At 38.5% G+C, this 121,896-nt stretch overlaps 7 protein-coding genes across 18 annotated transcripts; 3 read left to right on the top strand and 4 right to left on the bottom strand.

Annotated features, from left to right (window-relative positions):
* Positions 1-4,905: 4,905 nt before the first annotated feature.
* Positions 4,906-19,100, bottom strand: dysf (dysferlin). The gene is made up of 40 exons (XM_031906495.1): positions 19,091-19,100; positions 18,945-19,048; positions 18,773-18,841; positions 18,626-18,669; positions 18,307-18,389; positions 18,036-18,154; positions 17,808-17,918; positions 17,317-17,494; positions 16,578-16,702; positions 16,298-16,404; positions 15,776-15,968; positions 15,278-15,433; positions 14,720-14,851; positions 14,185-14,348; positions 13,910-14,018; positions 13,464-13,569; positions 13,182-13,312; positions 12,715-12,894; positions 12,463-12,556; positions 12,202-12,279; positions 11,720-11,901; positions 11,472-11,630; positions 10,992-11,090; positions 10,680-10,835; positions 10,294-10,459; positions 10,127-10,200; positions 9,953-10,036; positions 9,604-9,729; positions 9,124-9,279; positions 8,804-8,895; positions 8,388-8,558; positions 7,958-8,106; positions 7,467-7,591; positions 7,267-7,355; positions 7,011-7,106; positions 6,606-6,747; positions 6,278-6,377; positions 5,710-5,876; positions 5,465-5,574; positions 4,906-5,222 (listed from the first exon to the last, which is right to left on the bottom strand). The coding sequence occupies exons 1-40, from the start codon at positions 19,098-19,100 to the stop codon at positions 5,000-5,002; spliced, it is 4,959 nt and encodes a 1,652-aa protein (XP_031762355.1). The 3' UTR covers positions 4,906-4,999.
* Positions 19,101-21,182: 2,082 nt separating this feature from the next.
* On the bottom strand, positions 21,183-25,325 carry LOC116412352 (fer-1-like protein 5). The gene is made up of 7 exons (XM_031906494.1): positions 25,320-25,325; positions 24,355-24,448; positions 23,728-23,912; positions 21,907-22,035; positions 21,611-21,673; positions 21,337-21,387; positions 21,183-21,248 (listed from the first exon to the last, which is right to left on the bottom strand). The coding sequence occupies exons 1-7, from the start codon at positions 25,323-25,325 to the stop codon at positions 21,183-21,185; spliced, it is 594 nt and encodes a 197-aa protein (XP_031762354.1).
* A 7,680-nt stretch (positions 25,326-33,005) lies between these two features.
* Positions 33,006-61,852, top strand: rufy2 (RUN and FYVE domain containing 2). Of its 3 annotated transcripts, none has more exons than XM_012966565.3 (14): positions 33,006-33,108; positions 40,319-40,413; positions 41,807-41,980; positions 43,949-44,066; positions 44,209-44,310; positions 44,938-45,061; positions 45,774-45,838; positions 46,836-46,901; positions 48,831-48,900; positions 51,631-51,732; positions 54,229-54,342; positions 58,721-58,885; positions 59,865-59,953; positions 61,453-61,852. In XM_012966565.3, the coding sequence occupies exons 2-14, from the start codon at positions 40,338-40,340 to the stop codon at positions 61,559-61,561; spliced, it is 1,374 nt and encodes a 457-aa protein (XP_012822019.2). In that variant the 5' UTR covers positions 33,006-33,108; positions 40,319-40,337; the 3' UTR covers positions 61,562-61,852.
* A 3,245-nt stretch (positions 61,853-65,097) lies between these two features.
* hnrnph3 (heterogeneous nuclear ribonucleoprotein H3) lies at positions 65,098-72,816 on the bottom strand. 4 transcript variants are annotated; one of them, XM_012966115.3, is made up of 12 exons: positions 72,660-72,816; positions 71,595-71,684; positions 70,625-70,780; positions 70,129-70,272; positions 69,502-69,640; positions 69,038-69,219; positions 68,850-68,936; positions 68,580-68,692; positions 68,304-68,439; positions 67,466-67,546; positions 66,891-66,980; positions 65,098-65,788 (listed from the first exon to the last, which is right to left on the bottom strand). In XM_012966115.3, the coding sequence occupies exons 2-12, from the start codon at positions 71,671-71,673 to the stop codon at positions 65,754-65,756; spliced, it is 1,242 nt and encodes a 413-aa protein (XP_012821569.1). In that variant the 5' UTR covers positions 71,674-71,684; positions 72,660-72,816; the 3' UTR covers positions 65,098-65,753.
* A 2,539-nt stretch (positions 72,817-75,355) lies between these two features.
* On the bottom strand, positions 75,356-84,659 carry bloc1s2 (biogenesis of lysosomal organelles complex-1, subunit 2). 3 transcript variants are annotated; one of them, XM_012966490.3, is made up of 6 exons: positions 84,520-84,659; positions 81,291-81,409; positions 78,925-79,041; positions 77,989-78,108; positions 76,626-76,730; positions 75,356-75,549 (listed from the first exon to the last, which is right to left on the bottom strand). In XM_012966490.3, the coding sequence occupies exons 2-6, from the start codon at positions 81,358-81,360 to the stop codon at positions 75,518-75,520; spliced, it is 444 nt and encodes a 147-aa protein (XP_012821944.1). In that variant the 5' UTR covers positions 81,361-81,409; positions 84,520-84,659; the 3' UTR covers positions 75,356-75,517.
* On the top strand, positions 84,120-104,629 carry slc25a16 (solute carrier family 25 member 16). Of its 5 annotated transcripts, none has more exons than XM_031904903.1 (10): positions 84,120-84,388; positions 88,015-88,164; positions 88,929-89,021; positions 89,742-89,875; positions 92,946-93,009; positions 94,921-95,042; positions 95,998-96,064; positions 99,890-100,052; positions 101,787-101,855; positions 102,726-104,629. In XM_031904903.1, exons 2-10 carry the CDS (start codon positions 88,071-88,073, stop codon positions 102,880-102,882), a joined length of 963 nt encoding a protein of 320 aa, XP_031760763.1. In that variant the 5' UTR covers positions 84,120-84,388; positions 88,015-88,070; the 3' UTR covers positions 102,883-104,629. The 5 variants fall into 5 exon arrangements, with proteins under 5 accessions (XP_031760763.1, XP_031760762.1, XP_031760766.1 ...); XM_031904902.1 differs by having other exon boundaries at positions 84,120-84,505; XM_031904905.1 differs by lacking the exon at positions 84,120-84,388 and adding an exon at positions 85,581-85,732.
* Positions 104,630-109,090: 4,461 nt separating this feature from the next.
* dnajc12 (DnaJ heat shock protein family (Hsp40) member C12) lies at positions 109,091-121,504 on the top strand. Its single transcript, XM_002936857.4, has 5 exons — positions 109,091-109,274; positions 114,100-114,178; positions 115,822-115,961; positions 117,114-117,288; positions 118,865-121,504. The coding sequence occupies exons 1-5, from the start codon at positions 109,200-109,202 to the stop codon at positions 118,957-118,959; spliced, it is 564 nt and encodes a 187-aa protein (XP_002936903.1). The 5' UTR covers positions 109,091-109,199; the 3' UTR covers positions 118,960-121,504.
* The last annotated feature ends 392 nt before the right edge of the window (positions 121,505-121,896 follow it).

Below are 121,896 nucleotides of genomic sequence, written 5' to 3'. Positions count from 1 at the left end.
GTTCAGAAAAAGAAAAAAGTTTTTTTTTGTGGTAATGTTGAACTAACATTTGTAAGCATACAAGTTTCAAGGAAGAAAATGGGAAATTGCATTTCTTTTTCAGGCATTCTCGTGATATTCAAAAAGAAAGATTACCAGCACTTGGTTTGCCTTTAAAAAAATATTTAACAAAAAATGAGTTGTTAGTACCACACTTTGGCCAAAATATGTAAGCTCCCCCAGCACTGTGAGTAGTAAGACCATGCTGCACATACCCTTACACTAATGCCACACCATGCGTATGGTGTATATTTTTGGCAAGTCGAAAAATGCTTGCCAAAAATAAGCACCATACGCTCCTCCCTGTGCCTGCACCCGAATGAACCGAATACGAGACTTTGCATTCTCTCGCTTTTTTATGTGGATATCGGCTACATGTGCCTGCACCCGAGCTCAGAGGCTTTTAAACCCCAGCTCAATAACATACACCTGAAAGTAGTTCCTTAGTTTAAAGGCTACATAGCAGCTAGAAGCAATATTTGGCTACAATTTGTACATGAAACACAGAAAGAAATCACCAGTGCTCAGTCTAATCTATGCTGTAGTGTTACCAGCTGCAAGAAACACCCTTGTGCCAGCGCTCGGTCTAACCCACATTCTGGAGTTGACCAGCTGCTAGAAACAATAAAAAGCCATTATTCATACATAAAGAGAAAGAAAGTTTGCCAGCGCTTAGTTTGCCTTTCTCATGAAATTACCTGCATAATGAGCATCAGATTATTCAGTAGAGCCCCGGCGTGCATATTTACAATGTGTTACCTTTCCACGAAATTGTGAGCGATGCTTTCGAAAACTGCTACCTTAGCTTTGCACTTTGGTAGCTTGCAAAAGAAAGATATATTTAGCCATTCTTGATCCTGTATATACAGCTTTTACTACACAAAAGACAGGCAGTAAGTAGAGTATTTTAAAGTCATGAAATTAGCATCACAAGTTATATTTTGGGGGTCTTTATATGCCCGATACTTCAGTAAACATATGTCATTGGGCTTCAAACTATTCAGTAGGTAACATCATGAACAGCATAACGAAGAGATGCAATTTTTTGTTTTTTCTCAAACGCATGCATTCTTACATGTATCAACCAGTCAACACACAAATAGTTCAACCAGCAACCACAAATAGTTCTTTTTTCTTTACCCTAAGCAGCACACTAAATGCAACAATCTATGCAATGAGTTTTCCTTTGATGTTCCATAATATGCCTAAAATATGAACATGCCTTAACTGTGTTCAGTTGATACAAGTTGCTTTCTTGGGTCTTTTCTATAAATCTATATTTCTATACACACAGAAGTCTATTAGACATTCTCTTTTCTGCCAACTATATAGCAAAAAAGCAGCTGAACCAGAACCAGATTGGGATAAACAAATACTACTTTTATATACCAATCACATTTACAAATACAGGACCTTTAGGAAGTAGGCTTTATATAGGGCCCATAGTATTTTCAAAACACTTGTGGTATCTAATAAAAACTATTACACACAAATGCACCCTCTATCTGCTCACTTCTCCAACTCACAGATTAGGCCACTGCCACAAATGGGTGCTTCTTAGCGTGCCGATAAATGCAGGCCAAGGAACCACCCCTATGCTTAAAGCTTCTTTATGTGCCTGTGTCCTGAGCTGTAGTCGGCCCAGGCGCATGCACACGGTGCGGACTTGCAGAATCGAACACTTTTGTGCCACAGTTCACTTTGTGTGGCTGTACCAGGACAATGCAATGGCATACCTATGTTGCATACCTATGCATACTTTTTCACACATTGATACACCCACCCACTCAGTTCAGTAGTTTGGAATAGAAAAGCGTTTTTACCCATGTTGCATTTGTGAGAATGTGTAGTTTGATGAGTAGTTTTAAAAAAAATATATGGGTTTCGGGGGCAGCATTTTTGTAGCTTTTACCACACAACATATACTGTAGGTAGTGTATATTTATAAAACAGTTTAAATATAGCTCAAGAAATTACAATTCACAAGTTATATTTTGAGGTCTCTACATGCACTGTACTTTGACAAACATATACCACTGTGCATACCCCTGGCTTTCATATTTAGGTGATTTATGTTGGTACCTAATAACACGAGTGATAAGATGCTGACAAGTGCAAGCTTTAAGTCAATTTTCCGAATTTTATCAAAACCGATTAATTTCGGAAAGTTTTGCGGTTTGGAGTTTAGAGTAGAAAGACTCATATTGGAGAATGGGTACTTTACAAAAATATGTCTTTCTGGCATGAACTTTCTTTTTATAGCTTTACCCTACTGAAAATGCAGTAAATGTGTTGATATTACAGTAGAAGAAATGACAGATCACATTCACTATTTTGATTTTGGGACCCTACATGCCACGTACGTAGGTAAACCTGAGCTTATTGGGCATCAATGTTTTCAGTAGGCCCCTGGCTTTCATATTTATGGTGTTGTAAATTGGTACCTAATGCAGGTGCGTTTCTGTCCCCCAAGGCAGTTCCTCCGATGCTGCCCCCCTGGGCCCCCCCGTATTTAACTTTACAGCGCCGGAGAGTGTCCAGTGGGGCTGCATCGCTAGTGTAGAGTGTGCAATTGTGCTTTCTGCATTAGCAGAGACAAGTTTCTTTTTAAAAAACAGAAATTTGTCACTTAAAGTTACCGAAATGGCTTTTTGCTGCCCCTGCCCCTGGCCGGGCGCTGCCACATGAGGCAAGTCTCAACTCAGAGTTAATTTTTATGGTATGGAGAATATAATCCCATGCACATGGTGTTGACCAGCTACTAGAAATGATAAAAAGCCATTATTTATACACAAAAAGAGTTTCCTTCAAATTGCTGCAGAACTTGGGCCAATTCACACAGACAGTAAACTAGATCCCTCCAGATAATGAAATGTTTATCAATTAATGCTAGGGGACTAAACTCCCCTCATAAAAGGTCCAAACCTGACCTAATCTGGGTCCAAGAAACCCTCTGTAGGAAAGGAGACCTACTGCACCTCCAGAACTCTATTTACCCAACTGTAAAAGTGGCTTTGGCCACAAGTAAAACAGCTGGAGTGGCTATTTTTGCCAAACATGACCTTAACTTAAGTGTTGCAGATGAATGGCTTGACCCAAGTGGAAGAGCTTTAATATGTTCTATTAGAAATGTGAAGTACACTCTAATAAATATTTATGCTCCTAACGACAACCAGATCCCTTTCTTACAAGCGGTTTTCTCCAGATTTAATCGTATGAAACAGGGGAGGGTCCTAGTAGGAGGAGACTTCAACCTACTCCCAGACCCCACAGTAGAAACCACAACACAGGCTTACCACACACAAACAGCCAGGCCATGCTACAAACGCAAACTTGCCAAAGCAGCAAAATTCAGACACCTGTTACACATAGAAAGTCTCTATGACACACAGAGAACAATAAACCCCATAGCAAGGGACTACATGTATTACACACCCTCCCACAAGAAATATTCCCATATAGACCTTTCCCTTTCAGACTCAACCTTCCTCCAAAGATCACAAATATCAATATAGGCCCAATCTCATGTACCGATCATGGTCTAGTAACCCTCCAAATAGAGGAACAAAAACAAGTACACCAAAGGATCTGTTGGAGGATGGTACCAGCACTCCTAACTGACCCACAATTTAGCGCTACCCTATGCAAAGCCATACAAGACTATTTCAGTAACCATGACACCCCTGAAGTTTCACAAACTTAACACTGGAATATATTAAAGGTTGAATTCCCTAGTGTGACAGCATTTCAAAAGTCACCATTAATCTCATATAATAATGTTACATCATTAAGAGATCATTTGGTTAGGGCAGATGTTGGCCCAGATAAAGTATCAGGACAAAGTACAGTAATCAGAAAAGTGGTACTTTCCCCTGTTTATCATGTAAACATTGCAATAGCTGTTTAAAAGGGGATACAGTGTACAATCCCCACAAGGGGACTGCGAGAAGAAGTTCATACTAAGGAAGCTGATTTATTTTGTAATACACAAAAATGTAACAGTTTCTGCAGTTTGTCCCACCACCCACCCTAAACTGCAGAGGTAACACATTGGTTCCTGAATCCACAAGATTTGTAGGTTTCAGGACAATCTCAACATCTTTTTTTTTTTTTTATAAGTTTTTATTTAAAGTTTTAACATTAAGAATAACAGTTTCAAGGAAGAAAGAAGGAAAGAAGTAATCTCAACATCTTTAGTTCTTCTTCTTTTATTGTACTAAGAGTCCAAGTTAATTTTTCTTTACAAAGTAACATCTTGGTATCAGGTTCCTCTGTACTGAACTGTCATCTTGCTATTAAGTTCCTTGGCTTCGCTCCTCTTTTATGCGGTTTGGCCCACCACCCACCCTAAACCGCAGAGGTAACGTTATTGGTAGTCCTGCATCATTAATTCTTGTTCTCCTATTTTTCGTTACCAAGGACTATCCATTCTCTGTCTTCTTTTTTTCTTTTTCCACATACCATATTTATTGGTATTGGAATTTGGCCCACCACCCACCCTAAACCGCAGAGGTAACGTTATTGGTAGTCCTGCATCATTAATTCTTGTTCTCCTATTTTTCGTTACCAAGGATTATCCATTCTCTGTCTTCTTTTTTTCTTTTTCCACATACCATATTTATTGGTATTGGAATTTGGCCCACCACCCACCCTTTCTTGTCTCTTTAGCATGCCACTTGCTCCACATACCATTTTTATTGGTAGTGGTTTCTTCTATGTTCACCAGCCATCTAGTTTTCTCTTACAGTTTTCAGAGAATCAAAGGCTACAAGAAAAGAAAAAAATAGTTACTAACCAAGTAAAAGAAAAAAATATGATTCCAAAATAATATAGAAAATATATTTTCTATACTTTTCTATACCTCTCAGTTAGCCTCCATCCAATTACAATTTTTGCTTACAGTGCCATTAAGAAATCCAAACATCAATATGAGTAAATATTTCAAAGGCAAATAACCCCATTACAAATGAACTGAAAAGTTAAAAGTATTAAATAGAAATACTAAAAAAGAATAACTTACCAGGATAAACTTCAAGAAGAAGAGGGCGAACAATACGAAAAGCACAACAACGACTGCAATCACGACTTCTCTTCGTTTAAGTAACGCAGAGCAGTGACGCCATCCAATAAATTTGAATGTCTTGAATATGTTCTGGAACCAAAGGAATGAAGTTTCTGGACGTCTGCAATTGGAAGGAAACAAGGTTTAATCGAAAGGGAAAGGTAAAGCGCTTTTATCATTAAAACAAAACTGATTCAACTGTTGATGAAAAGGTTAATGTACACATTTGTTACATAGAGCTTTCTTAGAGATGTTACTGAAAAAGCATTATAATAGATACACAGTGTTTAGTTCCCTTTTTAACAAAGAAATAAGGACTAAATAAATAGAGATGAATTAATTTAGGGTTTTCCAGATGCTTACATTGGTTCACTCAGAGTTGGATTTGTATTTGGGGGATCTCTCCCCTTGCCAGCTGGCCTTTCTTCTGCTTCTTTTTCTGTAAGGATCTCCAACGTCATTTCAACTTTGCCCTTTAATAAATGAAAGAGATACATGATGTTAGAAAAAATACTTTTAGCTTTTATGTAAAATGTTTATAAAAGACAATATAACTCTCAATAAAGGGCTCTTATATGTGAATAGGTATAGGAAAGGAGTTTCCTTACTGTTAGAACATAATTTTCATCATCTTCTACATAGCACGGCCACCATCCTTTCATGGATTTCTTTTTAAACAAAGAAACCATTTGAGGATTGTCCATTAGCTTCAGAGTACACTTCTCTGGTTCTGGTGCTGGCATTATAATGTTGTTTAGATCTAGTTCGAGACATCCTAGAAAATAAAGGTTAACATTTAATAGTTAATAATAATAACATTTAATAATAGCAATAAATATGTTTTTTACAGACAAAAACCATGTAACAAATATTTAATATAACCAGTTTCTATTAATTTACCCCAGGTTTGTATTAAGAAAACAAAATTGGAAGGCGCAGCACATTAATATGATGCAGAAAGTATATTATATTCTACTAAACAGACTAGTATACGATCTCCCTAAATCATTTTTATGGAACTTATTTGTATTGCTCCTATTTCATATTTTTTCTAATGTATTGCAGGCTGCCACTGTTACTTAACAAACTAGTAAAAAAACTGCAATTAAACTGAATACATTTAGAACAAAATGTAGTTACATTAATTCATTAGTATTAAAGTATAAAAACCCATACCTATAAAGTCATCTCTGGAGAACTTATCATTATCCCATATCTGAACAACAAGTTTAGGTGGCAGTTTAATCTCTGTTGCATCAAGACTCCATATATGCTCCTGAAATTGATAAAGTAAAAATATATTATATAAACCAAGTTAAAGCCATAGTTAAACTGGTACAACCATGCATTATGGCTCATCAGTTCAATCTATGTTTTGCAAAACGTTAACTGACACAAATTATGGGGTGTCATTGACTGGGGGACAAAAAAGGTACAGAAAGTTTTGAGGAATAATTTGCAAAAAAGGATGTTTGTTTTTAAGTGAAGAGGTTATTGAACCCACCTTTTTAGAAATGATGCATTTTTGTTCTGTTGGAAGGTAATCAAATGGGAAGACAAATCGCCAATTGAAGTTGCCTTCTCCATCCATTGATCTGTAATGTACTTCCGTTCTTTGTTTATCTTCTTCAATGCCATCAAGCCACCTTAAAAGAATATACATATATTAGAGTTTTATATAATCTATAAGCTGACAAAGCTGCTATAAAACATCTCTTTTTCCTGTAAACATAAAATCATGTCAGGAAATTAAAAGTTGCTTCTAGCCATTGTCAGATTTGTCCTGAAAATCCATTTTTAAATAATGACTATATATTTATTTTGGAGAATAATATACATATATATATGTGGTTATGTGTTATTAAAGTTAATACACTAATTAATGTTACAAAATAGTTTGATATCTTACCCTTTGACATATATGTCACTCATATTCTCTCCAAAGACGTTTACATCATCAAGGATGACATCTTTGGTGTTCCAGACTATTGCGCGTAGAACAAACCTAAGGTACAAATGAAATAAATGGAAGTTTAATAAAATAGCATAAAAATAATTAAACCCCCCTTTTAATACCAAATGTCAGGTAGAATCATTGGCTGCTACTATATAACAATGCATCATTAACATCAAGATTTAATCTATGTGAATTTAGGAATATTTACCGCTTAGGTTTGCGAGGAGTAATATTGACAGCAGGTCCTGGAGGTCCTAAGCTTTTTGGAAATATATCAACCCACATTTCCACTTTTCCCTAGGGATAAATACAAAAATGTTAGAATACACAGCTAAATAGTAAGTCTTTAGCTCAAAAGGAGCAACAGGTTTCACTAGAACTTCACTTTGGATGATGCAATGTACTCACTTGTGGAATGTCGGGTTGACAAGTGCTGTACAATGTCCTCGTCTCAACATGCTCTGGAACTAGTCCTTGATTACGAAGGACTTGTAAAGCAAGACATTCATTTATTGGCCCGATGTGTTCTTTTTCTGAAACATTAAGAGATAATGTAAAATTTGAAAATAATGGAATTAGCAGAATAAAAATATAAAGATTATGGAAGATACCAAGATTATGGAAGAAGAAAATATTTTATTAAATGACTAATTAGTGTAAGGCAAAATATGTGAATTAAATGTTAATAACCAAACAAGGATGGTGAGTAAAATGTTCTACCCCCATACCAGAACAAGCAGCAACACATTTCAAACTGAAATGAATGGGAGGAAATGTAAGTGTTTCTCCAAAGGCTGATATGTACTGTGTGCCATCAGCCTTAACATGGCAATACAACTTATACTACAGCCTATGCAATGCAAAATGTTTCTTTTCTTATATGCTATTGGCAAACTTACCAGTACTTGCTGAAGTATACCGCATCCCTGAAAATATCAGGGTTCTTCCGTCATCTTCATACACAGGAGGCGGTAAAGCTCTACATCTGGCCAAACTCTGTAGAATTTCAGTTGGCTTCAACTGATCTCGCCATTGATTTACTCCAGATCTGAAAACAAAATAAATGTAATTTATAAACAAAAACAGTGAAGAAGGTGTCACAGTAACAGACAGGAAGTCATATAGAGGCCATACATGTGCGATCAATGTACAGTATCTCTCTGATTAACTCATGGCCCAATGGATACATCCAGTATGAGGGCCCATACAAATGTATGACTATGTTTACATGGTTTCATTCATGTGGGCCTGAATTTATTGCAGGATTATTGGTAACAATTGGTCACCATATCATTATATAAAATGTTCAATTAGATTATTAATGCTTACGTGCAGTAGGTTTCTGGAAGTCCACAATGGCTTCTAAATCTTGAAAGGAGCCTGTTTTCAAGATCTATAGTTGTTTCACCAACTTTGTCATCTCCGGATAGAGCATCGTAGTCATAAACGGAGATCTTGAGATCTTTCTCTTGTGGTAAAATGCAGCTTAACTCGTACATTCTGCAAATATAAAAATTAAAGATTTATGGCAAAAAATTACTTTACATTTTATTATAAGCAAATGTCACAAAGCATCAAAAGATTCTCATTTACTATAGGCATGTAAAAAATTAGCATTTCTGTTTTTTTAAACCAACTGATGTTGACAGGAACCCACAAGCATGGATAAAAGCACCCCCCCACACCCACACTCTCTTTCTCAGCCACTATGATATAAAGCACATTCAGTATAACAGATACTTTACCTGCCAAACACTGGATTCAGTGTGTTGGGTACGTAGTTTTCTCTGTCTGCAACCACTTTTTTGTTCAGGCTCAGTTTAATATAAGGATCACACTAGAGAGAAAATAAAACTAGTTAGGCACTAACAAATTACAATAAAGCTAGTATTTCATCATGGAATCTAAGTAAAGTTATTTGCCAAAAGCAGCTGATTATATGAATCAACACCAGACTTCTTGCAACAAGGTGCCAGTGTGATCCCAATAATCCCACATAATCTCCCACAAAAGCCCGATAGGAAATAAAATGAGCCGTGACATTTTTAACACTGCTATTACTTACCAATCCATTGTTATCCTTTGGCTGCAGGTCTATGCCTCTCACTATATATACTCTCACTATGCACTCCTGAGGCCCACTATCAGGCAATTCACGGAAGTGCTGTGGAGGTAGTGGGGCATCTGGATCCTCTGGAAGCTGATAAATACAGAATGATCCCTGCAAAACACAAATTGTATTGAAATATATAAGATTTTACCCTGTGCTCTTTATTACCAACCAGAAGATGGCCTGTTATTATTTGTCTGTGGGGTGCATAAGCCAGCTACAGCTGTGGAAAAATTGCATTATCCTAAACTGTAAAATATGATTCTTTTTAAAGGGTTAAATGTCATATATAGTATGGAGTAGCCAAACCTCATTTGGCTTGCAATACTGTGGAATTGGTCTGTTATATATATGTATAATGTGACATGTATAATCTGTAACATCTTTTTAGTTTTTGTGGTTAAAAAGTATACAGCATAGGGAATAATCACATACCTTAAATTCTCCTGCAACCATTGGCTCTTCATCATGTTTAGCCTTTCCTGTATGCAGTGTGAATGTCTGACAGAAATCTGTAAGTCCGAGGAACTCTGGGACTCTCTCTAACTCACAGTTGTACACCTATTCAGATAATAAATTTTTTTTGTTACTAGACATTGATCCTGCATCCAAGAGCCATCAAACACCAATAGTATATTAGCAATATTAACATTTATTTAATACATTATATTATACAACATAAAACATTGATTAAAAAAACAAATGTTATAAGACTGTGAGCAGCTCATTGCCAAACACTGGGTAAGTAGGCTGTCAAAAAGCATAAATGTGTAATAATAGTTACCATTAGGGTATTGTACAGGTCAGACTTGTCAAGTTCTCCTTTGGACACAAAGAACTTTGCCCACCAATCGACATCATCTTCCTCCTGTGAAAACATGACATTATGAGTAAAAAGCAATGGGCAGATAGAAGGTAAAGCCCAACAGCATAGATATTCTGGAAATATATACATTACCTCTTTAGCCAGTAGAGTTTCTTTTGCACCTTCCACGTCTATCACAGTAGCAGGATAAGTAGTGATAGGTGCAACTAAAATAGAAAACAAATGGAACACTGTGAATCCAGATTTTACATACGGTGACTGATGATATAAAGGTTTATAAGGGACCTCAGTTGCCTTACCTCTAAGGTCTGGAGGATCATCTTGATTCGTAGTGTAGGGATCACAGCTGAAGTCTTCCAGCTGCTCAATAGTACATTGCCCTACAACTTCTTTCCTTCCAAAATGCCTATTGGCTATAACTTTAATAATGATGGGTGGAGTGTACATTTCTTCTTGTGGCAAATACTACAGAAAAAAAGTACATTGGTTTAGAAAATTAAAATGTTAAAAGGATAGGAATACTAAAATGCAAGTTGGGTCAAAATTCACTGTTCCTATAGATAATATTTGGAAAACATCATTTCCTTTATTCACTGTGCTACTAAAGATGCCAGTGCCACCAATTACTCTATATAAACTATGGTTAAGTAAGTCATTTTTACAATACTGAGAATAGAGGTCTTACCACTTTTAAGAAGAGAACTGCACTCTGGAAGCTTGGATTCCTTCCCAATACTCCAGTTATTGCAGTTTCAACTGTTTCTCCACCGCACTCAACAATAAGATTTGAGGCTCTTGCAGATTCCAAATGACTTATATTTCGTAGGCCCCAAGTAAGTACCTGTAATGGGGAAGGAAAAAGTCATGATGCAGTTAGTTATAAGCAACAGTGCATTAATAGCTGGGAAACTGTCTTTAGACTGAACAAAAACTGGGAGCATTAGCAGTAAAGAAACAATGAATTATACAATTATATATCTGGATGACTGATATTTACCTCAATACAAGTCAGCTGAAGCACAGGCCGAATTCCCTCTGGTACCATATAAACATTTGGTGCACACTCCGTTGGAAGAACAGGGAGAATGCATCCGTCCTGTTTAAAGGATATTCACATGTTACATTTGCTTGTAATACTTATAATAAACTTATAATAAACATTTCCCTTTGCTTTCCCCATTTTTAGGGCTAAAGTGTATCTATAGGCAGTTGTCACCTAAATTACCCTTAACTACAAAAATATAAATAATATATGACATGCAACTACCTGCAAGGGACAAGGCCTATGAGAATGTGTTTAAAAAACTGCCTTGTTACCCGATCACTTAATATATATCTATATATAATATATATAGTGGAGATAATATGTATTGTATGGGACATTCGCCATAAAGTTATATGAGCGGAAATGTTTAATGAAATTTTCTACCCTTGTCCCATCCCTGTCATTGAGAGTGATTGTGGTAAAATAACTTACATGTTCTAGAAGGAAAAGTTCTGCGGCCACAAGAATGTCGCCACAGTGTCTTTTTCCGTTTGTAATTGGACTCCATAACAGTTTTGGCGTATCCTTTATATTTGGGTCCAGCTTCACCATTGGGAAAAATAAACCCCGGCCAAGGAAATCGTCTTCTCCCTGTATGTGCAAAAAAATGAAAACATTAGCTGATAAAATTCTTTATGCCGCTCTAAAGGGTAAGTTAAATAAAAATAAATTGTACTCACCCCTGGGTCACTGTCATATATTTCAATAACAATGATAGGGGGATTCTGTTCAATTTCACGGGGCTCTCCACAAATTTCAATGTCGCTAAAGACGAGTGTTTGGTCCCACGTTGGATTGAGAGTACAAGTAATAATTTCTGTCCTCTTACTTAGGTATAGGAAAGAGACATGAGCATATGGATCTGGAGGATAAAAAGAACATGACGGTTAATAATGTTTCATCAAAAAAGGTGGACAATGTACCATTACTAATATATATTGATATAACGAAATATAAGCATTCGCTAAAGTATTGTAAACTGAATTCCTTGTTTTCTAGACCAGAAAACACATGACTTCTGAGGAATCTTAGTTCAAAGAAATGCTAATTTAATATGGTCCTCATTTCATAGGCACTTTTTTAAATACACCATACAATTATTTTTCATTTTAGCCTTTGCTTATAAAAAAAACCCCCAAAAAGACATGTGTCTTTGACTTACCTGAAAAGCTGTCTCTGTCCATTGGGGTGAGACCACGAGCTTGATACATGTAACATCTAAGATGGTACTTGTAAACTCCTTGGGAAAAGACAAAGAAAAATATTTTATGTTTTACATTTCTTAGGAAACGCATTCAGAAATTTCTACAGCCATGTTCCGTATATCCCACTATCCACTACTATACATGTATTTTTGTGGACGTTTTACATTCTTATAGTAAGTGGAGAGTAAATATTGTACTGGAATGCATAAAATACTTACTGTCAAATTTACAGGAAACAAAAGGAACATGCTCCCTGTAAAAGTCTCTTGTGTTGTCTTTAGAGTCGTTTTCGCCTTCTTTTAGTTCATTTCCCTAAAACAGACAAATACATTTTTTAAAACACAATACAAAACCCAACAACGTGACAAACAGCCTTAATTGCTTGCAACAACTCAACTGTATCAAAATGGGAGGTATAACAAGCATAGTTATATTTTAAATAGCTTTACAATGTTCACTCTGCCACTTACATGTATAAGATTGCCTTCCAGGTTAAATATGGAAGACACATCCTGTTGACCACAAGAGACCAAAGTCCTTATCCAATGCCTTCGACGGAATGTGTCAGTGCTGCATTTCTTCATATGAAATCTCCAGCCTGACACTCCAGCATACTCCCATCCTTTGTCTTTCTTTGGGGGTATAACCTCCTGTATTGCAATAGCAAAGTTAAAAGTTAATGCCAGCACAAAATAAAGTGGCGCACATTACCACATCAGAGGAAAATGAATTCTCAAAGATTTTAAAGAATCAAAAACATACTATGGCCTGGACATTACAAATATTATTTAAACGTTTTGGGAGGAAGTTTACATAAAACCACTCAAACTTGCCCTCTATTTTATTATTAAAGTCCTCACTATTGTAATTATGAGATTATTCTTGCCTTATTTATTAAGATTTTCAACAGAGTTTTTAGTGTTATGTTTTATTTTACCTCTTTGGGAGTAGAGAGTTTAGATCTCCTGCGCACCAGTCTTCGGCGTCGGTGGGTATGATATGTCTTCTCTGATGAAACCCAGTGCTGTGGCTGGTTATCGGGAGTGGAAGCTCTTCCATATTCCCAACCTAAACAATGGAGAAATATGAGTAAGGGTTCTTGTTCACTTGCACAATAAATCTTTTTTAACTTGTTCTGTTGAGAGCAGGGTTGGTTACTATATATATATATATATATATATTTATTTACAGTTAATATTTGTTGATAGATCCAACTTACCATTTTCATCCACAGCCCGGTTAACATCAGATTTCCATGTATCATCATCCCAGATCCATCCATGAGGGCAGTCAACCTTATCTGGTGAAGAAGATTTTTCACCATTCTAAAAAACAATAAGAAGATTATTCAGTAAGACATAAGCTGTGCCAGGAAGATTGAGGCTTATGATACAATAAAGCATGTAATGTAATTTAGGGCACTTTAGAAGTCCCCAGGCACCATGTAATATATGGAAGAACAGGACCTCTATGATATCTTAAACCAAATCTCTTGTGTATCCACTGAAAGCCCTGGGTTAAAAAAAGATCTGGGGCTACAGCAGAGATATCCTAGAGTTTAAGTCTTGGCCTCTAAGTCAATATTTCAGTAACTTTGTCTTAGCCACATTTACTATAGGTGTATTTGGGGCTGGATGCCACTGTCGTACAAAGTAAAGTACTTACAGCATTAGTAAATTCTTCTTTTTGCCATTTTCCATTTGGAAGCCGCCTCTCATTTTCAAACAATTCTTCTGTAATTTCTAGGTGCTCATTATAATCTTCATTTGGTAAGCTGCATAAGAAGAGACAATAGTTACATGAGCTGAAATACAACACAATCAAATTTTGAATAGGGAATGGTGAGCTGCAAGTGTCAAGTTTGGGGGTGTCATAAAGGAAATCTTGTATTGTAACTATAGTATAATGTGTAAATTCTGATCTATTCACACAAAACTCACCTCCTTTCATTGTCCACTTGCCAATCACTTTCCCATTTCCAGCCTTCGGGAACTACAAAGCTTTTCTTTCTTAGCTTAATAGTTCCGGTGGCATCAGAGAATTTGTGGTGATTAAGCAGGAATCTGGAGCTCCATCTACCTGATATCCGTGATTCATTCTCATACTAGTCAAAGAAAAATAAAATATGCCGTTATTGGTTGCATCATCTTTTCTACATTCATAACTGTGTTGGTATAAGTGTGGCAAACAGAAATACATGAAATCAGTTTCCCAGTAGTTATATAATTTATAAATGAGCAGCCAAAATACGCTGCATGCAGAAATTCCTAACTATGTGCTTAAAAAAGCACATTCCCAGGATATATATACCATTACTGACTAATGTTCCATTTTAGCTGGTTCTTCGTCATTTAATGGAAAGTCAAATATTCGTCATAAACTACCACAGCCATATTCCAATATAAAGATCTCAAGTGTGAAATAAATAAAACTTTTATATAATGGATCTATATATAAATTATGCACAAAGCTTACCATTTCTGCATGGACCCTAAAGGTCCCTGGCACGGAGTTGATAAAGTCTCCCTCTGCTTCAGACAGTCCCAGCCAGAGGTTTACACGCAGCTGAACTGGAACAAGTCTGCCTTCCTGTTTGTCGAGAGGGAACTGAAATAAAATTTCAAGAAGAACATTTATTATATAAAAAACTACGAGCAGGAAATCAGTTACAATGTGACTTTAGACCAATCTGTTCTGACATCCCCAGCTTGTTTTCCCATTGCCAGTGTAATGTGCCATGGTACCTAATCATGTTGCAGGCTCAAACATTATAATACATTTTTAAAAGTCTAAGAGGGTTCACTGTGGTTAACTTATCGATCAAAAGCCTTTTCAAAGCTGTCATTTCACCTGTTTCTATATATAAGGATCTACATCATAAGGAATGCAGATAGCCACAGTACTGCAACGGCTTTAAGGGTAAATCTTTTTAGGGGCAGACTGACCTACTGTTCAAATACTGAGTATGCACTTTTAAGAATTTACTTAAACTGTATGTATTATGTTTATTTTATAACCAAAGACCTTAAATACCTTTAGAAATACGGTTTGTATCTTTCCACAGAATTTGCCACATGCCTCTTCTCTGGTCTTGGAGAAGAGGATCTGATGGGCAGGGATACGGGCGTAAGCCACTCTCTTTTCTGCCTTTATCATCCAGATGATGATGTCTGGCATACTGTTCTGTGGCTGTAGGATAAAAAAGAAAGTGTTAATAGTTACTAACTAGGTCCTAGTTTAAAACATGCTCTATGAGGGCTTAAACAAGGTGTTAAAACAGAATATTGTGTAATTTATTAAGACATAGATGTCAGGACAGGCTTAATTAAATTAAAACACTGTGTTTAATTAGTAAGATTTACCCATAGCAAAGATGGCCCCAAATATTATATACAATGTCAGTTTTATACACAGTAAGGTACGGTCTTTACATAGGAATAAATATTCATATGCTAATAATAAAATTGTAATCATGATAACTTTATGCCCAATATTTTTTCATAAGTGATAAAGCATAAGTGCTTTACTAACCTCTTCAGACAGATGTTGTAATCTGTCTATCCATTCCTCAATCACAGGCAGAGTTGATTTTACATCGGTTACTTCCCTTCTTATATTAGCAGCTGCCGCCTTCATTTGGGTTAGGACAGACTGCTGAAGTTTTCGCCGGTGCATATCTAACTCATTAACATTATTCTTTCCTTCCATAGAAGGCAGTGGTTTCCTTTAAATTAGAAAATCAACATTTTATTTAACTGTCAGATGTAAGAATTGTTTTATTCAATTATTTGTGTTTATACTTGCTGCAAATATTTTCTTTAATGTTGCAAATGTATAAGTGCATGTCATTTTCATATACTCTTGCATGCCATTTTATTTTGTGCTGCAAAAATATATGTATTTACATATACTGTATAGGTATAGAAGTTTGCAAGTTTACGTTTGAATTATGAATATTATGTATAGCAACATCAATGCTATTCAGGAGGTTAAAAGAGTGTATTAGAATTGTTTATATGTGTATAAATCATAAGTATTCTATATTTTACTTACCCAGCATCTTCAATAAGCTGGTCTAATAAATTCTGCAATATAGAAACCACTTCTGTCTCGGTAAGGTTTGCTTGTAGCGCTGATTTCATGGAAGATACGCCAGATTGCTGCACAAGAAATGTTAAATTGTCACACAATTTTAAAACTCAGTTTTAAAACTCTCAATCTAAGCATAATATTGGGTGTTGTTTGGTGATAATTTCCCCAATACAACACACAAAAGGGTTCCAAATGCTAGTATTAGCTATCTTTTCTTAAACAGGGAATGTTAAGTACTTACTAGTCGATCCGTCAGGGCAGTAAGAATATTAACTACATCCAGACGGTGGCTTATATCTTCCCAATAAGATGTTAACGCCACTACAGGCTTTGAGGCATACCATGGTAGGTAATAGTAGAAGTCGCCTGTGTTAAATTAAAGCAAGATGTTAATCAAGTAAAGTATTACTAAGCAGCAATTATACACTGACCAAAATAATACAGTTTAATATTTGCCTTATAGACTACACTTATATAACTAGTTCCCACTTAATAAACGTTGTACCTTGGGTCTGGGCATTATCCCACTTGCACTATTTGCTTCCGGTATTGTAAACATTATTTTATGGTTTATCATGTGAAAACTTATGTGTGAGATTCAATTTAAGGAAAAAATAATTTTCTCCTAGTAAGTTCCAGTTTTTCCCATTTCATAAGAGTTTTTATTGATTTACTCTATGGGAAAATCTGGAATTAAAGATAAGCTTTCCCATCAAACTGAATCACGCTCAAACATCTATTTTCACTGTTAGTCTATAATATGTTTTGTGTTTTTTATTCAACAATAAGCACATTTGCACATGTATAATTTGATAAGTGATCATATTATCTAGGAGTAAAATGATTTAAATGATCTATGACTAATTCAAACATGGCATAGTTCTACTTTTGCCATGCAATTCAAAGACATAACTTTGTCATTGATGAACTGCATAAAGCAATTTAACATTTTATATACATTACTAAAGGTTGATACATACCATCAAATATAGGTTGCCTGTACGGTGTTGTTGATGGCAATGCCTTACACGTGCGGTCAAATTTGTTGCCATAATTGGCCATGCTCACTTCAAATTGCACGGCTTCACTGGCATCTTGCAGCATAGTAGCTGAATGGAATACAGCACACAGGCTGTATTTCCGCTTGTACTGGTATCTCTGTATATAAAACAAATCATTATTATTAGATACAGTGGTAAAACACACTCTAAACAGTTTATGGATTTTGTCAGTATGTGAATTGTGTATACATGTGTATTCTCCTCTACAATATGGCACTTATCATATTAGAGATGTCCTGAACAGATAGCAACTGAAATTTCAGAGGGATAGATCTGAAATGCAAGTAATGAGCTACATGCAAAAGCAGAAATGTTATCTATAATTGTTTTCATGTTTATTTTGTATTAGAGATTTAAAAACAATTTGTCCATTCTCAGAGTTTTAATAAGAATCAAATCAATTAAATTACCTCAACCGCAAGCACATCCTGATTAGAGATGTCTTCTATCATCTTTGTGGAGTCACATAACTTAGAGGTGAGCTCCACTAAGATTCTTCCTCTATACGCTACACCTTCTCCCTGTTAAATAATATAATAATAATAATTATTATACAGTCATATGTGTTATTCTATTACTTTATAATATCAAAACATAAATAGAATAAAAATATTAAAGAAGCAAAACAATAAACTTACATTTCCATAATTCAGCTCATCATAGTGGTCGGGATAGCGTTTGAACTCCCTTGGACTTCCATAAAAGTTGATATAACTTGGTCCAAAGGTCGGTAAAAAGCCTTCTTGTAGCCCAGTCCCTGATAATAAGAAGCACTACATTAATAGAGTATTTACTAAAATATGTTTTTCTTATTAGTTTCACATGACACCAAAAGATATTTTACTATTTAACACTATATTGGCATAATAAATAACATATTAACTATTTCTATTTAACAATAAAGCTTACCTTCCAAACCAGTAGGTGGTAAAGAAATCTTGGACAGGGCCAAGTTGGCTGTTCCCACTAAGTCATTCTTATTTGCTCTGTCCCTGTATAAAAAATACAGTGCATTAATGTACAATGTATTAATATATACTATTTCAGTCCAAAGAACAGTGTTATAATTGAAATAAGTATGTGTCTATTTTATATTAATAGCCATATTTGTCAAAATATTTGTGGATACATTTTTTTTAACTTTTTAGAGATTCAGATTTGATCTATTTAATGCCCCAAACAACTGTGTTTATCTATCCAGCAAAATATCAAATGCTAAAGAACTTACCAGTCATACACTCTTAGCCTAATGTTGTCACACATTGATGGCAACTGCAAAAGAAAAAAAAAATATGATGAAAAAATATGTTCAATTACACACAGCAACATAATAAAACAAAAAGTATAAATATATTATATTTCTCATTCTTCTGACCTTCATAGGTAGAGTGATGGCTTGATTCCATATGGGACTGCAGCTGTCTTTGATTATTTTTGTGAGTACCTATAAAAATAATTTGTTAAAATGAATTAGTGATTCTTTTCTAAAAATTAATCTACCTATCTATCAATATATCATCTATCTATCTATCTATGGACTTTGTTACCTTCTCCCCAGCAAATGCAATTTCTGTGAAGGGATCTGCTAAATTCTTCTTGTCGGAATTTGACCTGAAGAGTCCCTTCATGTTTCTCAAAAATGTATCATCCACTAAACAGAGAAAAAAAATAGCATCATTTTAGGAATACAAACATTCCGTCATCTACACTTATTATTATATGACAGTGAATTTCTAAATGACTCTCTACTGTTACCGAACTACAACCCTAAACCACAAACCTATGAATTATAAAATGAAATCCATAGTATTTGCCTCAAATGATAGTATTACAGGGGCACACACTATTTTAAAATATGGTTAACTATTCCGTTAATTGTTTAACAGGAAAATATCTTTTTGGAGTTAACATTTATTATTATAATGAGGAAAAGGACAACTTACTTTGGGGAATATCATTAGCTCTGTAGACTTTAACAACAGATGTTACAGTCTGCCGAGCTACTCCACTTGTTAACAGTAGATTATTTTCCACGTCATCATCTTCATGGTTCCCTGTAGTTTCAATCTGTAGACAAAACATATATTAAACATTTATGTATGCTCCTCAAAATGTATTGTTATAATAACTCTATCTGCCTCCACCTTCTAACAATTACTTGATATACATTTTTGCATAAATACAAATACTACAATTGTGCTCAAGGGCCTCAGGTTAATGCCACACTGATATCAACAACGTGTGTCTGCACTATGGGTTGCCACCTCACCCCTTTATTACCGGTAACATAGATGCATGCTGCAGACAAAACTGATTTATGTGCAGCCATGCAGTATGCATCTAAATGAATTGCTAACTAGCCATGCAGGATGTTGATTCAATATGTGGCCAGTATTAAAGGGGTGAGGTGGCAACCCGAGTGTGCACGATGACAAACACAATGGTTCTGGGTGCAGGCAAGGTAGGAGGCTGAGGCCCAAAAGAAAATACTAAATCCTGCACTAATCAGTTATTTATGCTTTGTTATGCTTTTTATTATACAGCAACCTTTAAACAGACATTATAAAGGTTTAGAGTTAAATGCAAAGCATATGTATATACTCTGTATCCTGAGTAAGTAAACAGATAATGAAAATAATTAATTTCATTTTCCATGCTACAATATATTATACTGAAAACACATTTTTTTAAATGTGAAAAAATTAAAATACTTGGATCATATTATCCATTTGGTAAGTTACACAGTAAATCAAGCCTTACAGGGCTTTCAAAGCCAAGGTAAAGAGGCCACTGAGCATCAAAAGGTTTACGTTTTTTTATAGATACACCTTGACTGTCATACATACAAACATTTTTATTGTCCTGGGATTCAACTTACTGGTTGCTTATCTCCTCTTCCAAGAATAAAGAGGCTAATCTTGAGGTAGCCTGTTGGAGATGAGCTTGCATCTTTAGGACTATTCAGGGCAATCCATTTTCTCATAATTGCATGATCTGCAGAATGACAAAAAGACCCTTTTGCTTGAAACAATAACATTCATATAACATCAGCTCTTCAGGTGAAATTTGAGCTTAATTGCACAGATTTTGTAATTGTTATCTTTTTTTAAAAAAAAATTCAGAAAATGTAAACCTAAACCTCTTACCTGGATTACCATATATAAATCCAGCATCAACCTGAAATAAGAGAATAAAATAATTAGCAATTTAAAATTTGAATCTTTAAAACCATTAAAATTGCTACATAAATTACATGGCTAACAATAAATTTTTAATAATGAAATAAATGCAGTCATATTGTGAGGGATACCACTTGTTTTTTTAGTTGTATAAACTTCATTTGTATACAGGTATAGGACCCGTTATCCAGAATCCTCGGGACCAAGGGTTTTCCGGATAAGGGGTCTTTCAGTAATTTAGATCTTCATACCATAAATCTACTAAAAAAATCAATAAAACAGTAATTAAACCCAATAGGATTGTTTTGCCTCCAATAAGGATCAATTATATCTTAGTTGGGATAAAACACAAGGTGCTGTTTTATTATTATAGAGAAAAAGAAAATCAATTTTAAAAATCAGAATTATTTGATTAAAATGGAATCTATGGGAGACAGGCTTTCCGTAATTCTGAGCTTTCTGGATAACGGGTTTCCGGATAAGGGATCCCATACCTGTATAAGTTTTGTGTAACTGAATTTGCTATGGGCCTATGTATAGTATAAAATATTCTCCTAACTTTGTTATATTTTTTAATTAAAAAAACTGTGTATAGTCAAACTTCATTCATCGAGCTGTGGCAGACAACTCCAGTATCAAGAGAGATAAATGTGTGCTTTTTGGGGCCATATGCTGCATTATAACAAATAAATCATAAAACATAGCATTAAAAAAGTATGAACTTTATAAAGTATCAAAATAAATGAATTCTGTATGTTACCTTAAATTCACCAATCAGGCTGTCTGCTCTAAACGCACGAGACCTTAGTGCCTAAAAATAAAAAAGCAATTGATGAAAGGTTTAAATTAAGAACATAAACTCAGGGATTCTAAAACTATGTTTAAACTGTTGAAAAAGTTTTATAATCCTTCAACATTTTTTGAAATATTTAGTAATGCTTTGGGGCTGGGGTCCTACAACTACTGGGGACATGTATTATAGGCTGGGAATCACTGGCTCTAAGATGAAAAACTTGGAATTAGTTGTTTCTTACCTGAATGGTTATAGGTTCCATATGCAGATCTGAAAGTGATCGATGCATGTCATAGGTCAGCATCTGGTGGTTAAAAGAAAGGTGATAAATATTATACATGGTAATTCTTGAATTAATTGGCTATTCATCGAATAACCATTTTCTTTTAATTGAAAATTAAATATGTGAAATATAGTAATGAGTGCATTTTTTTAGTTCAGCTATCGATTTCAAAACGGGACAGATTTGCTCATCATTAGTGAAATATAATTTTTGTCAAGAGCTTTACAATACGTGAGCAATAACTATAGCCTTACCTGGTTAAAATAAGGATTGTTGCCAGTCCCTATTCTTGTGTGCTGAGCCTGGTGTCCAATTTTAACCTTCACAACTGGCTTGATATTGTTGCCAGTCAGATGGCGTCCTTCTATTATGCGAACCTGAATCTGTGGCAGCAAAATATTTTTATTAGTAAAAGATTTACAGTTTATGAATGAGTTGTTTTTTAACCTCATTTTCCTGATTGTGAGATAACTTAATCCTATTCAGTGCTATATCTACTTGTACATTTACTAGGATATATATCATACCTCCCAACATTTTGAAAACGGAAAGAGGGACAAAAATAAATTCCGCATGAAGCGCGGCAAATTTTTTTGACCACACCCCCTAAATACTACTCCCATTTGAATAAATTTGACAGGTTATTTAAATTTTGAACACATTTCTGGGGGTTTTGGGGTCCTGTTCTATGTGTTATTATAGTTTTGCTGAAAAAGGTGAACTTGCCCTTTAAGCTACGAGTCTCAGTTCCCCCAAGAGACCTGTTTAGATTATTAGTTACATTGTATCTCGGTGCAGGGGGTGAGTATTCTGGGCTCTGCCAAAAGCTACTTATTTAATTAAATGTGAGAAACAATCTAAGTGCAGGTGATGCTCGTTAAGATTTCTGGGCTCTCTGCCAAAAGCTACTTTTAATTAAATTTGTATTTTTTTTAGCTTCAGTACAGGAAATCAAATGGAAATGAGGGACTTTTCAGTAAGAATCCAGGACTGCAGGTTGAGCTGTCAAAAGAGGGACTGTCCGAAAGGGACTGCGAAAATCGGTACAGTTGGGAGGTAACTTTGAATATATGTTTTGATTTTTCACAAGAAATCCTGGAGTTGCTGGTCTTTTTTATACTATATATATATATATATATATACACAGTGTATATACCCGTATATGTACATATTGCTAAGACTCTAACCACTGTTAGGCTGAGGTCCCATGCAGAGACTAGTCGCCTGTGATAGATCTCTGTTACCCCAGACGAATGATCTCTCCTAAATGCCTTTCCACTGGCAATAAAGGGAATTAATGGTAGACAGGCCTGCGCATCATTCCGAAGTTGCGCAAAGTTGTGAAACTTCACATGACTTCGAAAAACCAAAGCAATGCCTAGGCCTTTCTACCGCCGATTCCCTTTGTTGCCAGTGGAAAGGCATTTAAGACAGATTATTCTCCTATGGAAGCAGATATCTCCCTCAGGTGACTATTCTCTGCGTAGGACATCAGCCCTAACAATGAGGCATGAAATTTGTAAGCACAAGGCATCTGAGCAGAGGTTTAAAATAACACAATTAACAGCTGTAAAGGTCCCCATACACTATAAGATCCGCTCGCTTGGCGATGTCGCCAAGCGAGCGGATCTTCACCCGATATCCCCACCTACGGGTGGGCAATATCGGGTAGCAAGTAGCTAAAAAAAAAAATAATCCAATCGTTTGGCCCTGGGGCCAAACAATCTAATTACATTTGCGGCCATGGGGCAGTCGGTTCGGGGACCGCATCAACGAGCCAATGCGGTCCCCGATCCGACTGGATTTTCTAACCTGCCCGATCGATATCTGGCCAATTTCAGGCCAGATATCGGTCGGCCAGGCCGCTCGGTTCTGCCCATACACGGCCCGATTAGCTGCAGAATCGGTCCAAGGGACTGATATCGCCAGCTACTATCAGCCCATGTATGGGGACCTTAAACAAGAAGCAGCTTAACTAAATGGATGCTGAAAAATAATGATATCTAATGTTGTCAGGGGCAGCAAAAAGCCATCCATTTTAACTTGTTTTAAGGTTTATTATTCATGATTAATACCTTAAATTCTTGAGACTTTTCATTCTTCTCCACTTGGGAGGGAATGATAGTTGGCTGGTTGGTTTGCTGTTGTGTTTCCTGTTTAGGAACATTAGCAATTGCAACTCTCCCTTCTTCAGCCATAATCTCATTCATTTCAGGAACTTTAGGAGTTTCCTCTTTCACCGGTTCGTATTTTTCAATTTCTGAGGGAAAAATAAAAGCCACGTTATTTACAAGTTAATTTGGATTAAACAAATACACTACAACCTAAGCATTCTTGACTTTTTGAGTATGAAATTTCATTAGATGTAACCCGTGAATATAGTTAGCCCATATGTATGATTAAACAATTCGCATGAAAATAGAGCAATTGGATTGAAATAGCGATAATGTATAATACAATGCAAAGTGTATTTGTTACTTAGCAGTTGAGTCCATATGGTGATGAGTATGGTATTTATGTAGCTTATGGAGGTTTGTAAAGTTACACACATCTAAGTGTTAGACACATTAAGTCACAATTTTCTGCAGATTCTGACACATTTTTGCTTTGCCCATTACTACAAATAAGATATAATGTGAATTGCTTTCCAGTTAGGCATTATATAACTTAACCCCGTGTTCAGTGTGTATTTTCCTATTTACCTTCGAAATCTTTCTTTGATTTCTTTCGGAATAATTTTCCGATCATCCGAAATGGTTTTGAAATAGTTTTGAAAAATTTTCTTGTCTTCGAGACCTGTTGAAAAGAGAGAGGCAAAACCATAGATCAGTCAGTAAACTAAATCATAAAATTTAGAGCAGGGATGTACAACATGTTTCTATCCATCTTTTATAACTACATCTTTCGACTGGGAACATTCGTAAGGGGCCAGTAACAATGGTTACTTATTAATAATTAATAATGTTTTAGGATGTAACAATAACTTTTCTAAACTGCACTAAGCAGTACCACAGGTTTATAGGAAAAATTGGGGTGTTCAGACTGGTGCCACAAAAAGGCGGGGGATGGGATGGCTTAGAAAAGCACAAGAAACCTGCTTTTCAAACCAACATAATAAAATTGCAGCCTCACAGAGCAAAGTTTTTTGGCTGCCGGGGTCAGTGACAGCTATTTGATAGCTGGAAAGAGTCAGAAGACAATTCAAAAACTATACAAATTAAGAAACGAAGACCAGTTCCAAAGTTGCTGAGAATAGGCCATTCTACAACATAGAATTTAATCTGAAGGTGATCCACCCCTTTAATGTGGATATGGTCTTAAAAGTTCTTGTGATAACATTGGTGTAGTTTAAAACAAGGGGAGTGGCCAAAGCATATCGGCCAATATCGGCCCTCCACCATGTAGGCCAGGAAAATTCCATTGCTTGTTACCACAGAATTTGCCCTGCCATAGAACATGGTGGTGTGCAACTGCTAAAAGCAGTTTTGATGAAGTTATACAGGTAATAGCTTTGATTAATATGTCAGTACTTTGAAAGCTTTCCTGCCAGTAAGGAACATTCTTATAAATAGGGAGTCCCCGGTTAGAGATTTGATAAATCGGCCCCTCTTGTGTTTAGTTGCAAGTTATTGTTAACAAATAAATAAATAAAATAATTAATACTTACCTCCATCTTCTCAACTGATGGTTATCAGAAGATCAGATGAAGATCGAATACAAAGAAAAAATCTGCAAATAAGTGAATAATAAGAGTTAATATAATTAAATGTGAGAAATACAGAATAGGAATAATCCCTATAAACATTTGTGCTACACCCAAAAATAAATCTTGAACCTACAAACTGCATTTATTAAACCACAAATCTTAATACATTTTCCCCAGCAGAAATTCTTACCTTTAGATAAATGTAAAAAGAAAAATGTATATAAATATACTATGGCACAGAGTAGTAACTGTGTCACTATCTGCGCCAAAAGCATCAATAATCTCTAAGCTCTGCTTTTCTGTGTTTGTGCTTTAGCAGCATGTGATGTCACAATTGTCACTATGGCAACCAAGGTGCCTGTTAGAATCTAGGTCAACGGATTTTGTTTGTGGTTTAGCACTTGGGCAGTGCTCCTTTTTTAAAAACCAAAATTGCACTGGTCAAGAGGCACCACAGCACAATCTAACAGTGTAATCAGAAAATAAACTTAGCAATTTAATTCACAGTTAGGTGTCTAAAAAACTGGTTTATACATGTGTAGTAGCTTTTCCTTGTCCTATCAGAATAAATTAATTTTTAAATCATTGATTAGTAAAAATGTACTTGTGAATGGACTAGATGTGCAGTCATAATCACATCTATCCGATCAAAATAACATGTTAAAACACTTTATCTACAACTCTCATAACATATTCACTGTGGTTCAGTACATTAGTGATTAATATTATTTAAAGTTACAAACTGCATTCATTAAACCACAAGTCTTGTTAAATTTTCCCCAGCAGATTTTCTTACCTGAATATGTGAATATTTAGTTGTAAAAAATGTATATAAATATACTATGGCACAGAGTAGTTACACTAAATGTCTGAGAAAATACATCTAAAACACAAGGGGGGTGGATTCATTAAGTTTGAAATTCATTTTGTTTTTTTATACTTGAACGAGAAAAAACCCAATTGCAATTTTCTTTCTTGATTGCTAGTATATTTTTGACATAAGTTGCATCTGAAGCACATTATATTGTGGAAATAAAAATCACACACAACTGAAATAAAAATCACATTGTTTTATTTAAATGCGACTGATCAAAAAAAATATAAAAATATAAATAAATTAGTTTGAATGTAAAAAAATACACTGCATTGACTTATAGATGCTCATCAGATGTTAATTGGCAACTGGTTTCATTATGTTGGGTTGAAAAACCTACTGTTCTTCCACTTCAGCTTATTCTTGCGCCTTTTCTTCTTCTTCTTAGCACCCCCCATTTTCTAAACGCTACTCCTCCTACAGTTTTAGGGGTACAGCACCCAAACTCCCCACACTTCTTCGCCCTATAGTGGAGCAGGTTGCTTGTGCTTTTCTAAGCGATCCCGCCCCCTGTCTTTCTGAGGCACCCCCCAGAACACCCCAATTTTTCCACTGACTTTGACAGGGAAAATTTACAAACTGCTGCTACTCTTACAGCTTTGAAGCTACACCCCCCAAACTGGAATAACATAATAATGGGGTCACCCTGAATGAAACAGCGACATTTGTTGGATGGGAGGGACCAACAACAGCCAATCAAATTTCACCCTTTGACTGTTATGGGGAAATTGAAACTGCTGCCAATCTTACAGCTTTGAGGCTACACTCCCCAAACTTGAATCACATAGTCATGGGGTCAGCCTGAATGAAAATGAGTGTTGGATGCCCAAAAGTGGGCGGAGCTGTTAACAGCCAATCAGAATTTACCTATTGACTTGGCGGAAATTCAACCTGCTGCCATTCTCACAGTAATAACACCAGGGTCCCCAAACTTTGAAGGGTTAGATACCAAGTAACTGCGGTTCAAGGTTAGAAAAGTGGGCGGAGCCACCAACAGCCAATCAGACTTTACCTATTGACTTTTAATGGGGAAATCCAACCTGCTGCCATTCTCACAGTATTAACCCCAGGGTTCCCAAACTTTTCCCAGTTGGTCACTAGGGGCTGCAGTTTTAGTTTTGAAAAGTGGGCAGAGCCACCAACAGCCAATCAGATTTCACCTATTGAATTTTATTGGTTTGATGCCAGGGTTCCCAAACTTTGCACAGTCAGTCACTGGGTGACTACATACTCAAGGTTAGAAAAAGTGGGCGGGGCCACCAAAAGCCAATCACATTTCTTTCATTGTTTTCAGTGGGGAAATTTTAACTGCTGCCATTCTCACATGTTTAATGTCAGGGTCCCCGAACTTTGCACAGTTTGTTACTGGGTGACTATGTGCCAAGTTTAGAAAATTGGACGGGGCCAACAACAGCCAATCAGATTTCACCTATAGACTTCACATGTTTAAATTTAAACTGTGGCCATTCTTTAAATTTTAATACTAAGGTCCCCAAACTTTGCAGAGCTAGTCACCAGGTAACTGTGGTTCAGAGTTAGAAAAAGTGGGTGGAGCCACCAACAGCCAATCAGATTTTAACTATTGATTTTCAATGGGGAAATTCAACCTGCTGCCATTCTCACAGTATTAACACCAGGGTCCTAGGGGACTGCATTTTTAGGTTTTAAAAAGTGGGTGGAGCCACCAACAGCCAATCAGACTTCACCTATTGATTTTTTTTTTTTGTTTAAATTTAAAATGCTGACACTGTTTATGTCAGGGTTCCCAAACATTGCACAGTCACTGGCTGACAACATATTCATGGTTATTAATTCCAGGGTTATTAAACTTTCCAGAGTTAGTCACTGGGTATTTGCCGTTCAAAGTTAGAAAAAAGTGGGCGGAGCCACCAACAGCCAAACACATTTTACCTATTTACTTTCAATGGTGAAGTGTAAAATGCTGTCAGTCTCACCATTTTTATGCAAAGTTTTTTTTGCAAAGTTGGTCACTGGGGGACTGCAGTTCAAAAATAGGAAAAGTGGGTTGGGCCACTAACAGCCAATCAGATTTCATCCTTTGAATTTTATTGGTTTAAATTTAAAATGCTGCCTTTCTCACACTATTTATGCCAGGGTGCCCACTGTTTGTTGCTGGGTGACTTCGACTCAAGTTTAGAAAAAGTGGGCAAACCCACCAACCACCAATCACAATTTACCTATTGACTTTAAAGGAGAAGGAAAGGCCACAGTAAGTTACTTGGGGGTGCCAAAATGTAAGGCACCCCCAAGTGACTTTAATCGCTTACCTTGTACCCCGGGCTGGTGCCCCTGTTAGGAGAAAACTGCACCAGCCCGGAGTAGCTGCAGCGAGCATTTCCTTCTTCCATGTTCACTCTTCCGGCAAAATCCGGAGAAGTGGGGGTGCCTTTCCTTCTCATTTAATTGGTTTAAATTAAACTGCTGCCGTTGTTTAACTATTAATCCTAGGGTCCCAAACTTTGCAGATTTAGTCACTGGGTAACTTCAGTTCCAGGTTAGAAAAAGGGGGCAGAGCCACCAACCACCAACCGTCACTCATTGACTTTCAGTGGGGAAATTTAAGTTGCTGCCATTCAGACACTATTAAAACCAGGGTCCCCAAACTTTGCACAGTGGTTTTCATTCCAGAATCAATTCAGCTAACCTGAAGCACTGCTTCATTTAGTAGTCTTTGGGTATGGGGCTACTGTGGCTCAGAGGAAATGCTGCTACATACTTCTATGGGTACCCAGGGCAATATACTCCTGCCAAATCTGGGTTGGTTAGAGATAGGTGTGAAAATGGCTCTGTCTTCTTTATTTTTTAATAAAATCTTAGACCTTATATCAATTATGCTTATATTGGCACTGACAACTACTCATTAGGGTGCATTCACCTACCCTAACGCAGTGAGCAAAGTGTTATTTAGGATGCAATTGGGTGTTTTTTCCCCACAATGCACTGGTTTTCACCAGAAATCCTATGTCATTGTATGTGTAATGCAGGGGTTGACTCAGATGCAATTGAGCTGCACCTGACTCATTTGTGCTGCGTCCTTCATCCAATTTATCAAAATGGACGCAACCTCTACCTAGCGTTACTTCCATTGTTTATTTGAGTCAGTTCCAGTGTTTTTTTTGCAAATGATGTCTGAGCCACAAGTTGACGCAGGGCGCTGGGGGAACCCTGGAGAGAGAAAAGGGTTTACACAGTGCTGTGCGCCAAAAGGTGCAGCAGCACTTAATTTGTAATGGAAGGCAGGAAGGATTGATTAGTGCTAAACACAAGTGTGCGTTTAATGCAACTCACTGCAGGGAAAAGGCATAAAGTGCCTGCTGCATTTATTCTAGTTATTTGTGTTGGGAATTTGTTAGACTTTCTTTTGCTGAAGTCCTTGCTTTCTTTTTTTCCATATGCTATACAATGCTTTATGGGATGTCTGATACCACAGGTCGGCGCTCCTGTCAGCAGAAAACTGTGGGGTACCTGAAGGTGAATGATCCTCTCCTTTCTTCTTTTTTCACACTGCTTGTGCATGCGCAGTAGAGTGAAAAGGTGAACTTTAACAAACAAGCTGGCTTTCTCACTGTACTGTGCATGTGTCGGCCCCAGGATCACAAAGAAAGAAGACAGAAGGAAGAGGATTGCTCGCCCACAGGTACCCTGGGCTGGTGCAGTTTTCTGCTAACAGGTAAGTGGTTACAATCACTGGGGGTGCCCAACCTTTAATAAAACTCTGACTTCTGAATGCAACTGTGCTATTAAATCTAATTGAAGAATATTTTTTATGGTTCTTAGGAACAAGGATTTTTCCTCTTTCTGTTTTTTATGTGCTTTCCCTGTAAGCATATATGATTTACTTTATGGATGGACATAATAGTGTTTTCTAAAATTAGAATGGTGGCTGGCTGATATTTTCTACAGCTAACTACACCCTATGAGAAATGGCAAACGGGGCTTTTGTCACCCATGTGAAAATACCAGAAAATTCTCTTATATATCAGAGCATTAAAATCACAGTTGTTTGCCAGTAATATGAATAAATAAACCAAAAATGCAAGGATTTTCACACATTTTATACATATGCTTGTGGCAATCCAAATGCTCTGCTGTGGAGAGGAAGTTTCAGGCATTTTAACACAGGCAACAAATATCATACCATGTGGTACTGGCCGAAAAATATGAAAATACTCAACCTTGGTCTCATGCCATCACCCAGGTAGATGTAAACCATTGACTTCCGTTGCTTGTCTACTCATGTTGAGCAGTTTGTTTAGGCTATTTAACTGCTCTCACATAAAAATGTTAAGTACAATTCAGAGAATCCCTGTTGTGACTGGAGTAATCATTCCCAAAAAAGAAAAAAAAGAAGTTACAAAGTCATTTTGTACCAGGAGAAATGTTACAGTAAACTAAAGACACTTAAATATAGGTGAGGTAAATGATCCTACTCCAGCATTATACTGAATTGATTCTATGCTAAATATACAGTAATTGATCAGCAGTGCATATATGTATGGGCTTATTGGACATGAGAGAAGAATTTTGCATTACTCTACATTAAATTTTGAATAGATTTCCTCTTCACTCACCAGGGGAACATAGGACATTCCCCCCCACCCCACCCCCAGGAAGTGGTCTTGTATTATTTTTCTATATATACGTTCAGCTGACTGGAATGATATACTTTTTACAGGTTATTGCAGGGGTCCCCAAACTTTTTTTTACCTGTGAGCCACATTCAAATGTAAAAAGAGTTGGAGAGCAACACAAGCATGAAAAATGTTCCTGGGGTTACAAATAAAAGGTTATGTGACTACACCTAACCTGTTACATACATTTTAGAAGCTGTGCACAATGAGCAGCATAACCATGATGCCAGGGGGAATGGGGTCTGCATTTGCCTTCTTGCCTATTTGCAGTGCACCTGGAGTACAATCCAGAGAGATGGAAGGAGGTTGGCACAGGGTGGGGTAAGGTACATCCTGCCAACAATCCCTGTTCGGGCCCCCACTTACATCTAGCTCTGGTTTGGGGAGAAGATAGACCTATTGGTGTGTGATGAAGAGCCATGAGTCTATGTGGTGGGAGAGTCAAGATTCCCAAGTTATACCACTGGTAGTCCCTTAAAAGTCATAAAGTTCTTTTGTGATCTAGTTACCGGGACTTTTACTTGAACATTTTCTATTGTGTCTCCCATAGGATATATACCCTCCAATAAAAGCAATAGCAAATCGTGAATATATCACAACTGGAGGGCTACCAGCTGTTCAACCTGTTCAAACAGTAGTATATGCTTTTTTTTTAGTGGTGTAACTAATTTAGTACAGGCCAAGGTGCAGGATTTGCACCTGGCCCCCACTCTCCGAACTGGCTAATTCCTCCTTCTGGGTTTGCATGAGCCTGTATAAATGCCTTTCACTTCTCTCCTCCATCCATGCACCATGTACCACAGTATCTGCCAGGGCCCCCAAGGGGGCAGTTGCGTCAGTAAAATAATACAGAATTTGTTGGAGCTGTATAGACAAAGATTGCAGTAAATGTAGGCTGTTGAGGAGCCCCAATGGTTTTTTTTAAAACAAAAGGATCAATATCTGGCTGATTTTTTGGCCCAATGTCTGTTGGGCAGACTGGTAATAGGGCCACACACACACAAGCCAATAAGCTAATGGCTTGGTCTGAAAGGACTGAATGGACAGCTTTTTTCAGCTTGTTTACGGCCACCTTAAGGAGTTCCACAGCATACTGTAAGACGGGGTCCCCAACTCGTGAGCCATTGTCAAATGTAAAAAGACTTGGGATAGCAACACAAGCATCATAAAAGTTCATGGAGGTGCCAAATAAGGGCTACGATTGGCTATTAGGGAGCCTCTATGCACACTATCAGCTTACAGGAGGCTTTATTTGGTAATGAAGCTTGTTTTTATTCAACCAAAACTTGCCACTAAGTCAGGAATTCAAAAATAACTACCTGCTTGGGGGCACAGAGAGCAACATCCAAGGGGTTGGGGAGCAATGGTTGGGAATCACTGCTATAAGAGTTTCTTCTTTAAAGGGCATAGTAAGCTAAAGTCACTGGGAGTGCAATTCTTTAAATACTGCATCAGTCCACAATGGTTTTCTGCAGTGTGGGTCATACCAACCTTCCTGAGCATCCTGCTGCATGCACTCAGGGCCAGGGTTACACATGCTCAGTTCCCCAGCTCTTTGAAAAAGTTCAGGACTGTAAATACCCAACAATGACAACCCCAGAGATCTTCAAGAATTTTGCCATTCGCTCATTACATCACATGAAGTGACATCATTGTATACAACCCATATATCCCATAGATATGCATACGACCCATAGATATGATGCGCACAAGCTCATCTAACATCACTGGATGCTTACTGCACATAGGCACAATGAATTCAACAGAGAAACTGCAAAACTCCAGGGAATAAAGTAGAAGATAGGAGACAGGGGGAGGGGGTTCAAAACTGGGTGATTTGGGAAGATGACGTCTAGTAACTTTAGCTTTCCTTGTCCTTTAATTGTGGTTACATGTCTCATGGAAGATTATTATAAACAGTAGAAGATTTGTGAATAAATGTTCTGGAAAATAAGAGCAATAAGATGATTACCTATTAAAAATGATCTATTAGGTGTAGCTCCACTAACCATCATGTGTAGAATCTGACACTGCTCAGTAGCACTGCTGAGAGCTTAGAGGAAGGGGGTGGGACTTGGGTTGCTATTGCAACTGTCTGACTGTCACTCACAGCCATGACCACTTCCTGTGGGAGAATGAAAGGATGCCTTCAGCCTTCATCCCAGCCCAGTCACGGAGCAGAGGAGATGTCTCTGCAGCTCTGATGTAATTACATTTGTAAGAGGTAAAATTATTTTAAACCATTTTTTTTCTGGAGCCCTATGCATTTAAAGGAAAGATGGGAGATGGGGATGATACAATATGTCCCTTTTAAAGGTGTGTGGGAAAAAATGTATTATTAGGGCTTATTATAGGGCAGGGCAAATAGTGCATTTGTTCCTGGTGGCTCCCATATTGTATAGCAGCTGGTAGGTGTTTATTCAGTACATACACCTTAGGGATCTCCAGCCGCAGTCATCTCTGTGTTGATGAACTGCAAGTGCCAGCATGCCACAACGGCTACAACTGCCTGACAGATGGTGGGAGTTGTAGTTCAACAACTAAAGGGTTGCATGTTAGACATCCTTTATTGATGTAATTCTTCCCAGCAAAGCCCCCGCCACCACAGCGTTGCCAGCCCCCTCCTTTCTCTAGCAACAACCCTGTGAGAACTGACTGTGCAGATCTCCTTATACAGTTTTTATATTTGAGCAATTAAATGATGCATTCTAATGGTCACGTTGTGTTTTAGTTGCAAATGATCGTTGCACATATTGCCCAGTACGTATGCCTTGCCCAGGCTAATTGGATCATTTAACCCTTGCCCATTGCTGACTGGTTATATGTTACTTTAGTGAGTTGGGCTCCTAGATCAGTGTTTTTCAACCTTTTTTGGGCAAAGGCACACTTGTTTCATGAAAAAAATCATGAGGCACACCACCATTAGAAAATGTTAAAAAATGTAACTCTGTGCCCAGCAGCAGTGCCCCCCTAGTACATTGGTGCCAAGAGCAGTGCCCCCCTAGTACATTGGTGCCAACAGCAGTGCCCCCCTAGTACATTGGTGCCAAGAGCAGTGCCCCCTAGTACACTGGTGCCCAGCAGCAGTGCCCCCCTAGTACATTGGTGCCAAGAGCAGTGCCCCCCTAGTACATTGGTGCCCAGCAGCAGTGCCCCCCTAGTACATTGGTGCCAAGAGCAGTGCCCCCCTAGTACACTGGTGCCCAGCAGCAGTGCCCCCCTAGTACATTGGTGCCAAGAGCAGTGCCCCCCTAGTACATTGGTGCCAAGAGCAGTGCCCCCCTAGTACATTGGTGCCCAGCAGCAGTGCCCCCATAAGTCAGTGTGCCCCGTGGCCCCCCCTAATACATTGGTGCCCAGCAGCATTTTACTCTTCGGCGGCTTCAGCAGCATCTTCCCCTCACGCGCGCCGCCTCTGCACTTCTGCCTACACGCGACCGCACACAGGCCCTTTTATAACGTTGCGCCCCGTGCGTACTGACGTCACCCGTACACACGGGGCGCAACCAATGACAGGGCCCGGATTTTTTTTTTAAAGTAAAAATTGCGGCCCTGCCTATGGCACACCAGGCAACATCTAGTGTGCTGCGGAACAGCGGTTGAAAAACGCTGTCCTAGATATTTTACTACTGTAAACCCAGTAGATAGAGTCATCTTGTTCCCTGAGCCCACAGCTCTGACTGGGTTAAGTGACAAATATTGTATTTTCTTTTATTATAAGCAATCTCTAGTTATACGCTTTGCTGTAAAACAGGCATCATAAGGGAGATAACAGGTGCAAACCTGATTCCATAGCAACCAATAAGCATGTATCATTCATGGACCTTCTATTTATATACAGTGGAGGAAATAATTATTTGACCCCTCACTGATTTTGTAAGTTTGTCCAATGACAAAGAAATGAAAAGTCTCAGAACAGTATCATTTCAATGGTAGGTTTATTTTAACAGTGGCAGATAGCACATCAAAAGGAAAATCGAAAAAATAACTTTAAATAAAAGATAGCAACTGATTTGCATTTCATTGAGTGAAATAAGTTTTTGAACCCTCTAACAAAAAAAGACTTAATACATAGTGGAAAAACCCTTGTTTGCAAGCACAGAGGTCAAACGTTTCTTGTAATTGATGACCAAGTTTGCGCACATTTTAGGAGGAATGTTGGTCCACTCCTCTTTGCAGATCATCTCTAAATCCCTAAGGTTTCTCTGTGCAACTCTGAGCTTGAGCTCCCTCCATAGGTTTTCTATTGGATTAAGGTCCGGAGACTGACTAGGCCACTCCATGACCTTAATGTGCTTCTTCTTGAGCCACTCCTTTGTTGCCTTTGCTGTATGTTTTGGGTCATTGTCGTGCTGGAACACCCATCCACAACCCATTTTCAGTTTCCTGGCAGAGGGAAGGAGGTTGTCGTTCAGGATTTCACGATACATGGCTCCGTCCATTTTCCCGTTAATGCGAATAAGTTGTCCTGTGCCCTTAGCAGAAAAACACCCCCAAAGCAAAATGTTTCCACCCCCATGCTTGACGGTGGGGACGGTGTTTTGGGGGTCATAGGCAGCATTTTTCTTCCTCCAAACACAGCGAGTTGAGTTAATGCCAAAGAGCTCTATTTTGGTCTCATCAGACCACAGCACCTTCTCCCAGTCACTCACAGAATCATTCAGGTGTTCATTGGCAAACTTCAGACGGGCCTGCACATGTGCCTTCTTGAGCAGGGGGACCTTGCGAGCCCTGCAGGACTTTAATCCATTGCGGTGTAATGTGTTTCCAATGGTTTTCTTGGTGACTGTGGTCCCTGCTAATTTGAGGTCATTAACTAACTCCTCCCGTGTAGTTCTAGGATGCTTTTTCACCTTTCTCAGAATCATTGACACCCCACGAGGTGAGATCTTGCGTGGAGCCCCAGAGCGAGGTCGATTGATGGTCATTTTGTGCTCCTTCCATTTTCGAACAATTGCACCAACAGTTGTCACCTTCTCTCCCAGCTTCTTGCTAATGGTTTTGTAGCCCATTCCAGCCTTGTGCAGGTCTACAATTTTGTCTCTGACATCCTTGGACAGCTCTTTGGTCTTTCCCATGTTGGAGAGTTTGGAGTCTGCTTGATTGATTGATTCTGTGGACAGGTGTCTTTTATACAGGTGACTAGTTAAGACAGGTGTCCTTAATGAGGTTGACTAATTGAGTAGAAGTGTCTAACCACTCTGTGGGAGCCAGAACTCTTAATGGTTGGTAGGGGTTCAAAAACTTATTTCACTCAATGAAATGCAAATCAGTTGCTATCTTTTATTTAAAGTTATTTTTTTCGATTTTCCTTTTGATGTGCTATCTGCCACTGTTAAAATAAACCTACCATTGAAATTATACTGTTCTGAGACTTTTCATTTCTTTGTCATTGGACAAACTTACAAAATCAGTGAGGGGTCAAATAATTATTTCCTCCACTGTAGTAGATAGTGGTGTGCAGGCTGGTTCCAAACCTGAGGCCCCCATCCCAATCACTAACACCTCCACTGCTGCCAGCCTCCACCACATGCACCATGTACTCTACTTCCTTCTTGCAGCCGTAACCAGGGGTGTATTGCCCAAAGTTCCTTCTGGGTGCAAGCCTGGGTTGGCAGGGCCTACCAGGTTTTTTCCCTGTGTCCTGCTGGCCCAGTCCGACCCTGTATCTCCACTTGCCCTCCTCTTATGGTTACAGCACTGCAGAATACAGATCAGGGCTAAGTGCAAAAACCATTACAGTTTTTGCCTGTTTTTACCCTTCTGACTATATGGATTTATGATTTGCACCATTTGCTAATGGTGTAACTACAGTACAGCAGACCCCATGGTGGTGGGGGGATGAAAGGATGGGACTGTGGGGTCTGCAGTACAGTACTCCTCCCCTCCTGCCTTAAACTTTGCTGCCTGCCGCAAACTAGGGGCAGTGGGCAGGCACAAGCAGGCTGTGGGGGAATAGGGGTTGCCCTCAGGAGGCACTGTGCATGCTCTTTCTAATTATGCCACTGCCACCTGAACGAGGCAAGCGTAACACCATTGTTTAGCCTGATCTACCCATGGCACTAGTTGATGCCCACATACTTCTGCTTTCACCATTTTGGCAGAAACACGGGATTGTGGGAAAAAACAAAGTTCTGTAACCTCACAAAAGGGTCTCCTGTGAGACTTCTAATTTCAGGAAGTTGGCATTGCGTGGGGTTTGCCCAAAATGATTTGGGTTTGTAGTGTATCTTGAAATGGATTTGATGAACTGGGCATGGAAAAAAAATTCTGGAATTCCTATTAAAATGTTGGCAACTTGTACAATATGGTGGGCACCTTGGGAACTTTCCTAAAATGGAGGTTAGACTCTCATAGCTTTATAAACAACCGCATATTGATACAGGATGGTTTACCTTTAAAATTGGTGTGCTTAGCATTGAAATCAATGGACTCCTTGCTCAGGCAGAGTTCATATGTAAAAGCACATAGAGGGATTTACATTTACACTTAAACAATTTTAAATTGGGATTCTGCTGGTGCAATATTGAGTGTACAGACACAGTGCTTACTCCTTGTCTCTGTCTATTTTCAGGAGTAGATCCCTGGGCAATTAGCCTACCATACTTATAGTAGTGCCTAGCCTTACTTAAAGTAGTAGCCGAATCACTGCCACATATTATTGGGTGGCTGATATTATCACCATAAATGCTGCATTGCCCCTAAAATAAACCATAAATAGTTTCATACACCAAATCCCATTTGGGTGGCATGCGAGAGTACTGTTAGCCAAAAAAATACTAGTAGTGAAAGGGTTAACTGAGCACATATCTGCACTATCCCTACCTATGTTCAGGATTAGGCTGATGCCACACGTGGCATTTTTACGCTGCGTATTTTCTAATTCTCTCGGCGGCTGAAAAACGCCTGATATCATCATCCATAGAAATAGCTTGAAAAGACGCAAAGCAAACCTCACAATGCGGAAATACGCTAGAAAACGCCTTAGCACGGATTTTTCAAGCGTAGGCCGAAACATGCCAGTACTTGCAAAGCAAGCTATTCCTATGTATACGCAAAGGCAGCTGCCAGACCTAGCGGAAATACGCGGCGTTTTTTGCTATTTCGCACTATTAGCACCATGGCAACGGGATTTGCTTACGTCACCAGTACTAGGCTGAAAAACGCCACGTGTGGCTTGTGCGGCGTTTTTAGGCCGAGAAAATATGCAGTGTAAAAACGCCACATGTGGCATCAGCCTTAGGCCTCTGGACAATTATCCTAGCCTTAATTCAGATAGTGCCTCTCTGCATATCATGTTATAGCTGTCAGTTCCCCCTCATTGTATTGTAGCATTTCTCCGCAAACACAGTCAGCCTTTTTCACTATGAAGTGATTCAGTTGAAATTATTTCAGACGTTGTGTATTCTCGGCAAGCCGTTTTTAAGGGCTTATTTTTTCATATGGCTCTTTTCAGCACCAAGGGTGGGACTGTTCTGTAAAAAGGCGGACAGTTGGGAGAAAAGATTACAGATCAACTAGAGTCAGCTAAAGATTTAAAGGCCAACTATTATCCACCAGCCATCAGACTAGGATGACCAGATCACTTGAAAATTCAGGGACATGTCGAATAAATACATGTTGCAGGCAGTGCTGCCTCAGGGGTCCTTGCCACCAAGGCAGCCAAGTTGATGCCACATCACTAGCGCAGAGAGCACAAAGACCCAAAGTTGCAATTTAAAAATCTGAATTTTGTCTATTTAAGTTACAAGGAGAGGCTTTTTGCCACCCATGTTAACTTGCCGGGCGCTGCTGCCTGAGGGGAGTTTCTCAACTTGCCTCATGATATCAGCACCCCTGATGGAGGGCACTTATTGCTTTAAATTAAACTAAAAACTGAAATCAGTTTAGCTCTGTTGGTTGGATTTTCTAGATGTGTCCTTGAATTTTCAAATAACCTGGTTCACGTATATCAGACACCATCAAGTTTTATCTTGTCGGATGCAGACGCATCACGCAGCATTCCTTTCCAAAATGGGTCATGCTGGGTGGCAAAATTTTCCATGTAGTTTACACATCAGATTTTCTATCAGTCCCATTATATTGTAACCCATGCAGCTACTTCCAACTTGTAGGATGTGTTCTGTCAGCCCGACACAAAATCCTACAAAACCTTCTGTGTAGTTTGGTTCTAAAATAAGACTTAATAAAGGGGTAATTGGCCTTTACATTTTAAGAAGCTGATATAAAGTCCAAAAAAGCCACTATATAGGTTATATGCAAGAGTACAGGAAGAAGTCTGCCAGCCACTATTGTATATATATATGATAATTATTTATATTGAGAGATTGGGATAGTTTAGAAGCAGGACTGGCAAACAGGGACAAAATTACATAGGTATACAACAGGTATAGGACATGTTATTCAGAATGCTCGGGACCTGGGGTTTTCCAGATAAGAAGATAAGCGATATTTCTGTAATTTGGATCACCATATCTTAAGTCTACTAAAAAATTATTTAAATGTTAAATAAACCCAATAGGATTGTTTTGCCTCCAGTAAGGATTAATTATACCATAATCAGGATCAAGTGCAAGGTAGTATGTTATTATTACAAAGAAAAAGAAAATCATTTAAAAATTGTGAAATATTTGCTTATAATGGAGTCTGTAGGAGATGCCCTTCCCGTAATTGGGAGCATTCTGTATAATGGGTTGCTGATTGACAGATCCCATACCTGTACATATCAATGGGCAGATTGTCAATCAGTAGGAAGCCAAAACTAGAGATTTTATGGTAAGTGATAGACACACAATACACAGCTACCCTCTCTTACCTGAATAAATACAGCAGTGGTCAGACTGGGATTTGGTGAGTTCCCATGGTGCTGCAGCAGCAGGTAGCCATTCCCCTCCCCCGCTCCCCCTCACTGCTCAGTTAGCGCACAGTCACACGCAAGCAGGTTCCCACTCAGTTTCTATGTCTCAGACACACATGTGCAAGCAGACTCACACTGTCTCTAGCACAATCACACAGGCAGACACAAGCACCTTCTCTTCCCCACACTGAGGTAGAGCCATTTTCTACCACAGTATTGCCCTCACAGACAGAATCAGGTGACCAGGCTGTGGCTCAAGTCAGGATGAAAAGAACAAAGTATTCATTAGCAGGACTGCAGCAGCTGCCAGAGAGAGACCCAGGAGAGAGGCACTGTATTAGCAGTTGTTGAGATCTTAAAATCCATTATGGGCACTTGCTGTTACCCTGCTTGATGGAAAAACTCCAGATCATTGGCTTACCCTGTAGACTGATAGATGAGCACAAGTAGTTTATATTGGGCATTTTGGGGATGCATTTCTGTGCCTAGTAATAGCAGGTGAATTGTCTATGGAGCTTTGTAAAAATTACCAAATATTGTCATTTCTGTGCTGAATCTCTTATTTTTCTCTATACAGATTTCCGTTCAGTGTCATTATGGCTCAGTTTGGGGTACAGAGGAATGCACCTAATTGGGTGTCCCAAATTACAGCAGCAGTGGTGTCTCAGCCAGGTATATTGCTCCAGTCCTAAATAGCTTATAATTTATCCGTGGCAAAATAATGCAGTTTAAAGGAGATGGAAACTTCAAATCACTGACCCAGACTCCCGCCCTGACGTCCCCAACCCTTTATACTTGCCTATAAATCCCTGCTCCTGCCCACTCTCCTTCCTGGAAGCCAGCATTGATAGCAGATTTACATGCAAAACGGATGAAGCAGAAATGCAGTCCAGGCTCCCCTGTCATCTATTGTTGACACTCTATAAATAATTAAAATGAGTGCTTAAAACACAAATCCATTGTTATAAATAAGGCCATTAAGCAATGTATTGTAGATGTAACACATTCTATGGCTAATAGAGCAATTCTGTTATGGCATAAAACACAACCCAAGAGTGTTTATGGGAATAAACACCAAATGGTTTGGTTCCTGTTGAGTTAGAAGGCCGATTCTATTCAAACATTTTGTTTTCATACGATTGATACAGTATTGCATATTATTATGGGTAAAAAAATGAACCCTAGTTCTAAATAATGTAAATTCCAACTCTTAAGAATTCTTTTAGAAGTCTCTTTTCCATTATGCAAGTATATACCGGGTCTATAGAAGTGCTTCTCATGTCTTTTTACACAGTCCTGTTCTGTTGTCGCTACTTTGGTGGCTGCCATCATCAAAAAGCCTTGAGGTACTTGAGGCTTGCTCTAGTGAGGAACAAGCTAATTTAGGGAGGCAGGTTAATATAACAACATTTTGGGGAAGGCTTCATCCAATTTAGGACTGAGCCATGGTATGCTAAGAAAAAAAACCTTGGTATAGTTCATTCTGAGCCTTGGTATACTTAGGACTGAACCTTCAGCCTTTGATATTCTTAGGAGAGTTAGCCTTGGGATGCTTAGGACCTTGGCATCAGGGGTGGGCCAAGCAGACCGGGTGCCCTAGGCAACCCGATCGGCCACCTCGCCCCTGCATGCACGGTTCTGGGAAGTGGGAAGTGCGAGGGGGGGAGTCATTGCCCCCACCGTGTAATGACAACCGGTGGGGGCAAGAGAAGGGAGAGCGGCTGGGGTAGGCAGGAGAGGTTTCTACCTGACCCAATCTTTGCACCCTGGGCAGGTGCCTCTTCCGCCTACCCCTAGTTCCAGGCCTGCTTAGGAGGGCAAACCTTGGTAACCTTGGTATGTTTAGGATGATAAGTCTTGGCATACTTAGGGGGGCAAGCCTTGGTATTCTTTATCATTTTATAAAAGATCAACTCAGAGTGATAACTTTTTTAGAAAACAAAAAACCCCAAAGTAATCCCATAATATTAAATAAGCCATATTTAATTCTGATTTCAGTTTGCACTGATTCTGCCTAGAAGCATGATGTTTTAAATGTATTTTTTTATATTGCTTTGCTTCCCAGTGTTAAGGGACCCAGCTGTTGTTGAGCGAACAAATCTACTGAACATGGCAAAACTCAGCATAAAAGGTCTCATTGAATCAGCTCTCAGCTTCGGTCGGACCCTGGATTCGGATTACCCTCCTCTTCAACAGTTCTTTGTTGTTATGGAACATTGCCTCAAGCACGGTCTTAAAGGTATGCACAAGGTGGTTCTGTAGTTTATTAGCAATCAGTGATTACTGTAGTGTGTACTCTTCAACTGTAAAGCACTAAATCAATGACCGATTTCAGTTAAATTAATAGAAAGTAATAAATTGGTAAATTTGTTTACAAGTTACCAGGTCCGTGTGCAGATGAAGCATAAACTAATTCGTATTTGAACTTTGTTAGCACCAAGAAAAAGAAGGAAAAAAATCTATGCAATGTACTTGTTTTGTATGCTTCAGCATATCATTAAATACAAACCTGCTCCATCTATTGAACACGTGCAGCCCATTTTTAGAAGTAGCTATTTTGATTTTGTACTTGCAGAGATGTAAATTAGTGGTGACCAGTATGAACAAAACAGTAATGGATAAAAAAATATATCCTTGCAGTCTGTACCAGCTGCAAAACTGGGGAACTATTCTATCATCCCGATTGGGGAATTCTGGGTATTGTACTTTTGTAGAAGAACATCCTTGTATGCATATTGTTTCTTAATTTCCAAACAGAAATTGCATTAGTAGTTGGACTCTATTTGCAAAATAATGATTTACAAATGATTATTAAAGGGGTAATTTACCTTTAAGGTAACTTTAGTTACAGAATGCCCTAGTTTTGCCAACCTTTCAGTTTGTCTTCACTTTCATTTTATTCATTCATTCATTTTTTATAGTTATGGAATTATTTGCTGTCCTCTTCTGCATCTTTACATCTTTCAAATGGGGTTCACTGACCATGGCAGCCAAAAACTAATTTCACCAGAATAGAAGTTTTACACAAGCAAAATCCAATGGTTTGTACTCAGCATCACAAACACTATTCTGTAATGCTGAACCTGACCACACTAACAGGAACATATGATTTTGATTAAACAGGCCATTAATTTTACCCAGAAGCAAGTAACCCAGAATAGGAGAACCCAGACAGTGTGCAAGTGACGCAACTAACACAGGAGTGAGTGTTTTCCAATTGTCAGGGTTATACCTAACATGACCTTTGTGTTTTGTCTTTGAAGATGCTTATGGTTGACTGCTTCCAATAATAGTAGGTCTTGCATATGAGCACTACCCTGCTTCCTTATTTCTTTATGAACATATCTGTTTCTAATCAGACCAACCCCTACCCTTCCTGTTCAAAACCCATACTGCTTAGAAGCAAAGAGGCCATATATAAGGAGAGAGGAGCATGTATATGATGTATAATGCAAAAGAGCTATGAATATCCTATAAATTATATGCTTATAAATGGTGATGTCAGTTATAATCGGTGCATAAAGTATCACCTTTTGTAAAATAAGATGATATTGGAGATCCATGACCTGTATTAAAGCACTTTGCCTTATAATATCCTTATATTTTACAAAAGGGGGTACATTATTCACTATATAAATCTATTAGCCCATTCTTTGTATAATAATAATAAAGTAGACCATTCCATATGGAAAATTCCGTTACGGAATATCCTTAAGCTATAGAAGAAGAGCAGAGCACAGCAAAAGAGAAAGAATATGGGAATTAAAAGGGAATACAATTACAACAATGATATATGTATTTCAAGAGATTATAGTGCATAGCCTATTTATCATCAAGTTAATTACCAGTAAACGTTGTAGAAAGCGACAGCAAAATTAAGGCTGAATGTGACCCTCATTAATTTGGTGATCCACATATGTTTAAATTAAAAATAACTGCATCTAATACAGTGCATGCACACTTTTGCACAGTTGTATGATCCCCATGTAGTGACTAGCACGTACAGTAAAATGTCTGCGATCCCCGGAAAAAGCAGCCAAGAAGGCAACAAAGAGCTTGGAGGCCAAGTTCCATGGGCTGGTGCATTTTATTTGTATAGAATATCAGTAAGCAATTGCATTCATTGGTTGTTGGCACCCCTATTGAATTCATTTGTATTCCAGCATCAAACATATAACTATCATAAACTTCATTGTTCTTTTTGCAGTGAGAAAAACATTTCTGAGCTTTAACAAAACAATATGGGGTCCTTTAGAGATTGTGGAGAAATTGTGCCCTGAAGCAGAAGAAATAGCAGCCAGCGTTAGAGACTTACCTGGACTCAGGTACGCTAATTCTAATCCTATTGTGAATTAGTTTGTGGGACTAGTGCAACTAGTGCTATTCTAGTGAAGCACCACTTATTATTCTGGATTCTTCTGACATAAGCAATGCTATTAGTCTGTTTTGCCATTTCCTCTTTTGTAGAACTCCACTTGGCCGTGCCAGAGCTTGGTTGAGATTAGCAATGATGCAGAAGACACTGGCAGATTATTTGCGGTGCCTAATTATGCGCAGGGATCTATTAAGGTTTGTAACTTTAATATTTCTCAACTGTGTTACCTTATATTTGGCATGTTTAGCAAATGCAACACTGATGTTTATACAGTTTAGTAGTCAAATGCATTTCTGTATAGGAACCAGTTTAACCCCTGCATAATAAAGTTTATAAATTAATGAGCCACAAAGGCCAGTTCAGAGAACATGAACAATTAATTAAATATATATTTTTCTATCAATTTGGAGCACTTAAATACTGAGCAGCTTGGGTTTATGTAAACAAAATGTTGTTGCAGAATTTGAACAAATAATAGGAACAATTAACAAGAGAATTATTACTTCTGTAACCGGTCGAGTTATTTATACAATTGCTAAGCTACATCTATTGAAGGACAAGGAAAAGGTTAATCAGTGATAAAATGCCTATTTGTCAGGCACCCCTAGTGATTATAATCACTAACCTCTGCCTTAGCCATTTTTCTGAAACAGAGCAGCATTTTTGAGAAATGGAAGACATGTTTTGCCTGGTCTACTAACACATATGAGCCATTTAGATGTTTGTAATCATTGCTGCACTAAATCAGTAATAGCTAGCTGCTGATTTGGTTGTTTACCTGTAAAGTTATATATTAATGATGTTTATTTTATTTCCATCAGTGATTTTTACGAAAACCATGCTGTAATGATGGAGGAAGAAGGGACAGTCATTGTTGGAATGTTGGTTGGATTAAATGTAATTGATGCTAATCTTTGTGTGAAGGGAGAAGATCTAGATTCACAAGTATGTACCAATTGTTCATAAGTATTAAGTGTGTGGGATAAACATTTACAAATGTATCAGTCAGTGCTTATGGACCAGCGATCCCCAACCAGTGGCTCGTGAGCAACATGTTGATGTTACTCCCAGTGGCCTTAAAGTAGGAGCCCATTTTTACATTTGGTATATATATATATATATATATATATTATATATTTAGGCAATCAATCAAATAAAACTCCACTTCTTCTGGTTAAAAACACACAAATGACAGCAGTATTTTGTGAAACTGTCATAAATCATATAATATATTTCTAATATCATAAAATATATCATATTTGACCCACCTTCATTGTGATTTTAAAATGACAACATCCTTAATCCATATTACTTTGCTAATCCAATCCTTTCTATGCACTTACATACCTAGTGACCCCTGGCATGCTTGGGATGCCTGCAAACCCTGCAACCCTTGTAATCAAATGTTGCAATTGACAGTATCTAATCTAGAAAGAAATCTATAAGGTTTGTAAAGCTTAAATCGTTTTTAGCAGATCTTGGCCTTGTTGCATGATCCTCTACCTGTATAGTGGAACAATATCTTATCTTTGAAGGTACACTGGGGTCATCGCTTATGGACTGGTTGTCTTCTGTCTGTATAACTTGTATTCTCTATAAAACAGAGCCATATAATGGTGGTTGTTGATTTTATAAACAGATATACCGTATTTTTCAGGTTGGGGTGATTGATTTTTCCATATATTTAAAATCTGAAGAAGATGATCTTGACAGGGAAGGAAGGTATAGTAAATTATTATTAATAACATGTATTTATAAAGCACCAACATATTCCGCAGCACTCTACAAATAGGTTTATACATTAAATGTACAGAATTACATGCAAAGCAACCAATAACAGATACAAGCAATGAAGAGGGCCCTGCCCAAAAGAGCTTACAATCAGTAAGGAGAAAGGGCTGAGACACATAAATCGACTGATATTGCTAATATGACTTATTTTCCTCATCTCATCTTCTCATTTTATTTTCCTGGTAAATCTCATTATTTTTCGATCTATAAATTAGGATTGTGCTGCCTAAGTAGGGAGGTACGTACCTATATTTTTTCTTTATTAAATAATTAGCTAAGCAGTCAGGGCAGCTGAACTTTATTTGTGGGCATTTTCTCGTAGGAACACCCTTGTATTTAAATATTCATGTATCTCACTTACACACATGTGTTTGATATGTTTCACTTTTATGGCACCCAAAAACATTTTCCACTTTATATATACTGTATTTATACACATTTCTGAAAAGTTTTTTCTCTAGACACTGATGAATTCCTTGTGTATGAAATTAGGCTACTGAGGTAAAAGTATCTTTTGCCAGGCCCAGACTGGCAATTTGGGGATTCTGGCAAAAGTGAGAGGGGCTGCTGTAAGATGCCATAGACAGCTTATTGGGCTGCTGGGAAGAAGTTTGGGCCTCTGTGTAGTTAATATATCAGGGCCTTATTTGAATCCCTGTCCAGACCTGTCTACAGAATGTCCATGCTATAACCCTCTCCTTTTGCTCCATATTAGAGTTTTCTTTTTTGTCATACTGGGCTCATTAAGACATAATTAAGCTTTATTTATTTATTTTTGCTTGGTTTGTTTCCCTTCCTCTTCTCTGTCTACTGTTATTCGCCTCCATTACAACTCATTTACATTTTTTTGCTTTTCATACGTCACTGGATTCACCTTCTGTGTACCCTCTGTCTTATTACATTTCAATAATGCTTATCTTTATATTAGAAACATGCAGATTGCTGCAATCTTGGACCAAAAAAATTATGTTGAAGAACTCAACAGGCAGTTAAGGTACGCTGGTTTACATGTATTTGATACAAATCCATTTATCATACATTAGCATGAATATCACTGTGGCTTCCATCAGAAAAAAATAGCTTTACATGACATGTTTTTATATACCTCTTTCCTAACTTTATACAAAAGCCTTTGGGGTGTGTGTGTTTGTGTGCATATTTGTACACTCAGTGCCTGCTCTTCACTTCCTATATATGTTGTGTATATATTATGTCAGCTGTAAGTGTTGTTGGAGGAGGAATAATGGTCTGGGCTTTATATTATATTTTTGGCTAGGCCAGAATGACAGTGGCAGAAGGTTGGGTTTAGCCATGTGTAAAAAGATTGACTTGTGCTGCACAGTAGAGGAAAATGGGAAAGTTTCCCTTACTACACAAGTTCAAATCTACATGAAGGATTGTTTCTGTAAGTAAAATGGCAAAATGAGACTGTGAGAGGAAGTTACATTTTCAAAAGAAAAGCACCAGTCCAGAGAAAAATGCAGCAGTTTCATTTACTGGGAGGTGCCTAACATATTGGAATCCCTAGACAATTGTACCCAGTCCTTCCAAATGTATTGATAAAGGAATGTGGTACTGAGTAAACCAGATGCTGCCATAAAGTTAGATTATGTTTAGGTTAGTCATGTGATTCCTAGCCATGCATGTATTTTTTGTATTGCAGTGATGTTATGGGGTTTTTTACAACTATAACGTGCAGGAAGTAAGCAGGGTGCAGTATGAACAATACAAGTGCAAACACCCTGGGATTAAAATACAAAAGTAGTTGTTGTTTTTATAAGCCATGTTCAGGATAGACTCTGTGACCCTCATGTTAGGAAGCTTAATGTTTGGGTGTGGGAACTTTACAATGGTCGGGTCAACATATGAACAAATGTGTTCCTGCTGGAGAATGGTGAGCAGACTAGTCTTGCGCACTGAGCCACAATTCCAACAAAGCCTGATGACTTTCAAACCAGTAAAATGGTGATTGCATTTCAATTTCAACTTATGCAGTCTTTGCACACTTAGGGGCGTATTTATTATGCTGTGTAAAACTAATTCGCCGAAAAAACGGAGTAAAAAGCTGTGTAAAATAAATGGAAAAGATCGCCGTCTGAACGCTGGATATTAAGCCGCATATATCGCCATTATTCCGGTGGATGAAAAAACGCGTAAAACAATTACGCCGATTTTACACCGTTTTTACGCCATTTTTACACGGCGAAGCCTGGCGGTGTGCCGAATTTTCTCACCATTTTTTACACAGCATAATAAATATGCCCCTTAGGGTGAAGACACATGGAACTACTTAGTAGCAGCTACTTGCCACAGCTACTAAACACCAGAAAATACCCTGCCATTGACAATACTGAGAATTGCCTCTGCTAAAACACACATAGGGACAATTATCAGTAAATGATCAGCCATGTCTATTTTAGAAGCCACGACAAGTAGTTGCTACTAGTAGCTCCATGTGTCTTTACCCTTATAGGTGACTGGCTAATCTTCCACACTCTCCTGAGCCTTCTGTATATGTACATTTCAGTATGTCTCTATTTAATCAAAGCTCTTGAAAGTTGGACCTACTCCTATAATTTACCCCAACCCCTTACTCTGGCATTTTGAGCATCATTTTTCCTGGCAGCTGGCGCTCTGAGCGTCACATTTCAAGGCAGCCATCACAGGCATACACTGGCATAATGACTTGCAGGTTATTTCAGTTAGTGTCAAAGGGGACAGGGGGGCTTATTCAACTACTGAAAAACATGGAATTCAAAGCAGCCCCTTTGTCATTACTGAAATTACCTCTTTATAGGGCATAACGCAAACCTGACTAAAGTACATAGTGTACACCATAGTTTGAACAGTATAATTTGCACTGTACATAATGCAGTCTGATTCCTGTTCCTTTAGATATGTTGTCCTTGCCTTTCTGTTTTAGTGGCACTGTGAGCAGCCTCCACACAAGAATTGACACTTTAGAGAAGTCCAATACTAAACACATTGAAGAGGTACATGCATTTCAACATCCAATATCATTTTTGCTTGACTTCTATAGTTATTTTTACTATTGAATGTATTCTAATTGTATGGATTTTGTTATATTGGGAATGGTAATACAAGTCTTTCATTAAACACCAAGACAAAATTTTTTTGCCCAATAACTGATGCAGGTATGGGATCTTTTATCCAGAAGCCCATTATCTAGAAAGCTCATAATTACAGAAAGGCTACCTCCCATAGACTCCATTTTAATTAAATAATTCAGTATATTAAAAATGATTTCCTTTTATCTTTAATAATAAAACAGTAGCTTGTACTTGATCCCATCTAATATATAATTAATTGGAGGCAAAACAGTCCTAATGGGTTTTATTCATGTTTAAATTATTTTTAGTACAGGTATGGGACCTGTTATCCAGAATGCTCGGGACCTGGGGTTTTCCGGATAAGGGATCTTTCTGTAATTTGGAGCTCAACAATTTAAGTCTGCTAAAAATCATTTAAACACTGAATAAACCTAATAGGCTTGTTTTGCCTCCAATAAGGATTACCGTATATACTCGAGTATAAGCCGAGTTTTTCAGCACCAAAAATGTGTCGAGTATATGGATTTGAAAGTAAGAGTCTGGCAATCCCCTCGCAACCCCCCCGTGGACGGATGGATGCAAGGACGAACGTGATGCTGTGCACGCCCCCCTCCTGTTACTGTCTCTATAACGGAAAATCTGGCATCTCGCGAGTCACAGAAACGTCTCCTTCACCGTGCTTAAAAAACTGGCCTGCAGTATTCTAGCAGCACAGCTTCTCTCCCAGCATGCCTCAAGTGCTTCTTTCATGAACCGCAGGATCAGGATTATTTGGAAAGGAATATTCTAAGGAAGACAGAATATTTTTTAAGAACCTGATATATTTTCAGATAGTAAAAAGACAGGCCTTTGGCAGGAAATTAATTGCCTTAGTGTATCAGCAGCTGTATAGTACTGTCTATCATTCTGTTATTCACTATACAGTTTACCCAACATTCATTCATTTTGGTAGTTGACTGTATTTTATATTTTTGTTTTGTATTTTTAGTTTGTATTTCAGTGTGTGAAACATATTAATTCTGCACTGGGTGCAGTCTGTGCGTTCAGCTAACCTAGGACCCTGTGTCATGTGGCTGTCAGGGCCACTGCCAGCCACTAAAATCTTACCAATTTGGCACACAATGCAAATGGATAAACTTGCCACAGATCAACTTTCTTATGTAATGTGTCATATACCAATTTTCTAAATTCCTTTGTGAGTTCATTAACTAGGACTTGCCTTATACTCGAGTATATGGATTTGAAGATGTAAGTGTCTGGCATCTGTTGCGCACGAAACCCTAGGCTTATACTCGAGTCAACGCGTTTTTCCAGTTTTCTTAGGTAAAATTAGGTACCTTGGCTTATATTCGGATCGGCTTATACTCGAGTATATACGGTAATTATAGCTTAGTTGGGATCAAGTACAAGGTACTGTTTTATTATTACAGATAAAAAAGGAAATAGTTTTTAGAAATTAGAATTATTTGCTTATAATGGAGTCTATGGGAGATGACTTTTCCTAATTTGGAACTTTCTGGATAACAGGTTTTCCGGATAAGGAATCCCATACCTGTATACTTGTATGGTGCTCTAAATTACTGGAAACCCCCAAGTCATGAGCATTCTGGATGACAGGTCCTACAGCTGTATATGCTACAATAATAATTAATATGTTGTGCATTTGTACTATATTTATATGGCTATAATCTCACATTCCATATATTATAACTGGCCCATTCTCATGTTCCATATATTATAACTGACCCACAATGTTACACATGGCCATGAAGAGGGCTCAGTAGTTAATGTAGTAAATATTCAATACATCAATATTGTTATACATCAACATCACTTGCTCATTGTGCACATACAAAAGTGACAGCGCCAATTTGATTTCTGTAAATGTTTTTTTTTTATATGTACCAGGCGAAATGTTATTATATAATGTCATAGCTTATTCTGTGCTGTTCTGTGTGTGCATATAAGTAGCATATAGGCAATAACAGCTTTGACTTGGCTAAAGAATTTGCCCAAACTTTTTGGGTTTAGGCTGTAGATCTGCTAGAGGCTGTGAAGGTTACACTTATGTTTTCATCATCATCACCACAATAATCCATAAACAGAGCTGTCTACGTGGCAGTGAATGAAATGTTGGCATGAACCAATGAGCCCACCTAGGTCTTTGGGTCAGATAACAGTGCTGTTAGGATGGGTACTGCAGCAGCCATGTTTAAACTTTACTTTATTACTGATGTTCTAAATTTCATGATAGATTACAGAAGGGTGTACATTACCTATTATAATATATGCATTGCTACTTTAGAAAACATAATTAAAATACACCTTTAACGACTCCTTTTTAACTTTTTTCTAGTTTTTGGCATGGCATTAAATTGTTCCCCTACAACTAACTATTGCACTCGAATAATCTGATGTCCTGTATATAACTTGTGCTAGAAGCAACATATCATAAGTCTAAGACAGAGTTATGAAATAAAAGGTGCAGTGTCTGCTACAAGGCTAGTCAACAATAGAAAGTAACAGCAGGTAGCATTCATTGGTCCCTTTTATTGCATTAGGGGGATATGTATGCCTGTAGTTAGAGCCTAACATAACAATACGATTATACCAATGTCTATGTGTGTGAGCCATTATCTTCTTTTATTGTAGCTGGCTATAGCAAAAAATAACATAATAAAACTTCAAGAGGAAAATCATCAGCTGAGAAGTGAAAATTCAATGCTCCTAATGAGAGCACATTATCATTTGGAGGTATAAACATTTTATCTATAATATTTAGTACAAATATAACCTGTGAGAAGGGGTGGGTGTGTAGCTTCCTAACAAAAGGGACACTTGAGCCTAAAGCTATAAAGCACTGAAGCTCCAGCATGAAGTAACTGTGTAGGTCTACATAGCAGGTAAATGCAGGGCAATAATCCACCCCTACGCCCTAACAGCTTTCTGATGTGCCTTCCCCTGAAACGACTGCGTCAGCCCAGGTGCAGCCACACAAAGCGGATTTTGGCATGGAAACACTTGTATGCATTTTTGATGCAGGGGTGGATACGTTTATCCTCAGGCTGGGAATCTGCCTGGTGTGGCACTAGTTAACATTTATATTTTCACTAGAATCACAGCTTGTTGAAGTAAAAAAAAATAAATCAATAGCTCAAGGGTTCCCTCAACACCCTGTGTTAAAGGAACAGTAACACCAAAAAATGAAAGTGTATAAAAGTAATTACAATATAATTTACTGTTGCCCTGCATTGCTACAACTGGTGTGTTTGCCTCAGAAAGACTACTATAGTTTATATAAGTAAGCTGCTGTGTAGCCATGGGGGCAGCCATTCAAAGGAGAAAAGGCACAGGTTACTTAGCAGATAACAGATAAACCCCCATTATATGGGGCTTATCTACTAGTTATCTGCTATGTAACCTGTGCCTTTTCTCCTTTTTTCCAGCTTGAATGGCTGCCCCCATGGCTACACAGCAGCTTATTTATATAGTAGCTTTTCTGTAGCAAACACACCATTTTTTTGCAGAGCAATGGCACATAATATTTTAATTACTTTAAAATGCTTTAATTTTTTGATGTTACTGTTCCTTTAATAGGTGCAGTGCACTTGTGCTTAAAGAATTGCGAAAATTCTTTAGGCACAAGTGTGAAAATATTTGACTCCATTTTGTCAGATTAACAGCAAAGAACATACTTGTTTTTGATGAATCGGACAAAAGGGTGCAAGAGTCACACAGTGCAGTTGTGTCTTATTTAATGCCTGCATTGCACACACAATGAATTTGGTGCACTGCGGGGAAGAAACATGGTGATTGCTTCTGAAAGTGCATTTACTGCGTCAGAATAAGCAAATGCACCATTTTGTGTCTTGCTGAAAAAACCCAGGAGCATTAAAGAAAATAAACAGGGTCTAAATAGAACATGAAGGTGGGTATAAAAATGAATCCAAATGTATGTAAAGGGGAAAAATAGGGTTGGCAGGAGGGACAACCACTAAAGTTATCAGTGTTTAGAAAAAGAAAGAAAAGGCATAAATGAAACTGTATGGGTAGATGGAATGAAACAGGAAAGGAACAATAAACAGAGTATAGTAAAATGTAAGTGGATGGGCAGGGGAGACGTGGGAAGGGGTGAGAAATAGAGTGCAGGGTACAAGAGAGAAATGGGGACTAAACTAGAAACAAAATAAAGAGAGAATTAGGAATAAAGGGATTAGAACAGTGGAAGAAGGCAGAAAATGGAACAAAATGCTATAACTGGGATTTGGTGAGGTTGCCAGATGAGCAGACCTTCTCCCAATAGCAGGCTAATTTGATCATTCACCCCTAGGGCCAACAGATCAAATTACAACGATAGGTATAGGACCCGTCGGACTGCATCAGTGAGCCAATGTGGTCCCAGATCCAAGGGGAAAATCAAACCTGTCTAATCGACACCTGGGGGCATATTTACTAATCCATGAATCCGAATGGGAAAAATTTGGATTGGTAACGAACATTTTGCGTTTTTTTCGTAGCCGTTACGACTTGCTTGTAAATTGTCACGATTTTTTCGTAGCCATTACGACTTGCTCGTAAATTGTTGCAACTTTTTCGTAGCCATTACGACTTGCTCGTAAATTGTCGCAACTTTTTCGTAGCCATTACGACTTGCTCGTAAATTGTCGCAACTTTTTCGTATTGAGCGCTCGTAAACAGCGGGGAAAAACTCTTGCGACTTTGCATGATTTTGGAAGCCTCCCATAGGGCTCATTGGCACTCTGCAGCTCCAACCTGGCCCAAGGAAAGTCACGATACTGAAGCTTGAATAAATCTGAAACTTTCGTACTCTGCGCGACGGCTACAAAAAAGTTGCGACAATTTACGAGCAAGTCGTAATGGCTACGAAAAAGTCGCGACAATTTACGGAAAAATCGCAAAATAACGATAATTATGAAAAAAATGCATTGACGCTTTTCGGACGTTCGTGGATTAGTAAATGTGACCCCATGTCTATTTTCAGCCAGATATCGGCCTGGGAGGCCCCTCTAAGGGTCCCCATACACAGGCAGATTAGCTGTTGAACTGGTCTAATGGACTTGAATCGGCAGCATAAATCTGCCCGTGTATGGCCACCTTTAGCTTGGGTGTAAGATACATCAGAAAGCACATTTGCCTGGTATCAAATACTCTTGATGGGGAATTGCTGTAAGGTAAAATATCTCTCTGTCCATAGTGTTAACGAGATTAATTGATTGTACATTTTTCAAGGCCATAAAGCAGAGTGCAGAAGATGAACATCCAAAGCGACATTCAAGACATGGATTGTGTGATCTGTATGCCGATTCCTGTACACAGCATCAGGAAGATTCACAAATAGAACATGTAAGATGATTTTCAGTATAACTAATAAGAGCCTAACCCCTATGTAATAAAAAGCACTATGTTTGCCTAGTAGCAGTAACCCATAGCAACCAATAAGATGTTTTTAAACAGGTGACCAGTAAATGCTACCTGATGATTGGTTGCTATGTGTTTCTGCTCCTGGGCAAACTTAGTGTCTTTTATTACATAACCCCCTATGGTTTTAAAGTTGCAGTATTCTCAGTAATTTGTTCATTAACATAGATGAGTAGCCTGGTTTATATGATTTGCTTTTTATAAAAAAAAAATGGTCAGTCATTAACATCTGTGGAGCCAATAGGTATTCAAGTGTGTGGCCAAAAGGGCAATATAATCGGCAATATAATCAATAACTAAGTGAGAAAGGTTTCTGCTCTAGCAAATTGTGGACTGAATGGTTCATTCAGAGGTTTTGTGTTCCTTAAGTATCACCCGAGCCTACAATCTGTATTATTACATATGTGCACTGAAATAGCACCTTTCTTCAGGCTCAAGAGCGCTTAAATGCTTTCACTGTCAGACAAAAATGATCAATCAATATATATGCCTATAAAACACTAGGTATTCTTATGATTTTTGGTGTCGAGTTTGTGTGCTGGATCCATCCATTTCCCAAGGCTTCTTTATGTGTTTATATATATATATAGGATCCAAGAGATAGGCACTCACGAAAAAAGAAAATCTCCTGCCTGGGTACAGTCCAAATATTAATACAAAGATATTCAGAGAAAACGGACCGCTGCTCACAGGACTTATGAACATAAAAAATGTTTATTGCAGCAAAATAACAAAGACTGACGTTTCGGCTGGATAACCAGCCTTTCTCAAAGTTACAAAACATACTGTGGGACAGACCTAAAAACAAGAATTGGCGGGAACGCACCTCAGTGACGTAGGTATGTGACGTAAGTGCACTGTAAATTCATACAAAATCGTGAACAAAGTTTATACCCGAAAATATACAGAGATATGTACAAAAATAATATTGAAAGCAAAACCGCAAAATTGGGATAACATCTCCCATAGACACAACAAAAACAGTTTTAGGAGGTGTACAGAAAGAGTGCAGTACCAGGATGGAAAGTGTACAAAAATAAAGGAACGAAGTATGTGTAGAAATAGAAACAAAAAGAGTGTCGCCACATTTAGCTTACTCACCCGAACATAATTAGCTGTAGCCGGCAATGTGTTTGTCGTAGTAGTGCGGGTATTATTAGCAAGCCCGTTAAGGTAGAGATTGGAGAGCCAAGTAGAGGGGCAAAACGTATAGCATAGCCCCGTATGATACAAGTGCCTCAGTGGATCGGCAGCGGGGGACCGAGTGGCGGGTATGGCGCCCTTCCGCTCCGTACCCCACTTGTGCCTCCTTGTTCATAGAGCCACTTCGTGTTAGAGAGACAGCAATACCTTTTTGAAGTGGTGCCAGCGGTACATAACCTCAGCACTTCTGTGGAGACCCATCGTCGTCAAGCAGATACACGGCCACCGTATAGGGGCACATGTGACTATCCCAACTATCCCGATAGGGTCAAGAATTATTGGCACACAAACCGGCAAGTAGGTCTGGTAGAGGGAAGAACATAATCCTCTTGTTTTTAGGTCTGTCCCACAGTATGTTTTGTAACTTTGAGAAAGGCTGGTTATCCAGCCGAAACGTCAGTCTTTGTTATTTTGCTGCAATAAACATTTTTTATGTTCATAAGTCCTGTGAGCAGCGGTCCGTTTTCTCTGTGTATATATATATATATATATATATATATCAAACTCAACAGTAGAAAGCACTCACAGCTACAGCATCAATCAGGTCAGTGATTTATTTCAGCATACCATCTACGCGTTTCGAACACCACAGGATCGTCATCAGGATGATAGACAGGAAGTGAAGTGTCAGGTTAAAAACCCGCAGTATCCAATCAGTGTTTATACAACATTAACCCATTCAATAACATGTGCAAAGTGTAATCAAATACCAGGCACTTAAAAAATCCCCATATGATCAAAAATAAAATTATCATCAACAAGCTAATGAGATGCGGGACAGATTTCTTGAGAGGGGATACTCTATTGACTTTTTGAATGCTGAATTGAATAAGGCAAAAGAAAATCTACTTAAAGATTATCCTAGGGGCACACGGCCAGGAGACAAATCAGATCGGATGGTATTTGTGAGTGACTTCACACCGGGAAGCCATGATGTTGAAATTGCTATTAAAAAACATTGGCCAATTTTACAATTTGATTCGGGTTTGCCGTTTACTAACATGCCACCTCCAGTGTGTGCATATCGGCGTGGACGTTCACTTCGTGACATACTTATGGTGACAGATTTAAAACCGGAGATACCAGACACATGGCTAAGGAAGTGCAAACCTGGTTGTTATCGATGTGGTAATTGCAAAACTTGTGGTTGTCTGATCACCGGAGTGACATTTGCTCATCCACACTCCGGGAAAAAGTATCTGATTAGACATAGACTGACATGTATTTCAGAATATGTGATATACTGCATCATGTGCCCTTGTGGCCTTTACTATATCGGTAAATGCATCACAGCTTTTCGTACAAGAATGAACAATCACAGGTCGGTGATTCGTCTGGCCCTGGCATCTGGGAAATCCGATATTCCACTGGCCCGACACTTTGTACAGTGCAAACATTCACTGCCTATGTTGAGAGCAATATTGATTGATCATATTCCCCCCCTTGCACGGGGTGGAGACAGATCCAAGCTATTGCTGCAAAGGGAGGCCCAATGGATCCGGAGACTTGACACAATTGCCCCTAGGGGATTAAATGAGATGTTATCACTATCTTGTTTTATATAAACTGACTGTTGTGTCCCTGGGTATTTCCTATATGATGGCCTCATGACCAATTTTTTAGATAGCATTGGTTTATGTAATTTGAAGTCAGTTAATTAACGTGATCCTAATTTAAGATATTTGATGCTATTTTGATCATCCACTGTCTTTATGTAGTGACTTCCTTAAATGTTTTTAGTGTGACTGCTTTTAACTTTATAAAGATTGTAAGAAATGCTTTTTATTAGTATTGGACAATTTTTGTCCGTTTATCTGTTCACATTTCCTAAATTTCACTATGAATATGAAATAACTTTTTACAACACGCTAGTTTTTATCACGTTATAATTTTGGGTGGGTAACTTATTTTTCCCTATTAATATGTAATAGCTAATGTGTATGAGCATTAAAGTTAATGGTGATATTTATCATCTTAATTTCTAGACATGACATGTGACTTTGTCATGTGTCTTGATAGATTGACTCATATGTGTTTTAAAATTATATTTCACTATGAGTTGTGCCATGTGGCTTATCGCATTTATATATATATGGGATATGTCCTATTTTATGCACTATTATGAGTTTAGATGAGTATTGAAGTTAATGGTGATATTTATAAATTCAATCTTTAGTCATGACATGTGACTTTGTCATGTGTCTTGATAGATTGACTCATATGTGTTTTAAAATTATATTTCACTATGAGTTGTGCCATGTGGCTTATCGCATTGATATATATGGGATATGTCCTATTTTATGCACTATTATGAGTTTAGATGAGTATTGAAGTTAATGGTGATATTTATAAATTCAATTTTTAGTCATGACATGTGACTTTGTCATGTGTCTTGATTGATTGACTTATATGTGTTTTAAAATTATATTTCACTATGAGCTTTGCCATGTGGCTTACCACATTGATATATATGGGATATGTCCTAGTTTATGTATTAATATGTCTAGATGTTTGATGATAATTTTATTTTTGATCATATGGGGATTTTTTAAGTGCCTGGTATTTGATTACACTTTGCACATGTTATTGAATGGGTTAATGTTGTATAAACACTGATTGGATACTGCGGGTTTTTAACCTGACACTTCACTTCCTGTCTATCATCCTGATGACGATCCTGTGGTGATCGAAACGCGTAGATGGTATGCTGAAATAAATCACTGACCTGATTGATGCTGTAGCTGTGAGGGCTTTCTACTGTTGAGTTTGATGTATTATTTTTGTCAGCACCCAGCCTGTGCCCGATACTGGTGAGTGCCGATTCTTTGCAAGACTATATATATATATATATATATATATATAATGTAAAAAATGCTGATGCACACCAGGAAAATTTAATAAAAAAAAGATACTTAGTTTATTTAGATCGATGTTTCGGCCTTTATCACCACTTTGTATTGGTCTTTCACGTGGAATTCCAATAAAATTGATTCATGTTTGTGGCTGTAATGTGACAAAATGTGGAAAAGTTCAAGGGGGCCGAATACTTTTGCAAGCCACTGTATACACAATACTCTGCATGTATTTCTTCGCCCCACAGGATGTCGATAGTGAATTGGAACCTGCCAGAATGCAACATGAAATTGAACTTGCTGTTAAATTGCTGGAGAAAGATATTCAGGACAAGCACGATACCCTCATTGGCCTGAAAGAACAGTTAGAAGAAGTAAAAGCAATAAACAGCGAGTTATATCAGAAAATACAGGTATGGAGGCAACTGGTGTAATGTACCTACCATGTGATTTACATAAAAATTGTATCAGTTTAGTTATTCAGATCTTTCCAGTATACATTAACTCAAAATTTGCAGTGGTTGATTTGTAATTGCACTTAAAATCACTATCTGCCTGTCCCTTTCTGCATTGTTGGTTCTGCCTCTTGAAACAATGCAGTCAGCCTTGCATGCTTTGTCACAGGTCAAAACTACGATGGCATAGAATAAAAAAGGGACAGATATAAACTACAGTTTTATTCACAAATATTTTTATTACCATTGCAAATATGTAATAAATATAGTGTATATTGGAAAGTTTCTAATGACAACAATTTTTTAATAATTAAAATAGTTTTTGGGTTTAAATTTATGTCATTGTCTGCCTTGATTGTATAGTGTTTTTGGTCTAGCAATCATACAAATGCCAGTGAGAAATTCACCAACATTATTGGCAGTTTTTGGTTTGTGCAGGGCTTATATTTTAGTAATATTTGGCCTTAGCATACTGCAGGATTAGAAGACTAAGTCACATTTATAGTACAGGTATCGGACCCCTTATCCGGAAACTCATTATCCAGAAAGTTCAGAATTACGGAAAGGCAATCTCCCATAGACTCCATTTTAATCAAATAATTCACATTTTTAAAAATGGTTTACTTTTTCTCTGTTATAATAAAACAGTACCGTCTACTTGATCCCAACTAAGATAAAATTAATCCTTGTGGGCAGTGACACATGGGGAGATGTGTCTGGAAAACCCCAGGTCCCGAGCATTCTGGATAATGGGTCCCAATACTTATACAGTGGATAGTGTGTCCCTACTGTAATATATAGAGATATTATAAGTCACAAGGAGGTATGTAACCATATAAAAGCACAATAACGCAGGCCAAGGCCACTAAGGTGCAGAATACGCTTGAACCCCTTCTCTCCCTGACTCTAAAATGGGCAACTGTTTTGCTTTATGCAGGGGACTGAAGATGAGAAAAGCATAGTTACAGATGCACTGGAAAACAAAAGCAATTACATTTCAGCTGCAATGAATCCTCTTGAACATAGGTATGTTATGATCCTTAATGTACAGATAATATGCAGACCTGGTTATAGGTGATATGTTTTCTGTTCCTGTGTGATCTATGGGGTGAAAATAAACTTCACAATGTAGAAAAATAAAATGTACTGTAGTTTTACATTTTCATTAGTATATCCCTAAAAAGTCTTATACGTCTGAAATTTCCTTCTAGTGAACTTTATTTTCACCATTTCATGTGTCCCTAAAAATCCTATACGTGAAATTTCCCTTTAGTAAACTCTGTTTTTACCCTCTGATAAATATGGTCCAATACTTCTCTTGGACATATCTCTCTTACACACTGAGGAATATTTATCAAAAAGTGAAAATGCAATACACGCAAATAAGAGAGCTGCAGGAGTGTTTTATTTTCTCTTATGTTATAAATATGCCTCATTGTTTCTATTCTCTAATGAACACTGTCCAGCTATAGCTGCACTAAAACTCCCACATTCCTCCAGTCGCCTATTGATGTTTGGGGGCTGGATAGTTATCAAACAGTGATGCCTGTGGAGACCTTGCACATGTTGGGGTCCCTGCTTCAGAAGGCCACATCTAGTCCATCATATGGACAGCCCTGAGCTAAACCGTTTTAAAAGCTGTAGTTAAGCAAAAGCTAAATTTACTAACATGCTAGGCAGTCATTGATAGGTACTTTGATAGGTACTGGTGTACCCCCTTTTTCAACATGGGCTAAATGAATAGGGCTTGTGCTGGACATACTCAGTGACTTTTGTTTTAGTTAAGCAACATCTATGGTCTTGTAATTGCTTGCACCAACAAGGTATTAAAATAAATTACCAGTCTACAAATGAGCCTTCTGTTTAATAAGCTGCTTCTATCTAAGGGTTGTGGCAGACGGGGAGACTAGTCGCTCGCGACAAATCTCCCTTGTCATGGGCGACTAGTCTCCCCGAAATACCATCCCACCGAGTATGCCCGGTGGGATGGCACATGCGGCGGGGAAATCGCGGCGCCACCTATGCCATCCCACCGGCGAGTTACATTTTCGACTAGTCTCCCCGTCTGCTACAGCCCTAAAATCCTTACAAAGTCTGTAGCTTGGGGTTTGTTGATACAGATCTCACTATCTCCCTGTAAACCAATTACTGGGGGAGAAAACAAAACATATTCCATTCGTGCTTTCTACTGCATTGTGCTCATGTTTAGCAAACTAACATATAGGTGTGTAATATAGGTGTGTAGCAGTGGTTGCAAACAGGAGGCTTGTAAGCAGCAGCCCTTTAGATGATGTTCCCAACGTCCTAAGAACTTTATTAACACTACTGTGGCTCCCGTATATCTGTGTGTGAATGTGGCTAAAGAGGAGAGGGTTCAGTTAGCTTACAGCTATGTCTCTTTTACAAGCTGTATTATGTTTTAAGAAATACCAGGTTCACTTATCCTAACATTTTCATTTTTGCTTTCTCTTTTCTCTTTCTTTTTTGCATATCTTGTTTTTGATACATATATTTACCAATAAAAGCGATAAACAGTTGTTAAACCAGACAAGGAGCATTGGAATATCCTATGTGAAAGAAGCGGCCATGGAGTCCACCCCACAATATAAACTCATTAAAGATATTTCTTTTTAACTTCTCAAGTCGGTAACAATTTTATTGCATATAATTATTGCAAATTTCCTGTAACAAATGCAGCTAATAATGACCCAAACTATGCTATTGTATGTTTACATGGTTTTAACTTGTGAATGAGTTAACAGACACCTTTTAGATTGTTAGCTCTTGTGAGCAGGGCCCTCTGAACCTATTTTTATTCTGTAAACCTTAAATTATTATAAGACCACTGTTATAAATGATTGTAAAGTACTGCATCACTTGCTGGTGCTATACAAATAAATTGTACCAATATAGACAATTTTTAAATATGACCAAAAGTACAAGTAGGCACTGGAACATTGTTGGTGAGATCTTCAGCCGTAACAGCATTAGTAAGGTTGGGCACAAATTCATCCCACAGATATTTGGGTTGAGGTCAGATCACTGTGCACGACACTCTAGGACACATCAAACCCATTCATATTTTGACCTCACTTTGAGCACTGAGGCTTATTTATGCTTGAGAAGTAAAATGCCTTCCCCAAACTGTTGCCTCAAAGTAGGAATCAATGGATTGTCAAGAACAACATTGTATGCTGTAACAGCAAGATTTGCTCTCAGAAGAAAACCATGACTTCTTAGGGCTCTGGCACACGGGGGAGATTAGTCGCCCGCGATAAAACTCCCTGTTCGCGGGCGACTAATCTCCCCCGTGTGCCAGAGCCCTAACTCCTTCACCAAACCTTACAGCAAGCATCATGCACTCTTCTAAACCCTGACCTGACTGTTTGTTGGAAAAATAAGATTCATCACATTAGAGTTAGCATTCTCACTGCTCTGGTACCCTTTGGGATTGGGCAGAGTGTTTCAACTGAGGGCATATACTATACGCCATATAGTGTATCTACTAGGCCTTTATTAATATCTGATTTAATTGTGAATGCAGTTGGAGCAAGTGCTATCATGTAACATCTGATTGGAGGGCTCACAGAGCCATTTAAAAGTCGCATCTATTGCAGTTGTGTGCTTGTGGCATGCATTTGTAATGCTTTTAATTAAGCTGGCCATACCCGCACCGATAATATCGTATGAAACCTCGTTTCGTACGATATATGGTGCGTGTATGGCAACTCGGCAAGGTGACCGATATCGCAGAAGGCTGTAGATATCGGTCGACTTGCCAATCGGGCGGGTTAAAAGATTTTGAGCAAAAAAAATCTATGTTCAGGGCTGAATTGGCAGGAGGTAGAATTCCTATTGTTTCTACTTCCATATCTGACGATTCAACCCTGAATGTCAGTGGAGGATTGGACGTTCAGGGCCACGTGTGTGGCCACCTTTAATCACTATCCTATGATAATTTGCATTAAAGGGAACTATCCCCTTGAACAACGTAGGTAAAATGTATAAAACAGCCCATATATAACACTCCAATTTACAAATAAACCATTTTCAGAAAAAATATACTTTTTTTTAGTAGTACGTGCCATTGGGTAATCTTAAATAGAAAATTGCCATTTTATGTACTAATGACTGCCCCCTGGGATCATACAATTCTAGGTTACATTTACAACATTGGGTCACATCAGCCAATGAATGGACAACATTCTGCCATTTACTCCCACACTACTTCCGGTTGCAGTTAAAGCTGCATTATTTATGGTCATGTGATCTCCGAGGGAGCACACAGCCAAGGGAAAGGATGTACAAGGGCAGTATTTACATATTCCAGTTTGGCGAGATTCTTTAAAGGAGAAGGAAAGCCTAAGTCAATTGGGGGTGCCAAAATGTTAGGCACCCCCAAGTGACTTAAATCGCTTACCTTTTACCCTGGGCTGGTGCCCCTTTTAAGAGGGAACAGCACCAGCCTGGGGTACCTGTAGCACTTCCTCCTTCTGTGTTGGCGCACTGCGCATTAGAGTGCAGTGCACATGCGATGGCCCAGGGAATTTGCCGCGGAAGAAGAAAGCGCTAGCTGCAGGTACCCCAGGTTGGTGCTGTTTTCTTCTCACAAGGGCACCAGCCCAGGGTACAAGGTAAGCGATTAAAGTCACTTGGGGGTGCCTTACATTTTGGCACCCCCAAGTGACTTAGCCTTTCTTTCTCCTTTAATATGTCACTTAATATGATATAAACTATCTCTTGGTTAAGTATTCATTCTGGGGTATACTTTTTCTTTAAGCACAAAATTTGTAGGGCTTTGTTTGCTATGCTTTGTTAAATAAAGCTTTATTTAAAAATGTGTGAATTGTCTACCTACATGAAAACCTGTCAATTTTGGGAACACTAGTCCCTTTCTAAGGTTTACAGTTCTGGACTGTCGTGTCTAAATGGAGAACACACAGACGTATTAGGATATTAGATGTTTCTGAAAATTGTGTTGAACAAGTACAGATATTATACTGGTGGGGCACACCCACAAAAGCTAGTGTGATATTTGTAAAATGTACAGGTTTTACCTGCCATATAAGCTTCCCCCATGGCCATGTATGGGCCAAGTTCCAAAATATGCACAGCATGACCTGACAGATAATGGAAGCAGTTGTGGTTGGCCAGATTACAGGACTCCAAATGAATCTATATACATATACCTCCAGAGACGACTTCACAGGGTTGGTTTGTTTTTTTTCTTTAAATTGGTTTACAAAAAGTAATGCAATTACAACACAGCTTGATGACAGATTCTTGTATATGTAAATTACTAAATGATGTGGGAAAGCTTTAGGCTAATATCACACTTCACCTATCACAACTACAACCTGATCAGCTTCCTGCCTGCACGGCTTGTGGTGTGAGGCTTAGCTTTTTGGGGATGTTATGTAACTAAAACCTGTAAGCTACTGCTACTGTTTAGAAAACCTATTGCTATGTGTCAAGGCTGCTGGATATCACATGCACCCCAAGGAAAAATGCAAGCTGGGTGCAGGCTTGTTATTTCCCCCACTGTGTAGAGGGCAGTCTGTGAAACCTGGTGCATGATCACCCCATAGGCCCCACGCAACACATGTAGATAAAGTGCAGGAACTGCCAAACCTGGAAGCTAGTAGTGTTCTGGTGATAACTAGGAACCTCCCCTTGCCCTAACAGGCTGTAAATTCTATGATCTGTGGCAGTTACAAAGTATATATCTTCAGATAGGCTGTCCATGTTTGAGATGTTCCTTCTTTAAATAAGACTATATGTTTTAACAGAAATTATATATATATATATATATATATATATATATATATATATTTTTTTTTTTTTTTTAATTTCTGTGCCAGCCTATTCTCATTTTTGAGGTAATTTAGTTTGTATATATCTTCAGCCCTACAACTGTCACTATGTTTTTTGCTTAAACATGGACATTTATACTGCAGCCCTGCCTGCCCTTTCAGCAATGGAAAGATGCTCTGCCTGTCCTGAACAGTCTGTGGTGAACTGAATGTAAATTCTAAGTTCTACCTGTAAGCAAAAGCACTATACAGCTGGTGAAAAAACAAAAGGCTCAGGGAATGGTCTCAACACCTGCTATATTTTACAATAAAGTTAGCTCTTAAATTCATTTTAAAGGATGTATGCAAAGACATTAATACAATATGAAACTGGTCTTGTGTTATTTTAATAAGATTTAACTTAATATTTCAGTAAGACAATTTCTTTTCCCCCCCTTTCACCAATCCTCAATGAAGGCAGCTCAGCTTGTAGTATTAACAATTCCTAAGTTGCTACTGTTTTTCAAACCCCTGCATACTGCCTTATATTCCAGAATAGTCAGAAGGGGACATAAATGGTCAATGGGTTGTGAATTTTTGGGGGCCATGATCAGCAGAATGGGTCAATAAATGCAATAGCAGAAAGCATCAGATTTCCCAAACAGGCCAATGTTACACTATATGTATTCCTTAATACTAGGCTTACTCAATAAAGGTGCAGCTACTCTTATTGTAGAAGAACTACACTGTTTGCAAGTACAAATAACTGCATTTTCAACCAAACTAAGGATTTGGGTTTTATTGATTTACAAACTTTTAATTTGGTTCATTCATTTACAAACTGTAGAATTAAAATGGACAAAGCTCTGGCAGCAGCAGCAATTAAAGCATATACCCAAATATGCTCTTTTTAACCCTTTAAGTGTCAACCCCATCCCTTTGGATCCTGCTGCCCAGTGTATTGCCAGTAAACACGTGACTTGGTATAGATCGAAGTGGAAACTGGAATTTCCAAAGTTGGCATTATGGTCCTTTTATGCCGGCAACGTAGATTCCACTGCATCTGGCACTAAAAGGGTTAAAAAGCTGTGTATTAAAAACTGGCTAAAAGGGAAATGCAGAAAACAAAATAAGCACAAGTATAAAAGTAAAAATAAATATTGTATCCGCCGTCCTGTCTTTAGAAATACTGCAGACATGAGCAAGAAAGGGGTTTATCTTTAGAGGCATTACAGAATTTAAGTGAAAATAGTGGCCTATTTATGAAACGGTGAAGAGAGAATTCCCCATTAAAAGCACTTTTCCGAGTAGGATTTAGAACTGTATGAACTGCCTCTTCACCCTTAAATAAAATGTCACCGAGTAGTGTAAAAAACTTGCAAATACATTAAGTTCTGCCTATGCATAAGCAGTGTGACTTTTTTTGATCATAAAAAAAATTTATTCAAAGTCAACATTATCAGTCAAACAAATTCCTACAGGCAACATCAACTGAACTTTGCTCACTAAAAATTTAAGAACATATTCCTTCAGTCCATACAAAGAACTAAACACAAACAGTAACTAAAAATCTGCTTCTTCCAGGATTTCCTTTAGACAAGGCAATCCTTGCTAGTACATTCCGCGCCATCCAGCTCCCATGTTATCATGTTGCCCATAGTAGCCCCCGCTGTTTCCAGTATTGCCCCTTCCTGCAAAGAAAAGTACATTTCATAATTGTTCAATAAAGAGACAAAAGTCCCATAGAACAGAAGCAATTTTTTTCCCCACAGGCAGTTGCACACAACTTCTAGATGCTTCAAAATATGTGGTGTGGGGCAGAACAAAAGCAATCAGCATGCTTTTGCATGTATCCTGGATCCCTCAGTAATGATAGCCTTGGTTTTGTAGAGCAGATAGTTGCATGCCCAATTTAACGCTGGGTTTTACTATGTGAACACTACTTTGGTGGATGATGCAAACATACTCTGCTTTTAAAGCAATGTGCAAGGTAAATGCAGTTTACCTATAATCATGTAGGACACATTAATTTACTTTTTGGAGGTGCCCAGAACGCATTTTTTATATCAATAAACACTTGAAACTGTATCATGCAGCCATGAACATAAGCTCAAACCATTTACAGCTCAGAATCTGAAGTGAAATATTGTAATCAGACACACAGCACTTACCATATCCTCCTAATCCATCAGGGTTTCCATAACACCCACTGTAGTTTCCAGTCATGCCCATTCTGCTCACAGCTCCATAGCCAGTACCATCTAAAACAAAATGGATTTAAGAACTTTATTCCAAACAGGAACTGTACGTGTAACATTGCTACTGCAGCTAGCTTCAATATGGAAGATTATTAGATCAGTGTTTGGCAGAAAAGCCCCCAAAGCTAGTGTTGACACAATTGTCACCTACAAAGACCCACTTACTGCTCTTCCCACTGTTTTCAATACATACCAAAAAGCTTAAATGTATTGCTGGCTCTCAGGAGAAATCACTAAAACAGTGTTATATAGCTATTCTAAACTACAACTACAGGTCTGTTCGTTTTGTCCAACTATTTTATAATGAGAGTAATTCTAACAGGTCTGTTAAGCCCTACCCAACTAATACTTTAGTCTAAAGTAGGGTCAAAAGGCAGCAGAATTTAAGTTGCTTATGCTATGTCATTTCAGAAAACATGCAACAGTGATGAATACCAAAGTAGTGTACAAAAAAAAAAAAATAAATATTTCAGACATACCAGACATACCTAAGCCATCTCGGCTATAACATCCCATTCCAGCTCCACCACCAGCAGTTGAATTCAAGAATAACTCGATGTACCGGTGCTCTAAGGTTGGAAAAAAAAAAAAAAAAAGTTTTACACATACATTCCCCTTTAATTTTAAAGTGAAATTTGAAAGGGTCAATAACTACTTTTAATATTACATTATATCCACATTATATCCAAATTTGCCTAACACTAGACTCACAGGAAACAAGACATTTTGACCTCTGCAGGGTCCTAGCATAGACGGTGGTAAAAACAGCTGCCTTTTCCAACACAGTTCCCTGTGGGGAAACTGTACCGGCAATGACAGAATTTTAATCACTGACCAACCGACATGGTAAGATCACTGCAGCACTCAAGATGCTGTGAGTGACATAATTAGCATAAAATCATATCAGAACTAAACTTTCAATTTGTTAAATTTTACCCAAGCTCCTATTTAATTTCAGCTTACAGTTTTAGGGTTGTCCAAGTAGCAATTATCAGATGACAAGCGCCTTACCACCCCCCCACAGGTATCCTTTTGTGTTATAATAAACTACAAGTAGCCAGAAGAGGGCATTGTCTAAATTCAGGAGTGATTAGCCAAATTTTGCTAAAACTGAACATTCTAGAACAGAGAACATCCTAGATTTTCTAAAAAATATGCAATGGGATACCATTGGTCAGTGCAAGCACAGGTATACCCCTGTATGAACCATAACTTTTTATGCAGAGGGTACGTTGGCCTTCAGAAGACAACAGCAGTCAAAAACAAAACATGAATTTCAGATCTCAAAAAAAATCAGCACTCTAAACTTGTGTGAAGACTACTCACGCATATTATTTTTATCTTTAGACATAGCTGCTACTGCATCTTCGTGTGTTGCAAATTCCACATCTGCTTCTCCAGTTGCTCTGCCATCTGCTCCAACATCAATGTGAACTCTGATAGGAGTCAGTGGGGAAAAGAACTGTAGGGGGAAGAAACATTACAGTAATTAGTCACCATTAAAATATTTTAAATAAAATCTACATACTTGGACAAAACGTCTGAAACAGGGATTTTACATCCCAGAAACAGCATACCAGATGAAACACAAAAGACACTTACATTGGCTATATCACTTTCTGTAGCTCGAAAAGGCAATCCTCTCATGTGTACAAAGTGTCCACTATGAAACCCTGTGGTTCCATCAGCTCCTCCACCATATGCTTGAGCCATACCTGAATATCAGTAACATCAATTCAGTATATTTACAGGAAAAAAAAAACCACGCACATCAGAATTTTAGGGCTTATTTTAATGTTATGTTTTCAGAGAATGACCAACTTTTGGATGTAAATACTTTCAACCAAGGCAAGTCAGTAGAAAATTAACTACCTCTGCTTTCCCGTAGCCGATCATCAAATCCATCTGTTCCAAACCCATAGTTGTTAAAGCCACCATATTCTTCAAAACCACTATAGCCTGGGAATACAATAAAAAAAAAGTTACACTTAGCCTTAAAAACAACATAACTTAAGCTTAATAAAACTTAAAATAAAAAAAAAAAAGGAAATTATACCTACCACCACCATACCCTGCACCACCACGCATTCGATCATAAATATTTCCACGGCCAGCTCCATAATAAGCTCCACGGCCTCCCATTGGTCTGTCATATGGCCCTGGGCGCTGTCCCATCATTCTCCGAGGAGGATCATAATGTGACCTTATTTCACTTCGGCTGCTTTTAAATATCTCAATGTATCTATACACAAGTTTGGAAAGAATAATTCAGTAACTGAGAACACAGACAAGAATTTTCCAGTGAAGAAAAAATGCTTATTTTAAAACCCATGAAAACTCCAAAACAATTTGTACAACTAAAAATTAAGCAAATAAATATCAGAAACTAGCATTTAAACATTAAAACCACATCATCTGTACTGACGACAGAAAAGTTTAAATAGTAAAAAGTAAACCCCCTCCCACCAACACGGAGCCCAAAAACAGAAAAGAGGAATAACCTTCCCAGTCTGTCCATCCCCACCTGTGCCCTATTCTTTCCTTGTGTTTCCCCAGAGCATTTTCTGCTATCTCCTTTGAAGCAAACTGCACGAAGGCCTCCCCTGTGCTTCTCCCCTGGTAGTCCACCGTCAATGTTATCCCATTTGGCACGATTCTCAACCCTTTAACCCAAGGACAAATAACCCCATCAGGGGAACAGTGTTAAAGGCTGAAACAATCCCATCTCAACAATACTAACAGCTTTAAAATCTCAATTACCTACTAGAAGACTCAATTTTAATATCTTTTATCCCACCACCCCGCAATAAGACAGATTAATACATTAACTACTTATATTAAAGCTTAAGTTTATACTAAACCTATAAATATCTTGGCTAAAAAAAAAAAGTATATCTTTGTATCTTTTGTAAGTTTCAACCTTGTCTCTGCTGCTCTAAGGACATATGATTTAGCAAAGAAAGGTCATGAGCTTAACAGAAAATGTGTTGACAAACATATTGAGGTAGGAACCTCTTTAGGAGTATTTAGTATATTAGGCATTAATCTTGGAATTCCACATCTTAAGTAACTGGACATCAACATTGAAGCTGTTATTTTTTAAAACTATGCACACCAATTTTTTGAGCAAAAAAAATGTGTCTCAAAATACCTGAGAAAAACTGTACAATCTCTTCTTTACTGCAGCCAAAAGGAAGCCCACGAAGCCGAACTGTGCCATCTGAGGCTGTGTCAACATCCCCAGTACTGTTGTGTTTTAAAACCCATTCCATTTCTGTGTTGTTTGACTTGAATACTAAAAGACAATTCAATATTGCTATTGATATTGCTCAAATATGGTAAGCTTGCATGTAGGCGATCTTAAACATTATTGATCAATGCCATATTGCCTAAATAAGTCCTTTAACCAAAAAGTTTACAAAATGAACAAAAATAGAAAATTCTACACAACCTTCCAATACATTAAACTTTTTCAGTGGTTTTAGTTATGAGTAAATATAATTGCAACTGGAAGCAGTGATTGTTTATCTCTGTTCTCGGGCACTTAAAACAATGTATCACAGCTAGGTGATACATGCACATATCTTTATAAAAAAAATATATAATATATTGTGGAAAGTCAGATTAAGAATAACACCATAAAATACCTTCTATGTATCTGTGTCCCATATATTTTCGGTCTTTCTCTAAAGCCTTCTTAAGATCTTCCTCAGTGTCCAATATAATAAAAGCCTCACCACTGGGACGTCCTTCTTTGGAGGTAGTGAAATGGATCCCACTTACACCCTCAATGATACTGCATTCTGTGGTATTGTTAAAACAAAGCTTTAAAGTTTTTTTTCAAACAGAAGTCACCAATTACCACTAGATATTAAAATAAAATTGACAAAGGAATTAAAAAGTAATGTTTACTTTATTTAATGAGTTATGCATACCATGTTCTTCTACCAATACCAAATTATATTACTTCCTTGTTGTCTATCTGAATTTATACCAAAAATGAAATTGCTTTGCTTGCTGATGCAAAAAAAACAAAAAAAAAACCATGGGATTTAATCAAGCCTCTACCTTTTTGCAAATTTTTGATTTGGCCAGATTCTCAGCATTCAGTTGACGTGATGCCAAACCTGTGTCTATGGCACAAGGTGTAGATTTCCAGCATTTAGACTATTTTATTGTGCTGCTTTAAATTGGCCCCCTTAATGTCTCTCATTGTTAAATGTGCAAGTGTTTTCACACTCCAGTGGAGGCATCAGGATATATTTAGGGGACCTTACTGAAGCAATACAACCACTACAGGCCATATGACCATAATGTACCCAGGGTGCCACAGGTCTGAACGCTAATTTATAAGTCAGAATGTGCATTAAAAGTATCCATTGTGAAGGATTTGCTGGTCTACAGTATTAAGCTATAGATTATGTTCACCCTTATGCAATTTAAGCACTAATATAATAATCAGGCTGTAGGCCTGTAAAAACCCTCTGTTGGAGTTTAATAAGGCAGTTATTTTAAGTTCCGCAGATGTGATTACTTTTTGCATATATACATACACACACACACACACACCACCAAACTGCTCATGTTCTAAACTGCGGAAAGATATATGGTGCCCACCTGAAAAAAACTCAAGTACTTCCTCCTTTGTACATGACCAAGGCAAGCCTCGAACCCTTACGATGAATTCGTCTGACATGTCTTACAGCCCTATTTATAAAACAAAAAAAAAAAAAAAAAAAGGGAGGTTAATAAGACTAAGTTTGCAAAACAATCATGCAGGAGAAAATTTAAGGGAAACTGAAAAACTTGCAACATATATACTGAGAAAGAGGTGTTTGGATGAGCAAGAAATGTGGTACCCCCTTCATAGCTATTTACAAGGCAGCGGGGAAGGTAGATCTGGTTCATTTAAGTAGAGACATACATGGCTTGGCAATAGACTAAATCTAGAATCCACAAAGCAACATGTAAAACTGAACTAACATACAAGGGACATTTAAGCAGCAGTCCAGAGCAAAGATTTAAGTATACAAATCCACTGCATTTACAAAACGCAGTAAGGCTTTTGTAAGTGACCTTAGTTTTAATACTTTGTACTCCAATTTCAGTCACTCATAATGTAACAAGCCGGTACGCTTATTATACAAGAGTATAGGAAGTATATAGGGCACCTATACCACTCATAATGTAACAAGCCGGTACGCTTATTATACAAGAGTATAGGAAGTATATAGGGCACCTATACCACTCATAATGTAACAAGCCGGTACGCTTATTATACAAGAGTATAGGAAGTATATAGGGCACCTATACCTCTGATAAGTAACAAGCCGGTATATCCCAAGCTGAAAAGCGCGGCTGTAATGTATCCTGCGCACAGGCACAAAGGGAACGGAGACTCACAGAGAACGTCGAACCCGACTATCTAACCTTTCCCTTTCGGTTTACCTCAGCCAAACGTAACTATGTTATTGCAATGCAAAGTATGCCGCTGAATTCAACCTCTCCGCTCCAACACTGCACGCTCAAAGAACACAAAATGGCGGCTGAGGCCTAAAGCAAGCGCCCAAACCTGAACAAATTGAGTGCCCGTAAGACGCACTATAAGATAGCTCTTTCACTACACATGACCGCCCAACCATTGCGGACTAAGGAAGCCGCAGTTCGCATACGTTCCCTTACCTGAACGAGTAGAATCGGATGCCGGTGTGCGAGGAGAATATGGAGCTGAAGCTGTTCCTTTCATACACAGCGCGTAAAGGTTGCGTGCGGGCGTACACTGGCGTATTCTTACAGCCCAGAGAGCGGGAAAGGCAGAAGGGAACTGACGAAATGGGTTAAAACAATACATCCGCCCTCAAGCGGGCGTGACCATTGCCGACTCTAATGTAGTTCCTGTGGGGGTGGTGTTATGCTTTAGAAATGAGGCATGTTGGTAGTAACTGGTGATGGGAAGTGATTCCAGCAAGTCTGTATATATTTAGGTGCTACATGAATAAAGAGTAGTCATAACTTCGTTTTCTTGTTTGAGATAAAGTGATTTGTTGTATTAATCACAACATGGGAAAAAGTGAGGCGAGTGTTTCTTGTACTTTATTTTGGGACTGGAGTTGCGGGGATTCCGCTACTTCAATCCCAAAGTAAAGTATAACTCGCCTTTGCCATCCGCTAGTTATGCATCCTGTTTTAAATAGCAATTATTGCACATTAAATTAAGGGAACCAGAGAGACTTACTCTACACAGTATGGGGACCAAGTGTTAGGTCACAACTAGTAGAGTAAGGATTACTGATTGAGACAAAGCGGTAGGTAGGGTGTAAAGGTTATTGGATATACTTTTTAATTTTGGCACCTTTATTTTTAGACAATAGGTATCTAAGAATAATATTTACAGACAGAAGGCAATGCAAATATACTGGCATAAACAATAGTAGAGCAAAGGGGATGATATCCTCTGTGAAGAGCCGACAGCTGAAGTAGTTGAATATATGTAGAATGCAGAAACCTAGATTCTGTGTTTTTGGAATGTTAGCCCTCTGCCAACAATGCAGAATATACATGCTGGCTGGGTAAGGGTGAAAGGACCAGTCTAATATCTAAAATGTATTTTTTATATCTAAAGTTTGTATTTAATAATTCAGCACCTAGAAATACACTTTCTTTTAACCAAAAAAAGTTGTCCATTATATAGCTCCATGAATGAAGTAGTTGACACATTTATTTCCGTGTGTTAGGACTAAGCGGGCATATCAAGTCCCCCAATTTTTCCAGGACTTCCATCACCACCATACATGAGTCCCCCAGGTTTTCTAGGCACCAGGAAAAAATCTGGTGGGCCCCGCTGATCCAGACCTGATCCCCGCAGACGCTCCCCCGCTGATCTCGCTCCCCTTATCACGTTGAAGATAAATGTAATGTACACATGCGCAAGGTGGGGGGGGGGGAAGGTAGGGGCCCCTGGGGGTGTGCAGAGGACCTTGGGGTGGCAGCCCTGATGTGCCCTGCACACCTTAGTCCGATGCTGGTCAAAATTAGTTGAAGGATTTGTGTACTGGCTCCAAAGCCCTGAATAAAAGTGCAGTAGTATTTCTGAAGCAAACACTATTTTTACCAGTCCAGGGTAATGCTATTTAAACACATACAGATAGCTCTTAAATTTTTGGTGTTATTGGTCCCCTACACAGCTTCTGGAATAGGGTTTGCATTTTACATTCCAATATGCAGTAAAATATAGGTATAGAGGGCAGAGAAATCTGGAATAAATACATTATGAGTGTAGTTTGGGTTAAAACATCAGTTGGCATGCTAATTAATGTGCCCCTTGGAACAAGACAATTTGCACAAACTCAATGTTGTACTGTGTGCAGTATAAAAATGCTTCTTTCCTGGCAGTACTGGAGTCTTTTTCAGATGCAAGTGCCACTATGGTTCTTTTTGTTTTATAAACAAAAGGCTGTAGCTACCTATTTGAAAACTAAGATTGTATGGTTATTCACAGATTATTGTGAGTAAATATATCTCTGGCTACTAGCATTTGTGTGACTAACCAATGGTGCAACAATTCTTATTTACATTTGTAAAACAGCACCTCTGTGTTTCATTATCATATTCAAGAAATCAGCAGGAAGGTGAGAAAAAAGCCACACAGGAACTTTGATACTCCTGAACTGACCAGTTTTTACCATATTGTTGGAAGACCAAAGATGAAGTCTTTCCATAAAACCTATGGAAAATAAACTCAGCTATCAACCAGTAGTCTTGATGATTGAATGGACTGTTCCCTTAAGATATACCTGCTATGGTCAGTACCCAGTTTGTTTTGAACTTTATTTAATAAGAAGATAAATCATTTTCATTTAAAGACAAATCTAAACATCAGAGGGGATAAAGTGGACAGGAACAATAACCAGAAAGGAATTGGTATAAACATCTACACAAAATATGTATAAAATGTTAAAAGTTTTAAAACCCTGACAAGTCAGTCAATTCATTGGGGGCAGTGAAATTTACCTTAAGTTTTTTAATTCATTTGTGGTGGAGTTTGTCTTTGGTTAATACGCAAGTTACTTAAGTTTCTAGGAAAGTTATATCATTTTCTATGATAAGGGGGCGACCGGGCCCCCTTACAGAAGATTTCTTCATAAAGTGGTTACTTCTAAATGATAAAAAAGCACTAGAAGTTGAAAAGAAACATCATGGCTGGCAGGTCCAAAGCATATACCAACAAGTTCTACTTAATAAACCTACTGCAACAGCAACCTAAAAAGCATATCAGCACTTTCCATTGACATCTCTATCATGGAGACTTTAATTCCTCTGTAAATCCTAATATTTCTAAAATGTAGGTCATTTCGACCAAATTGAAAACAGAACAGATCTGAAAAGGAATGTTTGTTTTATTTTACTATCAAGTTTATATTACATGAGCAGAGTAAAACTTTGTAGAATCAGGGGCTTATTGGGCTGCGGTTTGCAGAAGGTAATACTGGAGTTTGCTCTTTTTGCAGTGCTTTCTATTTTCACTATTAAAAATTGTTCTTTCATCGTTTCTCTAGTTTCTTGAATTTTGCCTCTGAAAGGAAGAAGAAAGTGAATATTATTATTATTAACATTTATTTATAAAGCGCCAACATATTCCACAGCATTGTAGTTATAAATTACAACAGCTAACAAACTCTCATTTAAGGTATGCATAAATATTAATGCACAGAGCTACTCAAACTAAATAGTTAAATGTATGCTTTTGCCATTAAAGTGATACTGACACAAAAAAAATACTTTTCAATATATTAATGTAAATTAAAAGTTACTTATAGGTCATGTTGATGTTTTTTTGCTGATATGGCTGCTTTTGTAAGTAATTGCTAATTGAAGTCCTAATTGAACCTGACTGTTTTGCAAACCTGACTGTCCCTTCTCAACCTATTAGTTATAGCTTTTAAAGTAAAGTTTTTTTAGGTAAAAAATCTATTCTATCCTGCCCCAATAATTGCCCTATCCTGCAAACCATTTAGTATTTTGAATGCTTTATTACAAAATACCTGTTAAAACTTGGCTTCCGGTCATTATAACAAAGGCGATACAGCGATGCAGGGGAAGCATCCACTATGCAACGATCGATTGATCCTAGCCTGACTCCTTCCTATACAGAAGGAAGGCTAGGATCGATCGCCGCATAGTGGATGCTTCCCCTGCATCGCCGTATCGCCTTTGTTCAAATTACTTCATTCCTTTGGCCAATGGCGATTGTGCGTGCACAAGAACACCTTGGCGGATGCACAAACAGGAATCTGCACAAGGTATGTCCGGGATGCCAAGTAAAATGCCAACACTTAGACAGTATTCTCCAAAGGCGGGGGGGGGGGGGATGTAAATCGCCGGTGGGATGGCATAAGCGTTGCTGCGATGTCCCGAAGTCCCCACAAAATTTCCTCTCAACTTCGGGCGACTTTGGGACATTGCAGCGACGCGTATGCCATCCCACTGGCGATTTACATTCTAGCCGGTGGGATGGCATTGCAGGGATATTAGTCGCCTGTGTAACGAAGATTTGTCGCTGGGTGACTAATCTCCCATGTGCCACTGCCCTTAGTTTGAGAAAAATAACCTGCAATGACTACAATAAAAATGACATTTGCCTTGCCCTACCTAATCTTTTTGAATAGGCGTCCAATTTGTAGGCTGCATTTTCCAAAGAGGCCACCTGCTCTTCAATCTGATTTATTTGTTCAAGATAGGGCTGCAGACTAGCATCTGTAAAACAAAAAACAAAACATAACAGTATATTATTTTTTGCAGAAAATATTAAAATGTGTCTGTAGCAACAATAAACCTTTACTGCAATAAGAAATTAATTATAGAAGTATACTGTGTATTGCAGTGTGAAAAGCATAATGTAGATGTAAACACCAGCCTATTGGGTCTTTGTCCCAGTCCCATGCCCATTGTCTCAGCTGAAACTGTTCAGATCATGGGTTCAGCCTTGGCTAGGCCTGCAACCTTTTAATTGGCTCTCTACTGGCCGATGACACAGGGGGGGTGGAGCCAAGATGTAAAATGGGCAGGACTATGACAAAGATTTGCGAGGAGGCAGGTAATGGGTGGGATGAAGGTAGAACAGGGAGGCAGGATTGGGGTGGATCGGAGGTAGGCTGGAGACAGAACAACCAGGCACTACAAATTTACTGGCAGCTATATTGCCAGTAAATTTGTAATACTGGCCCTGGCTGGTATTTTACTGGCCCGGAGACCACCAAAATCTTGGCAGAAATGGGCAAGTGACTTTGCCACTTTTTTTTTAAGAAGCTCATGGTGAATAGTGAGTAGAGTGCCTATATTCAGAAACTGCCCTAAACTGTTTAAAAAATCTACAGGAATATTAAAACACAAATATAAATATGGGATCCATTATCCAGTAACCCATTATCCAGATAGTTCCAAATTAATGGTAGGCCATCAACCATAGGCTCCATTGTAAGCAAATAATTCTGATATTTTCTCTGAAACTAGGATATCATTTATACTTATTGGAAGCAAAGTAACCCTATTGAGTTTATTTTAAATTATTTTTTTGTAGACTTAAGGTATGGAAACCTGAATAACAGATGGACCCCTTACCTGGAAAACACTGATCTTGAGCATTCTGGATAAGAGGTTCCATACCTGTATTGTATTTTTTAGAATACTACTGAGTAATGCTAATATGCTGAAACTGTGACGGGTTGACTTTATTCCTATATTTTAGAGATATATAACCTCATAAGCTAGGGGTGGTATGGTTAATAATTGCACCACAAAGGAAGCTTTACTGAACATCTGAAAACATTTACATTAAACTAAAGGTATAAAGGAATCCTTGATATTTTATTTTGCAGTGGGTGTGGACAGTCCATGTCTATGACAGAAATCAGACATGGTATAGTGCTGAAGTTAAAATGCTAAGTCTGTCATGAATTAAACAATAAAAATGAATGATATGCATTTAAGAAAATGTTCATGCTGAATTACTCACACTTTTTATTCAAGTCTTTGAGATTCCGACTGATATTACCAGCAATATCTTTCATCTCCATATACTTCAGAGAGGTAAGTTTATTCATATTTTCCAGAAGTTTGTAGTCCTCACTGGTAGCTGGAGTAAGAAAGCGAGTGTTATAAGTGTAATAAGTATTTTATGTCTAATATAGCTTTAATATGGCTGGCCGATTAGGGCTATACAGTCACTATTGAAAGTAGCAAGTTCAAGTCAATACAGATATCTTTTTAAAAAAGCTGCAAATTTAGCACTACATCTAGTAACCCAAAGCAATTATTGAAATCTTTGCTTTTAGGCAGGTAAAAATTAAATGCAATGCAAGCTGCTGATTGGTTGCTTTGAGAATATCTGTTGCATACTTTTATTATATTAACCAAGTCATTTGTTAAATGGTGCTTATCGTTGGCAAAGGAACCACAAAAATCGTAAAAAAACTTGACTTTTTTAAATTGTTACTGCGACAATTTGAAAAAGTCGGGTTTTCAGACAAAGCCCAGCAAAATCACTAAAGTTTCAATACAAAAGAAAGAACTTCAAGGAAAGGGACCTTTGCCATTGACTTCTACATGACTCGACAAGTTTAACCGAATTTGGATTTTTAGCCATTTAGATGCATAGTAAATCTCTGACAAGTTACAGCGTTTTTTCTCTGTGACTTTTTGCGCTAAAAATTCTATTTTGAGTTGGTTAGTAAATGGGCCCCTTGCTTTGAGAAACCTTAGTGTTTCATAGAATAACTATATAAATGCCACAAGGCTGCAAAACTAATCATTTAAACAGTTCATAGTTCTTCTAGGTGACTTCTAATAACCTAATTAATAAAGAGAACCCCATTAAAAGTTTTGTGGTTAAGAGATGAAGTTTTAAAGGGGAATAATATGGTGTAATAATATGTGCATGGGTAGCACTTACTTGTTAGTTCCCCTGTGAGATAAAGTGCCATTTTACTGAACATATCCCTGCAGAGCTCATTGATGTCAGCCTCTGGAGGTTCAACCGCTTCTTCTGCTGTTTCCACTGTAGCATCATCTAAAATGATCAACAAAATACACTTTTAGCTACAGAGTGTAGCGAGTTCCGTTGCTAATTGATCTTTTTTATCATCTTGGGCAAGTAGTCATCTCCCAGGCACCAAGTTCTGACTGTAATATCTAGGGATTAATGCGGCTGAAAGAATTGTGTTAGTTTAGCATATGATTACAAAATTTATAGAATACACTTTTTAAATTTTTTTTTTTAGGATTTGTGATTTATATTTAAAGGGGACCTGTCACCCTAAGAAATAATTCCAAATTCCTTTCTATTGTGTTTGTCAAGCAAATTAAATGTCAATACAAATGACATGAGATGCACAAAGTCACTAGTAAAAATCCTTTAGGTTAATGATTACCCACCCAAATAATCCCATTGGCCAAATCTAGTCCACCCAAAGAAGTTCTGCATAGACAGCATTTACACCATGTCCTGCTAACTACTAAAACTGCAGGGCAGAGATAAGGGGAATTAAGCTAAGTAATCTTTTTGTTCTGTACAGCGTTTGTCTATACAAGGAATGGTTTATGTATCTGTATTATTTATTTAACACCTCTGTATTATTTAACATATTTGTATACAGGTATGGGATCTCTTATGCGGAAACCCGTTATCCAGAAAGCTCAGAATTATGGAAAGCCTGTCTCCCATAGACTCCGTTATAATCAAATAATTGAAAATTTTAAAACTGATTTCCTTTTTCTCTGTAATAATAAAACAGTACCTTGTAATTGATCACAACTAAAATATAAATAATCCTCATTGTATGCAAAATAATCCTAAATCCTATTATAAAAATAATGTTTTATTGATTTTTTCGTAGACTTAAGGTATGGAGATCCAAATTACGGAAAGACCCCTTATCCGGAATACCCTTGGTCCCGAGCATTCTGGATAACGGGTCCGGGTTGCCTTGCGAGGCATTTTCGCCAATTTGCCGAAATCGCCTGCGCAGTGTGTGCCATCCCACCGGCGACTTACATTTTCGCTGGTGGGATGGCAATCTGGGGAGATTAGTCGCCCACGAACAGGGAGATTTGTCGCGGGTGACTAATCTCCCCTTGTGCAAGAGCCCTTAGAAGCCATAAACAGTTACCACTTATTATACTGGTGAAGCCCTTTGGAGCATTGTATACAAATAAGACCAAGGCCCAATTTAAATTCCAGTCCGGACCTGGACTCTTACCCGTTCATCAGTGAGTGTCTCCATCAAAACAGCAATAATCAAGGAGCTTCACACCCCTCCCCCCCTTCCTACGTGTGCCTGTCTGGTTCATAGGTTAAGTATACATTATATTCATTGTTTAGGAAGTTAAATTCAAAGTCTAAAATCATACCAAAATTCTCAAATAATTTTTAGGCCATGTGCACAAAACACATCAGGCGTGTATGTTTTTAATGGATAAGAATCGTATGTGTGAGAAGCCTCTTTGGTTATTGCTTAAAGCTTTGTATCACCCCAAAATTTTGTTTATGTGCCAGAATGTGGGACCTGATGCACACGCCCATGCACTGGCTACACAGTAAGATGCTGAGGAGGGAGGGGGAAAGTAATTGCCTTTATAATGGGTATGTGCCCAACATGTTGGGCATATGTGTTCATGAAAAAAAAGTGGATTTCATGTTAAATTTGAAAAGGACTTTTATTAAACAGCTTTTTATGTCTGGGTTACAGGTCCCCTTTAAATGTATAAAAATGTAACTTTCTATTAACAATGTATATATAGAGCTAGTAACCTATGTACCAGACAGGCACATGTTTTAGGGGGTATTAACCCTATTGTATTGCAAAGAATGTGAATCAGTTTTAAATGTCAACTAATAACAATAAAATAGGTCTCAGTAAGGGGGTTGGTGGTTATGGGTACACCCAGAATTTTATATACCCTTAATTTTTTTCAATGCACCTGCAGTGATGTAAATCACATACCTACATGGGTGTTCACTCATGTAGCTACCTGTACCTTGAGTTTCCATACTGCTAGAAACCTCACCTGGGAAGCTGGCACTTTGATAAGCTGAAATTTTGATAACCTTTTCAAATTGTAGTATGGGCGCCAATGTATCATGCAAACATAAATAAACTGTTTCATTAAAAAAATGCATCACTACTGTCATGATTTTCATGGGATGCAGCAATGCAACAGAGGGTTATGTCACAAGCCTGCTTCATGAATCTTCCTTTATAAATGTCAGGAAAGCAGCGGAAAACAAGTTTACATGTTATTATTAGGAAATTATCTGACCTTGAGATGCAGAAGGAGCCACAGGCTGTTCATTTAAAGGTGGTTTGTCTGGACCTTCTTGTTCAGCCATAGTAGTAAAATAACCTGGACCTTTCTTTGGTTCCTTTGCCACTGGGAATCTGTAACAGAGTAAATGTAACTCTTACACAATTAAATGGATACTGCCAACAACATGCAAATTATTTACATTTGCCTACAACAATTTGAAATCCTTTTTTTTGGAGAAAACAAAAGTTTGAGTTTAGTGGCGGTACAGCTATTGACACTTTTGTTCTTCCATTGGGGTATCTGTTTCTTGCTAATTTTTTTTTGTTTTCTTTCTGAAATAGAAGGCCCAACTGGCAGAGCAGGGATTTTATATATTCTGTATACACTAAAGGTGGCCACACACGTGGCGATTTGCGATCGTTTGTGCGACCATCAGTCGCACGAAAGATCGTTAAATCCGCCACTAACCTTCAGGGCTGAAACGGCAGATAGGAAGTAGAAACAATAGGATTTCCACCTCCTTCTGCCGATTCAGCCCTGACGGCAGATTTTGCTCAGGCGCCTTCTATGGCGCCCGATCAAAATCTTTTAACCTGGCCGATCGGCGAGTCGACCGATATCAGCAGACTCCTGCGATATCGGTCGACTCGCCGACTTGCCATACAAGCACCGAATATCGTATGAAACAAGGTTTTGTACGATATTATCGGTGCGTGTATGGCCAGCTTTAGAATCAGATCCAATGGAAAGGTCCATGTATTGCTTGGTTTACTGTAGTCTTGTGAAGTTTTCTCCTGCAGACAGAAAAACCGAAGCGATGTGCATAGGCGTTTCCACTGGCGATTCCCTTTGTTGCCAGTGAAAGGGAATTTTGAAGCAGTTAGTCGCCCGCGGTAGCAGAGGTCTATTTTGGGTGATTAAATCAATCCATGGGACATTAGCGTTAGGGCCTCGGTGGGCCGAGGGCTAAGATCCAATCCTGCAAGGGCAGGAAGCGAATCTGGCAGTGACTGTACCAGGTTGGTGCTAATATGAAACGTGAAATGCCACACTCATCTCCCTCTACAAAAGCACAGGCACATCTAATACATGCAGAGAGAGAACTGCCATTAGCAGAGGGTGATTATTTGGTTTAGGGAGGCTAGTTATTGCAATAGTCATAGTAAACTGGAACACAAATTCAGCTAAGTAAAATAAATTCTTTTATTATGTTATAGAATGACCAATTCTAAACAACTTTTCAATTGGTCTTCATAAAAATGATTTGCCTTCTTCTGCTAACTCTTTCCAGCTTTCAAATGGGGGTCACTGACCCCAGCAAGCCAAAGAATTATTGCTCTTTAAGGTTTTTAAGGAATTATTCTTTAAGGAATTATTGCTCTTTTTATTGTTACTTTTTATAACTTGATTTTCTGTTCAGGTCTTCTCCTTACCAAGCTCTTAATCAAACCACTCCCTGGTTGCTAAGGTAATTTGGATCCTAGCAACCAGACAACTACTGAAATTCCAAACTAGAGGGCTGCTGAACAAAAAGTAAAATAACTAAAAAACTACAAATAATAAAAACTGAAGACCTATTGAAAATTGTCTCTAAATAAAACTCTCTAAAAGTTAACCCAAAGGTGAACAACCCTTTTAATGCCCCAGAATAGTGCATGAATGAAGAACCAATTTCCCTCTCAACATGTGGCAGAATAAGTGCATTGCCAATTCCACGTATAATAATGCTCAAGAACTATTATTATTATTCTTTATTTACAGCAGCAATATATTCTATGGCCCCATACAGATAAATTACACATCATTCCCATTGGTCCCTGCCCCAGTGGACCACTATCACATTCCCATCAATCCCTGCCCTAGAGATCTTACAATCTAAGATCCCTATTACATTCCCATCAGTCCCTGCCCTAGTGAGCTTACAATCTAAGATCCCTATTACATTCCCATCAGTCCCTGCCCTAGACAGCTTACAATCTAAGATCCCTATTACATTCCCATCAGTCCCTGCCCTAGAGAGCTTACAATCTAAGATCCCTATTACATTCCCATCAGTCCCTGCCCTAGAGAGCTTACAATCTAAGATCCCTATTACATTCCCATCAGTCACTGCTCAAGGGAGCTTACAATCTAAGGGCCCTATCATATCCCCATCAGTTCATGCCCCAGTGAGCTTACAACCTAATGTCCCTATTATATTATTAAGAGCCAGTTATCCTGCCTGTATGTATTTGGAGTGTGGGAGAAAACCGGGGTATATACAGACTAAAAAATAAAAATGCAGATTCCAAATAATACCCCAGAGTTATTATGGGTCAAATACAATGCCATTTCCATAAACATTATGCCCAGAGAACACAGCACAGTACAATCTTTTATTCCAAATTTCCTCAAGCAGATATATATGGTACTGCACAAAGACACACACAGGATCCGATTTAGATATGTACATAAAGGCAGTCAGAAAACAAACCCAGATATCTCCCATCCCCTAACTAAGCACTTCTTTCTATCTCTTTAGGTATCCACTGCACTGGTTATGTGAGCAGCAATTGTGGCCCCATAGGGATGTACTGATTGCCTGTGTCTACACAGTGTTTTCCTTTCAGGCATGTGTCACTATTATCAGACATGTTATACATACATGTTGGGCACTGACTCACTGTTCTCTGCAGTTCCGAGCTTAGATCTTCCCTGTCTTCCCTGACACTCTGAGCTCTCTGCCTCTAGTTCCTGCCCTCCTCCTGCTCCCTCCTCCCTGCACAGTTAAAAACTGACTGGTTTAGCCTGTGCTTCATTGGCTGCCGGTGATGTCAATCAACTCCCCCACTTGCGCCTGCCCAGGATAGCCAATGTTGCATTGGCTGCTTGCGATGTCAGTCAATTCCCCTACTCGTTCTGCGCTCACAGTAAGCTTAGGCCTGGGGGTTTGTTTTGGGGGGAGGGAAAGATACTGCACCATAGTGGCACAGTGAGCCCTGGGCAGGTGCCCCAGTTGCCCTTTTATTAAAGTGGCCCTGGTACTGATGAGGGATCAAGGCATAATCTTCTATCTGATCCATGTCTGCTGTATGGGATCCGGACCACAAGGGGCATTGAAACCCTAGAAGGAGAACCTTAAACTTCCCTAAGCTGTCTCCTCATGGTGTCACATCCTGCTGTCTCTGTTCTGCCTTTACTGCACTGACCTTGATCATCTGTTTGTGCTATATTGCCTCTGTGGATCTGTGAGTATATTTACCCTGCTGCTCTTGGACAATAAATTCAGTTCTGTTTGTTTGCTGCAAGACCCTTCTGGTGTCCTTTATTATTTTAGCATACAGCATGAGTGAGTTGTAGTTGCACTACTTCTCCCCTTCAATATAGCGTAGGCCCATCCTGTGTGTAACTGATGCTCTATCTCACATCTAGCTGGACAGGCCTTTTCTAGCCAGGATAGGGTTACATGCTTCACCTACTTCCTTGTTTATGTCTCCACCCCCACTAAAACCATGTGCCCCTCATGTGACAGGCCCTATATTGCTTACATCACACGTGTCACCTAGAATGACTCTTACACGCTTGGTGCCACATTCAAGTTTGGCAGCTGGAGTGTTGCAGGGCAAATGGGATTTTAGTGTAGGGAATGAATGAATGGTGTGCAGAGCCGTGTGAATTGCAAGCCTGTGCTTGTCAGCTTAGTAAAGTTTGCCCTTCCAGAGAGAACCATGAAATTGAAAAACTGACTGTGGAAGTTGTGAAATAACTGACATAAGGGCTCAGCCCACTCCACCCAAACAGAAATAGGGTATTCTGATGTGCTTGTTACTTTGTGTGAATCGCAAATGATACGTGTGTGGCTCTGCAGGTGCAGTACTGCTATGGAAGGCTTCTGGGATTTGTAGTGAAACAACAGCAGAAAGGGCTGGCACTACTGGGTCAGCCCCCAGTGACCTTTAGTCCTTCCCAAAGCCTCTCTTTCTGCCCTGCACTCCATGAACTACACTGCATTTATCACTTTTGAACACCAGGCAGTTTATAGTGAGTAGGAGAGCTGTATTGCATTGACGGTGCACTATATTTATGAATTACACCAGGGCCGTTTAAATTAAAGGGCAAATGGGACATCTGACCAGGGCCCACTGTGCCACTATGTTGCAGTGTGAAACTTCCCTCCCCCTACCTCCCACACCCCCAGGCCTAAACGAACTGTGAGCCCAGAACGAGCAGGGAAATTGATTGACAATGTGGGCAGCCAATGCAGCCTAGGCTATCACAGGCAGGCGTGAGTGGGAAAGTTGATTGACATCATTAGTAGCCAATGAAGCATAGGCTAAGCCAGGCAGTTCTAAACTGTGCAGGGAGGAGGGAGCAGGAGGAGGGCAGGAACTAGAGGCAGAGAGCTCAGAGTGTCAGGGAAGACAGGGAAGATCTAAGCTCGGAACTGCAGAGAACTGTGAGTCATTGCCCAACATGTATGTATAACATGTCTAATAATAGTGACACATGCCTGAAAGGAAAACACTGTGCAGACACAGGCAATCAGTACATCTCCATAGGGCCACAAATGTTGCTCACAGAACCAGTGCAAGAGAAATCTAAAGAGAGATAATAAAATATGGCACTGTTTTGACCTGCCATGTGCCCTGGGCATAATGTTTATGGAACTGACATTGTATTTAGTCCATAATTCTGGGGGATTATTTTGAATCTGCATTTTATATTAAATTGGAGATGTTAGTCTGTATGTACCCCAGTTTCCTCCCACACCCTAAATACATACAGGCAGGTTAACTGGCTCCTGATAAAACTGAAAGGGCTTGGGTGGGGGTAAAGTAGAGAGAGATATCATTAAGCTGAAAATGTTCAGGAAAGGAGATGTAAGAAAGATTTGTGTAAAAGAAGGCTGTTGGTGGAATGATTTTGTCAGTCTGACATGCCATGTATGATTGGTGTAGCACATAGTACTTGCCTATGTTTCATAGCCACACTGCCCCAGAAGCAGAGACCCTGCTAAATATTTCTAAATGTGTAAGCTGAACCTGTTAAGTGAGTTCACCCTGTGCTAGAGTCCATGTCTGGGAATTTACAGGTTGACCCTGAAACTTGCTAGGGAGTATTCACAATTTCAGACACCTTCATTCATTCACAGACACACACACACACACACACACACACACACACACACTACCAGTAAAACCAGCTCCTGTGCAGTGGGCAAGGGAATTTAGAACAGTTTGGAGGTTTTCCACAAGCACCATAGTTACCCTTTGCACTATTCATTTCTTTTCACCAGAATTCAACATCTTTGTGACCAGTTGCAACAAACTCACAGGGGCTTATTTAACAACACTGGGCACATTTGTATCTGTTCCCAGTTCAGTAACCTGTAGCAACTAAAAAGCCTTTTTTTTTCCAGACAGCTGCAAGTATAATAGTGAAAGCAAATATTTGACAGATTTTCGATGGTTACTGTCTTAGTGCAATTAGCCCTATTGGTTCTACTAAAATCATAGGCATTTAAGAGGGGAATGCTGTGGGTTCATCATGATTTGTAGTTTACTTGTGGCTTAGTAGATGTATAAATGAATTACTGTGGTACATATTAAACACCGCAAGTCACTTCCTACTGACATCATAGGTAATGGACAGGAGTAGTTTTGCACTCTAAACCCCCGGCGTAGGGTAACTATTGCCCTTCCTATTTTCGTCAATGAAAATCTACCAGTTGCCAGTAGTGGGCACTTTAGCTCAGCTCCTAAGTTTCCCTTTAAAAACACAGTTGAAAAATGACAGCGCTGTTCTTTCACCTAATATTTCTGATCACTATCATTCTGCTAATTAATCAAAATACTGGTTCTGGTCTGCTGTGTGCCTCTGGACATGAGTTGTGCAATGAGTTTAATGCATCTGGAGTGACAAGTGGTGGGGACCTGTACAACTGTACCCCTTAGGCTGCCTTGGAGAGCTCACTGGAAGATAAAATATTTACAGTATGTGCTCAGGTCTGGAAAGGAAAAAGGGATGCAATTTTTAACAGTATCTCAGTGGAAAGAATCTATATACACAGTGCTACTACTACTGCTGTTTCCCGCCTTAAACCTTTCTGCCTTGCTGCCCCTTACATTTGGAATGCCCTCCCCAATTTCCTCCTGAGAAAAAAATCCTCCCTCAGTCTTTTTAAAACTAAATTTAAAAACTATCTCTTGGAGCACTTGCACAGTCCCTGATCTGGGAACTAGCACTTATATTGTAGTGTCACCCACTGTGACCTACAGCACTTATATTTGCCTATTTGTGTCTGTAAGTTACCCTCCCATATAGATTGTAAGCTCTACTGGGCAGGGGCCTCTATCCTCTTGTATCTTTCATTCTTAACTTTTTGCAACTGTATCTTGTATTTATTGTTATATTTTGTATTTATCTATTATTACTTTAATAACCCCCTGTTGTATTAATCTATTGTGTTACTGTACAGTGCTGTGTACATAAGATATACATACATACATACGGTATGTCAAAGCTGGAAACACTCTCAGTCAGAGAATCCCTTTAATTTACTCATGGCATCTATTTCTTTTCCATAAATGCACACAAATTCTGTTAGTACATGCACAGTTTTGTTTGTAAATACTATTGTTAGCTATACTTGTCAGACTTTCCTATCTGTGCAGTTTATTTCCTTCTGTGCCTCTTATTCTACTATCTCTTATATTTAGTGTAATATAATGCCTCTGTTTTTGTTTTGTCAATGCAGGAAGCCAGGCTGCTACATAGTAACTCTTAGGTAAACTGGTGTCTTTGAGTAAAACTATGACCTCTGAAGTGACAGTGAGTAGCTCAGGGGCAAACCTACCTAAGCCCGCGTATAAAGAATACTACTGGCTGCGATCATTTGTAGCAGGAGGTAACCAAAGCTATTTTTTTCTGTAAACTTCAAATAATTGTAATTGTCAAATTTCTCACGCTTTGGAACTATCTGTTTATCATGTATTTATTGTCATGCTTACAAAAATATACAGTTAAATACCTTACATATACATTGTCTCTTATCACTGTATGACTTTTTACAAAACAATATTCTTGGTTTAAAGTAGATAACCTGCAGGGCCCCATGGGTCCTTGTCACACAGTAGAAATATGCAGCCCATGTCTTAATAGTAGATGTTGCAGCGTGGTTCCCAGCATTCTTCATGATTAGCAGGGTTACTAGGGAGTTGTAGTTTAGCAAATATCTAGATTACAGAAGGATGGAATTCCCAGATATAAGAGCCACAATTCCTATTGTTGCGGCACACTGGGAACTGTAATTGAACAAGGGGCTCAGATGTTCATGCTAAGTACTTTAGGGCAATGACACATGGAGCTTTTTGTAGCCAGCTACTTGTCGTGGCTACAAAATAGACAATACTGATAATTGTCTCTACATGTGTTTTAGTAGAGACAATTCTCAGTATTTTCTGTGGCAGGGTATTTTCTTGTGTTTTGTAGCTGAGACAAGTAACTGGCTACAAAAAGAACCGTGTGACATACTCCTTAATGTTCAATATTATGCACAAAAGTCTTACTGAATATGTTTATAAAATCCCCATTTATATATATTTTCCCTTTTCTTCTCTGCCTAAAGTTAAGTACTTCCCAGTATATAATCAGGCTTATTCCTTTTGCCAGGGGTGGCCAGTTGCTGTGCCAAAACAACCATTGCACCTTTGGATAGGATCAAGATCTTACTCCAAGCTCAGAATGTTCATTACAGGCATTTGGGTGAGTACGATGGCTACCCTTCTTTTGTTTTGTTTGTTTAGCAAGGCTAGAGATATATGAATTAAGAAGGGAATCTCAGGGATTTTGTTTAAACCTGCTATCTGTCAATCTTGATGTGTGGTATTTTAAACCCCTAATTTATGCTAATAACATGAATGTCATGCAAAGTAGTAGTCATTTTATGTAGTCCTTTATGTTTGTGGGACCATGTTCCACAGTGCATTCTCCTCTGTATAAGTTGGTGCGAGCAGCTGCTGTGTATCTAATAAAAAAACTTTTTTTTACACTACATAGATCTTATTTTTGCTTTGATTGGTGCACTTAATCAACCAGAGAGGTCCATTAGACAAATAGAGTTGCAGGTGCATTTTAAAACAAAATATAGACAACCTAGATTATAATAAAAATGTTGTTTTTGTACAACTCAAGCTGACAGTTATACTAGAGACCAGAGAGGTCCATTAGAAAATAGAGTTGCAGGTGCATTTTAAAACAAAATATAGACAACCTAGTCCTTATAGCATTCCAAAAGCTGGTATCTCCTATGCTGCAGAGGAGACATTTGATAGTTTCTCAGCTTTTGTGGCAATTCAGTTTAGTTCAGTTTTTGCGACATTCAGTTGGTGAAAGAATTCTCTTTTTTCTCTTTCATTTTGTTAACCTCTACTTTTCTTAGTGGCCTGTTTTACTACTGACATGAAAAATCTTATTTTGTTATAGGGATATTGGCCACAGCATTTGCAGTCCAAAAGAAGGAAGGGTTTCTTGGTTTGTATAAAGGGAATGGAGCTATGATGGTCCGAATTTTTCCATATGGCGCTATACAGTTTATGGCATTTGACAAATACAAAAAGGTATTTAAAAAAACGTTTCGCTAGTCTATTTTGTGTTCTTGGAGTCTAAATATATCTATATACCTTTATATTTTCCCTTTTATTATAATAAAAATGTTGTTTTTGTACAACAAGGTACAACCCAAGCTGACAGTTATACCCTTTTGTTTCAGATAAACTGATTGGCAATCATATAGCCAAGGCATGTCCATAACTAGAATAAAAATAGGTTTGGGCATTTCATGTATATAGAGACTGAAACAGTGCCCACCAGCCCAGTATAAAGTGATGCTCTATGGCAGCCCTACAGAATCTTACCAGAATAAACAAATTGCCTGTCCTGGCCCTCACCAGGGAACAGAATGGCATGTTAAGCTTTCCTATTAGGGCTGTGGCAAACACAAGGCGGGGGCGGGGGTTACTGAGACAAAATTAAAGTGGAGATAAATTTGTTGGCTTTTCCACCTTATTCATAAACCTCTATCTCCAATTTTGTGAATTTGTCTTTTAGGCAAATTTCTTTCTGATTTTGTCTTTTAGATGACATTTTACAAACATTTTTTTATGAATCTGATTAAATCTTGTCAATGTGCCATTAACCCAGTCCCACATCTACACGAGCCTTAAAATAATGATTTTGCCAACAGGATTTTGCATTTCATTTATTAGTTCTTTCAATTTAGGGGCATTTTGTGAAGGGTAATTTTAGTCACACAACACATTTTATATTTGGAAATACAACTGACTTAGAAATCTGCATTTTTCATTATTGTGCCAAAGCAAAATATGTATAATCTACCACCATAGAAATAAGCATACTGTACTTCATATTCCAAGGCCAAAAAACATTAGGTTCACCACAGAACACCATATCTTTTGAGAAAGTACATGTCTGTTTCAAACTACTAAACCGCAAGGTTTTCCTTAATTTGGGGTCTTGAAATGCCAACATGGATTTCAACTAGGAACTTACAAACAGTGTCAGACTGGTGTATTTGGGGGCTCATAGGTAGAAGGTAATCAAGGTCCCACCCCCTGCACTCTACCACCGCACTACTTCTCCACCGCCACTGATTATCAGTCAACAGGCTCGCCCACCAACATGCCCAGTGTAAAGGGACCCGCCAGTTTTTTTCCCAGTATTGGGCCAGTCCAACCTTGAATTCACAGTACCCCAATATTCCAGTTTGGAAGCCATTGAGCACGTGCTGCTTGCTGATAACCAAGATGGCTGCTGGAAACATGTGATGAGGTGGTGTGAATTCTGTCAAGTGATTAAAGAGGCTGCTACACCTAAAAATGTGCCTGGGAGGTTTTACTTTTGAATAAAAATTTGAACCATATATGCACTCAAAATGTTATTATTGCCTCATCCATTAGGCTAAAACTAGCATAATAATGGAAATGTGAGGTTAAACCTTTTTATAGATAAGATTGTATAAATTACACTTTTTGTTTAGTCAGTGTTTTACTTGTTTATAAAAGTGTTAATAAAGCTTTTTGCACCTATTTTTCTAGGTTTAGACAGAAACATTTACCCTGAAAATAGGCTGCTAATACCCATTAAAACTCTATTTACTAATTGCCCTGAATTCCTTTTTATTCACTTGAATAGGAATCATGTGAATAAAATCGATATAAACCACAGGCATCTGGGTGACCCATAGGACGTATTAAAGTAAATGGCAAGTAATTTTGGGCAGGTAGTGTCATTTTGGTCTCCAGTGCAACCAGTCATGGCAGATACTATGGGGGCATTTTACTAAAGGTAGTTGTTTTTTTTTTATCATGATTCATAATTTTTTCACAAAAATACAATTTTGATTCAGAAAAGAAACAATTTTTTCACTATTTATTATGTGACAAAACTGACAAATTGAAAAGAAAAAATACACCATCTAAAAGCTGTTGAGATCATGTAGAAGACAATGGCAGGTTTCCGGTTTTTAGTAGATATTTCTGTTTTTTTTTAAAAAAAAAGTATGTTGAGTCATTGTAGAAAAAAACACGTAGAAGACAATGGCAAGTTTCCGGTTTTTAATTGATATTTCTGGTTTTTTTTTTAAAAAGTATGTTGAGTCATTGTAGAAAAAAACATGAAAATTACAGAAACACACATTTGAATTAATCTGCCCTTATTTGTCATCACCTTATAATTTTCCTTCTCATATTCTAACATTATTTTTTTTATCTTCTTCTATTCTCTTACTTAATCATCTCTAGTTTTTTTCTTTAAAACAGAATGAAGGGTTAATATTTTTTTCCAGAATGCTTGTAGAGAAAAAAATGTTTGCAATAAACTTGAGTGAACTGTGAATATTATTTACTCAGTAATAAACCTTTATTGGCAAATTCTTATCTAAGATTATTCCAGTTCTACAGGCCGCACTATTTTGTACGTTGGAGCCATAACACGTGGTAATTGTAATTAAGCCACAGTCTATATGACATCAGTACCTTTTCCATAACAAATAATGAACCAGTGTGTGGAAAAACAGGACTCTCAATGATTTATGACAGTCGTGTATTACAAAAGCTGGTGTTTTAGCACAACAGTGAGTGTGTCTCAGGTAGTTTATTATGAACTTTTATCTAATTACCTTGTTGCCACAGCCCAAAGCTAATGTCACACTAGGCATGTTAATTGTTCTTCTTACAGCTAGTGAAAAAAGACACATATCCATCAGGTTTGACCATTTGCAACATGTCTAACTTTTTATAGAAAGGCAAAAAATCTCCTCTAAAGCCTTCCTCCATTTTGCCTCAGAGGGGGAAATGATTTCCTGATTCCAAAAAGGTTGTCAGGACCAGTCATTGTATCAAAATTGTTGAACTAATAAGTGGTTCACCTTTGAGTTCACTTTTAGGGGTGTATTTATTAACATTGGAGACAATTATTACCAGTGATGTTGCCCATAGCAATCAATCAGATCTTTGCTCTTGTTTTCTAACTTGTAGGTGACCGTTCAAATCTAATTGCCGATTGGATGCTATGGGCAACATATACAGTTTTTTGGCAACCTTCTGTTACTGTGTATTTCCAGCTTCTGAAGTAAACAGAACCTTTTATGTCATTTTCTTTTCATTGTAGATGATAAAAAAAAAGATAAAACATTCTGAACATGTTCCCAGATTAATGGCTGGATCCATGGCTGGTACAGTAGATGTTCTTCTTTTTACTAAATCAAAAGTTTAACACCTTAATCACCTGTAACCACTTTTCATGGCAACGCATGATTACTGCCCTGTGTAATTCTATAATGCTTGCTTCTGCCCAAAATCTCTTCATTTCCTGATTTGATGCTATCATCTTTTATTTGCAAGCTTTTTTTCACAGCGTGTTTATGTAGTGATACACCAGATTCTCCAAAATATTTGGCCAAATGCTATTGTTCCTTTCAACATAGCTACAGGATTGGGAAAATCATATTTTTCTCTGTGAACATCAGATTTTGAATTTGTAACCTAAATTCTTTACCTTTTGAATTTTGGCTGAAGCCCTAAACTAGACCCCAGAGAGTTTGTTGTTTGTATGTATCATATTTAAGGAACAAGGAAAGTACAAACTTAAATAAGTAGTATAGTAATGCCTTTCATCAAGGCGTTCTATATAACTTAGGGTAAAGACTCGCTGAGCTACTAGTAGCAGCTAATTTCTCATGGCTACTAAATGCCAGAAAATACCCTGCCATAGACAATACTGAGAATAGCCTCTGCTAAACCACACATAGAGACCATTATCAGTAAATGATCAGCATTGTCTTTTTAAGTAGCTGCTACTAGTAGCTCTGTGTGTCTTAACCTTACTGTGCACCTGAAATTTGCTCTCATTCTCCATTATTGCTGCTTTAATGTAGCCTTTAGACCTGGGTGAATTCAGAGCACTTACTGGGTATCATTTATTAACTCTGGGCAAATTTGTACCTGGGCAGTAAAGGTCCCCATCACGGGCCGATTGTAGCTGCCGATATCGGTCCCTTGGACCGATTCGGCAGCTTATCAGCCCATGTAGGGGCAGAAACGAGGGGCCTGTCTGACCGATATCTGGCCTGAAATTGGACATGTATCTATCGGCCAGGTTAGAAAATTCAGTCGGATCGGGGGCCGCAGCGGCTCGTTGATGTGGTCCCTGAACCGACTGCCCCATTGCCGCCAATATAATTTGAATGTTTTGCCCCAGGGCCAAACAATCGAAGTAGCCTACACGCTTCCCGATATCACCCACCCGTAGGTGGGGGAAATAAATGAGACCCACTATATATCTTCCCCCAGATTACAGCCTGTGCTTGGGGCAGATACAGTGCTCCACCAATAGGACTATGCATGCTAAAAATCCTAAATAAGCATTACTAACCCCAGGTCCCCTCCTGAACTGCATCTATTTTCCATTGGAATAATGTTACTTAAAAGGAAATTTTTGATTGCCATGGGAACATCTTATTGGTTCATCCATTTGTAACAAGAACATTTTTAAATATCAGTTAGAAATTTTGTACAGTTTTACAAATATTTAGGCTATTCTCAACTACCCCCCCCCATGGCAATCTTCCTTATTACATGCAGGAGTCAGTTGGCACTTAACGTTAACAAAACATGGGCCAATAAATGGGCAAGTGTAAATAGCGTTTCTTTGACTCAGAAGGCTTTCGGTAGACTGAAACTGCAGGACAAAAGTCACACATTTTCTAAGCCTGATAAAAACACTAGGTGGCAATAGATACTAAAGTGTGAGTGCAGGTTGCCAAGAGCAACTAGTCAGCATTTGGCTTTGCTTTCATTTTATAACGTGTAGTAGACTGTTCAAATATCCTGATAGGTTGCCATTGTTAACTGCATAGTTGCAGTTTATTATCCACATTCAAAAAATTACTTTTTACTGATTTTATAGGGTTTCACAGGTTGGTAAAACCTGTATCCCAGGCACCCAGCCCACACATTTGCTGGGTGTTAGAAATGTCTGAAATGTTGTTCTATAAAGGCCACAGTGCAATTTATGAGTACCTGTATGTGTCAGAGAATTTGTGTTTATATTCTAATCTAGCAAGCTATTGCTACTTAATTGACAGGTATCACTGCTGTTATTTTCACATACCCTTTGGACATGGTCAGAGCACGGCTTGCATTTCAAGTAAAAGGAGAACACAGATACAATGGAATTATCCATGCCTTCAAAACAATATATTTAAAGGTATTTGTCTCATAGTGGATTTTCCCCCTCCCTAATATATTTTCCTGAAAATTTTTATAGCCAGCAGGAATGTCTGCGTTACCATTAATAGCGCATATGAATACTAGAAAACAGAAATGAAATACTTTCCTCAAACTACAATCATACACTGTAATCTTAGGGAGAGCTGTTAACCTCTTGCAGATATTGCGCCCACCCCCCCAATACATTTTTAGGCCTTGCTCCTTATAATTTTTATTGTAGCAGTGCCTTGAACATATGCTCCAAGTGGGTAATTGGTCCACTATAAGTTCAACAGCACTGACCACAAATATTAGTGTTATTCAGTAGTGATAATTCAGCCACCTTCAACACAGCAAAAACACAGTAAGTTCAGCTGATTTGACTTATTACTACAGATTTAATGGTTTATACACTACATAATACAGGCATGCCAATCTTTAATAATGTTGAGGGCTGAATTAGGGGGCATGGTCAATGGAACACTCTAAAAGTATAGCATTCATTTTCGTGTAAACTGAACATTTGCAAGCATATGTTGTTTCTTGTTATAAGCCAGGGATCCCCAACCATTTATACCCGTGAGTCAAATGGAAAAAGTGTTGGAGAGCAACACAAGCATGAAAAAGGTTCCTGGTGGTGCCAATGAGAGCTGTAATTTTCTATATGATAGCCCCTATGTGGACTGGCAGCCTACAAAAGGCTCTGTTTGGCATTATACTTGGTTTTTATACAACCAAAACTTGCCCCCAAGCCAGGAATTAAAAAATAAGCACCTACTTTGAAGCCACTGGGAGCAACATCCAAGGGGTTGGTGAGCAACATGTTGCTCACGAGGCACTGGTTGGGGATCACTGTTATAAGCACTATTTTAAGTAAAAAAAATATTTATTTATTATTTAAGAGCATGTAGAACCTGAAACCATTAATCTTTTTATTTTCTTTTTAAATAAAGGAAGGAGGTATCCGTGGATACTACAGAGGACTTGTGCCCACCATTGTAGGAATGGCCCCCTATGCAGGTATACACATTTCACCTGCAAAATGCAAGTGTACTCACATTTATTTGAATTATGTTATAATTATAATAATATCCATTAATATTAAGAAAACCAGATTATTCCATAGGATATATTCAGCTTTAAGCAGTGTATGTATTTACACCTACATTTTAGGTGGCCACACACGTGGTGACCATCGGTCGCACGAAAGATCGTACAATCGGCCACTAACCGTTCAGGACTGAAATGGCAGATAAGGAGATAGAAACAATAGGATTTCTACCTCCTTCTGCTGATTCAGCCCTGAAGACAGATTTTGCTCAGGCACCTTCTATGGCGCCCAATCAAAATCTTTTATCATGCCCGATCGGGGAGTCGACGAGGTTTCGTACGATATTATCGGTGCGTGTATGGCCAGCTTAATAATTATTCTTTTTTTTTTTATTTAAATGTTTTTATTTTGAGATTGAAAGTAACGGTTTACAGAGGAGCACCTTTTGGGTTATCCCAGGGTGCCAGGCAGGTATATAAAGTCATAAACATAGGGAAGAAGGAGGGGGGGGAGGGGGAGGGAATGAAAGAGGAAAGAGAAATTCAGGATAAAAAGTATAGGTATAAATAATTATATAAAATGGGAAAGTAACCAGTAAAATTGGGGGAAAAGTTCTTGTGGGTATATATTTGCCGGGCTTCAGTCTTGTAGGTAGATAATCGGGTCTTGTCTTTTGGTGTTTCGGTACACCTTTAGGAGGTATCCTTTCCAGGTTGGTCTTATAGGTGTATTGAAATATTTCTGTAAATCATCCAGGGGGCCCAAATTTTATTATGGGTTTTTAATACTTATTCTTTTTATAGAAATTGCTGACATAATATTTTAGGACAGTAAATAAGTTAATAGGGCTCTATATTCAAATGTACTAATTGTTACTTTGACTACCTTGTTTAGCTGTGAATGCACAAAGCAAGCAAAAATGTATACAGAAATTGAAAGATCTAAAAGGGTCGGAGAGTATCCTCTAAAACAGGGGTGTCAAACTCAATCACATAAGGGGGCCGAAATCTAAAACACAGGCTAATTCGCGGGCCAAATTTTTTATTAATATACTTAGTAAGATAAGGGCCACATAAAACAGCCAGGTTGGCTGGATTTGGCCCCCGGGCCTTGTGTTTGACATATATGCTCTAAAACAACAACAAAAAATAAACCATACAAAGAATGCTTATTGGTTGCTGCACTTCTTAAAGGAACAGTAACACCAAGAAATGAAAGTGTTTTAAAGTAATTATATAATGTACTGTTGCCCTGCACTGGTAAAAATGGTGTGTTGGCTTCAGGAACACTACTATAGTTTATATAAATAAGCTGCTGTGTAGCCATGGGGGCAGCCATTCAAGCTGGAAAAAAGGAGAAAAGGCACAGGTTACATAGCAGATAACAGATAAAACACCATTGTATTCTACAGAGTTTATGTGTTAACTGCTATGTAACCTGTTCCTTTTCTCCTTTTAAATAAATAGCTGGCCCCATGGCTTTACAGCAGGGCATTTATACAAACGATAGTAGTCTTTCTGACGCAAACACACAACTTTTACCAGTGCAGGGCAGCAGTACATTATAGTTTAATTACTTTGATACATTTAGATTTTTTTGGTGTTACTGTACCTTTTTTTTTTTTTTTTTTTTTTTTAACAATTCTGTTTATTGAGAAAATTGCATACGGTTGACATACAGTTGTATTAGAAAGTTGTTGTTTAGTTGTCCAGTTTTCTCGCAATAAAGTTTAATACAAAACTAAATAAACAATAAACAATAAACATGACATTTTACCAATAAAACCATGTTATCAGCATAGTTATTTCTTGAGCACCTGGGTGCTGGGGCCTTGGGTGTCTCAGTGGGGTGCGGGGTGTTGACCCGTACTACTGTTGGGGAGTTCTTGACGTAATTCTCTGGGGGGGGAAGGGGGGGGTGTTTTATGCCGACTTGCTTGGGTGGGCATAGAGGTGGTGCGTTCTGTGAGGTTTCTAGGCTTCTTCTACTGGGTCTAGCCAGTCACCCCAAACTTTTTGGAACTTTTCTAGGCAGTTTCTTCTCATGTATGTTAGTTTGTACAACGGGGCTGCCTTAGTGACTATATTTATCCAGAATGGTAACGTGGGGCCCGAGTTCAACTTCCACTGGAGGGCTATGGCCTTTTTTGCATACATTAGCAGAATGGAGAGAAGAGTGCACTGAGCCCTTTTTGGCGTTATTTCTTCTACTTGGTTCAGAAGAATTGTTATAGGGTTTAGGGGTATTATTAGTGTTGTTCTTGTTTGGATGGTCTGGGTTACTTGCTTCCAGAAGTCCTGGATCTCTGGACAGGACCAGACCATGTGGAAGAAGTCTGCTGCCGGGGCAGTGCATTTTGGACAGGTTTGGGGGATTTCTGGGTTCATTACATGCAGTCTCTGTGGAGTAAGGTATGTTCTGTGCAGGTACTTTAACTGGATTAGTTTGTCCCTGTTGCATACCATGCACTCAAAGCAGGAGTCTAGGATATCTTCCCATATTCCAGAGTCTAGTGTGGGTATGTCTTTTTTCCATTTTTCTAGGGCTTTGGAAGCTGGAGATGGTCCGGCTAGGATTAGAGTACTATAGAATAGTGATAGGGGTTTTTGAAGTTCAGGTGTGTGAGCATATTCTTCCACCCTCCTGGGGGTGGTGTTTATTGTTTGGGTTTGAAATTGATAACTGGCAGCATGCCTAAGCTGTAGGTATCTAAACAGCATTTTGTTAGGTAACAAGTATTTTTCCTTGAGATCTTGGAATTGCATAAGCTTGCCATCCGCATATATATCAGTAATGTATTTAATACCGTATCTGGCCCAGGCCTGTGGGTCGGGGACAGTGCCAAAATGTTTCAGTTTTGGGTTGTACCAGAGAGGGGAGTATTTAGAGCAATGGAAGGGGGGGTTAGGAAATAGTTTAAGTGCTATGTTCCATGTTCTCACCGTTGTGGTCATTGGTAGAGTAGCTTTCTTTGTGTATTTGGTACCTCTATAGAGAAGGTTTTTTAGCTCTTCAAGGGACCCAATTGTTTGTGCTTCTAGTAATGTGGAGGCGTTTTGAGTGGGGGGGGAGACCCATCTCCATGCTGTAACCAATTGAGCTGCCAAAAAGTATAGATATAGGTTTGGTGCTGCTAGTCCTCCCTGCCTTACTGGGAGCTGAAGAGTGGTTAGGGCAATCCTCGGTTGTGTATTGTTCCAGAATAGTGTTATTTGTAAGCTGCGGAGAGTTTTGAACACTTTTTTTTGTCTGAAAATGTATGTCAGTTTTGGGAGTAGGATAATCTTAAAGAGATTTATTCTGCCATAGAGTGATAGAGGCAGGGGTGCCCATGTCTTGATTTTGGATTCCGTGAGTTTAAGGATTGGGGCCAGGTTTAGGTCTGTGAATTTTTTAGGGTCTCTATGGATCCAGATTCCCAGATATTTGAACTTTTCGGACCAGGAGAGCCCTTGAGTTTGGGTGGGTGCCCCTGGGGGTCTAGGATCTATACTGTACCTTTAAAGAAGAAGAAAAGTTGAAATCACTGGGGTGTACACCTTTCCTTCTCCTTTAAGAGTGTATTTACCATACATCAAGTGCACTTTGGTCATGGGTTTAGTAGCAGAGCTGCTATTGCAGTACACTGGCCAGTGCAGAGCTCGGCCTCTAACATTTGCCAGATTCAATTCCATGGCCCTTTAATTTCATGAAAACTCAATAGAGGTCTATGGGGAAATATGTAATTAGGAGAAATCATTTTCTCATTAAATAGAATCTGTCCTGTTATATCATTTCCTGCTTTTTTTCTGTAGGGTTTTCTTTTTTCACCTTTGAGACTTTGAAGACAGCTGGGCTAAGACATGCACCAGAACTGCTTGGGAAGCCATCATCTGATAACCCAGATGTCATGGTTCTGAAGACCCATGCCAGCTTGCTCTGTGGCGGCATTGCAGGCGCTATTGCACAGAGCATCTCGTAAGTGTTATATATAGTTACATAGTTACATAGTTACATAGTTACATAGGGTTGAAAAAAGACCTGTGTCCATCAAGTTCAACCCATCCAAGTAAACCCAGCACACCTAACCCACACCTACCAATCTATACTCACATACATAAACTATAAATACAACCACTAGTACTAACTGTAGATATTAGTATCACAATAGCCTTGGATATTCTGATTGATCAAGAACTCATCCAGGCCCCTCTTAAAGGCATTAACAGAATCTGCCATTACCACATCACTAGGAAGGGCATTCCATAACCTCACTGCCCTCACCGTGAAAAACCACCTACGCTGCTTCAAATGGAAGCTCCGTTCCTCTAATCTAAAGGGGTGACCTCTGGTGCGTTGATTGTTTTTATGGGAAAAAAGAACATCCCCCAACTGCCTATAATCCCCTCTAATGTACTTGTACAGAGTAATCATGTCCCCTCGCAAGCGCCTCTTTTCCAGAGAAAACAACCCCAACCTCGACAGTCTCACCTCATAGTTTAAATCTTCCATCCCCTTAACCAGTTTAGTTGCACGTCTCTGCACTCTCTCCAGCTCATTAATATCCTTCTTAAGGACTGGAGCCCAAAACTGCACTGCATACTCAAGGTGAGGCCTTACCAGGGACCTATAAAGGGGCAAAATTATGTTCTCATCCCTTGAGTCAATGCCCTTTTTTATACAAGACAGCACTTTATTTGCTTTAGTAGCCACAGAATGACACTGCCTGGAATTAGACAACTTGTTATCAACAAAAACCCCTAGATCCTTCTCCATTAAGGAAACCCCCAACACACTACCATTCAGTAGATAGTTTGCGTTTATATTATTTCTACCAAAGTGCATAACTTTGCACTTATCAACATTGAACCTCATTTTCCAGTTTGCTGCCCAGTTATCTAATTTTGTCAAATCGCTCTGCAAAGCGGCAGCATCCTGCATGGAACTTATAGTTTTGCACAATTTAGTGTCATCAGCAAAAATAGAAACAATACTGTCTATGCCCACCTCCAGGTCATTAATAAACAAGTTAAACAGCATATATATGCATATATGAAGTTTCTGCTATTAATACCAATTTGGCGCTGTATATAATGGTTAGCACACCATTCTCAGAACTTGTAATTGTTGACAAAATGAGCAATTCTTTCCACTCACAGCAGGTGCACAGCCTATTACTGACATTGTAACCTGTGCTGGTTCCTAACAATTTTGTTTATTTTTGGGTTTATTGCAATGCTGGGTTTTTTTGCACAATGTTTAAGAAAATGTAAAGAAAAACATGTTTATGAATTAGGGTATATTTATGGTTACATAAAAACTGTTCAAGACAAGCTAAGATATGGTAAACAGCCAGGCATTTAACAGCAAAAGGAAAGCTGGTTTGCATAATGTCCCATGTAGTCCCATGGTATCATGTGATAAAAACTACTAAATCTGTATTTGGGCTTCATTCAAGAGTGCTTGAGGCACTTCTGTTTCTGGCTTTCCAGCAGATAATGTAAGGTGCCATACACTGCCAGGCTGATAACTGCCAATGCAGCCTCTCCAGACTGAGGCAGTAGCTTCTATGGTGCCATTCCAAAGGCCTGTCCAATCCATGTCTTGGCAAAAATCAGCTAGATATCAGTCGGGCAGGTTGGATAATTCCCTTGGAGAGCAGTATTTAAATAAGAGTAATAAAATGTATTTGTAAACTCCTTTTGATTTCAGTTACCCTTTGGATGTGACTCGACGGCGTATGCAGTTATCAGCAATATTACCAGATTCAGACAAATGCAGGTATGATTTTTATGTTTTTGTGAATAGAAGAGTGATCATGTGGGTGTTTTTGCATGCATAAATGTTTGGGTTTATGAAGAAGAACATAAGGAATTTATAATATGCAGACAAAACATATAAAGAAAATCTGATAGCTGCCCATTCACTTCATCCCAATCCCTCATTGGGGTAAGGTAGGTAGCATCATGTGGGGATGGGCTGTATTATAGTTCAACAAGAAGCCCCTTCTGTATAATATCTTTATTTGCTTGTGCTGTTTCTCAGCAGCTGTATAAAATACCTTATGCTTGCAGGAAGTGGCAAAGCTAAGACCCCTTACACACTTACACACAGTATCCCTAATGCAGTGGATACTAGGTAATCTGGGCCAGGGGCACATTACCAGTAATTTCTAAATAACCAGCCTCCCCTAATAAGGTAAATGTTCCTATCTCCATCAAACAACAGATTTAATTTGAAATGAAATAAGCGAGGGGACATTTTAATGAACAGGTATAGATTTTGTTACTAACAGTCTAGTAATGTTCTTCCATGTCTGTGTTATGCCTTGCCCAATTGTTATTGCTTGGCAAAACCAATGCTAATCTCATCATTTAGGAGCATTATCACAGAGTGCATGCACATGGGGACCCCTGATGTATACTCGCCCCTCTTCATCAAATCATGCTTATGGCGTTGCTTTGTGGTTTCTCAAGAAAAGAAACAGTAATATAACACTAGGAATCTCTGCAGGTTGTTCCCCATACTAGAGCAATAATACTTCCTGAGAAAATCTGCTAAGGGCACAGAGAAGAGGATACAACATACAGCTGCTTAAACTATCTTTGTTTGCTATCTATAATTAAAAATTGTCTTCTGTTCTATTCTAAGGACCATGTTCCAGACCCTGAAATATGTGTGCATGCAGCATGGAATAAGAAGAGGACTGTACCGAGGCTTATCCCTGAATTACATCCGATGCATTCCTTCTCAGGCTGTGGCCTTTACTACCTATGAATTCATGAGACAGGTCTTGCACCTGAACTAGAATCTTCTCACTCACTTGCACAGTGTTAATAAACAGCAGCCAATCATGTACAGTGTAATATATTCTGACAATAGATAAGAGTGTATCCTTCCCAGCACCCATGTCAGTGTCTGCTCCTTCACAGGGCTTGTCTGCTTGGGTCTGTCAGAGACAAAACTGGCTTTTGTAAAATAAGAGTGTTCTTTTGTAAAATATGTTTTGGGAATGTGTGTGTGTGTGTGATTTTATAAAAAGTTGATTTAATCATATTTAATGTTTAAAATAATTTAAAGAATACTAAACCTAAAATGTGGGATTCCAGATGCATGATTTTTATAGTTTTATTTTTTTAGATATCCTGTAATTCCACTGAAGGAGTGTTTAATACCATTACTGGACTGGTTCTATAGTTCTGTACAGAAATTGCTGAAGAATGTCTGTTTGTGTTGGGGATGCCTGGAGAGAGGAAGAATATTGAAGTGTTCAGAGTTAAAGTATCCCAGTACTCTTTGAATAAGAGTACCACCAGCCCAGGGTAGGAAATAAAGCTGCCGATATTTACACCAATAATATGGAAAACACAATTGTGTACTATTATTGGTACGCGTATGGCAACTGAGATCTGTGTACTATAAAAATCAGTTAATTGGGAATTAGGCAGGTTTGAACATTTGAAACCATTTTGGTCAGTGCGTGCTACATCGGAAGATGCGCCAGTGAAGAGGCGCAGGAGCCCTTCCTCACTTCATTCTCATCAGATTGTTTGTGCTCATTGCGTGGGACAGTAGAAAGGGAGCCTTACTGTAGGTGGCCCCTCATATGATCTCTCGGCCTGTATATAGCCACCTTTGGCAATTAAAAGCACTAAGGAATGCCTTATATATTGGCACCACCCAGTGTTTTTCAGACTTTTGTTTTTCTTTACGTGGACCAATTTCAGAAATACCGATAATTTCTTCTTGGAGAGTGTTTGCAGTGAAAAATAAAAGTCTTCCCTAAAGAACAATAGAAAGCTACAGAACAGATCATTCTCTCTCTCTTTTTGTTACTTTTCTACTGGAGTAGAGTTAATTCATTTACAGCCAATATTTCTTTAAGACTGAAAAGTTTTTCTGCACAGTGTATATGTGCATTGTCCTCGCTGACTGGTTTAAATGTGATCCCTGGGAAGCCATGGAGCAAGGAGCATCTGTGTGCTTCTATAGTCATATATGCATAACATGAGCCTTTTATGAAATAAAAATAACATGGAGATAGGATTACAACACTGGCATTTCCCAACAATGCCATCAAGTTATGTAAATCTTTTAGAGCATTGCTGATCAATCAATAGTATTGTTACATTGCTGAGCCTAGTACCAATAAAATAGCACCAGGGAACTCAGGGTTTGTTTCTTCAAATGCCTGAACAGCAGGAATTTCAGTATGGAATGTATGACGTACTAAACTACGTTTTTCTGGTTTTAAGGTTTTTTGTCTTATTAATCTTATAAATGATCTACTAAATCAGTGATGGTTCCCTTGTTTATGCTAACCTTAAAGACAATGTATAAGCCCAGTGAAAGTTTGGCTGGGGCTGTTTTTATCCTGTTGTGACAAGGGCTTTTTTGTGTTTTATATTCATGCTGTCTTGTCTTTAAATCTGCAGGTTAATAAAACTATTTTCTGTATGATAAAATGTGAAAAAACAGCTTTGTCCATGTATGTACACCACTTTCACTGTTCCATCCTACAATATGAAAGGATGATTAAATGAATTGAGAAATCAGTTTTTGAGTCCCTCTCATGTGTTTTAACATCTCTGTACCAAGAAGTGGCTTTGAGCTTTTATCCTACTTTTAGGTACTCAAAGTTTTGGGTATGATTTGGCTTCCTTTTTTTTTTTTTTTTTTTTTACAAAGCTCAGAATAATGGGTAGGCAGGTGCCTATGGCACAATCATTAAGGGTGGCACTTTTTTCAAGTGTGAGAAAACCAGAGCTGCCCCCAGGTTTTATTGGCTTTTAGGTCAGTCTTCAAGTGGCATGAAATTGCTGGGTTGGTATGGCTCACCTCCTCACACTGAGAGTCAGACTTGTTATTGAGGCCTGTGGGTTTTTTTTATCCAGCTGGCACAGAACACAGGTACTACTGTGGGGCAAAGGGGCAATTGGAAAGGGATGGCAGTCTGTTATTTAATCATTATCTGTTGTTTGGTAGCAACTGCGCTACAAGTCTTTCTGGCCAGGGGATAGTGTGTGCTGTGATTGGCAGGGTGGGGGGCTGTGACTGTTTTGGGAGGGGGTGCTGTGACTGGCTGGAAATATTTAGGATGACTGGTAAGGTTAGTACATGGGTGGGAGAAATAATAACAGCTAAAGTGCATGCCTAGGGTTGTAAAATAATATGGCCTGACCAAGGCACACCAAGGATATTGGTATGAGACATGAATTGTAAGGCTACTGATTCAGTGCAGTGGGACACGGGACACGTTCATCTATTACCAAGCTTTTAAGATTAATAAATAATTTGGGTCATTGACCCAAATATTGTATCCAAGAAAAATTGTTAGGGTTAGGGATTTAGGGTTAGTGTATTAGGATTAACGTTAGGGTTAACGATGACATTTTTCAAATACCTTTTACTTATTAATGAATTACCTGTAGCTTTACGTAGAAGAGTAAACTAAACTTCAGCTTTCTTTTTTTTTTTACCAGTAATAAGGGATGCTGACCTTTGACAGACCCGCATTACTTTACAGGATTCTGCAGGATATGAGAATGGCTGGCTGGATTTAGAGAGTTTCAGCACAGAGTCAGAAAGGCTTTATTACCAGACGTATCCCCTTCCAAGTTCTTCTAACAACAGAATTCATTACACTGGATTTTCAGTGGTATTAAATTTTCTGTCTGCCCACAAATAGTTTGTAGTTTGGGTGCATAACTGAGCGTACAGTATACAGAGGGGCCTTATTTTAATAAATGCAAGGAAATGGAAAAAAGTGTAGGTTGGTACAAAGATTATACAAGTCTGTGGGACTAAATGACCCTGGAACTCTTAGGGCAACAGCTATAAGCTATTGTTAGAGGTGAATGACCTTTTAAATCAGTGGTTCCCAACGTTTTTTGCACCACGGACCGGTTTCAAGCAAGACAATTTTTCCAAGGACCGGGGATGGGGGATGCGGAGCAGCGCAACTAGTGCTAGTTAAATTTTATATTATGCACTTTACTATTAATATTATTATTACATACAGCTTAATAAAGTACTTTGGTCCTTGTCGTAATCAGTAGAAATCTTCCTGGGCTTCGCATAGCTATTGTCATGACTGTGTAACACATCAGGGAGTTGGGATCACAAGTAATTGGGACCAGAGGTGGCCCGGTTCAGCACAGTCCGCAGCCCGGCACCAGTCCCTGGACCGGTGGTTGGGGACCCCTGTTTTAAATGATTTTTTTTGGAATTCAGACCCTTCATTTCTTGCCCTGCAGCCAAACAACTCTTTAGAGCAGTGGTTCTAAAACTGTGGGGATGGAAGGGTGGGCTTAGAACAGTGGCAAGCTGGGCTCAGCCTGAAGGCTGATTTAGGGATGGTTCCCATTTGTTCTTCTAGATCAGTGATCCCCAACCAGTGGCTTGTGAGCAACATGTTGCTCACCACCTCTTTCGATGTTGCTCCCAGTGGCCTTAAAGTAGGTGCCCATTTTTAAATTCCTGGCTTAGAGGCAAGTTTTGGAAGCACAGAGATGCCGTTTTACTCCAAACAGAACCTCCTGCAATGTAGAAACATTGCAATTGGTTTTAGTTTTTTATGTGTGGTTTTTTAATCATTTCACTTTTCGTTCAGCAACTCTCCAGTTTTGCATTTTAGCAGGTATCTGGCTGCTAGGGTCCAACTTACCTTAGCAACCAAGTAGTGGTTTGAATGAGAGGCAGGAATATGAATAGGAGAGGCCTAAATAGAAAAATAAGTAATAAAATATAAGAATAGCAATCAAATTGTAGCCTCAGAGAGCAATCGTATTGTTTTCCAAAGTCAGTGACTTCAATTTAAAACTGGAAAGAGAGAGTTGGAAGAAGTCAAATAATTCAAAAGCTATTCAAAATGAAGAGCAGTTGAAACATTGCTTAAAAATGCTTTAAAATGCCATTTCCCATCTCCTGTGTGGTACCATTCTGACTTTACATCCCCTTTAAAAAACATCATTGGATGGTTAGTGGCACATTTACTAACCCACGAACGGGCCGAATGCGTCCGATTGCGTTTTTTTCGTAATGATCGGTATTTTGCGATTTTTTCGGAAAATTGTCGCAACTTTTTCGTTACCAATACGATTTGCGCGAAAAAACGCAAGTTTTTCGTAGCCATTCCGAAAGTTGCGCAAAATCGCAATTTTTTTTGTAGAGTTAAAACTTGCACGAAACGTCACGCCTTTTAAGTTAACGCTACGAAAAAAGGCGCGACTTTTCGTGCAAGTTTTAACGCTACCAAAAAATCGCCAGATTTTGCGCAACTTTCGGAATGGCTACTAAAAACTCGCGTTTTTTCGCGCAAATCGTATTGGTAACAAAAAAGTCGCGATAATTTCCGAAAAGTCGTAAAGTCACCGAAAAAATCGCAAAAAATACGAAAAAGTCGCAAAATGTTCGTTTTCCAAACCGAATTTTTCCAATTCGGATTCGAATTCGTGTCTTAGTAAATCAGCCCCCTAGTCTCTGGTGCCCAAATTTCCTGCAATGTTTTTGGTGTAATTTCTTCCTCTCTCAACACTACAAGGGCTGAGCTAAGGGAGAGTCACAGTGTTCTATGCCAGATTAACCAGAAAACATAGTTTTTGGGCCAAGAAAGGGTTATGAAAACCTGAGGAGATACCAACATAACTGTTACATACAGAAAAGTACTGCTATGTTTATTTGGGTACTGACCTGAACAATCCTGCAGAGGAGGTCATCAAGCACCCCCACCCCCCACTGTCATCAATTTATTGTCTGATTATAGGTTCCTGTTATCTGCTGTGAACATTTGTAAAGTATCTCTCAAGATCTTGTGGGTCCTTGTCAGGCAGCCCAACTCTGCACTCAGGGGTGTAACTATAGAGGCAGCAGAGAGGCCCAGAAGTGTAGGGGGCCAGTAGGGCCCTAATTATAGAGCAATTTCAATAAATCTTGGTAGAATAGGCCAACCTGAGGGGCCCTAAACTAAACTTGCTATGGGGCCCAGTAACATCTAGTTATGCCACTGTCTGCATTATTGCATTATTGAAAGGGAGAAGAAAAATAGGGGATGGGGAGAAGGGGAGAAGGGAACAAGCCAAGAGACATGTGGAAGGAGAGAAAATGGAAGCAGAGAAGAAGGGTGAAAAGAAAGGCTGGAAGGAGAGGAGGACAAGGCACAGTTGTTAAACCAACCCCTATTTTTTGGGGAGTTAGCTAATTTTGGTTTCTTAATCACATTTCCCATCATCCAATAGCATTATTTCGTTTTTGGGTGTTTTTTGTTTTTCTTTTATAAATCCTCTGAAGATTGCGTCAAATTCTCAGTACGCAAGTAGTGCCATCATCTGGAGCATTTGCACATGTGTGTGATGTCAATGAATCTACCCTGGCCAATGAATCTTGTAAGCTGACAGCTCTGACAAGGACATACAATAAGGCCAGGGAGGTAGAAAAGAAAACTGAGAAGAAAAGTAGAGAAAGGCACAGACCAGGGGTGCAGCCCAGTAAGTGTTTAATTTACACTAAGTTGAAAGACTATTCACAGCCTTTCCTAAAAGGTATTTGGACAAAATCAAAAATACAGATGCACTCCAGGTATATATATATAGTCATGTGTAGCTTATTAGCTTATGATACATGCTCTGCCTTTATAAATCTCATGATATGAGGTGGCTTTTAGCTAAATAGCTTTATGAATAAATTTACAGACATTTTGCCTTGTAATTTATGTGGTAATTACAGCAGATTAAAAAATACCAGCCTGTATTTCGTTTCCCCTGCATTGGAACCCTACTCCTCACCAAAAAACAATAATAATAAAATTATTAAAACACAATAACTCATAAAAATATTAGTTTCAAAAGTCAGCATGACGTATTTACATTACTGTACAAACCATAGCATACAGAGCATTGTATTTTCAATACAAGCAGATATCTATTCATGAACTACAAATCCCAAACTGCCCTACTTCTTAATCAGCTATTTCCCACCTCCCCTATTCGCCAATAGAAAGCAACAAGTGAGCCGCTGCCCATTTGAAAAGGCAGGTTTGGGAGCAGGGCGCTCGGAGTGCAGCAGCTGCAGGGGTTTGTGTTGCTTGGTAGCAGCTATCTGTCAGTGTGAGACTGTCAGCCTGACTGGATGGATTCTATTGGGAACTGCAGCAGCATGGAGCCTGACTATTACTCCCTGCTTGGCTGTGATGAACTCTCCACGGTCTGTATTCTGTGTCTCTTCTTTTCCAGAAAATATTTCTCTATTTGCATTTAGTGTTTGTCTGTGTTGGTGTTGGGATACAGTATGTGTCAGTTTCATGGGGGTTTCATATCTACATTGATTTACATACGAATAGAGAGGAATAGGTTTTGTAGGGGCAGATGTTATTCATGTAGGGCTTAGTCATCTTAAGCCAGGAGGTTGCCATCTCTCCTAATGACTACATGGGGCTCTACACATAATAACAGAAACCCCACAGCTATATAGATGTTACAGGCATGGCACCTGTTATCCAGAATGCTCGGGACCTCGGGTTTTCCGGATAAGGGATCTTTCTGTAATTTGGATCTCCATAACATAAGTCTGCGAAATTGCCTATGGTTCCTTTTCATAATTTTAAATGGGAATTTAATGAAAATGGAAAGATGGACAATTGTCACCTGAAAATGGAAAGAGGTGTGGAACACCTGCAAAAGGGATAAAAAAAGAACATGGCGAACATAATTCTTGCCAGGAACATTCCATCTTTGCAGTGGGGTTTTCCCTTTCCTTGCACAGTGTGTTACTTTTTCACTTTGGGGATCACCTATAATCCCCATATAATCTCATAACTCTCTCATGTGGCTTTACAGTTTCACATTAGAGTGTTGATTTATTCATAGCAGATACATTAACAATTTGCTAGAAAAGCACCTGGCTTATTGAAGTCCCTTGTTCATTTGTCATCTCCATCATTATATCCACCATTGTCTAAATTTAACAAATAAGCATCACTGTGCAAGAGGAAGGTTAGATAGTGATTGTTGGTGTTTCCATTAAACAGTGATCCCCAACCAGTAGCTCGTGAGCAACATGTTGCTCCCCAACCCCTTGGATGTTGCTCTCAGATCCCCCAAACCAGGGAGTTATTTTTTTATTCCTGACTTGGGGGCAAGTTTTGGTTGAATAAAAACAAGATTTGCTACCAAATAAAGCCCCTGTAAGCTGATAGTGTGCATAGAGCCTGCCTAATGGCCAATCTTAGCCCTTATTTGGCTCCTCCATGAACTTTGATGATGCCTGTGTTGCTCCCCAAGTCCATTGACATTTGACTGTGGCTCATGAGTAAGAAAGGTTGGGGATCCCTGCATTAAAAGGTTAACTTAAACCTACAGGATTTAAACATATTTACGCTATTAAAGTAGACTAAGTAGACATCTGCTGGATAATGCAAACTGTAGATTCATAAAGGATCATTTACAATTGCAAGGCAAAATTTTAGTGTATAATTATCCAATGTGTACACCCTGCACCAATATGCCTTGCAGAATAGAACAGAAACTGTAGTTCACCTTACAACAAGAGCGCCCTGTACTTTATACCTGTTGAACAGTTGGTAATTCCAGGGTACCCCTTGTGCATTATGCCAATAGGCACTACAGCTTGCACAAACTGAATTGCCCAAAAAAAAACGTTATTGAAGCTGCACTTCTGGCATGCCCATATCCCCACAGCAACTACCAGCAGCATTGCCAAACTATGTCTCAACTAAGCAGTTTTGCAGTCAGAAAATGCAGGTACACTGGAGTGTCGGTAAATATGCGAGTAAATATGAGAGCAAAATATGTGGTTCATTGCCTAAGTTTTATAACTATATATGTGATATAGAGCTATGAATTCTCTAGTCTCAAACTGGGGCAGCATTTAGGATGAAATCAGAGTGATGGGCATGAACTCGTCCTTTGATAGTGCAGTATATATAAATATATATATATATATATAGTGTAAAAAAGACCAGCAACACCGGGATTTCTTGTGAAAAGTGAAAAATATATATTTAAAGTACCATGAACAGCGTTCATGGTACTTTAAATATATGTTTTTCACTTTTCACAAGAAGGCTGTTCGTGGTACTTTAAATATATGTTTTTCACTTTTCACAAGAAATCCCGGAGTTGCTGGTCTTTTTTACACTATTGAAACCTTTTACCGAGCACCCGAGGTATGTTATGTAGCGGTGTGCCATCCTTTGTGTATGTATATATATATATATATATATATATGGGAATGCCCTGTTACATGCCACAAAATAGGTATAGGGCAAAACAATCAAGTCCGCCTTATGATATAAAAATGTCATAATTGGTTGGCAGGCAGCTCATGCAACACCGACTTGGAAAGTGCCAGGCATATTGCTAGAGACTTGGCAGGTCTGATGCTCAAGATTGCCACAAATGGCATTTTCACCTGCCAAATAAATATACTAAACATAATATCTGGGTACATTGTAGTGTTAGTTTTAGTGAGTGTTTACAATATATTGATTATGGTTTCAGGAGCAGGAACTTTTGACTCATTTTCCATCAGCAGCTCCTACCTGCCAGAAGGCTAGCTGCCTTCTTCCCTTTGTGTATTGTATGTGCTCAGCCACAGGAAATTAACTTCTCATGATTCATAAAGTCTATATGGATTTGTGTCATCCGTGCAGTGCAAATATGTATTCTGAGCAGGCTTGTTTTAATTATCTTTGTCATGTGCAAATCTTGTCTGTAATGCCTCTATGTGCATCATATGCAAGCCTCCTGCAATAATACATCTAATAATAGTAAATATACATATGTAGAAACAATAGGAACAGCACTCACTTATATGTTCCACCGCTTGACCTCTTATTGAGCCACAGTGATTTCAACATTTCGGGGGGACAAACCCTCCCCTTTTCAGGAATATGAGTGCTGTGCCTGTTGATTTTGCATTTTGATATACAGTGAATCCCACCCGGTGGGAGTGCTGGTGATACTATTAAAGGGGCGGTTCACCTTTAAGTTCAAGTTATACTGTCATGGTAAAACATGATTTTTTCAAAATGCATCAGTTATTAGAGCTTCTGCATTAAAATCTGTTGTTTAAAAGCGCAAACAGATTTTTTTATATTTAATTTTGACATTTCACATGGGGCTAGCCATGTTCTTCATTTCCCAGGGTGCCACAGCGTTGTGACTTATGCTCTGATAAATGTCAGTCACTCTTTACTGCCGAGCTGCAAGTTGAAGTTATATCAACCTCTTCCTTCCCCCCCAGCAGCCGATCAGCAGAACAATTGGAAGGGAGCAAGATAGCAGCTCCCAGTAGATATTAGAATAGCGCTCAATAGTAAAAAATCCAAGTCCGGCTTGGGACTCCTCCAGTTACATGGCAGTAGGAGAAACAATAGGTTATTTGAAAACAGTTCTAATGTGTAGTGCTGGCTCCTTCTGAAAGCTCAGACTCAGGCACAATGCACTGAGATGGCGCCTACACACCAATATTACAGCTAACATAAATACATTTGTTGGTTCAATAAAAATCATGACAGAATCCATTTAATGTTAAGTATGTTATAAAATGGCTAATTCTAAGCAACTTTTCATTTAGCTTTTATTTTGTTCTTGGTTGCGAGGGTAATTTGGACCCTAGCAACCAGATAGCTGCTGAAATTAATAAATAAAATAAGTAAATAAATAAAGTATATAAAGGTTCCCTGAGCATTGTTTATACATTACCCATGGGTTTTACATTATTCCACTTCCACTTCATTGTGCCACTAATTAAAATAAAGCTATTTGTATGTTTTTTAATGTGTGTTGCTTTAATGATGGCAACTATAATTCTCTGTGCTTAGTTCTTGGAGGATGATGTGACAGAAGGGCTATAAAGGGGTAGTTTACCTTTAAATTAATTTTTAGTATGATATAGTTACATAGGGTTGAAAAAAGACCAGAGTCCATCAAGTTCAACCCATCCGAGTAAACCCAGCACACCTAACCCACACCTACCAATCTATACACTCACATACATAAACTATAAATACAACCACTAGTACTAACTGTAGATATTAGTATCACAATAGCCTTGGATATTCTGATTGATCAAGAACTCATCTAGGTCCCTCTTAAAGGCATTAACAGAATCTGCCATTACCACATCACTAGGAAGGGCATTCCCCAACCTCACTGCCCTCACCGTGAAAAACCACCTACGCTGCTTCAAATGGAAGCTCCTTTCCTCTAATCTAAAGGGGTGACCTCTGGTGCGCTGATTGTTTTTATGGGAAAAAAGAACACCCCCAACTGCCTATAATCCCCTCTAATGTACTTGTACAGAGTAATCATGTCCCCTCGCAAGCGCCTCTTTTCCAGAGAAAACAACCCCAACCTCGACAGTCTCACCTCATAGTTTAAATTTTCCATCCCCTTAACCACCCCATTAATATAGACATTGATATTCTGAAACCATTTGTAATTATTGTTATTGTCATTTTTTATCTTTTTATGGTTATTTAGCAGCTCTCCATTCTGGTTTTTCAGTGGCTATTTGGTTTCTAAAATCTTATTTACCTTAGCAACCATACAGATTTTTTGAAGGAGAGACTGGGACTGGAATATGAGTAACTGAGGGACCAAATAGAAAGATATGCAATAAAAAGTAACAATAACAATACAATTGTAGCCTTACAGAGCAATAGTTATTGGCTGCTGGGGTCAGTGACCTCATTTCGAAGCTAGAAAGAGGCAGAAGAGGAAGGGAAATAATCCATAAACTATAAAAAATAAATAATGAAGACCAACTACAAGGTTGCTAAGAATAGGACATTCTATAACATATTAAAAGTTAACTTAAAGGGAACAACCCCTTTAAGAGTAACATGAGAATGATTTTGCTTCAGTCCTGTAACCTGTAGAAACCATTAACCAAGATGTTGTTGTGGTCATTGACCATGTATACTTGACAGTGTTTATACCTAACCTTTTAATGCTGGCAGGTTGAAGGAGATCTGGAGATGTGTAACTGTGTCCTTTACTTTTAGGTTGAACAGATTCTGGCAGAGTACAAAGTGAGAGCGCTTGAATGCCACCCAGATAAACACCCGGGAAATAAAAAAGCAGGTACATTTTGACTGTATAGAGGAAACCCTGGTGTGTGCTATACAAGTACTACTGTAGCACTGTGTGTAAGCATAGCTGCCGACATTTGCATCATCAGATGACAAATTAGAACATACCCCTGTTCCACTGTGACCATGTCCAGTTATACCTGAACACTTCCTTGCTCTGCCCAAGCTGTACTCACTTTCCCTCTAAACCCCACCCCCTTTTCAGGTCCGTGATGCAGGACTGTCCCACAAAAAAATCAGTATCATTGGGAGGGATTTATTATTACTAACTGAAACAGCTGCCCCTATAAGGGCAACGGCCCACGGTGAGATTACTGCAGGTGACTAATCTTCATGAAATGCCTTCCCACTGGCAGTAAAGTGAATTGCTGGTGGAAAGGCATACGTGCCTCTTCCTTTTCCAAAGTCACACAAAGTTACCTTCAGGAGGAATCTTTTAGCGACTTTGGAAAACAAAGCAACACATGTGTTTTCCCAGCAGCTATTCACTTTATTGCGGGTGGAAAGGCATTTCAGGGAGAATAGTTGCCCGCAGTACCTATGATTTAACTTGGGGCGACTAATCTCCCTGTGGGCCACCACCCTGAATTGGGTTAAAAATAATAAAGTTTTTATACTGTAGCACCCCCAGCATAAATGATACTACAAATCTAGGTAATCATACATATATTAGAATTCATTCTTTTATTTTAAAAAAACATATATTAAAACTAATTAAATTAAATTATTGACGTGAAATGAATGTTAAATAAAAGCATTTGATCATTTTAGCAAATGAATATAGATGGGGGGTGCATGAAACTAGCTTTTAATATATCTTCAAGGGGTGCTTTCCATATACAATACATACAGAAGCTACACTTATACCTATTGTACAGCACTGCGGAATATGTTGGCGCTTTTATAAATAAATGTTAATAATAATAATAATTATACACAATGAGGGGCTTGTTTATAACGCTGTGTAAAATATTCTATGCCAAAAAATGCAGCAAAGTATATTCAACAATGTGTTGTCTGGAATGATTAGCTTTCTCTGTTTTCATAAACTATAAAGTGTATGGAGAAATGATAAGACATAATACAGGTTGATGTACCTGTTGGTTGGGCTATTGGGCTTTCCTGGTGAAAAAGTCTATGATACTATGTAAATGAGGCTAGATTTCCACATAACATTGAGCAACAATATTAGGCAATCCAGACATCAAAAAAAATAGGTTTTATTTGGCAATCTCCTTCTGTTCCCATTTGTTGCTTTAAATAGGTACATGGGTAAAGGTCAAAATAAGCATTATTTACATGGAAGGTTTATATACTTTCTATTGTTTTTTGCACTTTGCTCATGACCCCACTTCTTGCACCCAAACACACTACTAAAATAAAATGCTACTAAAAATGCCCTCCCCTTCAAACAAAACAAAGATTGTTTGTCCATATATTGCAACTGGCAAACTATGTCATATTCATCCCTGTATATGAACAAACAATCCCTGTGTAAAGAGGAGGGCATTTTTGCTAGCTCAATGCACACATGTCCTATGTATATTGCTAATCGGTGAGTACAGAACATCTCTTTGCTTTGCTTATTGCAACAGCATTCCTATTAACCAATTTGGTGTTTCTTGATTTTTATAGTGGAAGATTTCCAGAGACTTCAGCAGGCCAAAGAAACTCTTACCAATGAGGAAAGTCGCGCTCACTATGATCAGTGGCGAAGGAGCAAAATTCTGATTCCTTTCCCACAGTGGGAAGCGCTGCAGGATTCTGTTAAAACTGTACGTAAGCCTACAAAATAGCTGTACTATGTCTTTATATATATATTGCTATAGAAGATCTTGCCTTAGTGAATTCACTTAATTCACCAAATGTCTGTGGAGACAAAATATTAAAGTGGAAAATATGGGAAAACATCTTTAATATTACACCAAATTAGTTTGTATGTGACCGTGTGCTATATTTCAGGCAGCTGTGGAAAGCAAATGCCCATAAAGAAAAAAATCTATTAACCTAAGAATCCCTTATTTATGTTTGCTATCCATTTCAGATAAGAAGATTTACTGTTATGTGGAATAGGATAGGGCTGCAATCAGTGACATCCATTGGTTAAACACTTGTGGCCCAATTTCATAGAAAAACATTTTTAGGAAACATTTGCGTAATCTGTGTGATGTGTAATTTTGCAGTGACCTGTTGTGATGACATTGGAGCACACACAAACATTTCCCAAACAAAGCATTCTGGTAACTCATTAATGACTTGTACTATAGTGACCCCTTAGCTGTGGGGATGTTTCTGTTCATCTCTGTAACGCCCCCGTGTACATATTACTACGCACGCAAACAACATTCCACTGGAAAGCTTTGTCAGTCTTATTTCCACATATGGGTTCCAGGCATGTATATTACTTCACAGCACTATATAACTCCATGTTCAAGCGCTTGTATTTAGTGCAAATGAGATTAGTAGTAAAAGTTGTAATACCCAGATTGCCTTGACTCCCTGTTACATGAAGTTTGCAGGTTGCCTTGGCATGTTTGTTTATACAGAGGGCCCAGAGGTAAGATTACCTCTGGCATGGGAATGTGGGTAAAAGCATATTATGGTGTACATGGTAGGAATTAACAGGGCACCCCTGTATGGCATATGTGTATGTCTTAAGTTTGAAAATGAAGATCCATGAGGGTATTTAGTATCCTATATAAAGGAACTGTATCATGTCCAGTGCCTGCAGGGATTTGTACAACACTGATGTTTAGAGGGCCACAGAGTGCCTATCACTGTGCCAAATAATAGTTTTTTTCAACTTGATTTATGGAACAGATAGTGACCATATATATTCAAACAACATAAGACACAGAAGATTAGACACCATCTGCTAATTTCATGACTGATAGTAAATAAATTGCGCAATTTCCTTTTATGTTCAGTCAATGCACTGGGCAGTGCAGAGTAAGAAAGAGCCAATGCTGGAGGCTCCAAATGCCGATCCTTTCAAGATGCCTGATAAGGTTTCTTCTACCTGTGATGACAAGAAAAATCAAAGTGATTTGATGGACAAAAGCCAAGAAGATGATGAAGTGTTGTCACCTAAGAGCCCTGAAGGTAAACCAGTGGGAAAAGGACAGAGAGAGAGCAGGAGAGAGAATGCGAGATAGAGAAAAGATAGTAGGAGCTGCAATATTTCTTGGCCCAGATAGGGTTTTCTAATTGGAGAAGTGTAAGGGCAGTGCATGAGTAGTATTGGCGGATATAGCATGTAGTTTATAAACAGGTAGAGGGCTGATGGTCAGGCAGCCGTGATGTGAATACAATAGAATATAGGTAGCAATTACTATAGAGGGATTTCCATAACCTGTATAAAAGTACTTGTACTTTGGCCTCAGTGACTTCTAATATATTCATATTCTATAACAGGGTGCACTACTGTTGCAATATACAAGTTTCAGTAAGTCATGTGACACAAATTGCAACACTGAGAACTAATTATAAATGATGATTTCAGTATGCATAATTTAATTGAAAAAAAAATGTTATTGTAAAATCTACATTTCAGTCTAAGAACTTTATTAAGATACCAATCCCACACCAAGTCCCCATCTGCAGTAAATGGCGACTGTTTGCAAGATTTGGAGCCAAATTTGCATCATGGTGATGTCATCAACAGATTGAATACAGTAATTAGCATTAGAAAGCTGGTCCCAGAAGCTGGGCAGTGGTTGGGTTTTGGGTGGAAAGTCCCTGATTCCCTGACTATGCGATGGTACCCTGTTTGGGTACCCAGCTCAAGTGTGAAATTATGTCTGCCCTTTCTCCTCCATTGGCAATGCTATTTTTTACTCTTACCTGGCTGATCTGCCTCCGGAGTGACGTCACATCTGGCCCTGAAAAGGGGGCATAGAAGGGTGGTGGTTGTGGATCCAGGTCGGGTACGGATGTGCCTAACCAGACCCATGCAGGTCTCTACCAGGGGATTGCCAAGGTGAAGCGTGTCCTAAAATGTGACCATGTCCTGTATTAAACAGTCGCATTGCTGCGGCAACATGTGTTTTAACACGTGTTCCAAGCATCTGAACTTCCGCAGGAAGAGTATGCAACTGGCATGTCAGAGGAAAACCCATATTAATAGAGCCAGAGAGCTGCAACCCCTATGCAGTAATCACCCAGCATCAACAGGATGGAATGGGGGAATAAGAGAAAATAGCATTTAGCTAGCATAGTTAAGGGAAAAAGCAACCCTAATTAAAAATTCAGAAGAACTGTGTCCCCAATCTAACCTGACAGCATTCCCCCACCCACGAATAACATCGCTTTAGAGGTAGAGCTGCATCCCACGTGTGTCACTAAGACATCAGAATTAGTACAGATTAGTAATATCGGTGAAATGCTGCCCATATTGACATAAACCACGACTTTGGGCCAGGGAGAGCACACCAGACCCCCATAAAATTCCATATACTGTCCAATCCCCCCACCAATACACAAATACTAAAAGATAAAACACCTATAATGTGGGTCTTGAAACCAAGGGCAGTATATTTAACCTGGGGTCTCCCATACCTAATGTGAAAGGAACCATTAAGCCTTAAGATCAGAGCATAAAATATATATTAGTTTTTCTGATGGTTCGCTGCTTTGCATTACAACATTTGGAACAATTTCCATTTTTTGATTATTTTAGAAAGTGTGGACACACCCTACAACCTTCTTCGCTTCCGATGGTCAGCAGAAGCCCCTTCCGACCTTCTTCGAAAATTCAGGAATTATGACATCTAAACACATCTCCAAAGATATTTAATACTCTCTGTTTTTCCTACTGTTCTCTCCATATTATTGTGAATAATATTTATATTTTATCTGCATTATATGTTATAATAAACGTTGCTAGCGTTTGCTAGTGTTGTATTGTGTTAGCCACTAATCAAAACAGGATAATGTCGAGAAAGTGATGCCTTAATTGGCTAAATTAGTAGAATAAAATCCTTGTATCTCTTTCACCTCTTCCTTCAGGCATGGTATATAAATATCCAGCAAAAGTGGTCTAAAAAGTCCCCAAAACTTGTATTTTATAATCTACTAAATTAGCCACTTTCCTACATTGTCCTGTTATGATAAACTTTGGTGGCAGAAACTGCTTTTGAGGAAACGACCTATGAAATGCTGAGTTTCTGAAAACTGTGTCTAATATCTTTTGTTACACTGCCTAAAATGTTATATTCAATATATATGATATAAACAGAAGCATAAAATATTTAACCAAACTAACCTATCAAATTAATGCTGGGGATAACTTTGGGGTCATGGCAGTTACATTTCGCAGACTTTTACCAATTACCTTTTAAGTAATGTTTTACCTCCGTGCTAAGCTGACACCCTTCCCACAGGTGCTCTTCCCCTCAGCTTAGCCCCTCTGCACAGATGCTGTACCCAGAACAGGAAATACTTGGTACAACCGTAGTTGCATTTAGGGCTGCTTTATGTGAAAACTTGTACAACAGCCCTAAGACTTTTAGGCCAACAAACTGCTGTGTCTTTAATTTCATTTTTAATCAACCAAATGAATAGAATACCAACTATAATAGCTTTTCTGCTGTGTTTATATTTGAGGTTTGGTTCCATGTGACTGGCTTGTGCATATCATGTTTGTTGTTTCTGCAACAGAAGGATCAGGATGGATAAATAATCAGAAAGGATGAGATCAGCCAAATGTTTAGATTTGTTACTAAAGCATAAGACTGTCCTTATATCAACCTATAATTCATGTAAAATAACCTGAGCAAACCCTATATTTGTGGTGTTTTGGATTTTAAATATCCAACAGAGCCAGCCCCCTTCTGTAAGCCTGCGGGTAAGGCATCTGTGCAGGGTGGCATCAGCTGCAACAAGTTCACTGTGCTCACCGCTAAGCTGAGGATGGCCAAGACCACAACTTGTGGCCAATATATTTAGGTACTGAAATGTGGCGTGTAAACAAAGCATTTGCCCAGAAGGGGGCATTAAGGGATTCCCATAACTATAAGCACAGAATTTCAGTTCAATGTAAAGACCATAATACAAAGTTAGAAGGCAAAATTTGTTTTTATTTCAAATATCCTAAGATCACATGGAGCATCGTTGAAGCTTATTTTGGGGTTAAAATCCCCAAATAAGCACCATGCCCTGTATTAGTTGAAAAAAGGCACTCTGTCAGTTAAAATTGTAGACTTCTTAAATTTGTGAAACTCTTCACTGGTTACTTAAATGTAAGGAAAGGCGATGTCCGACCCCATAAGCATTATACCTTAAGTTTCATATATACATATCTATTTTTCTAGGTTCAGTTTGTTGTCATTTTTGTTATATATGGAAGATGTACTAACATATTATTACTTCATACTCTATTTATAAGTAAGTATTATTATTATTTATGTTTAAATGTTCATTAAAATTCTTCCATAGATTATTCTGTGCAGTGAGCCTTATACAGACTGCAACACATACTATCCTGTACTTAACCATATTATTAAGGGTTAAAGCATGCTGGGCTGTAGTGCAGCAAGATGGAGTCTTAAAGTTACAGTGCTTGATATATGTTTCCCCAACCCTTCAGTGCCATTGGCTGAGTGAGTGCTAGAGAATTCCTCAGTAAGGATTCTGCCAGCTCTGTATAAACCTAGATCTCTATTCTCTGCTTATAGGTGTGCTGGCAGGGATGATCCTTTTACATCTGTAAGTAGCTTTGGGGCAAACTAGCACGCACAGTGGCAGAAAATTATTAAAGGTTTACATCCCCTTTAAATAGTTGTTGCCCGTTTTGATATTCTGTATATCTCTGTACAGTCATGTTGTGTGAGCAGGGAAATCGGTGCCCTGATGACATGAATGATTCCTGTGTGGATGACACATGAGTATTAGTGTTCCTACCGAAAGAATGATTTATAAGGGTGAAGACACACACATACACGGCTACTAAAACAGACAATGCTGGTCATTTACTGATAACTGTCTCTATGTGTGTTTTAGCAGAGGCAATTCTCAGTATTGTCTATGGCAGGGGATTTTCTGGAGTTTATTCGCCGTTAAAAGTAGCTCCGTGTGTCTTTACCCTAAGAGAATGGAACTGCCCAGCTGTGTTTGTCACCAATGTGGTTCTGCTTCTTTTATTCCTGGGCAAATAAAATGAAACCAAAATGCAGGAACAGGCAGATCAGTCTCTCACTGCCCTAGTGTCCCTTTGTGTTTTACCCATTATTATGTGTACATTCTACTGCTCAGTATTGTATTGAAGTAAATGCTTATTGGTATGCATCATATTGTGCAATAAAGTCACTGAGACCAAATAGTACTGTATCTTTATTTTATCCTTTTATCTGCTTTAGAATATATATATATATATATATATATATATATATATATATATATATATATATATATATATATATATATATACTATTGTAAACATGCCATAATAGTAAAAGTATCCTTAAAGGAACAGTAAAGGGTCCCTCTTTTTTCATATAATTGAAGTATCTCTAAATGCTACATGATAATGAATTATTCCTGTGGGATCTTGACATGCAGCAGCAGGAGACTGTTTGGTACAACAAAATCTGATCCTTTGTACTGTAATGAACATTTTTATCAGATAGTTGCATGATTTCTTGTTTTGGCATAAAAATACATACTCTATATGTGTTTCCATGCCAAAATCCGCTCCGTCTGTCTGGACTGACA

The sequence above is a fragment of the Xenopus tropicalis genome, chromosome 7 (genome assembly GCF_000004195.4).
Source record: "Xenopus tropicalis strain Nigerian chromosome 7, UCB_Xtro_10.0, whole genome shotgun sequence".
Classification (NCBI taxonomy): Eukaryota; Metazoa; Chordata; class Amphibia; order Anura; family Pipidae; genus Xenopus; species Xenopus tropicalis.
This window is presented reverse-complemented; position numbering and strand designations above follow the sequence as displayed.

Bases quoted from the DNA above. Each gene is read 5' to 3' on its own strand.
- dysf (XM_031906495.1), bottom strand. The intron at 18,155-18,306 runs GTAAGCTTTATT...TCTTATTATCAG, and splicing joins ACCACCTACTGGTTTGGAAG to GGACTGGGCTACAAGAAGGC. The intron at 15,969-16,297 runs GTAAGTAAAATA...TCTAATTTAAAG, and splicing joins CAGCTTATTGAAGATGCTGG to GAAACCACTGCCTTCTATGG.
- LOC116412352 (XM_031906494.1), bottom strand. The intron at 21,674-21,906 runs GTAAGGCTATAG...TTTAACCACCAG, and splicing joins ACAATCCTTATTTTAACCAG to ATGCTGACCTATGACATGCA. The intron at 21,388-21,610 runs GTAAGAAACAAC...TTTTATTTTTAG, and splicing joins TGGAACCTATAACCATTCAG to GCACTAAGGTCTCGTGCGTT.
- rufy2 (XM_012966565.3), top strand. From the start codon at position 40,338: ATGGCTCAGTTTGGGGTACAGAGGAATGCACCTAATTGGGTGTCCCAA. The intron at 40,414-41,806 runs GTATATTGCTCC...TTTGCTTCCCAG, and splicing joins AGCAGTGGTGTCTCAGCCAG to TGTTAAGGGACCCAGCTGTT. The intron at 44,311-44,937 runs GTTTGTAACTTT...TATTTCCATCAG, and splicing joins ATGCGCAGGGATCTATTAAG to TGATTTTTACGAAAACCATG.
- hnrnph3 (XM_012966113.3), bottom strand. From the start codon at position 71,673: ATGTCAGACGAATTCATCGTAAGGGTTCGAGGCTTGCCTTGGTCATGT. The intron at 69,641-70,128 runs GTATTTTGAGAC...CTTGGGTTAAAG, and splicing joins GATTGTACAGTTTTTCTCAG to GGTTGAGAATCGTGCCAAAT. The intron at 66,981-67,456 runs GTATGTCTGAAA...ATTTTGTTTTAG, and splicing joins AGATGGCTTAGGTATGTCTG to ATGGTACTGGCTATGGAGCT.
- bloc1s2 (XM_012966490.3), bottom strand. From the start codon at position 81,360: ATGGCTGAACAAGAAGGTCCAGACAAACCACCTTTAAATGAACAGCCT. The intron at 76,731-77,988 runs GTGAGTAATTCA...TTTGTTTTACAG, and splicing joins CAAAGACTTGAATAAAAAGT to ATGCTAGTCTGCAGCCCTAT. The intron at 75,550-76,625 runs GTAGGGCAAGGC...TCTTCCTTTCAG, and splicing joins CGCCTATTCAAAAAGATTAG to AGGCAAAATTCAAGAAACTA.
- slc25a16 (XM_031904903.1), top strand. From the start codon at position 88,071: ATGACCTCTGAAGTGACAGTGAGTAGCTCAGGGGCAAACCTACCTAAG. The intron at 89,876-92,945 runs GTATTTAAAAAA...TTTTCATTGTAG, and splicing joins CATTTGACAAATACAAAAAG to ATGATAAAAAAAAAGATAAA. The intron at 100,053-101,786 runs GTAAGTGTTATA...TTTTGATTTCAG, and splicing joins GCTATTGCACAGAGCATCTC to TTACCCTTTGGATGTGACTC.
- dnajc12 (XM_002936857.4), top strand. From the start codon at position 109,200: ATGGATTCTATTGGGAACTGCAGCAGCATGGAGCCTGACTATTACTCC. The intron at 115,962-117,113 runs GTACGTAAGCCT...TTTTATGTTCAG, and splicing joins TGCAGGATTCTGTTAAAACT to TCAATGCACTGGGCAGTGCA. The intron at 117,289-118,864 runs GTAAACCAGTGG...TGATTATTTTAG, and splicing joins GTCACCTAAGAGCCCTGAAG to AAAGTGTGGACACACCCTAC.